The sequence below is a fragment of the Pinus tabuliformis genome, chromosome 6 (assembly GCF_031772625.1).
Source record: "Pinus tabuliformis cultivar Carrire ecotype Pingquan chromosome 6, CPIR1, whole genome shotgun sequence".
NCBI classification, from domain to species: Eukaryota; Viridiplantae; Streptophyta; class Pinopsida; order Pinales; family Pinaceae; genus Pinus; species Pinus tabuliformis.
The window spans coordinates 674,147,153-674,291,331 of NC_142292.1; positions in this window are offsets into that span (position 1 = coordinate 674,147,153).

The window sequence follows — 144,179 nt, forward strand, 5'->3', positions numbered from 1 at the left end:
CTTAGGGATCGCGTTTTCTTGAGATGTTCTTTTCATTTGGGAATCATGCTCATCTTCTTCAATGATTTGATTGTCATAGGATTTTTCAGAGGTTAAGAATTGTAAGATATCCTCATCGTGGTTGAAAACCCTCCAATTAGTGATATTATCAGGAACTGAAGGCCTAAAAATTAATTCTACAGAAAATCTATCAAGGCTAAAGTCTTCAGAAGGCAGAAGTTTGGAAGCTACGTTGGCAAGTAAGTCGGCTGCTGAATTCTGTGACCTAGGAATTGAGGAAATATTGAATGCTGAAAAATGTGAGGTGAGATCTTGCACTAGCGATTGATAATGCTTCAGGTGGCTTGAGAGGCAATGAATTGCATTCCTTACCTGCTTAACAATGATCTCACTGTCACCGAACACTTTAAGATATTGGACTTTAAGGCCGATTGCCTTATATAATCCTTGAACCAAGGCTTCGTATTCGGCTGTGTTATTGGTGCACTCAAATTCTAGTCTACAGGACAGCATTGTCTTTTCTCCTTGCGGACTAACCAAAATGCAACCTGCTCCTGAGCCCTCACTGGACTTAGAGCCATCAAAATATAGAGACCAAAACAAAGGAGTATTAACAGACAAATTTACAGCTTTTTCATTATCATTAAAACATCTAGACAAATCCGTTTGTGAAAAATTCTCAATCTGAGATGTACAATGATTAACTGAAAAAGGAGAAGGTTGGGCAACAAAGTTGCCAAAGAATGATTCTGACGAATAATTCCCCAAAATGTTGTTGTTGAACGCAACAGGCTGGTTTTCTTGCTCGAAGTCAGTTACTGTGTGGGTCATATGTTTCTCACGATCAATCCTGATTTGATTAGGCTTGCCTTTGTAGGGAAGCCACATATGTGACCAATCAGTGGAAATGTACCCATGTAGTTTTTCGGACCAATCTCTGCTCAGAATTAAGCCGTAGAATTCAGGTATGTCGGCGATCAAAATATCTATTCTTTGTACAACCCCAGGGTCAGCAGACAACCTGATGGTTACAGAATTAATTTCACCCACAACCTGCACTTTGGTTCTGTCTAGCTGTACAATGTGAATAGCAGATTTCTGGGGTTCGATGTTCAGTTGAGAACAAACTGAAGCTGGCATAATGTTAGATGATGCCCCTGAATCGATTAAACAATTGTGCAGATTTCGATTATAAATTTCATAGGTGAGCAAGAAAGGTGGAGTATGAGAATTGGACCTATCTCCAATCAGAACTGAATCGGTAGCTTCTACCATACCTGCAGGAGGCAGGCCTTGATCATTGGCAGCTCTTGTACTAGGAAGTGGAGTAGAGGGGACAGCATTCAACTCTTTTAGAAGTAATTTCTGTTGATGTTTCAATTTACTTAGCTCAAACATAGTTATGTTTGCTTTAGTCTTCTTCATATCATCAACAATATTATACTCCATGGAGTCAGATACCACTAGTGTTTTGGATGCTGAAGGGGAATTAGAAGTTAAGGGCTGATTTTGGGGAGGTGTCACAGGCGATTTCTTTGGAAGAACTTTCTCTTTTGTTGTGTTAGCACCTGCGCTCCTTTTCTTTGTAGTTGCCTGGGCAGGTTCGGAAGTGCTTTTACTTCTTGTAGTAACAGGAAAGGCTTCTTCTTCATTCTCGGTATCAGAGTTTGGGAGTATAAAATCCCACATGCCGTGGCATTCAACTACTTCTTCTTCCTCCTCAGTATGAGAGGTTGTTTCCTCTTCCTCTTCCTCTTGGTCAGAGTCTGCATTGGATATAACATTGGGCGGCTTTGATTCAGTTTTCTTGTAAGTTCTAAATGGTCTTTTATTTGAGGTTTCGGCCACCTGCTTCTTGATGTCAACCATTTCGTTAGACAATGTTTTAAGGACCTTTTGTAAACCTTCCATGTCATAGGGGTCCTTTGGGGTTTTCTTCTTGGAATCTTCTTTAAATGAGACTTTTTTAGCTTTTCGGTCTTCTAGAGCAGCTTTCTTTTCTAGAGCATTAATGCGCTTTTCAACAGCAAGTGCTTCTTTCATGTTTTCAGCTAAGGTAGGTTTCCCAGCCCTATCTACAAAAATGGCTATGTTGGCATGTAGGGCGGTAATATACCATTCGCTTCGGATTTGTTCACTTGGTTTAGAATCGGTAGGGATTTTATTCAGGAGTTTATTAAATCTGGCATTAAACTCCTTTATTGGTTCCCTGTGCTCTATCCTTAGATTGGAGAGATCGTTTATCAAAGTAGCCAAGGACCTATCATCTCCATATTTGGTAAGGAACTGCTCTTGGCATGTGTTCCAACTGGTAATTGAACCAGAAGGTAAGGAAAAATACCAGGATCCTGCTGATCCTTGTAAGGTATAAGGGAAGAGTCTTACAACAACATCTTGCTCTGTCACTCCTTTTAAGTTTACTGCTAACATAAAATTGTTAATATGTTCTTCAGCTTGGGTTCCGTTATCTGGATTAAATTTAGGCAGCCATTTTTCGGGAGCATCTGGTAGATCATGCAATGGTCCGGGCATATTGACTGCACCGGGCCTAGTCCATGGGTCTGCCATTGTGCTAGCGACAGTGGTTGTTACTACTGTTGGGATTCCAGATGTTTGGGACGGTATCAAAGATGAGGAGTGAATAGGTTGGGATATTGAAGGTGCTGATCCCTGATGAACAACAATATGTAATGGAGGAGTGGGTGGTTGACTTTGCAGATTAGGAGATGAGATGGAGGATATGGAAGAAAGGTCTTCACTATCAGATCCTTCAGTGATTTTCTTTGCTTTTTTCCTTTTTGGTAAAGGGTACTCAGTGGGTTCAATACCGAGTTTCTCGCTCTGAAGTCTGGTAAGTGGATGAGATAAATTGAACTGCGAAGTCACACTGCTTTGCGATACTTCAGATTTCTGTGGGGAAATCGAGAAGCTCTGAAGTTTGTGGATAAGAGACTGGACTTCAGGAGATTCAAGACTCAATTGTTCTGAAATATGATGGGTATGAGCAGTGGTGGTTGATTCTCCTTCTTCTTGATTGCGTGCTGGAGAACCAGCATGGGATTGAGAAGCAGGAGGGGTTTTGGAGGGAGAATTACTCTTAGAATGGCTTACAGATTTAGGTTTGCTTGCCATTCACAGTCGATGCCCTCCTTCCAGCGCCAAAAATGTTGATGCCCCGAAAATCGTTGCAACAACATTGGGGAAACCACCCGGTCCGGACCTTACTGCAGCTCCTTTTCCGTTTGGGATAGTGGCTCCGACTGGGGGTAATGGGACCAGTTTCCTAGAAATATAGATAAATGGGATGGATAAGTGACTTCTGTATTAAGCTAGCGGTAAGCGATGGACTTATACTATCAGCAAAAATATAACAACTAAAATCTATCCCGGGGTCTTATCAATCTTTCAAAGCGTAGCGTTTGATAATCTGTGCTTTAAGGTAGGCATATAGATGACTCTAACACCAAAGCATAGAGGTTTAAATCATTTAAGATTGTTCTGCATAATTAGTTATGCAGAACGATAACAGCGAATTACTACACTTATTCATTTATATCATTGACACACGCATGAGTAAAAGAGATAACAAATCACAAAACATTCAATAGTGAAATGAAATGAAGATTTGCCGTTATATCGCATTCATGTATTCAACAATAGCAAAGATAATAACATAACAATTCATATAAAAGGAAAGAATGCAGATGCAGATAAAAGTACCATGTAAGCTGCTTAACAATCCAATGTATCAATCGCTATGTCGCAGTCCTTCCTTCAAACCAGAAAGCATTCCAAACAAGAGACAATAGTGCGCAATTGCATAAAACAGCCTTCTAATCAAAATTAAGAACCATTGGTCGAGTTTCACAAAAGAATATAGACTGAAGCACAATAGTGCAAACTTCAGCCTTTAAGTCTATTACAAAATTTTACGACCCTTTCCAAAACAATGAAAGGGTCTATAAATACTATGCTAATCTAAATATCTAAAAAACTGAAAAGCTACTAAATTGGCATTAACAAATATCATCATCTTTTCTGGCGATCTGGCAGTCGGCGGCAATGCTTCATTCGGTGGTCTCTTTGCCTTTACTCCTTCGCTGACATATCGCCAGCATTGGTTCCACTTCTGGTGCAGTGTTGAGACGTGAAGTTAGCTGGGCATCATATGTGGCATCTTGAATGTCGGAAATCAGGTATCGGACGGCATCTGTTAAACAGTTGAGAGCCGACCTTTGAGAGTGTGGTTTAATCAGAAAGAGCCAGTATGCGTCGGAGGTTAAAGTATTTACTCCCGCGATTAATCTTCCTTGTTTCTCCAGATCAGGATAATTTCTCTGCTCAAGCATGTTTGCTGTTGTTATACTTCCAGGTGTGCACTGGGAGATCATATTTGCCAGATAGAGTGTGTCGTTGACTAGATTGATCATGTTGCTGGCAATCATTTTACATCTTGAGGCCGCCCTTTCCGCTTTCATTACCTGGGTGTTCCACTCCATGAAGAGTATGTCTTTGTACGTTTCATAAATTCGGGGAAAGTTTGCCGCTTTCCCTTCTTCAGAATCTTGCCACTCAAGATATTCGGATATGGTGTCTTCGGCCTGATCTAGCTCATTTCTGGCTTTCTCTATCTGCTGACATACTGCTGTGGATGTTTCGCATAATGAATCAGCGTCAGTAAGTTGTCGGCATAAAAGCCTGATCTGAGATATTAATGCGCCATTTATTCGAGTTGCCTCTGCTCTGAAGTCTTCAACACTCTGGGCATCCTTGATACTGTCGAGCTGTGCTGATAGCTGAGCTATTTGCTCATCTTTTGATTTCATTATCAGCTCGTTCGCTGCTCTCAACTGTGCCAATGTCTCTGACAATGTATTCTATCTCTGGACTGCGTCCTGGTCTGCCTTCTGCTTTTCGGCCTGCATTTGCTGGGTTAATACTTTGTTCTCTTGCCGTTGTGCCAGCAACTGCTCTTCTACCTGTGCTGCCTTGTTTTTCGCCTCTATTACTTCTGCCTGTAATGCATAAATTTCATGGTCTTTAGTCTTCAACATAAGACTTACCTCTGATGCTTTGTCGATAGTTGCTGCCGAATAAGCTCCCGCGAATTGCGATAGATTAGTTAGATCATCGGAAGGGTCCAATTCCCCTTTCCAGACCACATTGCCCGTGACTATTCGCTCAGGAGAAATAGAAGGTTGATCAAGCCTTCGTCTCTTCTTAGAGCACCTAACAACGGCTCTATGCTTTGGGCTGTAGAAAATATCCAGGGGAGGGATTTCTTCCACCTGGAGATCAATTTGATTGGACGGGTCTTGAGTGATTACCTCGACATCCTGTGAATTGGGTGGGCCGCTGGTTCTTTCTAGAACCTGAGAAGAAGTAGTATTGGGAGCATTGCTGATTTTAGAGGTGTCTGAGTCTTTGGAGGCTTCCTTACCACTGATAATGGAATCAAATTGGTTCCATTCTTTAATCAATTCAGGATCGGTGGAGGTTTGCTCATGTTGCTTTTCTTGTTCTGCCCTCTGCTGCTCCTCCTGCGCTTTCCGTTGTTGCTCCTCCAATTCCTTTTTCTGCCTATCTTCTAGTTCTTTCTTTGCTTTCTCTTCTTCTTTCTTCTTCCTCTGTTCCTCTATCTCTTTCTGCTTTCTATGCTCTTGTTCCTTCTGTGCCTTTTGCTGCCTTTCTAACTGCTCCTTTCTCTGCCTCTCTGCCTGCAGCTTGTTTTGCCTTTCCTCCTGTTGTTTGTCCTGTTCTTTAGTTGTAACAGGAGGTGGACGTATCTGCTGCCGACCAGGCTCGCTTGAGGAAGATGCTGGGGTTGTGGATAATAAATCTAGAGGCAGAGTTTGCAACCTCTGCTCTCTAAGTTTATTAAACTCAGTTAAAGCCACATCATTGTATCTCATTGCAGCAAGCTGTTTGGTTTGGCTTATTGAACCGACACCTACGAATAGGTCATCAAATTCATCTTCTTGATGGACAATCTTTGACAGTTTGGCCTGTTCCAGGGCAATGAAAGCAGTCTTGTTCGGATCGTAGAGTCTGTTTGGGATAGTGGCCAGGGATATCATTTGGAGTTTTGTTGCTTCTTTTTCTGCATGCTTGTAATTAAGTAGAGTATAAACTCCAATTCTTAAAGGAAAAGAGGGCCAACCTCTTTTCTTCTCCTCTTTGAGAGTTTGTGTGACACTCTCGGACATAATCTGGTAGCAGATTTCCCGGGCTAACAGTTTGTCTGGGATGTATAAAGGGAGAACGTGCGGCCTAGCTTTGCTTCCAAAAACTCTAATATAGGTGAAATGCTCTTCCCCGAACCAATTTGCTATGGTTGGTAAGTCAAAAGAAGCTTCATGATAAATTCTTGGGATGGGTCTGTCAAAAATAGAATAGTGAATGGGCACCATGAAACCATTGCAAATTTGATACAAATGGTCCTTGTAAGAGGACTTCCACAATTTCCGATGGTATAAATGGATGGGTGTTGGATCATGGGTAGTCCATCTCCAACCGAGGACAGGAAACTCAGAATTAAAACACAGGGTATCCATAATGTAAGCAGAGTAATAAAACGGTGGGATTTTCCTTTCACTGACTATGGTTTTGGCTCTAAATTCACGAACATCTATGACCAACTTATCAGTCAGAATAGTGGCCCAATCCATAATTGTACTATTGACAACCGCTTCTATTAGGGGAACCATGTCAATATGGATATTAGCGGAGTCATGTAATCCCCACAATCTACACATCATAATCCCCGCATAGCTATAGGGAGAAGCCAAAGAAGCATTGGAGTACTTACCCGAACTTTCATGCTTGTGTTTGGCCGGGTTCTGCCTCCAATCTCGGAGGGGTTCAGATGGTGATTCATTCTCGTTCGCGAACTTCTCCACGAAGGCTCTGTTATAGACTAGCTCTGGTTCAGGCAAATGATACATTCGCCTCAGGTCATCAGGCTTGAACGACCCGAAAATCCTTCCATCCCTTGTATGAAAAGTTCTATCAGTGAGAGGAATTTCCTCGATCGCCCAGCGTACCACATCAGTGAAAGGTAGAACCTGCTCTCTTGTTGCTATTCTGTGCAAAAAGGAGTCGGCCAAATCTTTGAGAGTTGCATCAGATTTCCTTTGTTCGTCAACGCTAGCCTCCGTCACTGTCTTCACCGGTTGCTCGGCTTCTAACAGATTATATGTACCCTGCCATGTAGTGCTAGGAAGACCGGTGCATGTAGTATCTGAGATTAGGCCTTTCTTCGAAACTGTGGCAGCTTGACCTGCAACGGGTGCTGCATTAGAACCCGCAACCTTCTTGAACTTCTTCCCCATCATTTTCAGGCTTCTCTCGACAGCTGAACTCTACACAAAGGCAAGAGAAATCGTAACGAGGAAATAACAATGACAATCCATAACGGGAAAGATATATCACTTGAAGCGTGGCAAGATTAATTCTAAAAGGGGCTGCGGATCTAATCATTTAAGAAGACACCGCAGATGCAATGATGGCGATTTTACGACCTGCTGCTCCATAAATGAACATTACATCGTCATTAGGCTGAATGACCCCTTAACGCGTGCAACAAATTTTTTAAAGGTCTAATCGTAAGTATTCGTTAAATCGAAGGGGCAAAGTTTTAAATACGCATGCATTACCTTATCCGTGCATTTAACGACATTTTGAAATCTGTGCTTTATCAACCGGATTAAAATATAACTTAAAAGCTTTGAAGGAATCACCTTTTAAGAACTCTAATCATCGTTAAACGTCATCGCATCGCATTGGGGGTGTGAGTGATACTATCATTTGGGAGCTGTCTTGGCGAATGCCGATTGCGACATCGCATCGAATTAGCGCATGAGCACATTACCAGATGTATGTCAAATGATATGCCGACTTCCGATTGCGATATCACATCGCATCGGGGAAAAGACCTGAGCGTCTTGTGAAAGTGTTTGGGATTCCGCCGAATACCGATAGCGATATCGCATCGGGTCGGGGCTTATAACTTAAAGCGTTTTTCCACAAGAGGCAGTGCCGATAACCGATCGCCGATATCACATCGCATCGGGGTGTAAGATATGTGTTCATTTTGTGTGTGCATTGAATACCGCCGATCGCCGATAGCGATATCGCATCGGCAAGAACCAAGGTGATATTTAAATGTGTTTCTCTTGTTGTTGCGACATGCGATCTTGCGATTGCTTTTTCGCACTGACCAAAAATTGCTTGATCTTTATTCAAAAAGGCTTTCATTCATAAATTCATTTGATTATCATACCGTTTTTGAACAAATTCATTAATGCTAATTAAATTTTTAAAAGGGACCCATTTCATATGCTAATCGTTTGGAATATAAGTGATATGAAATGGGGGGTTGTTGTAGGGCACAACAGGGGTTTACCCAACTATTGAAAAAAAGGGTACCCTTCCATTCGAATGATGCTATCCAAAAAGTGTTTGATGCCTTTTAAAATGTCTTATCTCATGCATCATTGTTGCATCCCCCCAATTATCACCATGATTACTTCTTGTATCTTGTCACATTTGATACTAATATCACTATGGTATTAGTACATGAGGACTACTCGAGAGACGGATATGTAATTAACTACTTGAGTTGAAATTTGATAGATACCAAGATCAATTATTTACATGTAAAAAAGTTGGATTTGGAAACAATGAAGGTTGCCCAAATATTTTTCCATTATATATTTCTTTGGAAGGCTATTGTTGTTTCTGATTGCAACCTCGTGAGTTATATATCATGATAACTTCTTGGGGGAAAGTACTCAAAGTGGATTGTAATCCTCTAATATGTTGATTTGGAATTTTGCAAATCTAAATCTAAGAAATCACTAGTCTTCATTGGATTGATATGCGACTTTCCCCAACCTGATGCAAAAACAACCAATAAAGATCTTGTTCTTGACGAGATTTTGTTTCTGATCAGTTCTTTTGATCTGTGTAATGGGGATATATTCATTTATCTCCAAACCCAAACTTTTCAGATCGAATTAACTCATTCTGGTTGACGTCATATTTGGTATCATGCTCAACACTATATTATAATTGGTGATACTCTTTATCGTCGTAGTGTCAAAATGATTTGTCGATGTTGTCTCACAGATGAGGAAGCCAAGAAATACCTTAATGACTGTGACGAAGGAGCATGTGGTGGAAGTATGTATGGTTATGCTGCCACACATACAATCTTATGTGTTAGCTACTTTTCGCCTATCATGTTCAAAGATTGTATGTTGGCCATGAAAAAATGTCATGCATGCTAGATCTATAATAAAAAATGTCATGCTCCACCAATTCCTTTATGCTCAATAGTCATTGTTGGATCATCTCTTGAATGGGGTATCAAATTTATGACATGTAACTCTCATTCTGTTTGGGGGCATGGTTATATTATCGTTGTAGTCAATTAATTCACTAAGTGGGCCAAGGCGATGCCTACATTTGACAATAGTGGCAAAATTGCTCCACTTTTCGTGTTCAACCATGTTATTATGAGATTTGGCATACTGCGGGCCATTATCGTGAACCATGGAAAACATTTTCGTAACTACAAGATGTATGAATTAACCACTAAGTTGGGCATACATCAGCCAATGGCCAAGTGGGAGCTACCAATAAACTTCTGAAAATGATGCTTCAATGTATCGTATGGATTCACAAATTTAATTGGTACACCATTTTTTTAGCTTTGTGGGCATACCATACCCTTTTTTGTACCACAATCAGATTCACACCATTCCGACTAATTTATGGTCTGGAAGTCATTCTTCCTATAGAATGTGAAATCCCATCATTGAAACTAGTTGTCGATCTTCTTCCTTCTACTTTTACCGAGGAGGAATGTTTTACCTACGTGACACGTCTAAATGAAACTCGTCATGATGTTGCGAAAACTAATGGGGCTCATAAAAACAACATTAAGATCGAATTTCATCATAATATCAAACCTTCTCTCTTCTCATAAGGAGATTTGGTCCTTCTATATGACCAAGAAACCAATAAGTTAGGATACACAATGCTTGAGCCCATGTGGTTAGTTCCATACATTGTCAAATTTGTACTTGCAAAAAGGGCCTATGAGCTTGTATATTTTGACAGAGTTCCTTTGGCGCAACCTCCTAATGGGTTTTACCTGAAAAATGACTATGCTTAGAGTTTCTTCTACACAGTTACTTTGCACATACTATATAGATTTGATGGTGAGTTTGTAATGTGGTTTTCTTGTGATTTTTTCTACCACTTCCGCTCATCTTGTATTACATTTAATTTTCAAATGTCAAGATTCCCTTAAATCTATGTTGGTTATGCTGATGGCACTAGCCATAGTACTTAGAACCTTTCTTCCGCAACATGGGAAATCTATGCTCCAATTGATGAGTTGGTAAGTCTACAATGAATATGTATCGGTCACACAACTATTGCTGAGAATAGATCGGTGATTGAACTATTATTTGATGCCATTTTGCATGGTATTTGTTGTTTGATTGTCAGGTTCGATTCTCAACTTGTGGGACTTCATTTCAATAATGTCTATTCAATTAGAAGTCCAACAATATTACCAATGCTTTTGAGATTTCACCTCTTGGAAAGATATTTTGATTACATTGAATATCCACATGTTTTGATATGTCTAAAGACATTAAGAGACACATTAGATAATTATGTTTTAGATATGGATTTGCAACATTTATAAAAATAATCATTATACACTTTACAAGAAAGAAAAATAATTAAAATATATCCATAGATATATATTTTAAATAGTGCTATTTCAATTTTAGAAAAAGGTTGTGTCCAAGAGAGATATGGCTCATAGCCTATAATATCCCAATACATGAAAAAAATAAAAATGTGTCTTGAAAATCCCTAGGTGAATAATCATGATGTTCATGGTAACAAACAACAGTACATGCAATTCGTTGCATCAGTCGACTAATCTGAGCTGGAAACCCTACATTATATATCTGTAGGTGAATTGGGATATCAACAATCCTTGCATTTAGAATGTTATGGGTCAAGCCATCCACAAGATGCTTGAATTCAGCAGGTGTCTCTACTAGATCTGGATCTACCGCTTTTGCTCCTCCCTATCCAAACTATGGTTGCGCCCGTTGATGGATTGGTGACATACCCACTAACCATACGGGTCCAATTTCTGCATGAAAAATCCAACAATTAGTCTCTAACACATAAAAAATAAAAGAAAATGTAAGACTTAAAAAAATACCCAAAATGATAGTGCTTTTTACCTACATCTTCCCACTGCTCACCCTTAGGTAGGAAAATCTTTGGATCGCTGCTCGAATTTTCTCTGTCATGTGGATAATACTCAACCATGAGTGATCCAAGTGGCTCGAGACACATGCAGAAGTCCCAGAGGACTCAGAAAGGGTCAAAATTCAAAGTGGTTAGATTTCTCTCAAACTAGCACCAGATACAAGTGCTTGTCACCTTGATTCCAATGATTCCAACAACACTCAAATCTAAGCTCGTATGGAGGATATAGAGAAAGTCAAAGTTTTGGTCAAAGTTGGGGAGTGGGCGAGGTTTAAGTGTCCTACAAATTCACCATCAACAAATGTGGAAACTTAGCTCCCGAGAATGGGCAAAATTGTTGCCTCTGTAAAATGCCCAATGACCCTTATTTTAGTTTAAATTAAAAAATACCAATATTTTTAGAAAAAACGAAAAAAATAAAATAAAAACAAAAATGTATTGAGGTGGTGGGCCATGACCACTACCACCCCACCCAAAACCATATGTTATCTTTTTTTTAATTAAAAATGGGCCGATGGGCCATGACCCCCGCTGGCCCCAACCACCACGAAACAACATATATATATATATATATATATATATATATATATATATATATACACAGATATATATATAGATATATATACAGATATATATATATATACACATATATATACACATATATATATACACATATATATATATATACATATATATATACATATATATATACATATATATATACATATACACATATATATATATATATATATATATATATATATATATATATGCATTGAATATTGTGCGGGACACCTACGGTGGACCAGACCCACACCCAACCACCATACACCATGACTCTTGTAGACCGTGGGAGGTTGGGTTTGAACCCGCCAGGTCGGAACGGTTGGCCTACCGCTTGGGTGCCCACACCAACATCACACCCCACATGTATTAACACCAACGCCTCCACTTAAAACACGCCACCACCGAAAACAGTTAAAAGAATGTTCCCAAACAAAATATAACTGCGCAGTGGTCGAGATTTGATGCCCTGACCTCCCGCCTTGGTGCCAATGCCCTAACCAACATGCCAATGGCACTTCCTTGTAAAGTTTACCCAACGAAAACTACTTAAGCTCAGTGTGTTTCCACAGTGAAGGGAGGAGCCAACATGTTATTCAACAAATAATAATATTTTAACTGCAGGGAAACGGAACCCTGATTCTAGGACTTAGAGAAATACATAACCATGACGTAGTTCCAAGAGGTAGAATGATGGCACGCATTTGAAGGCAGATTCTCAAAGAATCTTTTGATGCTGTGAGGAATCTTGAGATTCCATGGGGAGGTAAAAATTCATTTTTTCAGAATGTAATCAAGTTTACAGTGATTTTTCTCAGATTTTTGCAGGGAACATAATGGTAAGGTCAGATTCACCTTTTATGAAGCAGATTTGTAGATTCCCACCAAAGCAGAATCTTCAAGATTCTTGAGGGAATCTTCTAGATTCCTTGGAGGCTGAAATTTACCAGATCCAGAATGGAAACAACTTTATACTCATTCTTCTCAAAATTTTGCAAGGATCTCAATGGCGAGATCTATTTTCTAATTTGAGTTGCAGATCTCTAGTCAACCCATAGGAGGTAATCTTTGGAGAATCACGAGGGAATCTAAAATATTCTTACATGCCCAAATTTTTTCGGTGTCAGAATTTAGAAAATGGATAGTTGATTTTAGACCTCTCAATGACACAAATTCAATGTTTCAGTTAGTTTTTGCAACTGAGCCTTCTATTTTTTGGCCATTTTCCATATTAGATTGATGATGTCAGATTTCAAAGTGTGGATAGTCAATTCTATGCCATTCGATGCCATGATTTCGATGGTGCATTCAGGTCGAGCAGCTAATTATTCTATTCTTCAGTCAGCATCAGAGTTGAAGTATATGAAGTTTTTTTTTCATGTACTTCTTTGATCATTTGCTGTGAGATGTACTATGTTGTTTCGATTCGTGCTTGATGTATGATGCAAAAGCTTTGTGTCTATTTCATGTGAGATGTATTTATCATGGATTGTTATGTATGTTTTGATTTAGATCCCTTTGTTTCCATGAAAGCGGGATACTTATTGTCATCATGGGTGTTTTTGTCGAGATCCCTTTGATGCCATGATGACGGGATAGTCATTGCCACCATGTGTAGGTTTATGTCATGTTGATAGGAGGTCTATTGTGAGTGATATTTCCTGTAGTGAAACGTCTCGTGGAGAGATTTTGCCACTCATGTAGAGGGCACATGTCCTTGTATGACATAAAACATATTCCATGTACATATTCACTATTTCCAGAACTGAATGAAGCACCCAACACCATCTTCACACCACGCCAAGAGACATAGTCCACACTGGACGAACCCTGTTATCAATGTCTCTTGTTTATGATTTGTTGATTGTCATTATGTTTCCATTTGCTTAAGAATGCATATATGTTCATTTATGCTCTTATAAAATGCAATTCTAACTACATCATGGAAGCAAAAGATCTTGGTTAAATCTTGGAGTTGAGTCAACTCGGATCAAGTTTGGTATCAGAGCGGTCTTCGCGTGGATGTGAGTTACGAGCATGAACAATGGAACGTGCAACGATGGTGGATGACAAAGAAATGTACAAGACCATGCTCACAATGTCCAAAAACATGGACTAATGTATGAAGATCTACAAGAAGAGACAGAGTAAATGCAGTTATTGCATCTTTAGTTGTGAGCAACGGAAGAGGCCCTGGAAGAACTGAAGCACAACAACCAGAGTTTTCAAGAAGATAACGTTGAGTTAAGCATGCTTCTACAAGAAGAGAAAGAGGATAAATAGACATTGCTACACCAAATGCAAGCTAAGTGCGAGGCCTTGGAAAAGCTACAATGTGACCCCTATGAGGTAAAAAATAATTCTTAAACTTCATGTATGTTTCCTGATGATGATTTCGTTGTTTTTGAAAATAATACCACAGGGATTGCCTCCAAAATATTAAATAAAATGTGGTATGAAGGAAAAGAGTTGGGCATTAATGTCCAAGGCATTGTCAACCCGATCAAAGTCGAGGAATTACCCCATCACGCAGGACTTGGGTATGTTGAGAAGGAAGTTGGGGAATGCACCAAGACCACCAACAATAGATGATGAGAAGCCCTCATCAGTTATTTATAAATCAACAATGGAGGTAAAAGATGTTGATTTCCCTTTAGTTTCGTCTTCACATAGTATGATTTTTGTTAGGAATGTGGAGATATCAATTACAGGGACAAACATGAGGCTCGTTACGAGGATGAGGTACAAAGAGGAAGAAGGACTTGGTGTTAATAGCCAAGGCATAAATCAACCACTGGAGGTTGTTCAGAGACCTAGATTTGCAGGCTTGGGATACACAGAAGGAGAGTGCTCGAAGGTGTCAAATGCTTCCGAGACATCACTGAAATTGTCGAGGAATGAGAATGATGGGAACACATCACGATCATCCCATGACAGTGCCCATTATAGGGAAAGAGCTTAGGCAAGCCCTCATCGCCATAATTACACCAAAGCTGACAAGGAAACATATAGCAAGTCTCAATAATCCAATGTTCATTTCGATTACAATCATGTTGTTAATGATAGACATAAATCATGGCATCAATAAATATGTGCTTTTGGTGATTTACATAACCATATATTTGTTGAGTGTTGGAAAAGAATAACAACACGAAAAAGGATGAGGCATGAAAAACCCTCTAAACAGCAGACAAAGAAGAAGGTAAAGAATATTTGGAGGAAGAAGACTTATTGTAGTCATTGCAATAGAAGTGGTCATCCAAGGGCCACATGTTGGAGGCTCCAGCCAGAGTAGCATCACAAGGAAAAAGCATCCATGTGTGAACCAAGTGAAACAGTTGTTCGACCAGCGAATGCACCACAAGGAGGTGACCCATTCACTTTGATAAGTGAGAAATGGTTCTTCTAGGTGTGGTAGAATGTCATGGTCTTATTTTTCCCAATCATGTGTTGCATTTTAAACTATAAAAGTGATGATGTGTTTTCCATCACTAGTTGCAACAACAATGATGTCTGGCATTATTTTGTGTTGCATTTTAAATTGCGTAATTAATGATGTGTTGTTGGCATTATGATACAAGTGTTGTCCTTGATCGCAACTCACACAGATGACAGACCATAGTGCAGCAGGTCAGTAGCAAAGAGTTGATGATCAGACTACAAAGAATGAAGAAAGAAGAGTATATACGCAGGTTCACTATATACCAAGTCGCGTACATATGTAGGTTATACGCAGGTTCACTATGTACCAAGTTGTGTATATATGAAGGTTCGCTATATACCAAGTAGGGTATACACACAGGTTATACACGCAGGTTCACTATATACAAAGGCACGTATACACGCGGGATTGTTGATCAAATGTCGCGTATGCGTATGCACACACTTTCATGCAAGAAAAAGTGCGTACATGTGGGAAAGCTTATTTTTGGTTCCATGGTATTTAGACCTATGGTTTGGACCTTGGTATTGCATCCGAAGTGTTGAACCCAGGTATTGGGTCCCTAGTATTGGTTCTCAATGGTTTTGGACCATGGTATTGAGTAAGGCCTAAGACTATAAAAGGAGAAGAAGATCATTAGGCAAAGGCATTGAGAAAGTCTTGAATATCTAATGAAGTATGAGATCCAGTATGCAAGTTATGGGTTCATGATGCATTGCTTGATCTAAGCTAAGGAGGAATCTCAACAGTTGATGGAGAACAAGATCTAAGGATAGATCAGGATTTAATGGCTTGGAATGAATCATCTCTCTATACGTTTTGATCTTGTTTAGTCTAGATCTGTATACTGACGCATGTAATGTTCTGTAAATGTTATGATCTGGGTATAACTCAGGTTTGGAATAACTGCAAATCATGAATGAATATTTACAGATGTATACGCTGGTTGACTATGATAAAAGCGTGTACATACGTAGGTTAGATACATCTAAGTAGCATATACCATATGAGATATGATGTTTGAAGTTACAGGTGTTTCTGGTTGTCGATGAGTTCTGATGACTATTCACTGGTGTGATTGTTCTACATATTCAGATTGGTTGATTATGTTTAGCTTCAGTATTGATGGATGAGATATATAATGGATCAGGATCGAAATGACTTATCTTTTTGTGATCTGATGAACTAGATATGGTTGCTAACATACATATTATCTTTGTATATGTAATGATCTGGGTATGTCTGAAGTCAGGAAGTGGAGAAAAGTTATAAGTAAGTAATTAATGACATATACGCTGGTTCGCCTTCATGAAGTTGTGTATACATGCTGGTTCGGCACTTCCAAGTAGCGTATGAACTCTGATGCATGATTTTTTATGATACAGTTGGTTCTAGATATTGTTGCAGAGTTCTGTGTTATGCTCTGTGTTCTGGTGATTGCAGTTTGTTGACTGGGTTTCAGTGATTCAGTATTGGGTGATTCAAAGATTGATGATGCTAGTGTTAATTGATGATGGGTATAGTATGAAAATTGGATGAAATGTGGCCTTCAGATTATGATGATGTGTTCCATGAGTATCCAGTCTGAAAATTTATGAAACATGGTACCTGGAGGAAGAAAGAGAAGGTTGTAGCCTTCTGTAGGTTGCCACCTACGTACTAGTACATCAGCTAGTACAAAAGCTAAGGGGGTGGTAGCTCCCTTCTAGTAGTAGCTGGAAAACGAGTGAAGGTTGGAGCATTCAGTAGGTCGGCACCTACATACTAGTAAAAGGATTGGCTAGTACAAGAGCTAAGGGGGTTGTAGCTCCCTTCCAGGAGAAGCTGGAGAATGAGAGAAGGTTGTAGCCTTCTACCTTCTAGGAGAAGCTAGAGAATGAGAGAAGGTTGTTTCCTTCTACATGTAGAAGCCTGTGTACTGGTATAAGACTACACCAATACAAAAATATTGTAAAAAGAAGTTTCTTATTAAAAGAAGATAGAGACGACTTGCAGCAGGTGGTTTTCACCCACATTGGGTTTCCACCTTATATCATGGTGTTCATGTGTGCTTCTTGTGTGTGATGATCTGTTATGTTTTACTACTCCTGTTTATTGTTCATATGGCTAATAATGTTCTGATGCACTCATTAAGGATCAACTAACTGAATCATAAGTTTACTAAATATACGCTTGTTGCACTACACACAATTGCGTATATACGCAGTTTGCCTTAACTGAAGTAGTGTATATGAATCTTAATATGGAAATGAAAACGTTATATTGATTTAATAATACTGATTCACCCGCGCGCCACCCCCCCCCCCCCCCCCCCCCTCTCTCTCAGTATTATTTCCAACATGTGTTTCCATCACTTGTTAAAGAAAGAATAGTGTTTGGCCTTATTTTTGTAAATCATGTGTTGTAGTGATGATGTGTTTTCCATCACTTGTTGAAGCAACGATGATATTTTGGCCTTATTTTGATAGATGGGGTATTGTTTCCATTTTGATGTAAACTTGACCACTGAGTATCTGTTATAAACTCTTGGCAAGTATGGGATGCTTGGGTCATTAGTTTGTTTTGTAAATCAAGCATGTAATTTGTAAAAACAATGTACTACATGTTTGCATAGGTAGCAGGTGTTGGCTCATTGCTTATGGTTCCGAAGGACAAAGATGAAGGAGAAGGAAGGGTGACTTATAAGACACTTGTGGTGAAGACAATGTACAAAGAAGTTGCATATTATTTCTCATGCTTTTGGAGGACCAAAAGATCCTCAGTGGAGAGGATTGATCCAGGTTGCTCCAGATACATGCAGAAGCCCCAGAGGACTCAGAAAGGGTCAAAATTCAAAGTGGTCATATTGCTCTCAAACCAACACAAGATTGAAGTGCTTGTCTCCCTCATTCCAATGGTGTGAACAACAATCAAATCCAAGCTTGTTTGGAGGAGATAGAGCAAGTCATAGTTTTGGTCAAAGTTGGGCGGTGGGCCAGGTTTAAGTGTCCTACAAATTCACCATCAATCGGTGTGGAAACTTAGCTGCTGGGAGTAGGTAAAATTGTTGCCTCTTTGAAATGCCCAATCACCCTTTTTTTGTTTAAATTAAAAAATATCAATATTTAAAAAAAAAAAAAAAAAAAAAAAAAAAAAAAACATGTATTGAGGTGGCGGGCCATGACCCCTGCCACTCCCCCAAAACCATATGTTAAAAAATTGTTTAATTAAAAATTAGTTGATGGGCCACGACCCCCGCCGGTCCCAACCACCATGAAACGACACACTCACACTCTCACACACACATATATATGCATTGAATATTGGGTGGGCCACCTCCGTTGGACCCGGCCTACACCTAACCACCATACGCTATGACTCTTGTACACCGTTGGTGGTGGGGTTTGAACCCACTGAGATGGAATGGCTGCCTTGCCACTTGGGTGCCCACACCAACAATACACCTCACATTTATTAACACCAATGTCTCCACTTAAAATGTGCCACCACCGAAAACGGTTAAAAGAATACGCCCAAACAAAATATAACTCGCGCCCATTTTTGGAGGCGTCGGGACTTGATCCCCCAGCCTCCAAACTTGGTGCGAACACCCTAACCAATGGGCTAATGGAAATTCCTTGTAAAGTCCTCCCAACACAAACTACTTAAGCTCAGTACATTTCCACAACAGAGGGAGGAGTCGACACGTTATTCAACAAATAATAATATTTTAATTGCAGGGAAACAAACCATTGATTTTGGGACTTAGAGAAATGCGGAACCATGACATAGTTCCAGGAGATAGAATGATGGCACACATTTCGAGACAGATTCCTAGAGAATCTTTTGATGTTGTGAGGAATCTTTGAGATTCCATGGGGAGGTAAAAATTCATTTTGTCAGAATGTAATCAAGTTTACAGTCATTTTTCTCAAATTTTCACAGGGAACACAATGGTGAGGTCATATTCACCTTTTGAGCAGTGAATTTGAAGATTCCTAGCAGAGGAGAATCTTTGAGAATCTTGAGGGAATCTTCCAAATTCCTTGGATGCTGAAATTTCCCAGATCCATAATGCAACCAACTTTATACTCATTCTTCTCAGAATTTCGCAAGGATCTCAATGGCGAGATTAGTTTTTTGATTTGAGTTGCATATATATAGTCAACCCAAAGGAGGGAATCTTTGGAGAATCATGAGAGAATCTGAAAGATTCCTATAGGCCCAGATTTTGCTAGTGTGAGAATTCAGAAAAAGGATAGTCGATTTTACACCTCTCGATGACACAAATTCAATTGTGTAGTTAGTTTTTGCAGCTTAGCATTATATATTTTGGCCATTTTCCATATTAAAGTGAAGATGTCAGATTTTAGAGTGTGGATAGTCGATTCTATGCCATTCGACGCCACGATTTCGATGGTGCATTCAGATCCAACAACTAAGTATTTTATCCTTCAGTCAGCATCAGAATTGAGGCATATGAAGTTTTTTTCTCATGTACTTCTTTGATCATTTGCTGTGAGATGTAATATGTTGTTTTGATTCCTTCTTGATGTATGATGCATAATCTTTGTGTTTATTTCATGGGAGATGTATTCATCGTGGATTTTTATGTATGTTTTGATTGAGATCCCTTTATTTCCATGATGGCGGGATACTCATTTTCACCATGGGTGTTTTGGTTGAGATCCCATTGATGCCATGATGGTGGGATACTCATTGTCACCATGTGTAAGTTTATGTCATGCTAATAGGATGTCTATTGTGAGTGATAGTTCCTGTAGCGGAACGTCTTGTGGAGAGATTTTTCGACTTGTCTAGAGGGAACATGTCCTTGTATGACAAAAATCATAGTCCATGTACATCTTCACCATTTCCAGCACTGAATGAAGTAGCGAACACCATCTAGACACCGAGCCTAGAGACGTAGCCCACACTGGATGAACTCTGTTATCAATGTCACTTGTTTATGATTTTTTAATCATCGTTATGTTTCCATTTGTTTAAGAATGCATATATGTTCATTTATGCTCTTAAAAATGCAATTCTAACTACATCACGGAAGCAAAAGATCTTGGTTAAATCTGGGAGTTGAGTCAACTTGGATTAATGAGTAATTTCTCTCACATACATTTGAAAAATATAGGAGTAAACTAGATCATGGACCCTCCTCCATGGCGAGCCATCATATCCACCCATATTCCCATGGGAGGCTCTCTAAGTCTAGGAAATTCCCATGATATCATCTGAGGTCATAATAATGGAATCCTCTCTAAAGTGAATGAAACTATGATGGAACCATATCCAAAGTTGTTAAAGTTTCTATTTTTTTCCCTATTTAGTTTGTCTCTGAGGTTGGTTGACACTCCTTCATTCTAAAATAAAATTGGAGGTTCTAAACACTCCAATGCATATTGGTTTTGAGATTTGGCGGATAGATGGGGAGTAGTGCTACCAACCAAATGTGTTATAATGAAGAAAATGGTCCTGAGATGAAGGTCACAAATTTCCTTTATCTCAATTTTTCTATCACTACTAGGTTGGGATTTTTCACAGTAAGTAGCCACATAATACTTCATTGATTCTCTGCCTCTTAGATACCCATAAAATGAATTGTGAGCACCCCTCCATGAGAGTCCTATATAGGAATATATATCTTCAACTTTTATGGTGACTATATGTTCACCAATTCTAAAATGATGTCCCTGCACATCCCAGGTCCTCACTAGATATTGAAACATGTCTATTTGGGCCCTCATACTTAGGATTCAGAAATATTTCAAAAGACCACAGTTTGTTAATGCTTGAATTGTCCCCAGGTAATCTGTAGCAATTACATCTTGGATATCATGTTATCTTTCCCTCCAAGTTAGCACCATTTTGGTTTCACCGAACACCTGAAATTATCAAGGGAGAAATGCATTATATCACAAACATAAAATTTTTGGAGAACATATAGCTAAAATTTCAAGATTTTCAAATCTCTTTGTGTTCATCACAGTTATTTTTTAAGGCTAATGTGTCCCATCAAAGGTACATTTATGGGAAGGTGTGATGAGATGCGCTTTCTAGTACTAGTTAAAATTTCCCATCACACCTCCTGAAATAGAGAACTTGCAATGGGAAAAGTGTGAAAACTCCTTCAAATTTCTTCAAACTCCACAAAAAATGCATGAAATAAAAAATGGAAATCATGAAAATGTAGAGGAAGGAAAGAACTCTTACTTAGAACAAGCAGTGCTAAAAATATTCCACAATAATGGCCACCATAAACTCCTAAATAATCAAGGAAAAAACCATCTCAGATCTCTCAAAATGGTGAAAATGAAAAAAGGTAAAAATGAGAAATGGTAAAAACGAAATTACTTTATTGTTTTGATGTTAACATAGGCCATTTTTGAATATTTTTTTCCTATTTAATGTCATATATCATATAATTTTGATCATTTTACTATCTTTTGAGCATATTTTATTACATCTAAAGGACATGGTGTAGGTTCATAATCAAAATTCTTACTGTAGGTCATTTTGGAAAATAAACATGATTTTATCACTTTTTGGGCATTTCTAAGATTTACGAAAAAGCAACCCCCCCGGAGTCCTCTTTAAGCAGACTCCCAAAATATGAAAAGAGCATCGAGAACTTGTAGCTTTTGCACCCATTAAAGTAAATGAAAGGACATCTTCCTAGTATAAATTTACCCTTTTTACGGACTAGGTTGACTATTTATGAAAAATGAATACTTTAGTCAAACATGATTAAAATACTTTTAATGGGTATTGTTTTATGGCTTTTCGGACCCAAGTGACTAAATTTATGAAAAGGAACCTCTTGGAGTTTTTCTTTGCCCTCTTTTTCAGACTCTAAATATGAAAAATTAAGTCAAGTTACCCCTTCGCTAGACTTGTAAAATTGTAATCAATCTAGGACTTCTCAAGCATGACAAGACCAAACAACTCCTTCTCAGGGTTCATTAAAAATACTTGAAAGGGAAAATTGGGGAAATAGGGCATAAAACCTAATTTTTGGTAGTAAGTCACTCTTGAACATGACACTCTTTCACCTTTATGACTATTTTGGGTTTGGAAATCTACTTGCCTCCTTGTTTCTTACACCTTATCGAAATTCTTCATATTGGGGCTTTGAGTTAATGTTGTCAATTCCATATAATTGTCACTAATATTTTCAAGAGAATTCCACCCTCATTTGACATCTATTAGAATACCTATAACCTTATTTCATGTCAAACATCCCTAAACCAACTATGCATCATCACATTCTGTCTCACGTCTTAATATTTGTTTCATGTTGCTGATGGGGGATACATCAAGACCTTCCTAGGATGAGTCACTTCCTATAGACTTCAACACATTATTTAAGAAGTCGATCTAGAAACCCCCTTAGTTCCTTCGAACTTTCATGCCTTAATGGAAAGTATCCTCATTTTCAGCTTTAGGTTTTCATCATTGACGTTTAACCAAGGTATTTTGTGTGGAGTTTGAATTCAACTCATTTATTCACACCTCATAAATTGTGCTTAGTATCTTGAGGGCCACTATCATTATCGATGGCCCCTCTCATATATACTAACAAATTTCATCATTAGTTGGTAATAAGATGGTGTCTACCATGTTCGACTTCAACACATTCATTCACATGGTTAAATTTGTTCTGTCGAGTGGAAAGATGGATGGCCTTAGATCAAGTTTCATCCATCTAGAATGTGATTTAAATATTCATACATAGATCTATGAAGTATGATGCCTATGGTCAGACAAAAAGTACTCAAAGCATAATCAGTGGATTTGTTATAAGATACTGTAAATTAGCTACTAATAGTCATATATATGCAAAATTTAGTCGTCATTTCTAATCACAAATTTATCATTTGCAGTAGTCATTTATCTTTTTTTGGTAGTTTCATATTCATTATATAAAGTACTAATTTAGTAGTTTATATTCATTTCATATACTTTCATTAACAATCATTATAAGAAACTAATTTATTCATATATTTGTTTGATTTGTGTTCATCATTAATCAATATAAACTATTAATTTAGTAGTTTTAGATTGATTTTATGTATTCATTATTAATCAGCATAAATTAATTAGTATGATTTTGCAACTAAATTAAAAAAAAATGCCATACAGTGTACATGTTCATCTAATATCAAAAGACAAAGTTACATATGTTAAATTACAATACTAAGTAATATCAAGTGCAACTATATATAAGTTCAACCACATAAAATATATTATATAAAATGTAAAATATTACTATAAGAGTTTCCAACTTAATATTAGTTGGAATACAATTTACACATGAATTATTGTTTCATCACTTCAAAACATTATCTTTGTGTTGCCAAGGCATTGCAGCTAAATTCAGCAACTTTGAAGACTTGACCATCAGTCTCTATATGTGTGTCTTATGAAAGATATTGGATCTATGGGTACCACTAGACCATTTTTCTTCTATCTCTTTTTTTGAATTTGTTGCTCTAGTGTTATTGTTCTCCTGTTTCTTCAATTCCTTCTTCTTACCATTAATACTGAGTTCCTTTTCTGAAAACGAAAGAAGATACAATGTAGAGTATAAGACATCAAATACAATGAACACTGGAATATATTAAATTAAAGTAGACTATAAAGGATTTATATGATATATACCTCAGCATCAGCAATGTCAATGTCATTTCCCACCATAAAAGCGAGAAACTCGAACAAGTTTTCTTTAGTTGGACGATAGTGGCCACTATCTGGCCATATGACCTATATAAACAAAATAAGTAAAATGTTACCATAGAAAAGAACATCTTAGTAAAGTTATTATTCATCCTTCATGGGAATCTTAAGCATAATCATGTCAACCAAGTTACATGCTAAAACTATGAAGTTGCAGATTACTTATACAGTGTGGGAGTGCAAAAATAACTCCTAGAAAATGCCAAAGCTAAGTCTAGAATAAAATGAAATGAAGTAAAAATGTTACAATAATAGGATATCCCAATATACATGTATAATGTAGAAGTCTAAGTGAATAATTCTCGGGATGGAAGTTGATGATGTCAACAATGCCCATGTTTGATGATCATTTCTTTAGATAAGAACTAATATTTGGGTCCATTATCATATATAAATAATCTAGCTAGTTTATATCAAATTATTTATTTTTTTCTTATATTTATGGATCACTACATTATAAGTGGATAAATTGCAAAGACAAATCCTTTCTCATTGTGTTCCTAACTTGTGGTACAATATATTATTTTTGATTTGGAGCAAATTTTCAAAATTGAAAATATGTAGCAATCACCACTATTAATCCCCTAAATAGGCATAAAAAATATGTAGCAATCATTGCTAGTAATCCCCCAAATAGGATTATTTTGGAACGTAACATTCAGATTCCAGTTTCTATATGATTCTTCAATGGAAAATCCACATTGAATTCCAACACCAAACATCCAATTTGAGGGAACAGTTATGGCCATCCTATTATATTTTGGAGGCTAGATAATTTACTCCCAGGAGACATGACCTCTATATCGATTAAAAAATTCAATCACTCAATCACTCAACTCAAAACATCAGTGATCGTTATAATGAAAAGATAAACTAAAAGTAGTTTTGATTTTTTTTGCAGATTTACATGCAATGCACCAATAGTTTTCCCATATTTACCATACTTGTAATTCCAAGATATAACATGTCAATTGATCTTTTGCAGAAAATACTTGATTCAATATAAACAATAATTTAACGTATTATAACAATACCACCAATGTTTGATCCTCAATTAGTTCAAACTAGTTAGAAAAAACTTCAAGAAAGAGAAACAAGTAGAAATAACAAATCCATCAATTAATAATAAATCTTAAAAGAATGAGAATTTTGTTGAAGCTTGATAAACAACTATAAATATTAACAATGTACTACAACTAGTGGTCTTGTTCAAAGAGAAATAATACATGCATAACTCTTCTTCCAAATTCTTTTCTCTATCCATGAAGCTTTTTGCTATTCTCAAAACATAATTCACATTCAATCTTTTAGGTTTTTGAAGCTACCCAAATACCCTGCCATGTAGATCATTGAATTTCATAAAATTATTCTCGTACTGAATAAATATAGTTTGACCACATGATATACAATTCAAGAAACAAATGAGGAAATCATGCACACCATTTCTTATAAGACTTCATGTTAAAAGGAAAACTTGCACATTTCAAATAGAAAAAGCAACTTAATAGAGATGGTTGATATTACAAAACAATAGACTGGATATAAGAATATAGGTAGAACTAGCAAAATCCTAATTGTAATACAATTGGTTAATTATTATAAGTGAATCCAACTAGATACACACAATTTTTCATTTTTATCCTTCTTTCCCATATCTTTACTAGAGGTGGAATCTAACTTGCATGCATCTTGCAAGGCTGTTTTAGAAAGAGCATATGTTGCATTATCATATTCCACACTTTCTTTTATATGAAAAATCATAGTAGGTATTGGAGGAATTAGTTGCTACATCAGCTAAGTTGTCAACATTAACCTTCTCTTTACTCAAGGTATTGATCCTTCCCCTTATTCTTAGTTATCAATCTCATCTTTCTCCTGTAGCCAACATAGGAATAATTTGGGTTCAAGAAGAATAAATATATTCATATGATGTCTTCAATTTGAAAGGATGAATTTTTATTATTTGACTAATGCTAAAAAAATGATAGGAAGACCTTAAATATATCCATATATTTTTTGTGGAGTGGTTTGCTAGAGATGCCCATGCTAGCAAAACACCACTAAAAATAAATGGTTAACAATAATTAAAACATTTTCCCTAGCATGAACATTGGTTTAGTCTTAATAAAGAAACACAAACCATTTAAAACTACAAGGAATAAACAAAAGGAACACCATTGATATAAATTCAAGGAATATTAGCAAAAAAGGAGAAGTGAATTTTATAGGTATTAGATCAAAATATTGTAGTGGAAATATTCCCTCAGGCTTGAGTAATATCTACATTCTAGGGAATGTGTTGTCACACTTGTTTCGTACATTTACTAGGCAGAACTACAATTAGAGCTCCAATATTTTCTTTAGATAAATAGTATTGGCATTGATATGCAGTGTGGCCCTTGATCACTATAAATGACATAACTTTTGGGGTTCACACACTTACTATAGATTCAACGTCTATCATGCCCGACTGAATAGTGTGGCTAGTAATTATTATGCTAATCTTGAGCCAAGGAACAAGTGCTCACGATTTATCCTCATAGGAATTTGTTGAGAGTTTAAAGTTCTAGACCTTCCAGATTCACCCAAACTCTTATACATGGTATCAAATTTCAAGGGTAAGAGTCTCTCACTAGTATGAGGCCAAAACTACATTAATCTAGAATTCAAAATTTTTTGATTGAAATGATTTCTGTCACTCACTCATGAAGAAAGATGTGAATTACAATCAACACTAAGTTCCTCTTCTAAAAATGAAAGAAGATACAATGAAAAGTATAATACATGAAGGACAATGAACACTGGAATATAAACTAAAGAAAAATATAAAGTATTTATATGACATATACCTTAACATCACCAATTCCAATACCATTTTTCCCTAGAAAAGCAAGAAAGTTGAACAAGTTTTTGTTAGGTCCCTATACTTTAGTGTAACCCCTTATTGTTATTAGTGTGACCCCCTTATTATATTTTTGTGCCCATTCAGTCCCCATATTGTTATTATTGTGTCATATAGAAGCCCACTATTGTTATTATTGTGCCCTTACATTATTATTGTTATGTCGGCTTTGATTATATTATGACGCCTTAGGCTCCTATATATAGAGAGGAGGTATTGTCATTTGTATCATCCAAGAATTGTTTATTTGTTAATGTAAAGGAGGTTTCCCCCTCGTAGAGGATAATTTTAAGTTGTTGATATATCTTTTCTATCTTTCTATGAGATGGTTTCATAACATTTGGTATCAGAGCTTTGGATTCTAGGGTTTCGCTTCTCCAAATAGGTCATGATGGCATTTTTTCTATAACTTTTCCGCTACAAAGTTTTAGAAGCTAAAAAAACCCATTTGAGCCGAAATCATTATGAACCGTGGGTACAAATTTCAGACCTTGTCTCGCTATATTTTCGGAGATATGATTTGAGGAAGTTAGGGTTTTTGCAAGCTCCAGAAGTCCATCTCAAACAAGTCATTGTGGTATTTTCACTATAATTGTTTTTCTATGAAGTTTCAGACTATGATTTTAAAACTCATTTGAACCCAAATATTGGTGAAGCTCGGGCCTGAATTTTAGATATTGTTTCACTATATTTTCAAAGATATAGTCCAAGACATTTAGAATTTTTGTAGGCTCCTGAATTACATCCCAAACAGGTGATCTTGGGAGAATCGTCATAACTTTCTCTCTAAGCATCAGATTGAAATTTTGTCAGAAGTTATAGAATGAAGACAGACTGTGCTTTTCTGTGTATTGTTTTAACGTTCGAAGATCAAAACAGTGACATATGACACTACGTACAATTTCGCTCTACTGAAAAAGTATATAATCAGGTCATCTTGGGAGATTGGGCATAACACTTTCTTGGAAAATCCAATTTCGATCAGACTAGTGGCATTGGAAAGAGGATGTATATGACTACTGCAAGTCAGAGTTTCAGACCCTAGAGATCCGAAATTTCAGAGATACTATAGATTCAAGATCGAGATGCTAAAGAAAGAAAAAGAATGACTTGAATAAATAAAATAGAAACACCTAGTAAAAAAAAGTGGATGGATGATTTGAAGAATGCGATTGAAGCTAAAATAAATAGTTTTATATGTGACATGAAAGCTAATATCAATGGTAGGGAAGAATATTTGAAGAAAGGAATGGAATATTTGAAAAAAGACATGGAAGGTTTGAAGGAAGGTGGGATAAAGCTTCTATAAGAAAGACCTCCTAATGACGAAAAGGTAGTAGAAGAAACTCATGATGAGAAAAAAATAAATGTTACTCATGATTTCATAGAACCTAACATTGGATTGAAGACCTACCATATTCCAAAGATAGATATGAGGAAGTTTGATGGCAAGGGTCCCATAACATGGATACTACAGATGGAGAAATATTTTGATCTACATGATGTGAAACTATTACAAAAGGTACGTATTGCATCTTTATATTTAGAACTGAATCAATTTTTATGATATAAAGGTATTTTTTCTCGTAAACCACTTGTCACCTAGTCAATTTTCATGGAGGAAATGATCGCACATTATGAGTATACAAAGGGAAACACCTTCTTTAGCCAATTGATAAATCTCAAACAAAAGGGTTCAATGGTAGATCACATTGAGGATTTCCAATAATTGAATATAAGGGTAAATGATATTCCAGATAAGCAGAGGATTGATGTCTTCATAGGGACTTTAAGTATAACATTCAACATGAGGTTCATCTTTGGGGACATGATTCATTGGAGAAGTCATTTAGGTTGGCAAGAAAAATTGAAAGAAAAATTATGGCAACAAGAAATCCTACCACTCACAATTATAAAGATGGAAGTGTTGTTGCTCCAAGCCTTCCACAACCTACAGGGTTAACACCACAACAATTGGAATAAACAGAAGAAAGTGACCTTTGTCATAATTGTAATAGAAAATACACTAGAGTTCATAAGTGTGCTGAGAAGAAATAATTTTACATTGATTGTGAAGAGGAGGAAGAAACAAATCAAGAAATGTCAAAAGAAGAGGATATACACTAGGAACCAACCCCAGAGAAAGAAGAAATGAATCCGACTATATCTTGTAATGTATTGGTAGGAATTACCACTCCTCAAACTCTCAAGATAGAAGGGCATATCCAGAAGAAAAAGGTAATAGTGTTGATTGATTCGGGTAGTACCCATAATTTTATTCATTGTAAGATAGCCAAGGAATTGAATTGCTTCCTATATCCAACACCAGAGTGTCAAGTAATGGTTGAAAATGAACCATAAATTTCTTTGGAAAGTGCCATAATATCAAGCTATCTATGGGAGAATATGTCTTGAATAGTTCAATGCTTTCCATTCCAATGGGTGGTGCATATGTTGTACTAGGAGTCCAATGGCTACAATCTTTGGGTACAATAGCTTTTAATTTTAAAGAACTTTTCTTGAATTTTTTTTTGGGAAGGAAAGGAAGTTGAATTAAGGGGCATCGAAGGGAAACTGGGAAAGTTAATCAAATCTAATAACATGACAAAGCTTCTAAAGAAATAAAAATAGGGCGTAATTCCATAATTATGTTCACTAGAGGTTCCCACATCGAAATCATCTTTTTGTCCAGATCTCCAAAACATTTGGGACAATCATTCCAAGGTATTTGAGACTCCCAAAGGCCTCCCACCTATTCATGATCATTATCATGATATTCATTTGATTACAAGAAGTGTTCCTCCAAACATCAGGCCTTACAGATAGCCCTATGCCCAAAAGAGTGAAATTGAATGTATGGTTGCAGAAATGCTAGAGGTTGGTATAATTCAACCTAGTCAATGTTATTTCTCTGCTCCAGTAGTATTGGTGAAAATCAAGGATGGTTCATGGCACATGTGTTCGGATTGTAGGGAGCTCAACAAGCTCACTATTAAAGATAAATTTCCCATTCCTGTCATTGATGAATTATTGGATTAATTGCATGGATTAATTTACTTCACCAAGTTGGATCTTCATTTAGGATATCATCAAATTAGAATGAACATTGAATACATTCCAGAAAAAACATTATTGAAGGAAGATGCATTTTCATGGACTGCAGAAGCAATGACGACCTTTGAACATCTTAAAGAGGCAATGTTCCAAGCAACATTCTTAGCTATGCTAGACTTCACAAAAAACTTTATTCTAGAACGTGATGCCTCGGGAAATGGAATTGGTGATGTTTGAATGCAAGAATAAAGACCCATTGCTTTCCAAAGTCGTCCAATCAAAGGAAAGTATTTACACAAAGATATTTATGAGAAGGAAACGTTGGGAAGACTACATGCAGTTAAGAAATGGAGACCTTACCTAATGAGAAGATCCCAGTTCAAATAATATTTCTAGAACTTGACAAGGAAGGAAAAATCATATTGGAAGCTGAAGCAGCCACAGAAACAAGAACTTGACAGCTACTAAATCGATCAATTTCAGAGTATCTCATCAAGTGGAAGTACTTACCTGCTGAACATTACACATGGGAGCACGAGAATTTTATACAGAAGCGTCTGGAACTACTCAAGCATTGAGGACAACACTTTTTGAAGGAGAGGAGCATGTTATGTCCCTATACTACTAGTGTAACCTCTTATTGTTATTAGTTCAACTCCCTTATTATATTGTTGTGCCCATTTAGTCCCCATATTATTATTATTATGCCACATAGAAGCCCACTATTGTTATTATTGTTCCCTTACATTATTACTGTTATGTCGGCTCTGATTATATTATGACGCCTTAGAATCCTATATATATAAAGGAGGTCTTGTCATTTGTATCATCCAAGAATTGTTCATTTGTGTAATGTAAAGGAGGTTGCCCCTCGAAGAGGCTGATTTTTAAGTCGTTGGTCTATCTTTTATATCTTTTTGTGAGCTGGTTTCATAACAGTTTTCATCATTGGGGTGATTGTGGCTACTATGTGGCTAGATGACCTGTATAAAAAAATCAAATAAAACATCACCATAGAAAACAACATCTTAGGAACTTAGTATTCAGCCCAAATTATAATGAATCAATTTACAAACTTTCCTCTTAACTGTAAAATGAAGCAGCAAATTTCCTTTGTTATTTATCAAAAAAACATTGTTGGAACATGAAAAAATTGATCTATTAATTTAAAATGTTCAAGGGATCTAGGATAAATTATATCATTAAAACATTAACATAAAAACAAGAAAAAAAGAAAAAAGAAAAAAAAGAATGACAAGATGTGGTGGAGTTTCAGTATCTTTACCAAATTGTTGTATTGATCTGAACTTAAATAGGAATGCAATAAATTATAGATATAACCATAAATAAAGGGATGCAACATATAAAAACACTTTATTTCATTAATATCAAATATTGAAATATGCTTATAAACAAAAAGGAAATAAAACTAGCTCGGGCAATGGTAATTTATCTCTATGGAGAGATTTCGCAGCTACATGGCTCTAAACTAGGTTACAATGAGGCTCGAAGACCTATTTATTATTGAGAAACAATGTAAAACCCTAAACATCCAAAAACCTAACCCTAGGAGATGAAGCACCAAACTATGGGACCCATTTGTGTAAATTGGTACATCAACTTCCCGACGTTGTAACTTTGGCATATGATCTCTGTTGACGCGCACAATACCTTGTTAGAAAGATCTATCTAAGGACTACAACATTTGAATGCAAACATGAGTCAATGACTCATGTTTTCCTGGTTCTCCAAAAAAGCGTCGTTTAGGACCTCAAAATGGCTCTGGAAGTTCAGGACCCGAAAAAATGCCAAAAATAGTAAATTGTGCTACAATTAAGGAAATTGAAAAAAAGAAAGAGACAGTGGTGGTGGCTGAAGTGTAATAGGTGGGTGGCCACCAATATCCACCTGGATCAGTCCTACCCCCTTAGGAAGTAATGGTCCCCATTGCGTTGAGTACCTCCGTGAGATGTGGAAACTTCTATTGATCTTCGTCCCTGGTGAGCCACTTGTCTTGGTGCAGGAGTTGGCCATATTTGACAACCCAATATAGATGGATCTTCTACTGGCAAGTGTTCTTTATTTGTGTGTCCATGATCCGATTAGTTGTGGCATATTCCATGTAGTATGGGTTTAGCTCTATTGGTGTGAGTTGATTTGCAATGTCGGATGTGTCCAACAATGGTGGAAAGTATGGCCAAAGACGGTCTAATTGAAAACTGGGTGTAGATCAAGGAAAGGTGGAATGCTAAGCTTGAATGCATTGTCCTCTAAAATCTTGGTGATGGTGTATGGCCCATCTCAGAGTGGGTGAAGCTTGCGGTGGGGTGTAGCGAGGTGCTCATTCTGCAAACGTAGCCAAACTTTGTCACTCACATAGAACTTATGTGGCACCCAATGTTGATCATGGCATTGTTTGTACTTAATATTGGCTTTGTCCAATATATCATGGACCTATTGGAATATGTATTGAATACATTCAATGAAGCTATTAGCCTTGTCGGTTTTGGACTGGACGTGAGTTGAATCTGCCTGAGTGGCTACAAATGGTATGGCCACATCAATGGGACATAATGGCTGAAATCCGAGCCTTAACTGGAAGGGGTTCTAGCCTGTTGAGCTATGGAGAGCTCTGTTGTAACTCTATTGGACATAGGAGAGGCTTCCATCCCTTGTGTGTGTATGCTTTGAGTTGTACATACATAGAATGTGTACAATCATCATGTTGACAACCTCTGTTTGGCCATAAGTTTAGGGGTGGAAAGTCATGGACTTAGTAAGTTTGGTATCTAGCATTGACCAAATACTTGACCAAAATTCAATTAGGAATCTTCTGTCCCGATTTGAGACAATGGACTGTGGGATCCCAAAGTGTACCCACACTCGCTCAAAGAAGAGCTTAACAGTGGCCTCTACTATGATACTCGTCTTGTAGGCCGCCATAATGGCCAACTTAGAGAATCTGTCAACAACCATGAAAACGCAATCGTTATTGTTGTTAGTAGAAGGAAGGCCTTACATGTAATCCATGGAGATGGATTCCAAAGGTTGACTAGGAGTAGGTAGAGGAGTATATAGGCCTTTCTTCTTGATGTTTAGTTTGGCAATGGCACAAGCAGTGGAGGATCAAATGTACTTGCCAACATCCTGATGAAGGTTTGACCCATTAGAAATGGGCCTCCTTAGAAAAATATACAAGAAAAATAAACTTTATAAGAACCAGTAGGATTCAAGATGATGATGTCAACCATGGGAGATGATTCACCATTTTTGGAGTAAAAAAGTAAAAAGATTAAGAAATAATAAAATAATAAAACTACTTTTTCAACTAATATTTTCAACTTATTTCCCTAAGGTTTTACTCAATTTCAAGCGAGATTACTCGTTGGATACAAAATTCAATTCCTCATCCAAGGAGTACCCATGTTGCATACTTTCGATGGACCCTACTACATGAAAAATGAGAAATACATGAAAAAGCATGATTGCAATCATATTTTTCGTGTATTTTTCATTTTCGTGTACTAGGGTCCATCAAAAGTATGCAACATGGGTAATCCTTAGATGAGGAATCAAATTTTTCATACAACGAGTGTTTTTGCTCACAATTTGAGTAAACCCATGGGGAGATAAGTTGAAAATACAAGTTGAATTATTTTTTCCTTTTTCCCTTTTAAATTTGATGATGTAATCTAATATTATTTAATTATTTCTACTATTATTTTATAATTTCCTTAGGAGGCCCAGTTTATACCTAAAAATTCCCTTAATGAATAAAAATACTTCTGCAATGCTGCCACTGTTTTCTCTACTTTGAAATGTCCAATGATCGACTGTATTACACCTCCCAAATCATCTTGGTAGGCTCACTTGAAGGAACACAGATGTGTCCCAGGTGGCATAACAGTGCATCCTTGAGGTGAAAATTTTGAACTTTCTTACCTTCTAGGAGTATCAAGTATGTGTTGTCAAATTCTGCATCGCTCTTGTAAAGGTGTGGCCACCCTGAAGACCTGTGTCCACAGGAGTCGAGCACAGTGATCAGTGCCGTGACTAGTGGTCGGTTGAGGCAATATGCAACATTATTGGTGCTTCCCTTCTTGTACTTAATGCTCAAATGGAATTTTTGCATGTATGTGGACCATTTTTTATTGTGATCATTCTGCAACTTCCCTTGTGTCTGTATGAACTATAGGGGTCAGCGGTCTATGTGGATGACTGTTTCCTTCCCCAAAATGTAATGCTTCCATTGATGGTTGGCCTGCACAATGGAATACATTTCTTTTTCATATGTGGGATAATTTTGAATTTTTTCTAAAAGTGTCTCACTGTGGTAAGCCACTGGATGCCCATGTTGAGTAAGAACTGCAACAATAGGATAGTCGAAGGCATTTGTCTCAATCTAAAATGGTTGTTGTAGGTCTGGCAATGTGAGCACTAATGTAGAGAAGAGGTGATGCTTCAACTCGAAAAATGCCTTCTGTTGGGTCTCGAACCAAAAGAACTTTTCTTTTGCTCCGCCTTTAGTGACTTGACTTAAAGGCTAAGCCATATGAGAGAACCCCAACACAAACCTGTAGTAGCAATTGGCAAGACCCAGAAAGTTACAGAGCTCTGTTATAGTGGTTGGGGCTGGCCAATCCTAAATGAATTATATCTTGGTTGGGTCCTCATGCACACTCTCATCATCAATGATGTACCCTAAATTTTGGACCTGGTTGATGCCCAAAGTTCATTTCTCCGAATTTTCACACAGCTTATGTTGTCGCGGGGTTTGGAGGACTTGTCGAATATGGTGGAGGTGCTCTTCCCAACTCTAGTTGAAGATAAATATTTCATCTAGATACACCACCACAAATGCATTGGTGAATGGATGAAATATGTCATCCATCAATGTCATGAAGGTTGCAGGGGCATTCATCAACCCGCAAGGCATGACCAACAATTCAAAAAGGCCCTCCTTGAATATGAAGGTAGTGTTCCACACATCAGGGTGTTCAATAGGAACCCGATGATAATTAGAATTCAAATCAATATTTCTGAAATACTTGGATCCCTTGAGGTGGTCAAGAAGTTCATGAATATGTGGCATTGGGTACCTGTTCCATGCAGTGATCTTGTTTAGCCACGATAGTTAATACAAAGTATTCACGTCCCATCCTTTTTCTGTACCAATACAATCGGTCTCCCACAGTGTGATTATCTTGGCCTAATGTGCCATTTCTACAACAACTCCTGGATCTGCCCCTTGATCTCATTGTTATCTACAATGGAGCATTGATAGATCTTTATATTGGCTAGCGATGCGCCTGGGGTCAAATCAATGGAGTGCTTGACCTAACATTGCAAAGGAACCCCTGTAGGTGAGGAGAAAATGTCCCTATACTCCTCCATGACCTTTTCCATCTGCTGCTACTATGTGGAGGAGCCTTGTCTGGAAGCTGTGGCAACAATCTTCTTCTTGAACTGAGGGTGAAACATAAGGAAAATAATTTTCTTGGTCTATGCAATGAGATTACTGTATTTCTTTGCAGTGATCAAGGAGATGGCGGTAGGCGGGGCTACCTCCAGTATCCTGTACAACTTATTTCTTAAAGTAATAATCACATAGAAGATTGAGACTCATATATGGCATTTCACTTCCACAAGTATGGTTTTCCTAATAATACATCACAAAATTTAAGGGGGGAAACATCACATAGTACCTCATCCTTGAAGTGCTTGATGCTGTAGGGAAGGTAACACTACTGGCTGACAAGACTATCTCATCCTTAGTGAAGCCATCAGATGGTGTATGGTTGCATATTTTTTATATTTGGTAGACCCAATTGCTTCACAACCTCTACTTAAATGATCTTCTTTTGGTTACCGTTGTCGACAATGAACTACAACGGAGAACCCTTCACCCACATCTATGATTGGAAGATGCGTTCCCCCTCCTCTAGATCTTAAGGCTTATTCTTCTAGATCTTGGTGGTGGCCACTATGGCACTGGGCTCCACATCAATGATATTCTTCCCCTTGTCATTCCCCTTGTTAGGTTCTGACTTAGAGTTGAAACACGCGTCTGATTCGTAAGCCTTCAACTTGGGCACCAGTGACTACTTGGCCTGAAACTCACTCGTGTTATGAGTGGAGCTCTTATGGAACTCACACCATTTTTCGAGGTCCTTCTTTATCTTCATGGTGTTGTTCTTTTCTTGTGGCTTCGGTGCACTGTCCTGAGTTGCCTTGCCTTGGCTTTCTCCTTTTCTCTGTGGTTTTGGGTCACCTTTTCCTTGCTTCGAATTCGCAAATCCAAAGTCTTGCTTCCTCTGTTTAAACTTTTTCTCAATCTTGACAACATATCGGTACGTCGTTCCAAGCGAGAAGATGTCTAGGAACTCCATCTCATCTTGGATGTACCTATGTAGGCAACTGCAATACTTGAGTACCAAATTTCGCTCAAACTTTTTGATACCAAACTTCGCGTGAAGGGTATGAAAAAAACTAGTAAATTTTGGCACATCTTGGTCCCTTCCTTGCTATAGTGTGGTACACTTTACATATTTATCCTCATAGCTCCCGATAGGGTAGTAAATCTACTTGATGGCATCCCAAAACGAATTACAAGTGTGTGCAAATGAAAATAGTGAGGGTGCACTTTCATCATTCTTCTCACAGTAGTTTTCCCACCAGTCCTTTACATGGGGGGAGGCTTTGAGAAGTGAAAAAGTAATATTTTCCCAGCTAGAAAAATCATGAATAAAAAATTATCCTTCTAGCAGATTTAACCATTTATCTATGACATCCACATCTATCTTACCTTCAAATATGGGGATGTCAAAGTTAACTTGTACCTTAAAGGGTGTGGTGCTTCCAGAGTAGCTGTTGGAAGGAGATGCATTGCCTTTGGGTAGCCCATGAAGGATCGGGGAAAATTTATCCATAATCACATTCCTCTGTTGCTCGAGGGCATCTTCGCGAAAGATTTTGAAGGATCTCCTACCCCTTCATCTTTCTTTTCTCTGCAATAGGAGGCCATTGGGATTTGCGAGGCTGGCCTTGCAAAGGTTCGACCAATTCGAGCCCTAACTCCTTATATCTTGACCTCGTTGGGGACATGAAAAGAAAAATAGATAAAGAGCAGACCACTCTGATACCTATGATCTGAACTTAAATAGGAACACAACAAATTACAGATATAACCATAGATAAAGAGATGCAATAGAAACAACACTTCATTTCATTAATATCAAATACTGAAATATTCTTACAAATAGAATGGAAATAAAACTAGCTCGGGTGATGGGAGCTTACCTTTGAGGAGAGATGTTGTGTCTACATGCCTCTGAACTATGTTACAATGAAGCTTGAAGGCCTATTTATTATTCATAAAAATTGAAAACCTTAAACATCTAAAAACTTAACCCTAGGAGACGAAGCGCCAAACTATGGCCCCATTTGGTAAATTCGTACATCAACTTCTAGGTTTGGTAACTTTGGCATCGACTCTTCATTTGATGTGCAAAATACCTCGCTAGAGATATCTACCTGATGACTACAACTTTCGAATTCACCAATTTTTAGGGCCTCAAAACAGCGCTAGAAGTTTAGGACCTAGAAAACTGCCAAAAATAGTAAACTATGATAGATTTAAGGAAACTAAAAGATGGAAAGAGATAGTGGCGGGGGCCCAAGTGGAATGGGCAGGTTTCCACAAATGTCCACCTGGATCATGTACTACAATCACTACAACAAAACAAGCAATTTGCACCAGATTTAGCACCAGATTCTAGTGCATTTTTTTCTCAATTGGGATGAGCAACCTGGCGCTAAATCTGGCTCTATTGTACAATTTTTAAAGCGTCCTTTTTTGCACCAAATTTTGCATCTTTTTTACGCCAAATTTTCCATCATTTTCTGCATCATATTTTGCACCAAGATTTTCATTTGGTTTTACAACATGTTTTGCTTCTAGTTTTGTGCCTTTTTTTGCATCTATTTTTGCATCATTTTTTGCTTCCTCTTTTGTGGAATTCTTTGCTTCTATTTTTGTGTCATAATTTGCATCGATTTTTACACCATCTTTGACATCTTATTTAGCGCCTTTTTTTACATCCAATTTGTGCCAATTTTTGCATCTGGTCTTATGCCATCTTTTGCTTCTAATTTTGCACTTATTTTTACATCTATTTTTGTGCCAATTTTTGTGCCTTTTTTTACACCATCTTTTCCATCCAATTTTGCACCATATGTTGAATCTGATTTAGTGCCAAATTTCGCATGCATTTTTGCACCATTTTTTGCATCCACTTTTGCATTTTATTTATCTCCCTTTTTTGCATCCTATTTTGCACCATATTTTGCATTTAATTTTGCATCATTTGTTGCATCAAATTTAGCATCATTTTTAACACCATTTCTTGCATCCAATTTTTCATCCTTTTGAGCATCTAAATTTGCATCCTATGTTGAACCATATATTGCATCCACCTTTGCATCCCATTTTGTGTCTATTGTTACGTTCACTTTTGAGCCATTTTTTCGTCTACTTTTGTATTTGTTTTTGCACCAAGTTTTGAATGATTTGTTGCATCATTTTACATCCAATGTTGCATCTCAATTTGCATCCAAAATTGAGCCATTTTTATGCCCATTTTTGCACCATTTTTTCTTCTTTTGTGTCCAATTTTGCACCATTTTTTATGTCCAAATTTGCATCCTTTTTGGTATCTAATTTTTCATCCTTTTTGGCTTCCAAATTTGCATCCTTTTTTCTGCCACATTTTGTGTCCACATTTGCATCTCATTTTGCACCTAGATTTTAGTTGGAATTTTCATCTAGTTATGCATCATCTTTGACATCCTTGGTTTCACCATTTTTTAATCCCATTTTGCATCTTGTTTTGTGTCTTTTCTTACATCCTTTTTGCATCCTAATTTTACACCATTCTTTGCATCCTCATTTTGGTGTCCATTTTTGCATCCTTGTTTGCACCCAATTCGGTATCCTTTCATATGCCCTATTTTGTTCCCTTCTTTGTGTCTAGTGTTACACCCTTTTTTAATTTTACTTTAAAAACCTTTTTGTGTCATTGTTTGCATATTGTTTTGATGGCTAGTTTAACATCCAATTCTACTCCCAATTTTTCATCCATGGTTAAATCCACTTTTGGCTTCTTGTTTAGAGTTTTAATTTTATTTCCATTTATGACCACCTCTATGGGTTCATTTTACTAAGTTCATTTACATAGTGAAATATATTAAATTTTCTAAATATCATTTTGCTGTAGGATTTAATGCATGGTTAGATGAAAACAAAACCCTCTTAGTTTATCTCAGAAACCTAGGACAAACCAATTAAGAGAAAGGTTGTTCTAAGGCTTAGGATTCTTAGTAGTTCAAGATGTAGAGTATAGATTAAGAAAAAGAGAATGAATTCTTGTGATTCCTCGCATGCAGGTCTTCTTGGAGTTTTTCGTATAGCCAAGAAGCGCTCCTAGCTAGCTCCAAAGCTTGGTCCTACACATAAGAGAGAGAATAAAGCAACCTTCACAACATAATATCTTAATAATCAAAACTATAAAAAACATATAAATATTATTAAATAAATAAATATAAACCAAAAACCCATGCATACATTAGTTAAATAGAAGAAGTAAAGAATGAATAGAAACATATGGAAGGAAGAACAACTGATCTATATGAATAAAGGAGTTGGAGGAAAGTTACAACAATCAGATATAGTTGCAACATGACCTCCCCCAACTCATAGCTCCAAAACTCTCCCTCTCAAGACAGATCTCAAGAGCGTGACAATACAAAATTCCCATCATTTTTTCAATGGCCAAGCCTCTAATATATAGGAAAGTGGAGGCTATGAAGATTTCCAAAATTCCTCATTAGTTCAATTTGGGAAAAATCTTTTGGGTGAATAATGTTTCCTCATATAAAAAAGGAATTTTCCACTTTTTAGATGCTTTTGTGCTTAGGAAAAAGCTTCCCCGTGCTTTATGGCTCTTTCCCACTTTTGTATGCTTTTATTTTTTAGGAAAAAGCTAAAGATGAGGATAAAGAGATTACATTCCACCATATGTTTCTGAAAGTGACCAAGAATGTCAAATTCAAATTCTAGTTTGCTTATGTTTTAGTTTTTTTTTAAATATATATTTAGTTTTAGTATTTTTTTTTTCTAGAAAAATATATTTAGTTTTTGGTATATTTTTCTATAAGAAAAATTATATTTTGTTTTTATAAAATTAGATTTTAAACATTCCATTCATGCTAAATTTGTGATTTTATGATAGGAGTTTAAATTATATATAGTAAAGTAACTTAATGTCATGTGTCGTGTTGCTGAGATGGGTGTTATACATCTCTTTCTTGCTAAGTTATAGAATGTGCTTGGGTTTTCTTAATGCAATAAAACTAATTATGTTCTTCATGATATCTTGAAATGTTCATCTTGAACCAGGCTAATAAAACAATAAAGTTAAAATAGGTTTTCCTTTGTCCTTTATAGATCTTTGTCCCCATTAATCTTGGTCTTAATAGATTAATTGTCTTGTGGTGGCCTTGAGTGGTCACTTCCATTAGTTGCATGCTTTGTAGTTTTCAGTTAGTGACATTTTTTAGGCTTGATAATATGTTATTTAATTTATCAAAATGTGTTATTGTCCATATTATTGTTAAATATTAATATTAAATATGCTGATTTTTAAGCATGTTTTAGCAAAACTTTCCCAAAATGTTTATAGATTGTATTTTATAATGCAATTATTCTTTGCTTGATGAAATTGTTTTGGATATTTTTTTTAATGATTCATTGATTGATGAAATTTTTATGGATATTTTTTTTAGTATATTAAATTGTATGTGATAAAGTCAAAAATCACCTCTTTTTTAGATTTTCATTGATCAATTTCCCTTAAGGCCATCAAGTTCACCATTTGGTCCCAGGTTAAGGAAATATAGGAGTCATGAAGTGGAATTGTCCAAGCACTTAAATCTTGAGACATGTTTCTTTTTAGTCACTTTATACTTTCTTTCTATGTAAATTTTTGATGAAAATAGTCTTGGAACATGAGGGGCGTCAATAGCAAGCGAAAACAAACTCCTAAAAGAAAAATGGTATGCAAAGCACCCATAAATAATGTTGATATAAGAAGCAAAAATATTAAGTGAGGTTCAACCTCATATAATTAGAAAATGGGGGAGGAATTTCCAAGTAGTAGTGATTGATGCTTAGAGATACTTGGGTGGAATGGTTATTATTTGAAATGATTAAGACATCAAGGTTACCAATATGTTTACCTCTTTTCGCATTATGACAATACAATTTTAGTTAATTGACATTGAGGACTACTACCATGTATCCAATGTCTATGACTCCAATATCGCAAATGGAAAACCTCTATTTCTCAATTCTATTTCTAGCACAAGTAATTTATACTCCCCATCTCCATGGATTGTTGGGAGTGACTTCAATATTATAAGTGTCTCGAGGAAAAGAAAGAATGAATCGAAATGTTTAACAAGATATTTTGTAAGCTATACCATTAAAGCCACAAAGTAGTCTCCATTAAAGTTGTCAAGAAATGAGTCTCCAACCCACACATGTGGATCAATGAGATGTAATACATGTGTGTGTGGTTACGAACTCAATACACCTCTATAATAACTCCACAAACTCATGTATTTCACTCTGTCACATAAATTGACAGTAGTGTGACATAAGTAAACCAAGAGTAGACATGAAAGCCTTAGGAAACAAACATTCCTTAGATCCTCAATTAGGTGCTTAAATGATGAAGTGAAAATACAAGGAGAAAAGAAGAATTCATGATTTAACCATCACATACATGTGATCAAGTGTGACTAGGAGTGTATATATTCATATATTTTCCAAAGAGGGAGTGGATACATGAGTTACCATTTATTGGCCCTTATTTTTCTTTCTTTTTCATTTTCTTATATATAGGACTTAGGGAATAAGGTTTTCATAAGTTTGGCACAATTCATAGGTATAAGATTTACATGAATTTTCACTTCAACCTTAGAGTTTAGACTTAGATAAATCAATATAGTATATGTTTAATGATTTTGGCTTTCACTTTTTTATTGTATTTCATCACAAATACAAAAGGGGAAATATTTTGCCACAAATCTATGAATGCTTAATCATAAAGTCGTCATGTGATGAAAACAAATTAATGATGTTATTCTCTACGAAAATGATGGGTATTCTTGAGAAAATCTTATGCTTGTGGATGTTTCCTCCCTGGTTGAAAGGGAGTGAGGGTAGACACCATGTTATCCCTGTGTCATGTACTATGGCTAGGATTAACAATCGTAAGCCTAGTAAAGGCACTAGTAGGGATAATGGTGGATTGGATAAACATCTGGGACCAATATTCTTTGAGAATTTGGACATTGACTAGGACTAATTGCCATAAGTCAAGTACATTAATCCAAGATAAGAATAGTCATGAGGATTGACATTTTTTGGTGTCAAATATTATGATAGTGGATTAGGAAATGATCATGTGAGGACATACCTGGTAAACATCTTGGTGGGGTAAGTGCCTTGAAAGGCAGTGGTGTCCAAATTTATGCCTCCCAACATTGTGCTCTGATCTAATGGAGAGATAAACTTGTTAGTCAAGGCCTTACTATTTTGAAAATTTTGGCTATGATGATGTAAATCATCATTGATGCTTATCAATCTAGATCCCTTCTTATATGAATATTTCAACTTGAGAGTACTTTTTTGTCTCATTATGAGTACCTCGCTAGTTTAGAGGGAGGGTCATCATCTTCATTATCGCCATCATCACCACCATCAATGTGATCATTATTTTCATCATTTCATTATCATCATAATCACCATTCATGTCTTCTTCATGATCATCATCATCATCATGATTTTGTATATTGTCGTCAATTGTTCATAATTATAGGTATCATAAGAAATATCACCAACCTTAGGACACATGATATATGAAAGAAAAATAACCACTTTATTTTTTAGAAATGATTGATGATCATCAACATCACTACCATTATCATCGTCATTATAATTGTCATCATCCCCATCATCATAACTAATATAAGTTTTATCATAATTTTTGTCATCTTCATCATGAAAATCATAATCATCATTCATGCCATTATTGTTCTTGATTATGACCAAGATGAAAATAATGATAATGATGATCAGATGATGATGACTTGGAAGATGACGCCAAAGATAATTATTATGATTTTTACCATGATAACATTTAAAAATTGGGAGGAATGGCCAAGGTCATTAGCATCATCATCATTGTCATTGTAACTCCCATCGTCTTTATCATCATTGTCATTATCATAACAATCGCAATTCATGTCATCGTCATCATCTTCATTATCATCATTTTTATAATTATTGACATTGTCATCAGTTGTTCATAATTTTCAATGTCATAAGAAATATAATCAATGCAAAAGATATGATGTGTGTTGGAAAATGGATGCAAAAGTAAACAAAAAAATGGGGGTAAAAATAGACGTAAATTTGGATGAAGAGTGGACACAACATAAGTAGATGCAGAACAAGATAGAAAAATTGAACAAAAGTGGATGAAAAAGTAGATGCAATAGTTCATACAAACTTGAACACAAAATAGGACTCAAACATAGATGAAAAAGTGGAAGAAAACATGGGCACAATAGTAGGCATAAAACTTAGCATGAATTGTGGTGAAACAAATGTGGATACTCCAATGAATGTAAAAAAAAGGGACACAAACTTGAATGCAAAAAGGAGGAAAACTTGGATGAAAAAAGGGATGTAAACATGGGCCAAACATGGGTGCAATAGTGAACACAAAATTAGTTGCAAAACTAGACAAATCAAAAGTGGATGTAAAAGTAAATTCGAAATGGGATGCAAAAAACATAATCAATATTTGATGCAAACTTGGACACAAAAGAGGATGCAAATATGGATGCAATAGTGGAAGAAAATGTGGGTTGCAATGACAGGCATAAGATATGGCACAAATAATAGCACAAAAAAGGTGGATGTAATAATAGACACAAAAAAATATGCAAACTTAGATGCAAGACAAGATGCTATAAGGGATGTAAAAGTGGATGCAAACACGGGTGCAACATGAGAAACAAAATTGGATGCAAAATATGGATGAAATGGAAGTACATGCAAAAGAAGATACAAAATGAGATGCAAAACCCAACACAAAAGTGGATGCAAAAATAGATGAAATATTTTATGCAAAAGAGGATGTGAAGATGGATGCAAAATTGGAAGCAAACGTGGGTACAACAGTATGTGCAAAACATGGAACAAATTTTGTCACAACAAAAGTAGATGTAATGATAGATGCAAAAAAAGAAGCAAATGAAGATGAAAAATAGGATGCAAAAAGGGATGTAAAAGTGGGTGTAAACATGGGTGCAACAATTGATGTAAAATAGATTTTGCAACTTATTTGAAAGAGCAATTTTGTCCCAACAATTAGACTTGTAGCATAAAGAACATGGTTAATACATATGATTCGACCAAAAACTAGTTACTACCAAAATTCAACCAAAAAAAATATTACTGCATAAAAATAGAATTAAAAACAAAAAAAATAAAAACAAAAATTTCCCAAATTAAAAATAAATAAATGATAAACTTTTTTTTACCAAAATTTAGTGATTTTTTTAGTGCTAATACTAACATCACCATTACAACAAGATATTTTTTTAGTGCTAATACTGCCATTACAACAAGATATAAGAGGGATATAATGCAAAAAGTTTAATAATAATATGTATGTAGAAGATGATCTTCAGACTGGTGAATTCATGATAATCAATGGGACTACAGTCAAAATAATTGGATGTTATTTACTTTTTTACATAGATTGTCAAAATAATTGCATAAATCGATTTTTTTTAACCAAAATTTAACAAAAACTTTGCTAGTGCTAACATTAGAACCACCATTACAACAAGATATCTTTCTAGTGTTGACAACACCATTATAGTAAGATACCTCAAGAGAGACAAAATTTTTAAAAAGTATGATAGTAATATGTATCCAGAAGATGGTAGTGAAACTAGTAATTGTTCATTCTCATTATCATACTCATTGTCATCATCATCACCATCATCCTTGTCATCGTTATTGCCATCATTACATTATCATCATAATCACCATTCATGCCATCATCATTAGCTCCATCATCATCATCATTATGGACATTGTTTGCAATTGTTTATAATTATAGACGTTGTAAGAAATATCATCAACCCAAAAAATGTGATCAGTGCTAGAAAAGGGTTGTTTAGGACACATTGATATACGTAAGAGAAATAACAACTCTATTTTTGAGAGATGATCGATGATCATCATCATCACCACCATTATCATCGTCATTGTCATTTTTATCATCCCCATCATCATCATTAATGTAATTTCTATCAACATTGTTGTAATCATCATCATCATTCATGCCATTATTGTTTTTGATGATGACCTAGATGAAATGATGATGATGACACCAAAGATAATGCTTATGATTATGACAATGACAACATCTAAAATTGGGAAGATTTGCCAAGGTCATTAGCGTCGTCATCATCATAATCATTGCCATCATCATCATTAATGTCATTGTAACCACTATCGTCTTTATCATCATAATCACAATTCATGTCATCGCCATCATCTTCATTTTCATCATTGTCAATATTATTGACATTGTCATCAATTGTTCATAATTGTCAATGCCATAAGGAATATCATCAATGCAGAAAATATGATGAGTGTTGGAAAAGGGATGCAAAAGCGAACATAGAAATGGGGTCAAAAATAGAAGTAAAATTGGATGAAAAGTGGATACAACATAAGTAGATGCACAACAACATGAAAAACCTAACACAAAAGTGGATGCAAAAGTAGATGCAGTTGTCAATGCAAACTTGGATGCAAACATGAAGGCAAAAGTGGAAGAAAACATGGGTCCAATGGTAGGTGTAAAACGTGGCACAAACTGTGGTGAAACAAATGTGGATGCAACAACGGACACAAAAGTAGATGCAAAAATGGATGAAACAAAAGTGGATACAATAGGGGATGCAAAAACATACACAATATCTGATGCAAACTTGAACACAAAAGAGGATGCAAATGTGGATGCAAACGTGGAAGCAAATGTGGTTGCAATGGTAGGCACAAGATATGGTGCAACAAAAGTGGATGTAACAATAGACAAAAAATATGCAAAATAAGATGCAAAAATGGATGTAAAAGTGGAAGCAAACATTGATGCAACAGGCAAAACAAAATTGGATGAAAAAAATCGATACAATGGAAGTAGATGCAAAAGTAGATACAAAACGAGATGCAAAACCCAATGCATAAACCTGACACAAAAGTGGATGCAAAAATAGATGCAATATTTGATGCAAAAGAGGATGTGAACATGGATGCAAAATTGGAAGCAAACGTGGATACAATAGTGAGTGCAAAACATGGTGCAAATTATGGCATAACAAAAGTGGATGTAATGATAGATGAAAAAAAAGAATCAAAGTATGATGCAAATGAAGATGTAAAAAGGGATGCAAAAAGTGAAATTTAAAATGGGTGTAACAGTGGATGCAAAATTGTATGCAAAAGTGGATGCAATAGAAGTAGATGCAAAACGGGACACAAAACCCGATGCAAATCCTGGTCCAAAATTGGATACAAAAAGGGATGCAAAAATAGATGTAGTAGTTGATGAAAACCTAGATGCAAATGAGGATGCAAATGTGGATGCAAAATTATAATCAAAAGTGGGTGCAAAAGGAGGTGCCAAACTAGGCGCCAATTGTGGCACAAAAATATTAGATGTAATAGTGGGTACAATAATAGATGCAGAAGAGGATGTAAATATGGATGCCAAACAAGATGGAAAAGTGGATGCAACAAAAGTAGATGCAAAATTATATGCAAAACTAGACACAAAACTCGATGTAAAATGTGGCGCAAAAGTGATGCACAAATGGATGAAAAAATGGATGCAAAAAATGATTTAAAAAAGGATGCAAAAAAGGATGCAAAAGTCGATGCAAAAGTTGATGCAAGTGTAGGTGCAAAAAGTGGATGCAAATGAGGGTGCAAAAGTATGTCAAACAAAAATAGATGCCAAAATTGATGCAAAACCTAGAACAAAACCTGGTGCAAAGGATGACACAAAACTTGGCATAAAATTTGGTGCAAAACCTATTGCAATACCTGGTGCTAAACTTGGTGTAAGATTTGGTGCAAAACTTGATGCAAATTTGTGTCAAGTTTTGTACCATATTTGATAAAAATAACACCAAAAATGGGCTCTAGATGCAAAAAAAGAAGTAAAAAGGGACGCTAATCGCTGGTTTTGTTGTAGTGAATCATATCAACTAAAACAATATGTAGCAATCGTACATAGTGGTGCAAGAGTTGTGTCCCGTCTTTTCCAATGGAATTTTGTTTGCCCCATGCAAAAGGAACAAATAAATATTCGCTTAGTCCATTATAACGTAAAGCTTCATTATTCACCCATCTTTCTTTCTAATATTTTTTCAAAAACACCTTTAATGTCATTTGCAAATAAAGAACTAAATACAATTACAATTATATTAAAGTTTGACTTGTTTAAGATGTAAAAGTACTTTAACAGAGAGTAACCGAGGATAGGATAGATAGATAATACGTGTACAGGATGAGCTCAAGGTTGAGCAGAGCATATTGTATTCATCATGATTCTTTAACTAATACAATAAATAGATAGGAGGAGATTTTAGCTGTGGCTTTCCCCATAAAATCGTTATGTTATGTGTGATTGAATTCTTTCTCTTATATGCTTCGTGATTTCATCGATCATTTATTATTTCTTCTGATGAGTAGAGTAGATTCAAGTCCATTATTTTAGCATATTACAATTTGCAATTTGAATCTACAAGGAATTTCTATATTGTATCGGAGCCAGATTTGTAGAAATATCTAGATGGTATCAGAGCTAGATTTGTAGAAATTTCTACATGGTATCAAAGCTAGATTTTTAGGAATTTCTACATGGTATCAGATCTAGATTTGTAGGAATTTCTACATGGTATCAGAACTGAAATCAAAATAAAAGAGAATAATTTGAAGTTTTCTTTACATATTGATGGAGTTCAAGTTTAGAGAAGATCCAGAAGACCTTATGTGCAAACTTGTTAATGGAGCTAGAAGGTTGCTAGTGGGTAGAGCAATGAGCCAATGTTTAGCGACACAAAAAGGAGTTTTTATCATTGATATTGGCATATTGATGGGTAGAGATATTTCCCACAAGGAGATCAAGACTCAGAGGGAGTTTCAATTTAGAGGGAGAAACCCTATCGAATCTAGTACTTCAGGATTTGTGGAGATTAGACTCACTATTATAGTGGATGTAGGAGAAGGGTGGAAACATTAGCAAAACAGTAGCAAAAACAACATGACTTGATCAAATTTGGCTTATACATGTAAAGCCTTGAGGAGCAAGGAAAATGTTAGAGACTTGGTTGTTTAAAGGGAGCATCATTTACCTCTCAACATGCAGCCTTAGAAGCAGCCTCAACAAGTTGTGGAACAACCATAATTAGAGAAGAAAAGAGGAGGCTGAGTGGAGACATCCACTCAAGCAGAGAGCTCTAGTAGGGGGAAATTTTGAGAAAGGTGGGTAGAGGGCACACATGCAGCCATACCTCTAGGTGAGAGGTGGGGCGATGGGAAGAAATAGTCTAAGAGTTTAAAAAATTGGGCAGGGTCCATTGAGGTGTGTTTGTCTCATGGATCGTTACCTTGCTATCAGGGCCCATAGTATGGAGTAGCAGGAGGATCAATGTCAATCAAATATTCAGGAGTGAAAATAAGTTTTGATAGTAGAGAAGGCGACTTAATAGCAGAGTGAGCAGTAGAACAATTGTTTCCCAGTAGATAGTTGCAAACATAGTTGATTGAGTTTATTTTGTTTGGATGCTTTTCAGTTGCAAATGTTGTAGTAGAAACAACAACAGTGACAATAGTTGTATGTAGAACATTTCAAAGGTACTGGATTGTTATATATGTGAATCCCTTTCCTTTTGAGAGGGAGTGTTAAAATTAGCAACAAGAAATGTTAAAAATAGCTTGAAGAAAAAATCATAATTTAATTTTTCCTTGAATTAAATTGGGAATAAAATTGTAATTCCACATCTCATGATAACTTGTAATAGTTAACTAAGTTAATTTGACTTAGTTAGCTCAGTTAATTTCGAGTTGAGGGTCTAACTAGAGTGATGTAGAGTGTCTCCTGAAATTAGGAGCATTAGTTGAGTTTATTTTGAGTTGTAATTATTTAATTCAATCTAACTTAGTTAAAGTCAGTTAAACTAGTTCCAAATGGTGGAGGAATTAGTGGTAGGTATAGTAGTGGGGTGTAACTACTATAACCTGTAGTAGTGGGGTGTAACCTACAATAGTGGGGTGTAACTTGTAGTAGCAGGGTGTTGCCTACAGTAGTGGGGTGTTTCCTGTCGAACAATGGGGTGATGCCTAAAGTGCAATGTTCTGTTGCCTACAATGATCAACTAGTAAACTTAAGATTCACTCATAATTAACTCATGCATGTCAAATGAGAGAAAGACCTAGATGAGATCAGAGTTTAGGCACATTGTACTATCAGTTGTAAAATCATCTAAATTAAATATATGGTGCATGTTGTCAAAGGAATGCCTATGAGGATTGGGCAATTCATAATTGAGTAATTTCCACATTAAATAGGGGCTAATTCCATGAGGAGCAGTGCAAGGAATTGGGAGATTGGAGGCTTGGAAATCTGGCTAAGAATTGTTCAAAGGCTACTAGTCAGGCATAGGATAGACAATACTTGTGTCGACTGAGCTCAAGGTTGAGTGGAGCATATTGTATCCATCCTGATTCTTTGACTAATGTATATATATATATATATATATATATATATATATATATATACATAGAAGGGGTTTTTAGCTGTGGATTTCCTTACAAAATCATTGTGTTATATATGATTGAATTATTTCTCTTATATGCTTCGTGATTTCATCGATCGTTTATTGTTTCAGTTGACGAGTAGAGTATATTCAACTCCATTGTTTTAGCATATTACAATTTGCAGTTTGAATCTACATGGAATTTCTACATGGTATCAAAGCTAGATTTGTAGAAGTCTCTATATGGTAACAAATCTAGATTTGTCGAAATTTCTACATGGTATCAGAGCTAGATTTGTAGGAATTTGTACATGGTATTACATCTAGATTTGTAGGAATTTGTACATCGTATTGGAGATGAAATCACAATAGAAGAAAATAATTCGAAGTTGTCCATGCAGATTGATGGAGCTCTAGTTCAAAGAAGATCTAGAAGACCTTATGTGCATACTCCTTAATGGAGCTAGAAGGTCGCTAGTGGGTAGATCAATGTGCCAATGTTTAGTGACACAAAAAGGAGTTTTGATCATTGATATTGGAATATTGAGGGGCAGATAGATTTCCCACAAGGAGATTGAGACTTAGAGGGAGTTTAGTTTCAAAGGGAATTTCCCTATAGAAGCTAGTACTTCAGGATCTGGGGAGATTAGACTCATTATTGCATTGGTTGTAGAAATAATGTTGAAATAGAAGCAGAGCAGTAGAAACAAAAGTATGAGTAGATTAAATTTAGATCATGCACGCAAAACCTTGAGGATCAAGGCAAAGGTTAGAGAATTGGTGGTTGAGAGGGAGCATAATTTACCTCTCAACATGCAAACTCAGCAAGTTGTTGAGCAGCCATAATTAGAGAACAAAAGAGGAGATCGAGTGGAGACATCGACTCAAGCAAAGACCTCCAGTAGGGGGAAATTTCATTCCAAGTGGGTGGACGATGCGCATGAAACCATACCTCCAGGTGAGATGTGGGGTGATATGAAGAAATAGTCCAAGGGTTTCAAAAATTGGGTAGGGTCCATTGAGGTGTGATTGTCTCATGGATCATTACCTTGCTACGGGAGCCCATAATATTCAGTGGCAGGAGGATCAATTTCAATCAAATTTGAGGAGTGAAAAGAAGTGTTGATAATAGAGTAGGAGGCTCAATAGAAGACTCAGCAGCAGCATAGTTTTTTCCCAATAGACAGTTGCAGACACAATTGATTGAGATTATTTTGTTTGGATGCTTTTAAGTTGCAAATGTTGTAGTAGCAACAACAACAATGACAAGAGTTGCATGCAAAACATTCCAAAGTTACTGGATTCGGATAGATGTGAATACCATTCTTATTGAGAGGGAGGGTTAAAAATAGAAATAAGAAATGTTAAAAATAACATCAAGAAAAAATCCTAATTTAATTTGTCCTTGAATTAAAGTAGGAATAAAATTGTAATTCCACATCTCATGACAACTTGTAATAGTTAACTTAGTTAATTTGACTTAGTTAGCTCATTTAATTTGAGTTGATGATCTAACTAGAGTCCTGTAGAGTGTCTCCTAAAATTAGGAGAAGTAGTTGAGTTTATTTTGAGCTGTAATTAGTTAATTCATTCTAACTGAGTTAAATTTTGTTAAACTAGTTCCAACTGATGGAGGAATTAGTGGGAGGTCCATTGGTGGGGTGTAACGTAATGTAATGGGGTGTAAGCTGCAGTAGTGGGGTGTTTCCTATAGTTGTAGGGTGTAGCCCGTAGTAGTGGGGTGTTTCCTACAGTAGTGGGGTGTAGCCTACAGTAGTGGGGTGTTACCTGTTGAACAATGGGGTGCTGCCTGAAGTGAAATGTGGTGTTGCGTGTAGTGATCAACTAGTAAATTGAAGATTCACTCATAATTAATTCATGCATGTCAGATTAGAGAAATACCCCATTGAGATTGGAGTTTAGTGACAATGTAATCTCAGTGGTAAAATCATCTAAATTAAATAGATGGTGCATGCTATTAGAGGAAGGCCCATTAAGATTACACAATTCATAATTGAGCAATTTCCACATTAAATAGGGGCTAATTACTTTAGGAACAATGCAAGGAATTAGGAGCTTAGAGGCTTGGAAATTTGGCTAAGTATCGTCCAAAGGCAGTTAGTCATCTGAGGTTGAGAGGAGCAGATTGTATTCATCCAGATTCTTTAACTAGTGCAATATACAACTAGTAGGGATTTTTAGCTTTTGCTTTCTCTAGAAAATCATTGTGTTATATGTGATTGAATTATTTCTCTTATATGCTTCATGATTTCATCTATCATTTATTATTTCCACTGAGGAGTAGAGTACATTAAAGTCCACTGTTTTAGCATATCACAATTTGTAGTTTGAATCATCAAGGAATTTCTACACGATATCATAACTAGATTTGTAGAAATATCTACATCGTATCAAAGCTAGATTTGTAGAAATTTATACATGGTATTAGAGCTAGATTTATAGAAATATCTACATGGTATCACATCTATATTTGTAGGAATTACTACATGGTATCAGAGCTAAATCATAATATAAGAGAAGAATTCGAGGTTATCCTTGCAGATTGATGGATCACTATTTTAGGGCAGATCCAAAAGACCCTATGTGCAGACTTCATAATGGAGTTAGAAGGTTGCTAGTGAGAAGATCAATGAGCTAATTTTCAGTGACAAAAAAAGGAGTTTTGATAATTGATATTGGAAGATTGAGGGGCATAAATATTTCCCACAAGGAGATCGAGACTCATAGGGAGTTTAGTTTCGAAGGGAGCATCCCTACAGAAGCTATTACTTTAGGATCTGGGGAGGTCAAACTCATTATTGCAGTTGTTGTAGTAGCAGTGCGGAAACGATAGAAGAGTAGTGACAACAAAAATATGAGTAGATCAAATTTAGCTCATACATACAAAGCCTTAAGGAGCAAGGTAATGGTTAGAGACCTGGTGGTTGAGAGGGAGCATAACTTACCTCTCAACATGCAGCCTCAGAAGTAGCCTCACCAAGTTGTGGAGCAACCACAATTAGCAAAGCAAAGAGGTGGAGAGTGGATACATCCATTCAAGCAGATACCTACAATAGGGGAAATTTTGAGCTAAGTGGGGAGAGGGCACACATGCAAGCATACCTCTAGGTGAGATATGGGGGTGATGTGAAGTAATAGTACAAGAGTTTCAGAAAGTGGGCAAGGTCAATTGAGGTGTGTTTGTCTCATGGGTCATTACCTTTCTACAGGGGCCCACAATATTTAGTAGTTGGAGGATCAGTGTCAGTCATATACTGAGGAGTGAACAATAGTGTTGACAATAGAGCAAGAGGCTCAGTAGTAGAGTTAATAACAACACAATTTTTCCCAGTAGATAGTTATAGACATAGTTGATTCAGTTTATTTTGTTTGGATGCTTTTCATTTGCATATGTTAAAGTAGCAACAACAACAATGACAAGAGTTGCATGTAGAACATTCCAAAGGTACTAGATTGGGATATATGTGAATCGCTTTCTTGTTGAGAAGGAGTGTTGAAAATAGCAACAAGAAGTGTTAAAAATAGAATCAAGAAAAAATCCTAATTTAATTTGTCCTTAAATTAAAATGGGAATAAAATTGTAATTCCACATCTCATGACAACTTGTAATAGTTAAAAGCTAATTTGACATAGTTAAGCCTGCTAATTCGAGTTGAGCATCTAACTAGAGTCATGTAGAGTGTCTCCTAAAATTGGGAGTAGTAGTTGAGTTTATTTTGAGCTGTAATTATTTAATTCAGTGTAACTTAGTTAAACTCAGTTAAACTAGTTCCAACTGATGGAGGAATTAGTGGGATGTCTAGTATTGGGGTGTAACCTGCAGTAGTGTGGTGTAACCTGCAGTACTGGTGTGTAACCTACAGTACTAGGGTGCTTACTATAGTAGTGGGGTGTAGCCTGCAGTAGTGGGTAGTTTCTTGTTAAATAGTGGGGTGTTTCCTAAAGTGCAGTGTAGTGTTAACTATAGTGATCAACCAATAAAATAAAGATTCAATCATAATTAACTCATGCATGTCAGATCAGAGAAAGACCTAGTTGATATTGGATTTTAGGGACAATATACTATCAATTGTAAAATCATCGAAATTAAACAGATGGTGCATGCAGTGAGAGGAAGGCTTATGAGGATAGCACAATTCATAATTGAGGAATTTCCACATTAAATATGGGCTAATTCCTTGAGGAAAAGTGTAAGGAATTAGGAGCTTGGAGGCTTGGAAATTGGGCTAAGTATTGGCCAAAATTAGTTAGTCAAGCATAGGATAGATAATACTTGTACATGATGAGCTCAAGGTTGAGAAGCGCATATTTTATTCATCTAGATTCTTTGACTAATGCAATGTACAAATAACATTATTTTTAGTTGTGTTTTCCCCATAAAATCATTGTGTTATGTGTGATTGAATTATTTCTCTTATATGCTTTGTGATTTCATCGATCATTTATTGTTTCCACTGATGAGTAGAGTAGATTCAAGTAAATTTCTTTAGCATATTACAATTTTCAGTTTGAATCTACAAGGAATTTCTACATGGTATCAGAACTAGATTTGTAGAAATCTCTACATATTAAGACCTTCGGCTAATGCCTCAATAATAGTTATATAAACTCCTTTAATCATACAATGAGCTCCTCTAAAACCTCTGTAAGTATCATCCTGATTCTAGCAAGGGAGTTAAACCCAAATAAGTTTTCTTGCACAACCATACTAAAAATGACCAAAATTCCAATCCATAACTCATCTCTCAACTGGATTGAGGTTCTTTTGTTCCATGTTGGAATTGTCAAATAAATTTAGTTTATTAAGTTGATATTGGATGTTAATTCCATTTTCCATACCTATAACTATTGCAACATGACTTTCAAAAACTACCTTTATGTTAGAATCAACTATTGCACTCAATGCCTCGAAGTCTCCCACTGAGGAATCCATAATTGTGCTTTGATAGTCAGAATTGTTAAGAATACCTTTATTGCTTGACAATGCTAAACTAGTTGAGCATGATTGAGCAATGAGTCACTTTTTTTAGAGCATATTATAACCCATCATCTAGAAAAATGTTCATTGATACATCTCCATTATGAGGAGTAAGAATCACCATATCATCAAGTGGGATGTTATACTTTACTTCAAGTGCTGCATCTAAGGTGGAAGAAAATTTAACCAATCATTTAATCATATAGAGGGCAGTAACTAATTAGCATTGTCAACTCTAGGCCAAGTTGTGTACAAAGAAATGCATATGGATCTAGTTTTCTTTTTGTTGCCAATTTTTCCTTAACACCAGTACTAATGCTAACACCTAGATCCAATGGCACTGAAAATACTGAAAAAACTATAAAAACTCTTCCAGCTACCCTATCTCATGCTTCCAAAATAGCTACACAACAATTTAGCCATTGCAAATGCCTAGAAACTACTATCTCAGAAGCCCCTGCACTAATAACAAATATCCTTTTCCAAATTTTTGAAACAGAATTTCCATAATTGGCTTCTGATGCTGCATTTCACTTGGATTATTTTTTGTCAATTTGTTAGTCCACTTGCAAATCATGCTTACAAAGATTATGCAAAAATTTTTCACTATCAATATCACTAAACTCATCTTCACCATAAGAATTTTTTATCTAGTCCAAAGCATAATCAACTTTGAGTAATGGATCCACTTCAATTTTTACTCCATGATCCTGTCCTAAAAAGCATCATATTTAGTCCCACTAGAGCTAGAAATGTCTCTTGTTCCTAGCTCATCATCTTCGCCAGAAACAACAGATTCAATTTCCACCTAATTTTTCACAACGGAGCTTTGTACAACCTCCACAGTTAAATTGCATGTTGTATTGGGTACAAGAACAGGCACTCTATCTATTTCCATATGAGAAATACCACATTCTTCGTAATCTTTTGTATCTAATTTTGTTGACCCAAAGCAGTTCTCTACAAGTTTGTTTCTCTTCACATCTTCCACATTAAGCAACATTTTTTTGTTTTCACCTTCTACCTAAATTTGATTCTTCCTTGGTGAAAGGTTTTCCTCAAAATCATTAATCTAACCATGAATGAAAGAAACCCCCTCTTCTCCATTAATCACTTTTTCACCACAATTTTATGTTGCATACTCTCTTTTGAAATCTTTATCTTTGGCTCAAAATCATATTTTGTTTTTGGTTATTTCACTGCAACATCAACATTTATATACCCCTGTAGAAATAATCATGCACATTGTGAGCCAAAAATTCTCTTCTAATTATATTTTCTCTTAAGGTTATAACAAACACATGGAAATGAATTAATGACTACCAAAGATGCAACTCCTTTCAAAAAAGACAAATACAGTAAGTTTTTGAAGAAGTTTATCTTAAATCAAAGAATAAAATAATTTTTTAAATAACTAATAAGACGACACTAAAAAATTGTAACAACGAGAAATATTGTATATTCATAGGCTAACCTCTCACAAGTCAGTTGTCTATTGGATGTCTATATTAGGTGGTTATTTGGTAACACTCACTTAGGTTATTACACATCTACGAGAGACTATGGCTAAGGAAATTTCATACTCCATCATCCCATTCATTATGTGATCAAAAGGGGGTTCTACTGTCTATTCAAGGATTATAAAACTTAGTTTTGACCTTCTTCCAATATTTAAATTAGATACGCCTATCTTTGTTCATGCGGGAGACCCTTAGGACAATCACAATTTTTTTCTCAATCCATCCATATACTAGAGGCACCACGTGGCAAGCCAAGTGAAACACCTTCTTTGATTCTTGATCCATGAGACCTCAATGGATCATATCCTCTTCATCAATGAATTTCCCCATCCTCTTTAGGGACCCCGTAGAAATTAAATCTCAGAGCCTGATGTAGTTCATGTCATACCAACAAGTATTAAAGTTCCTCTATACACCATTAGTGAGATGCCTCTTCTAGGAAACAACACATTTCACAAGTTCATCTAGTCAACCATTTATCCAGAATTTCTTTTGTATAAGCTTGGATGTTAGTAGAGATGTATATACAATTATTGTTGACTTGGAGGAGGAATTTCCTTCTTAGTCTTCATTCAAAATCCCAGATAATAGCTCCAAGAATTTATGATATTCTCTTCCTTGTACCCTAATAAATGAAATTTCTCCTAACGTTATAAATCTTAATAGTATGTACACATTAGTATTTGTTTCAGCACGCCCTATTTGGGTGGTTTTGTCTATAACTATACTATTCCAGATGATGTTTCCTCTATGATTTCTTTGAATCATTTTATTATTAACAAATAAGACAAATGAAACTTTAATTTTAAATTTGTCATCTCTTTCCATTATCTCATGATTTCTTTCTACAAAATCTAAATGTAGGCAAGAAATAAGTTAATATTAAAAATGTATAATAGAGATTTAAGAAATAAAAAAAATTGGGGAATCAAAATATTGTAACCTCTTTCTAGGGACTATTCATTTAAACTAGATTCCTCTCAGAAGGTTTCTAGGTAGGCCATGGGAATGTTCACATCTCAAGGTTAAGTCAGTTTCCATTTACTATTGCATGAATCTGAATTAATCTATTAATTGTGTCTATAATTACATCCAACTCAACTTGCACCCCATTGGTTTTTAATTGAGATCCGTTAGGACTTTTCATAATAGAGAATTATATTATCTTCTGAATGTTCCATTATCCCTGAAGTGAAATTGATTTTCCAAGTGGAACCATAGTGGAAGAGAAGCAGGTAATATGTGATATTAAGAATATGATTTCCATTGTTTATATTGTTCGAGGAACCTCGCCTTTAGCCATACTTGACTATGGCTGGAAGGTTGGAACCTACAACTATTTGTTGGAAAGGCCCTCCCACTTTATTAAGGCTTCCTCACCACTCAACCAAATTGTGTAAATGAAATTGATTTTGTAGGGTTTGTAGTAGCCTAATGGTCTGCCATCACACTGGGAACCTGATTTTTATGCTGACTACATGTATACTTTATGTATTCTGTCTGGATTAAACTCCCAAACTTCCCACACACTTGTGGAATTTCGCTCAATTATTGATCAAAAATTTAGGTAAGATTATTTTCTCGTAAGTTGTCAAGTCATACTGAACTAGGCTATGGGTGAAGGCTTGCATTAAAATTGATGTGTCAAGAGAGTTTAAAGATGAAATTTTTAACTATGGCTCTCAGTTTATCATTCAGAAAGTTATCTATTAGAATATGCCAAATGTTTATTTTAAGCCCCATGATAGGAAGAATTTCATCAAGATTTTTCTATTACCTAAAAGAAAACCCTAGTAAAGTAGAGCCTACCACCACCCCTACCACTCTTAGACATCATTCACAATGGAGGTTAGATAGATGTTTAATAGAAAAAGAATAATAATGATGATAATACTAGGTGCCAACAGAATGAATGAAGGGTTACCCATATGATATTCCAACAAAATCACAAATCCCCAAGAATCCCAAAGATCAACAAACTTAGATTTTCAATCAAGGGATGCTTGTACCATCACCCCAAAGGGATAACGTTGAGAGTTCCATAGAGAAATGATTACGAATAATTCTCTTTACTTGATAACTTATCGTGATTCCTTTTTACTTCTCAGATTTCTTCCTTATTATTATATGTGTGAAGCATAAAAAAACTACCAAAACAAGAAGAATAATGACACAATATATAGGCTTCAAGTTAGGGCCAAACCCTCTCTTATTGAGAGGAAAAACCTTAAATCTCTTCTCTCCTTAAAGATTCTTCAATTGATGAATTCCATGACCTTAATACTCAGACCAGTACCCTCCAAGATCAAGACCAACCTCTTCGGATGATGTGCCAACTTCTGTCAAATACCCCATGTCACTATTCCCTATTACCAAAAATAAAAATAAAAATCATACATATAACTAGAACTTAACTCCTCACTTGCTTGGCTAGATGGCCACTAAGGATGCGAGGGTCATTGTTTCATCCCTATCAAGGTAACTTGGTGATGGTAATAATGGTATAAAGTTCTGGTTAGTAACATTAAAGTTTGGCAATTTATTGTATGCATACATGGTGACTTCCCATATGAATTTTACTTTCTATATTAATTTGGCACCTTATTCAAAATGCTACATTTACATGCATAGATTCTAGGTGTATATTCCTCTTCACACTTGCACGTTTCAACTTTTATATTATATTACTCTTAGTATAATTACCATATGGTGATATGGGTGAAATGCCCAAGTGGGTTCAACGGCCTATGCGTTTGAATGACCTTTCATGTCATATTGATAAAGAGGGGAGGGACTATGTGAGGGTGAGGCGGTGGCCTTATACCATACTACCACCACATCAATACCCATGTGCTTCTTATGTACTTTGGTCATATCACAATCAATCGATAATGGATTAGGGTCCTGGAAAAATCAACATGAATATCGCACTCGGGTAACCCTACTCCCTTTTCCCTCATCCAGAGACTTCCATTTTGTTAGTCTCACGTTTGGAGATGATGATGTGTTAGGGAGGGTTTTGACCCTTGCCATAAAGGAATCATATTTTGCAGGTGTCTGGTGGTAAAAATCTCTTGGGCTTCATGGCATGCTACCTCTTAACCAGCTATCAGGTATTTTCCCCCGAATCTACTATGTTGCTTTAAATTTCCTTCCTATACTCTGTTGTTTCAGTTAAATTTTGGCTCACCCCCCACAGGATGACTAAATTATGAAATGTTTGTTTCTTCAGACCTCACAACCAGTTTGTCAACCAAGCATTTCGTTCTTGTGGCGGCGTTTCAACTAGTTTTTCACCCCAACATTTTTCTCCTATGGTGGGTATTAAAGGAAACCCTGTTAAACTTTCATGGCACTCTCTATCTATAAGGGCTTCTGGGTCAATTTCCTCTCCAAGTAAGTGTGGGTTTTCCTTTGCTGGGTCTCTGTGTTTTTCTTGTTTTTTTTTGTTTTTTTTTCTCCTTTATGAATATCGTTAGCTTCCCTTGTAGGTGTGCCCTTGGTTTTTGGTGACCTGAAAGGGAATTTAATTACTGCTTACACTCTAGGACTCTCCCTTGAAGTGACGGGCCACCATTCAAAAACTCAGGGTTGCTAGATCGTTCCTCTAGCTCAGTAAACTAATTTATATTGAGGGTTTCATTTTCTGTTACTGATCAGAGTTGGGTAGACAAGTCATTAACCCTACAATTGGTTCGTGTAGTGCCGACTCCTTAATCACTGGCTGGGTGCTATCCACATTGACCCACTCGCTTAAAGACGCTCTTCTATAGAGAGCTCACACAGGTAATATCTAACTTGTTCTAAGTCAATTTCCTTTCTCTTCCTTAATTTTCTTAATAATTGCAAGGTATTTTACTTGATAATGGTATTGTTGGTACATGCAGGCAAAGCTTCCTCTAGTTTCATTTTTGGATGGCATTCCCTTTCCGATTTGGCTCCTATGCTCATGACTCGACCTTTGTCTCATAGCAGGTTGGTCCCTTGTTTCAAAATTGTGGGTTTCATGGACGAGTTTGGACTCTAATTATTCTGAATGTAATCTCAGAGTCTAGTCCACACTATGGGTACTAGATTCCTAATTAGTGGTGTTTCTGTGTTTATCAATTAATATCTAGAACGATCATAACTGTAATCTATTTTCTCTTTGTTTAACATGGACAATGATGAGGTATTAACCTCAGTTTTACTAGTGAAATCAATTCACTAAGATTCTGGTTGTATACTCATTACAATGTTTGCATTTCTGAAATTTGTAAATTTATGTCCCTTAATTACAGAAATGTGTTGTTTGACAATTTCTGATGGAATAAAATTCCTTTGGTTTCTAAACTCTAAATATATATATTGCAATTCTTTCAATTGCATGAATATTTATGGCCTAAGGGTGTGTAATCCCTACTACGTTTGTTTTACTTAAGCTCTTTCAACTGTTTAATTTTCCATTTAAATTAACCATAGGAATATTAAATGTTCCCAACTCTACTTAATGTGGAACTTGTTGAAATGTGCCAACAAGAATATTCCAATTTAATTTGTCCTTGAATTAAATTGTGAATTAAAATCAAATTTAGTATTAACAGTGACTTGGAAATAATTAATTAATTCATTTTGAATTAATTAGTTGGAGAAATTCAAGTTAGAAGTCTTTCTGAATTCATGCAAGAGTTATCCCTTAAAGTAAGGAGATAAGATTGAGTTATATTTGAGTTGTAATTAGTTAACTCAGTTTACTTAGTTAAGTCCAGTTAAATTAGTGAGTTAACAGTCAGTTGATGTATGTATGCACTCAACTAGTGTACTCCAGTTAACTGAATATTCCCTCATCAAAAACTCATGCATGTCTATTTTGAGAAAGACCCTGTTGAGATTAAAGACAAGGACAATGTACTATCAGTTGCATGTGTTTTATTATAAAGAAAAATCATGCATGAAGTCAAGGCATCATTCCTTGAGGATTGCACAGTTATGACAGTGTGTGAGATTAGAGTGTTCCACTTGGTTGAAGGAGAACCATCCTAGACGAACAACGCAAGGAAATAGGAGGTTGGAGGGCAGAGAGGAAGGCTGGAGAGTAACGAAGATTTCCTGTGAGCATTTGTGAGGATTGTACTGAGAGCTGGCTAGCTGTGAGAGCTAAGGATTTGTATAATTCCTATGTATTTCCACCTTGTATGATAATATAGATAGTGGGGTTTTTAGATTAGGCTTTCCCAAAAGTATTTTCATGTGTACTGTGTATTGATTATTCTTCTTCTGGTTATATTATTCAGTTCGATCTTTAAGCTTCCGCAAATAGATAACAGAAGTAGGTTATAGTATTCTGCTTTGATTTATATTGCATTATCGGGTTAACCTACCATCAGATTTTCTACATGGTATTAGACCTAGACTTGTAGCTGGATTTGTAGAAATTTTCTACAAAGATTATCGGAGCTGTTAACAGTATACTGAGAAGAGAATTATAAGTTTGAAGTTCGGGGTTGCAGGTGAAAATTGAATTCATATCATACTTCAAGGTTGGCCAATGGTGTTCTATGGCTTGAGACTTGAGTATGCCTTGGAAGGTAGCTCGAATTACATATAATGGAAAGATAGAATGGAGGCTATATTAGAAGACAATTGCTTGAAGGAATTCATTGATCAAGAAATCCCAAAGCCAGCTTCAACTAATGCACAACAATTGGCTGAGTGGAAGAAGTTTGTGGCGAAGGCAAGACGGATCATCCTTGAGGGAGTTTGAGACCATATTGTCTTGAGTCTCCATGGGAAGGATACACCATTTTCAATGTGGAAGACATTGAAGGACCTCTACCAGAACAATAGCGACCAGAGGAAATTAGAACTCAAGGATAAACTTCGAAGAATCAATATGGAGAAGGGCGATACTATTTCCACATATCTGAACAAGCTCAGCACCTGTAGAGATGAGCTTGGTAGTGTGGGAATAACTACTACCGATGATGATATGGTGAGCCTCGCTCTCCTTGGCCTTCCAAAGAGTTGGAATAGCTACTAGGATTCTGTGAATGGAAGGGAGAAACTACTGGATTGGGAACGACTGTGGTTGGATCTCATGCAAGAGGAGATCAGGAGGAGAACATGAGATGGTTCTTCATCGAAGGATGATGATGAAGGAAATCTGGCCTTAGCAAGTAAGGAAAGGAAAGGGAAGGGGAAGGCTTCCCATTCCAAATCGAATTACTCTCATGGAGGGAAGAAGCGTGACATGTCTAAAGTAACATGCTTTAATTTTCATGAGATGGGACATTATGCGACTAATTTCCTATCAAAAAAGTCTAAGAAGGGATCCCCGAAAGGATCAGAAATGGACTTTACCCTCATCACATGCATGGTGTCATTGATGATGGGTTGTGTCTGGTCTCTTGATAGTGGAGCCTCATTCCACATGACCGGTGATAAAAATTATTTAGTGCCTTAGAGGAGAAAGACCTAAATATGCGCATAGAGATGGGTGATGACGGAATGTATAGTGTTTCAGGAGTGGGCACGGTTTCTTTTCAAAGGGAGCATGGAGCTCCTCTCACCTTGAAAAATATGATGTATGTGCTTGGACTAAAGAAGAACTTGGTATTAGTCACGATGTTGGAGGACAAAGGCTACGATGTTGTCTTCAGTAAAGGAAAGGTGTTCCTAAGACACATAGCCACAGGTCAGACCAAGAGGATAGGGATTTGGGTGAAGAATCTCTATAAACTAAAGGTAGGTGATTGTACAGCATTGAGTACGAAAGAATAATTGCTGCAAAGCCAAGACATTGGAAAGTTGTGGCACAGGCAGTTGGGCTATTTGCATCATGGGGCTTTGAAGATAATGTAGCAATTATCTACAGGACTTCCAAAAGGTAAACTTGAGAAAGTTGACACATGCAAAGGTTGTACCTTGGGAAAGTACACCAAGTCTTCCTTTCATGATCGAGACAGTCAAGCAGAGGCTATCTTAGAGCGAGGTCATACTGATGTGTGTGGACCATTCTCGATGGCATCCACAGCGAAGCAAAGGTATTTTTTGATTTTCATTGATGACTATTCTCGTAAATGTTGGATTTATTTCATGCAGAATAATGACCAAACTTTCACAAAGTTTTATGAGTTCAAAGCTTTGGTCGAGAAAGAATCAGGGAAGAAGATCAAGGCCTTGAAAAGCGACAATGGTGGAGAAAATGTCTCTCAAGAGTTTAAGGACTTCTATGTAGTGGAAGGAATTAAACGAGAGTTGATGGCACCTCATAACCCACAGCAGAATGGGGTGGCCGAGAGGAAAAACAGAACTATTGTAGGGGTGGCATGGGTGATGTTGCATGACCAAGGCCTACCACTTCACTTGTGGGCTAAGGCATGTAACAAAACATTCTATTTGCAAAATAGAAGCCCACATCGCATACTTGGGATGAAGACACCAGAGGAAGCTTTCTCAGATAAGAGACTAGATGTGGGTCACTTCAGGATCTTTAGCTCATTGGTATATTTCCATGTGACAAAGGATGCACAGAATAAGCTTGAGCCGACATTAGAGTTGGGGGTATTTGTGGGGTACACTGATACACCTCACAACTATCAAGTGTACTTTCCTACCAGTCGGAGGACAGTGGTTTGCAGAGATCTCAAGTTTGATGAGTAGAAGGCCATGCGAGTTTCCCTTAGGAGGGAGCTCCAACTACAGGTTGTGGAGGAATTGTTGGTTCCTAAGGAGGAGGAGCCTCAAACTAATGTGGAGTAGCTGCATGCATAGGTTACAGGAGTGGATACATCCACTCGAGCAGAGTCTTCTAGAGATGGACAAAAGCACAGAAGAGAAGCTAACATATTGTTGGAGGATGTGAGAGAGAATGTGGGAGTACCATATTCTCAAAGCAGACAGAGGAGGTCACTTGAGAGGTACATTGGATACATGGCCCTTGCTGGGGAATGTGTTGAGACTGAGCCATCTTCCTTTGAGGAAGAAGTGTAGCAGCTGATTTGGGTTGATGCTATGGTGGAGGAGTATGATTCCATAGTTTGTAACAGTGTTTGGGACATGGTTCCGAGACCGGAGAACAAGTCAGTTGTGAGTTCCCATTGGCTTTACAAGGTAAAGCAATCTGCTAATGATAGGAGGATCATGTTGCTGCAGTATATTTCAACAGAGGAGGAAGATGCTGACATTTTGACAAAGGCATTGTCAAAGTGTAAATTCTAGTTCCATAGAGACAGGATCGGGTTGGCAGATAATCCCTTTCTTGTTGAGAGGGAGTGTTGAAATGTGGAAAGAAGAATATTCCAATTTAATTTTTCCTTGAATTAAATTGTGAATTAAAATTGAATTTAGTCTTAACAGCTACCTGGAAATAATTAATTAATTCATTTTGAATTAATTAGTTGGAGAAATTCAAGTTAGAAGTCTTTCTGAAGTCACGCAAGAGTTATCCATTAAATTAAGGAGATAAGATTGAGTTATATTTGAGTTGTAATTAGTTAACTCAGTTTACTGAGTTAAGTCTAGTTAAATTAGTTCCAAACTGTTTCAGGAACTAATGGTGAGTTAACAGCCAGTTGATGCATGCATGCACTCAACTAGTTTACTCCAGTTAACTGAAGATTTCCTCATCAGAAACTCATGCATGTATATTCTAAGAAATACCCAGTTGAGATTAAAGACAAGGACAGTGTACTATCAATTGCATGTGTTTTCTTATAAAGAAAACTCATGCATGCAGTCAAGGCATCATTCCTTGAGGATTGCACAGTTCTGACAGTGTGTGAGATCAGAGTGTTCCACTTGGTTAAAGGAGAATCATCCCAGAGGAACAACGCAAGGAAATAGGAGCTTGGAGGGCAGAGAGGAAGGCTGAAGGGCAGCGAAGATTGCCTGTGAGCATCTGCGAGGATTGTACTCAGAGCTGGCTAGTTGTGAGAGCTAAGGATTTGTATAATTCCTATGTATTTCCACCTTCTATGATAATACAAATAGTGGGGTTTTTAGCTGAGGCTTTCCCCAAAGTATTTTCATGTGTATTGTGCATTGATTCTTCTTCTTCTAGTTATATTGTTTAGCTCGATCTTTAAGCTTCTGCAAATTGATAGTAAAAGTAGGTGATTTTATTCTGCTTTGATTTATATTGCATTATCGGGTTAACCTACCATCAGATTTTCTATAGAACTTGTGTTCTCAACATGGGGAAATGTGTATTGTCCATAATTTGATTTCTTGTAGAAAATTTATAGTAGATAAATAGAGTTAGTTCGATGTGTATTTTTTTCTTAGATATATATACATAAATAATACAGTGGTTACATAAGACTGGTATGTCTTACCGGTATAATTTCTTTCGAATGCAAACATGATCTCCTTCTGATTCCTTCCTACTGTCTATAGTATAGTTTGAACCTAGGTTTATAAAGAAAGGATATTTTACTTAATCTCATGAATACTTTTCTAGTTTTTTATCTGTATCTACTATTTATGTAGTAATCATGATCTATAAACATTTCCTGTATGTCACTGAAATACATGTGGACATCTTTGATTAACTTATTTAGGATTTGTTATGTTTAGCTTCCAACAATTTGAATTGCTAGTAAGGTTGAATAGGTAACTAGTAACGGAGCGCAGTTCAAATGAACAAACTCCCATCATACTACACTTCTCCATATAAATCGAGAGGGAAATTTATAAGCACCCCACTTAGCATTCTAGTTTATCATCTCATCCCTATCATATATGTATTAATAATGACTAATCTACCGGTAGTAACTTCACCTATTGCCATCCATAAATTTGATTTTGTTCCTTTGTATATGCATAATATGACTGTAACATTACAGTAATCTTTACTGTAGGCTGACTAACATGGGTTCAGTTTTCCTATAAAAATCCCACCGAGGGGTTTGAGTCTACACTAATACTTAATCTAATACTTTTCATAGAGAGGAATCATTTGTATTATTTCATGGTCACGTTTCGAAATTGAGCATCAACAGAGAATTAAAGTCATAGATAAAAGATATTATAACCATTTAGAAGCTTCAAATTACGCTACTACTTTTCTTTTTGGTTATCTATCCTATTACAGGTTCACGCAATTCAATTTATTCTATACACTAATGCATGCATTTGGTATTCATAATTCAAGCTATAAGAAAAAACATATCAAATAACCCATCTGAATTCAGCGACTTAAAAAGAAATGGAGATCAGTATAAAAACAATATCAACAACGAACTTTTAACCGATGTTTTAGATTGAAAATGCAATGTGGTAAATTATTTTCCTCCCAACCATGGACCAAGTCCTTTGGTTCCCCCTGAGCTGAGAATCTTGTTATCATTTCTTTAACAACCTCTTGTTGAATCCAATTCATATATCATATACATGATGGTTAGCATATTTTTCTTTGGTAGCATTCTGCCTTTGAGGGATCTATTGTTCCCCTTAGCCAAGGGTATTTCCTTCTGTCCCATAAAAAGGCAAGAAAAAATATGTTTTCTTCTCCAATAGATTAAAAATTTGTTTTTCTCTCCCTCAGTATTATCTTGAACTGAGTGGATAATCACACACACACACACACATATATATATATATATATAGATATTGACAAGCTTCCCTTTCCCACATTTCCTAGCTTTTAAGCCTTAACTATTTATTATTAAAAAAAAATTATCTACATTCAGTTTTATTTTCCTAGTGCCCCCTCACCAGTGACAACAATACTTTCTAAAAAATAATCCATAAAAATATTTACATGCAGTGGAGGGGTGCTACATTTCCCCCTCTGAAAATAACACTGTCCTGATTGTGTAGTTTTATTATTACTTGTTTCGCTATTCTTACTGAAATAACCCTAGGTACGCTTCCTTCATAGAATCCTCCTACTCCCATGTAGCCCCCTTACAAGTAAAGTACTTCCATTGTACTTTAACTTGAGCGACGACTCGGTTCTGGAGCATGGTCTTTCTCTTATCTAAAATATGAAGTGGCTATGGTAGGAAGTCTCCTTCAGGCTCCACCAGTGTCACATTCCAGTCAACCACATGAGAATTATCGTGGACATATTTTTTTAATAATGATACATGAAATATATTATGCACTTTAATATGAGTGGGCAGATCTAGCTAGTAGGCTATATGTCCAACTCTATCCAATATTTCGAAAGGTCCGTAGTAATGCGGGGCTAGTTTGGCACAAGTTCCAGTTCAGAGTGTGCGCTTCCTGGTTTTACCCACAAAAATACATGATCCCCAATTTTTAATTCCTTATGCACCCTTTTCTTGTCTACATAGCTCTTTTGTCAGTCTTGAGTTGCTTTGATATTTTGGCGTATTTTTCATACCATATGTTCCATTTCGTGTAATGTGTTTGGTCCTAGGAGTAGCTTATCCTCTAGTTGATTCTGGCTAAGAGGTTTATGGCATTTTTTGCCTTACAAGGCTTCAAAATGAATCATTTTGATGGTAGCTTGGTAGCTTTTATTATAGGCAAACTCTACCAAATGCATAAAATATTTCCATTTCGTAGGCTGGTGCATGACATACATTCTCAGGATATCTTCCAGGATTTGATTTATTCTTTCTATTTGTCCATCAGTCTGTGGGTAATATGCAGTTATGAATTTTAGTTCTGTACCCAGCCCCCGAAAGAGTGCCTTTCATAACTTGCAAGTAAAATTTGCATCTCTGCCAGATTCACTATCTTTTGGCACCCTGTGTAACCGAAAAAAGTCCCACATAAAAATACTAGCCGGGTTGTACATTAATAAAGTGGGCTTCTTTCATCAACACATCTACCACTACCATAATAGAGTCATGTTGTTGTGTTGTTTGTGGTAATCTGGTAATAAAATATATTGAAATGGTTTCCCACTTCCACTCTGGTACAGGTAACGGGTTCGATAATATTGTTGGACGTTGATGCTCTTATTTAATCTGCTGGCATAACATACATTTGTTTAAATACTCTGCCACATCCCTTTTCATGTCGAGCCAAAATAGATATTTACTTAGTAAGGTAAGAATTTTCTGGTATTGGGGATGGCCTGCATACCGTCTCTTATGGTACTCATCTCATATTTCCTACTTTAATGCATTTTCATTAGGTACATATACCTTTTTGCGATATGTAAGTAGTTGTTCAGCAGTCTCTGTATATCCGAAAACTTATTTTTGTTGTATTTTCTATTAAAGTTCCTAGTACTGAGGATCTTGGGGTATTTCCTATTTAACTTGTTCCACAATTTCTATATTTACATTGCTAACAATCAAGCCCAACACCAGATGTTCATGCCTACTCAAAGCACCTGCCAACTTATTTTCCTTCCCTTGGATATGATTGATTTCAAATTCAAAGTCACTAAGGAATGTTATCCACCTTCCTTGTCTTACATTCAGATTCGACTGACTTAAGAAGTATTTTAGACTAACATGATCAGTGACCAAGGTAAAATTTCTTTGCAAAAGGTAATTTCTCCATGTTTTGAGTGCATGTATTACTGCTACTAGTTCTAAATCATACATGACATAATTATGTTCATGTATCTTCAACTTCCTAGACACATAAGCTATTACTGCATTGTCTTGCATTAGCAGCCCCCTTAGACCCTTGAAACATGCATCTATACATACTGTGAATTTTTTGTCAGGATCTACAATTTTAAGTATAGGAGTTGTAGTTAGCAATTTCTTCAGCCTATCAAAGCTCTCTTGGCACTTCGTTCTCCATTCAAATTTAACACCTTTTTTTTGCAAATAAGTGATGGCATATGCCATCTTAGAAAATGCTTCTATAAATCTAGGATAGTAACCTGCAATCCCAATAAAGGAACATACTATTGATACATCTTTAGGTACCAGCCAATTCATGATAGATTTGATTTTCTCCAGATCCACAGCCAATCCTTATTTGGAAATAATATGCCCCACATACTGTATTCTATCTTTGTGGAATTCACACTTACTGAGTTTGGCATACAATCGATGCTCCCTTAAGGTCTGTAGTACTATTCTTAAGTGCTCCTTATGTTCTTCCTCACTCTTGGAATAAATTAGTATGTCATCTATAAATACTAGTACAAATTTATCCAAATAGGGATGAAGTATGTTATTCATCAGGCACATGAATGTTGTTGGCGCATTTGTGAGGCCAAAAGGCAATACCAGAAATGCATAATGATTGTATCTAGTTCTAAATGTTGTCTTCTGTATGTCTTCATCCTTGATACGTAACTGGTGATAACTAGTTCTTAAGTCGATCTTTGAGAAGATGATTGTCTCTCTCACCTGATCAAACAAATCATTCATTCGTGGTAGTGGAGATTTTTTTTTCACTGTTAACTTGTTCAACTAATGGTAACCAATACACATTCTCACGGTGTTGTCCTTTTTCTTAACAAAAAGTATTGGTGCCCCCCCCATGGTGAGACACTAGGTCGTATATACCCCTTATCTAATAATTCCTGTAACTTCATTTTTAATTCCAGTAATTCTGAGGTACTCATTTTGTATGGTGCTTTAGACACTAGAGTTGCACCAGGTACCAATTCAATGGTAAAATCTATATCTCTACATGGGAGTAATCTCGTAATTTCTCCTAGAAAAATGTCTTGAAACTCCCTAAACACAGGTAGATTGGTCAATGTTTTTTTTTTTAGTCAGTTGTTCGTTAGCTTTCACTTGTACCAAATACAGTTGGCATCCTTTCCTAGCACTCCTTTTTAATTGTAATGCTGTGATCTGTCGAACTAACACAGTTTTTGGTTTCCCTCTAACTAACCAAATATGTCTCTCTTGATCTACACATTGAACTTTTTTTCTAGGTAGTTTATGACAACACCCTTCTTTTCTAAACAATCCATGCCTATTAGTATATCATATGATCCCAAAGGGAGAATATTTGGATTTGTTACTTTGAAATAACCATTTAAATTAATACTACATTGTATTGTTTGAATGATGACCCTTCTCTTAGTAGCGGTCGCTAGTTGAACTAGCCAGGCATTCCTCAATTTTTCAGTTTTTAGCTCACTTTGTTCTACAATTTGCGGGCTAATATAACTCAAACTTTCCCTGGGATCTATTAAAATAAAGACAATATGGTTCAGGATAGTACCTTTGATCTCAATATTTTGGTTCCAGGAATATTCCTAGCCATGTTGTTAACAGTCGATGCCTCCTAAATTGTCTCAATATTTTGGAAAGAACCGGTGTTATGTGGACAGTCTTTGAGTAAGTGCAACACCCCACAACCCCTGCATTTTAATGGTTCCCAATCTTTGGTGCCACCATTATTCTTACTATTGAACTCCATGTGTTTCTATCCTATATAAAACTATGCTCGGAGGGATACATTCCCTCAGCTAATCTTCTTCCTTTGATGATTCTTACTGATTTTTTTCAGGTTAGGAGGCTTTTTCCTTTTGAAAATCCCTACTATCTTATTTTTATCCTTGTTCTACCAAGCCTTTCCATCCTCATTCCTGTTCTTAAACTTCCGGTAGCACAACCTAGCTTTCCTTGTTGTTTCTTCCATGGCTTTTGGCTGATCAAACTCAATTTGTTCCTTATATGAAATCGGTAAACAGTTCAAAATCTGTTTTATTTTGGCCTTTCCTCCTTAATATATGGTACATAGCATAGAAAATTAGTGAATTTTACCACGAATTCATCCATGGATAATTGTGCCAGCATCAGCTCATGGAATTTCTTGGCATGATCGTCATAATAATATTCACTTAGATAGCATTCCTTAAAGTGGTTTTGAAATTATTCCGAGGACATGGTCTTTTCTTCCAAATGATGTAAACTTTTGACCTCTTCCCACCACAAGGTAGATTTACATTGCAGCCGATAAATCACCAAATGAGCCTTCAAATTACTTTCATATTTGTACACCTGATAATATTTGATCATATTTAATAATTGAGCCTCTGGATCTTCTTCCTTTTCCCCATCAAATATAGGGGGCTTGATCTTCCTGGATTTTCCATGAAACTTGACCTTCTTGTTTCCCTTCTGTGCCTGTGGGAATGTTCAACTTGATACCCCTCCACTTTCTGATTTTTTCTATTCATTTTCCCCTTTATTCCTCTCCTTTCCTTCTAGTTCAACACTTTTGTGACTGGATTTTTCCATCCATTCTTTGATCATCTTCCCCTATTCCACACTAGCCCTCAATAATTGTTCCTTACTGCTCCATAATTGTAATATTTCTTGTTGTAGAATCTTCACCAGATCCACTAGATGGGAAGGAAGTGAAGTACTACCTTCCTCCAATTCAATATACAACTCCTTGCCCCCCATATTCGTTGGAGGAGTACTTTCTATCATCTTGCAGCGTTCTATCCACTGGTACCTTATAAACCACACAAGGTTCATTAATAGCTTATATGTTATATTTTCATTACTGTATATATATATATATATATATATATATATATATCTAACATGGTTCCCTCAAGGCCCAGTGTAGTAGTTGGGCTCTGATACCATTTGTCAAATACCCCACTTCACTATTCCCTATTACCATTTTTTTATACGTATAAATACAACTTAACTCCTCACCTACTTTGCTGGATGGCGACTAAGGATTCTAGGGTCACTGCTTCATCCTATTAAGGTTCCTTGATGATGGTAACAAAGGTATAAAGTTCTGGTTAGAAACATTAAAGTTTGGTAATCTATTGGATGTGTTATCTTTGCTATATGATGGTGATTTTCTAAAGGTCAGAAGTGAGCTCGGTCCTTGGTCATGCTCAAAAGAAGCTCATAATGGTCACTTTCTCCTTTCCCTTTGCCCCACTCATCCTCCCTTCATCAGTCCTAAAAAATAGTTAATTCCTTTATTAGGATCCGGTTTCATCGCTATCGCAAGTCGCATCCATGTGTGTGTAAAGGCTGCACCCCTTAGCTTCCGCCAACGTGATATTGCGATGCGATCTAATCGCAATCGCACATTTCCATATATAAAGGCCCAAAATTACCAAAAAAACCTGATCCGACGACTCCGATCATGCCCGATGAAGCACCTTGCCCGATCACTTCTCCACTGTCTGATTAGCTCTGCCAAGATCGGATGGCCTGTGCACATTTCGCGCCCATGAATTGATGGGACGTTACCACGCGATGGAGCGCGGTTTTTCTCTCTCCTCCTCTGCTACGTGTCATGTGATGAATGGAATTGCACGCCCTCACCTTTTTACTGCCCGACACCCAAGGGTAGTGTGATCGATACCACTTACCACTTAATCCTCCATCCCTGCCCGATAACCGTCACGCGCCTTTGCCACCTGATCACTATTGGATCTGTCCATCTAAGATCCAACAACCCACATTCATCCCGCTCCTGCTTCTTCCGATATCCTCCGCTAGGTCATCTCCGCCATCTATCCTCCCGATCCGATGCGCAGTCTACGCCCCTTGACCCTTTTGTGTGCCCAAAGGACGAAGGTGACTGGAGTTCCAGTACCATATGTTGTTTCTCCTCAACAACCACATTTAACAGATAGTATGGCTAAAGAGAAAAATGACATAGCATGAGAATGTAACTGCATTTAGCAGTTAAGGAACTTCATTGATACAAACACTCCAGCTGCTTGAGAGGACAACAGAGCACCTGTAAAGATCAGATTCATCTACTGAAGCAAGAAAATGCACGCAGAGACTCCATCAGGCAGTTAAATGTAGTTGGTGGTCAATTAAGACCCCTCCATACCTAAATTGGCCAAGTGCCTTTGTAATGAAACTCTATATATACCCAAAAAACAAATGTAATCAGGGTTGATGGTTGATGTTTTGATGTAAGGTTCAACTTCTGGAGACTGTAACTATTTTGACACTTGCAGCATCTTGTATTCATTTTCAGCTAATACAAGCTTCTTTTGTTGTTAATTGCTCACTTTCCATTTCTCCTCTGTTCTAAGCTATGCTTGATATGCTATATGCTTGAACTCTTGTTTTTTAGCATTAGAGTAGCTGTCATCCTATCCCTGTGTTAAAGACGTATCATTGCATAAGTTATTTAGGTTTCTATTCATCTAGTGCCAGAGAGTTGTCATCCTATCTGTGTATTAGGAGATTAGATTTGCAGACTTCTTTACTAGTTACAGCCTGCCATGACATGGTCTTGTGCATCTGCTGGTGTGGTTAGTATTCTCCATAATCACCCAATCCTTAAACTGTGAGTAGTTGGTGGTCTAAAGCCTTGTAGTCTGGGGGTGTTCACGCATGTCTGGAGTGAAATAGAATAGAAGTGGTTATTTTGCTTGGACAAGCGTCATTCCTTCCATTCATCCATTTGCAACAACAAGTTGAATTTATATGTTACCAGGCATCTCCGAGCTACAACCTAGGAGAGTTTCTTGCAATCCTAACATAATTGGTGTCGTTGTCAGGGAGAGGATATTGAAGCTCAGCTTCCCTGGGAGAATGACACACTTCTAGCTTTGATGATAAACAAAGCCTGGACAAATTTATGGTTTTAATCATCTATCTGGCGACTCTACTGGAGAACCAACCTTTGGCAACTCCACATTATTGTTCTGGCTCAGTTTGTGAGGCATACCTGGAGAAATCCTCAGAAATCACCAGCTGACCTAGTGCTTGACCCTGAGAAGATTGTTAAGCAAAGAAAAACATCACAGAAAGGAGCATCAGGATCAGGTAAGCCTAAACAATTTTATGCATCTCTGCAAGAGAGGCTTGTAACTGAACATACGCATTTTGAGGATATAGAGCCTAGCATTGTTAGTGAAGAAATACCCTCAGAGATTCATAAAGCTCCTTGTTCATTAAGTTCCCCTTTGGATCTCAGCCCAAAGAAAACCTCCCACACAGTCCATCATATTCCTTTGTCCCTATCATTCATTTCACAGCTCCCTACCTTTCAAACTGCCAGCATCCATTCACCTACCCTAGCCATGGCAGGCCCACAAGCTCCCACTAAGATGGAAAGAATCATAGCTGCTAGGTATGGACCTCTTGTCCTACCTGTTCCTTTGAATTCCATGCCCGCAGGAGAATATCAAAAATACATGCCTAAATTCACTGGTACAGAGGGAGTAACAACTGAAGAACACCTTGAATCTTTTTATAGTTATGTTGATAACCTTGATATCAGTGAGGATGATGTGTGGATGAGAGTGTTTGTCCAGAGCCTTGATGGAGAGGCTAGAAAGTGGTTCAGAGAGTTGACCCCTAGGTCAATAGCAGACATTGAAGCATTAGATGATGTGTTTTTGAAGCTTTGGGGAGACAAAAAAGACGTGCTCTACTACCATACCGATTTTGGGAACTTGCAGAGGGAAAATGGTGAACTGCTATTTGATTTCAATAAGAGATTCAACCGCATGTACAGCAGAATACCAGTTGAAGTGAAACCCACCCCTACTTCTGCTAAGCTTACTTATGCCAATGCCTTCGATTCTAGTTTCTGTTTACTACTAAAGGAAAGAAGATGTGCTTCTCTGGCTGATATGCAAGATGCAACCCTCGAAGTAGAATCAAAAATCATTACTGCAGAAAGGCTAGAAGGTAATGCTGATAGAAGAAGACAGAGGGCTGAGCTCTCATCATCCTCAGGTCCTAAGATCGATAAAATGGCTAGGATGATAGAGTCATTAGCCTCTGAAGTTTCCAAATTAAGGATGGAGCAGCATTCAGGGAAAGGACAAGCTCCTCATATTTTTGCTTTTCCAAATCCATTTAGAGGAGAAAAGGAGTAGTTGCAGATTTTGCAAAGAAACAAAGATGCAAACAAAGACCAAAGGGTGAAGACCCTTTTTCAAGATTTAGTCATGGAAGAAGAGCAATTTGAAGAGGATGATGAGGTCCATGGTATGGAAGACAAGGGCAGTGCCCCTTTCTTAACCAAAGCTGCCTATGAGAAGTCATTATCCAAAGGCCCTGCTCATAATTTTGTTGTCCCTGTAGAACAACAAGCTTATAAGCAGAAGCAACCAGCAGCAGATCCCATCATCCTCAAAGTTCCAGCCATAGAGGTAAGAGGCCTTGAAGGTTCCCCTTCTTCTTTAAGTTTTCAATCAGAAATTCAAAAGCCAAGAATACACATGCCTCTGATTGAACTAGTGAAGAATGAGCCTCTCAAGAAATCTATCCTTAAAGATCTACAAGTTGACCAACCTGCTGTTATCACCAGCCTAGTAATCAAAAAGGGTGAAGTCAGTTCCCCATCATCTTATGTTTCTCCGTCTGTTCAAGAGACAATCCCTCATAATTGTCCCCTAGGCACTAAGGCCAGCCATAACTCAATGCCCAAGGCTGATGTTGATAATCTCAGTCTTGATATTCTGAAGCCTGCCCAGGTGGACTCCACACAGCTTGGAAGGGCAGTTTTCCAGATCACAGAGGAAGAAGGTGCACAGTTTTGGGACACCTCCTTGGATGGGGCTAGTTCTAAGCAAGCTACGGAAGCAGGTGAAGTTTTTGTGTCCCACACACAAGAATACATCGATTCACCATTTATATTAATTGTTCAAGCCACAAATGACATAGCCAAGTACACAGCAACCCTTGTTATTCAACAGGTGTACAAAAGCTTCCACGAAGAACATCCAAGGATGAGAGCATACAGAGAGGGGGTGAAATACAAACCATCTCTACCTGATGAGGTCAAATGCTCTAAAATTTTTGAGGTAGATGATCAAATCAACCCGATTTTGCAAATCTTTGATGAATTGGCTGACATGCATATTGACCAAGAGAAGGAGACCTTTCATAGAAAGGAAAAGAGGGTCAATCTTTAGTATGATGACTATTTTCTCCAATGGGATGCACTAAAGGAAAGGCAGGGAGGTCCTGGTAAAATAAATGCTCTATGGATAGGACCATTTGTCATCGCCTAGGTCCAAGGAAACAATACTCCCATGCTGCAGAGTTTGGAAGGAGAAATAATTTTGATGGCCCAGTAAATGGGCAGTTTTTGAAGATTTCTGTTGTTTAAGGCCTTTAGGCCCCAACATTGTAAATGTGTTCTTTTTACAAGTTTTAGGTGCAGGCACAATTAGACTCCATGCCCAATGGAACACTAGGAAATTTTGCTAATCTGGTTTTCACAGGAAAGGCATTGATCTACAGTTCTTGAGACCTCACAGGGAGGATCTCATCCCTAGAAGGAGCTAGTGTTAGCTCTGCTATATGATGGTGATTTTCTAAAGGTCGGAAGTGAGCTCGATCCTTGGTCATGCTCAAAAGAAGCTCATAACGGTCACTTTCTCCTTTTCCTTTGCCCCGCTCATCCTCCCTTCATCAGTCCTAAAAAATAGTTAATTCCTTTATCAGGGTCCGGTTTAATTGCTATCACAAATCACATCCATGTGTGTGTAAAGGCTGCGCCCCTCGGCTTCCTCCGACACAACATTGCGATGTGATCTGATTGCAAACGTGCATCACCATATGCAAAGGCCCAAAATTACCAAAAAAACTCGATCCGATGACTCCCGTCGTGCCCAATGAAGCGCCTTTCGAGATCACTTCTCCACCATCCGATCAACTCCGCCAAGATCGGACGGCCTTCGCACATTTCGCACCCACAAAGTGATGAGACATTAGCACGTGATGGAGAGCATTTTTTCTCTCTCCTCTGCCACTACGTGTCACGCGCTAAATGGAATCACATGCCCTCACCTTTTTACCACCTAATGCCCAAGGTCGGTGCGATCAATCGCCTACTGCTTAATCCTCCATCCCCCCCTGATAATCGTCTCTCACCTTTGCCACACTATCACTGTTGGATCTATCCATCTAAGATCCAATGGACCACGTTCATCCTGCTCCCGCTTCTTCCGATATCCTCCTTTAGGTCATCTCTGCCATCTATCCTCTCGATTCGACGACCAATCTTGCTCCTTCATCGGACTCATCCACTTGCTATGTAGTCTATGCCCCTTTACCATTCCATGTGCCCAAAGGATGAAGGGGACCAAACTTCCAGTACCATTTGTTGTTGCTCCTGAACAACCACATTTAACAGACAGTATGGCTCAAGAGAAAAAGGACAGAGCATGAGCATGTAACTTCATTTAGCAGTTAAAGAACTTCATTGATACGAAAACTTCAGCTGCCTGAGAGGACAACAGAGCACCTGAAAAGATTAGATTCATCTACTGAAGCAAGAAAATGCATGCAGAGACTCCATCAGGTAGTTAAATGTAGTTGGTGGTCAATTAAGACCCCTCCATACCTAAATTGGCCAAGTGCCTTTGTAATGAAACTCTATATATACCCAAAAAACAGATGTAATCAAGGTTGATGGTTGATGTTTTGATGTAAGGTTCAACTTCTGGAGACTGTAACTATTTTGACACTTGCAGCATCTCGTCTTCATTTTTAGCTAATACAAGCTTCTTTTGCTGTTAATTTCTCACTTTCCATTTCTCCTCTGTTCTAAGCTGTGCTTGATATGTTGTATGCTTGAACTCTTGATTTTTAGCATTAGAGTAGTTGTCATCCTATCTCTGTGTTAAAGACTTGCATGTATCATCGCATAAGTTATTCAGGTTTCTATTCATCTAGTGCCAGAGAGCTATCATCCTGTCTGTGTATTAGGAGATTAGATTTGCAGACTTCTTTACTGGTTGCAGCCGGCCATCACATGGTCTTGTGCATCTGTTGGTGTGGTCAGTATTCTCCATAATCACCCAATCCTTAAACTGTGAGTAGTTGGTAGTCTAAAGCCTTGTAGTCTGGGGGTGTTCATGCATGTCTGGAGTGAAACAAAATAGAAGTGGTTATCTGGCTTGGACAAGCATCATTCCTTCCATTCATCCATTTGCAACAACAAGTTGAATTTATATGTTACCAGGCATCTCCGAGCTACAACCTAAGAGATTTTCTTGGAATCCTAACAGTATGCATACATGGTGACTTCCCATATGAATTTTAGTTTCTATATTAATTTGGCACCTTACTCGAAATGCTACATTTACATGCGTAGACCCTAGATGTATATCCATATTCACAGTTGTGCATTTTAACTTTTATATTACATTACTCTTATTATAATTACCATATGGTGATATGGGTGGAATACCCAGGTTTGTTTCATGACCTATGCATTTGAATGACGATTCATGTCGTATTTGCAAAGAGGGGAGGGGACATGTGAGGGTGAGGAGGTTTCCCTATACCATACTTCCACCACATCAATACCCATGTGCTTCTTACGTACTTTGGTCATATCACAATCAGCCAACGGTGGATCAGGGTCCTGGAAAAATAACCTATGACCATCACGCCCAGGTAACCTGACTCTCTTTTCCCTCGTACAAAGACTTTCATTCTGTTATTCTCGCATTTGGGGATGATGTTATGCTAGGGAGAGTTTCGACCCTTGCCATAGAGGCAATCATATTTTGCAGGTGTCTGGTGGGAGAAATCTCCTGGGCTTCGTGGCATGCTACCTGTTATCCAACTATCAAGTATTTTCGCCCAAATCTACTCTATTTTAATTTATTTCCTATACTCTATTGTTTCAGTTAAATTCTGGTTCACCTCCCATGGGATGACTAACTTAAGAAATGTGTGTTCCTTTAGACCACACAACCAAGTTTCCGACCAGGTATTTCGATCCTATGGAAACGTTTCAACTAGTTTGTCACCCCATCATTTTTCTCTTGTGGTGGATGTTAAATGAAACCCCCTTAAACTTTCATGGTGCTCTGTATTTTTAAGGAATTTTGGTTCAATTTCCTCTCAATGTAAGTGTGGGTTTTCCTTTGTTGGGTCTCTGCTTTTTTCTTGTTTTGTTCGTTGTTTTTTTTTTGGTTCCTCCTTTATGAGCATAGTTAGCTTCCCTTGCAGGTGTGCCCCTGTTTTTGGTGACCCAGAAGGGAATTTGGTTGATGCCTACACTCCAAGACTCTCTCTTCGATCAAAGGGCCACCATTCCAAATCTTAGGGTTGTTCGCTTGTTCCTCTAGCTCAGTAAAGTAATTTATATTCAAGGTTTCATTTTCTCATTACTCATTACAGTTGGGTAGACAAGCTGTTAACCATGTAATTCATTCATGAAGCCTAGACTCCTTAATTGATGGTTGGCTGCTATCCACACTGACCCGCTGGCTTAAATATGTTCTTCTATGGAGGGTTTGAACATGTAATCTCTAACATGCTCTAAGTTAGTTTCCTTTCTCTTTCTTAATTTGCTCAATTATTGTAAGGTATTTTAGTTGATAGTTGTCTTGTTGGTACATACAGGCGAAACTTCCTCTACTTTCATTGCTGCCTGGCATTCCCTTTTCAATTTGGATCCTATGCTCAAGACTCAAACTTCGTCTCATAGTAGGTTGGTACCTTGTTTCACAGTTGTGGGTTTGATAGTCGGGTTTGGACTCTAATTATTTTGAGTGTATTTTGAGACTTTGGTCAATGTTATGGGTACTAGATTCCCAATTAGTGGCATTTTTGTATTTTTTGGTTAATGGCTAGAGCGGTCATAACTCTAATTTAAATTTTTTTTGTTTAAGATGGACAATGATGAGGTCTTAACCTCAGTTTTACCAGTGAAATCAATTCACTAAGATTATGGCTGTATACTCATTACAGTGTTTGCATTCTGGTAGTTTGTATAGTTATCTCTCTTAATTACAGAAATGCATTCTTTGACAGTTGTTGATGGTATTAAATTCCTATGGTTTCTAAACTCTAAATATATATATTGTAATTCTTTCAATTGCGTGAATATTTATGGCTTAAGGATGTGTAATTCGTTTTATGTGTATTGTACTTAAACTCTGTCAACTATTGAATTTTCCATTTAAATTAACCACACAAATATTAAATGTTCCCATATCTTTCTAGTCTGGAACTTGTGTCCTCAACTTTTGGAAATGTGTATTGTCCATAATTTTCTTTCTTGTAGATGATTTATAGTAGATAAAAATAATTAATTTGATGTGTATTTTGTTCTTAGATATATATACATAACTAATACAGTGGTCACATATGACTGGTATTTCTTACCGGTTGAATTTCTTTTGACTGGAAATGTGATCTCCTTCTGATTCCTTCCCATTGTCTATAGTATAGTTTGAACCTCGGTTTATAAAGCAAGGATAATTTACTTAATCTCATGAATAGTTTTCTAGTTTTTGATTTCTATCTACTATTCATGTAGTAATATTGATCTATAACCATTTCTTGTATGTAACTGAAATACTTGTGCACGTCTATGTTTAACTTATTTATGATTTTTTATTTTTAGCTTCCAACAGTCTGAATTGTTGGTAAGGTTCAATAGGTAACTACTAATGGAGCACAATTCAACTGAACGACCTCCCATCATGCTACACATCTCCATATAAATTGAGAGGGAATCTTATAAGCACCCCACTTAGCATGCTAGTTTATCATCTCATCCTTATCATATATGTATTAATAATGACTAATCTACCAACAATAACTTCACCTATTGGCGTCCACAAATTCGATTCCACCTATTCGTTTCACACTCTTATTATTCATGCAATCAGTAATGATATGACTCCATATTCCTTTGTATATGCATAATACAATTGTAACATTATAGTAATCTATACTGTAGACTATCTAACTTGGGTTCAATTTTCCCATAAAAATCCCACTGAGGTTTTTGAGTCTACACTAATACTTAATCTAATACTTTTCATAGAGAGGTATCATATGTATTCTTTCATGTTCGCATTTGGAAATTGAGCATCAATAGAGAATTAAAGTCACTGATAAAATATATTATAACCATTTAAAACATAACCATTTAGAAGCTTCAAATTATGCTACTACATTTCTTTTTAGCTATTTATCCTATTATAGGTTCATGTAATTCAATTTTTTTTATACACTAATGCATGCATTTGGTACTCATAATTCAAACTATAAGAAACAACACCCATCCTAATTCAACAACTGAAAAATACATGGAGAGAAGTATAAAAACTATAGCAGTAGAAAATTTCTAACCAATGTTTTAGATGAAAATGAAACTTTGGAAATGCTGTTCCTCCCACCCATGAACCAAGACCTTTGGTTCCCCCTGAGATGATAAGCTTGTTCTCCTTTCTTCAACAACCTCTTGTTGAATCCAATTCATGTCTCATATACATGATGGTTAGAAGATGTTTCTTTGGTAGCATCATGCCTTTGAGGGATATCCTTATCCCCTTAGCCTATGTTGTTTCCTCTTTCCCATAAAAAGGCAAGGAAAATTTTGTATTTTTTCTCCAACAGATTAAAAATATATTTTTCTCTCCCATAGATTTATTCCCTTAGTATTATCTTCAACTGAGTGGATAATAATTTGAATATCTACTCTTTTCATATTGGAAAGCTTCCCTTCCCACATTTCCCAGCTTTTAAGTCTTAACTATTTATTATTAAACAAAACTTATCTACATTCAATTTTATTTTCTTGGTTCCCCCCTGGCAAGTTTCAACAATAGTTTCTAAAACATAATCCGTAAAAATATTTACATGGAACAAAGGGGTGTTACAACTTCGATCTAGTCAAACCTAGTCAAATCTCTACCAGTAACATCATTTCGACCTCTTGTTGTAATATTTTTGACCTCCTACTACAGATCTGAAATTTTGTCCCCCCCTGCAATTGTTGCTGCCAGACACGGGAACTTTGATTTTATTCTAGAGCCCTCCTCTAACCTTCACTTTCCTTTCCCTAACTCCTGGAGCTTAAGAGTGACCCTTCGTGACCTTCACTTGACCTCTTTGCCTTCCTTTATCCAAGATCGAAATTGTAGATGGATGCCCGAGGTTTGCTGCAGAAACCCTAGTCCTCTTTAGCACACAAGAGAGATAATTAGTCCAAAAGAAAATATCCTTCGTCTGTATTCTTCTTCACTGCCTTCTCCTTCCTCTTCCCTCGCTAGAATTAAGTATGAGTGAGTGAGTCATAAGGAGGATGAGTTCTCTTTTATATATAGGTTGTTCAAGGTGGACATGGATTTTCCTTTTAGGACTACTTTCCAGCTTCCAGGCTAACTTGGTCTTGGAGGGTATTACAACACTTTTAAAGACAAAAATAATTTTCTTTACAAGTTACAATGTGCCTAGTAGAGTCTTCAAATTATGACAATGACTCTTTTGACTTAGTGACCTAGGAAAAACCTTATAAGTACACAATGGGCGCTTTACCTATAAAATAAAAAACCTTGAGCATGAAACCCATGCTCCAAAATAATAATAATAATTTTTCTTTTCATTTTATAATTTAAAAGAATCAAAAATACATTTCATACTTATGAAGATCAAACCTAGTTACACATTTTCAATACTCCCTCTTAACTAGGGAGGCATTCATAAGAGGTACATGGACATTCTTAATTTGAAGAGAACTCATAAGAAGAGTCGGATTGGTAACCCATTTGTCTAGCATCATATCAAGCAATATTATCACATAGCAATGACTTGACTAAAAACTCTATCTCTCCACAAGATCATAGCACAATGATGGCAAGATTAATGATTTATAGACACCATCATCATTGTATCTCAAGGGAAATACTCTACTTGAGTGTTCACTGAGTATGACCTTCTTTGGACTATTCTTATCTTAGATAGCTAGTCCTCAAAGAATATTGGTCCATGACTTTTCTTATCTTGGATTCCTTATCTCATCCTCAAAGAGTATCGAATGCCCTATGTTTACCAAATCCTCCAAGGTGTCTTCCAAATTGAACACAAGAATGATGTGCCTATCTCTCGCTCTCAATTAGGGAGGATATATCAACCAAGCCAAGCTTCTTTCACAAGTACACAAGCTTATTTCTAGGAAGATATTTCATCAATATAATAGCTACTTTCTCATCAATGGAGATATACTATAGCTGCAGCACACCATTTTGTACTAGCTCTCGAATATATTGATACTTGTTTTTTATATGGTTTGTCTTTCCATGAAATACTAGGTCCTCAGAAAATCATATACAACTGGTGTTGTCACAATGTATCACTATAAGGTCCATTGGTCCTTCAAATAGGTCGAATAATAGCTTCCTTAACAAAACCACTTCTTTTATTACTTCATAGGATGCAACATACTCGGCCTCAGAACTACACAAAGCAACTGTGTTTCTTTCTACTCATCCATGAGATCATGGAGGATCCCAAACTAAAACATCCTCCTATAGTGCTTCTTCCATCATGTCCATTTCCTCCGCAGTCAGAATATGTATATCTGATCAAGTGTACATCATTCCTCCTATCATATTTTAGGAAGTAGTGGATATTTCCTCATAGATATCACAGTATATGTTTTTCTACTATCCAATGATCATGCCTTCACTCTACTTGGAATTGACTGAGAATTTTTACTGCAAAACATATGTCTGGTCGAGTATTCACCAAGTACATCAGTGAGTGAATTAGTTTTCTATATTGGGAAGGTTCCACCAGGCTTGATTCACAACTCCTTAGTCTATTCAAGTTAGTGATCATTGGAGTGGTCATAGGTTTTCAATCCATCATACCAAACCTATTCAAGACTTTGATCACATACTTCTGTTGACCCAGATAAATTTCATCAGGTCCTTGATAGACTTCTAGTCCCACATAGTAATGCATCAGCCCTAGATCCTTCATGCAAAATTTTGTTGCTAGCTACTTCTTGCATTCTTAAATTCAACCTTAGACACATGTTAAGAGAAGGTCATCTACATACATAATAGTGATCACAGCTTCTCCATCCACAACTATAACAACCCTGGTGAAAATCCATGTAAATAAAGTTAATAAAGGCAAAATAATAACCATGGTTATGGGACACCTATTCGAAGCTAGATGTTGGGAAAAATATCCTAGTATGTGTGTTAATTTCGTTTATTATGGCAAAGGAAATTGGAAAAGGAAATGGAAAAGGATTTGGAAAGGAAAAATGGCATTAATTAGCATTTTATTTATGAAAATAATGGAAAGTCAGAGAAAAGGAAGGTGAAAGGTCACAGGTTGCATGTGAGGAGGAAAATGAAGGAAAATAATGGAAAATGAAGAAAATAGAGACCTCATTAATAAAAAGGCTTTTGAGGATCAATTCATGGATTTTGATGAGTTCAGTTTTGGATTTTTCTCTCTATTCTCTCTCTCACACACTCTTGGACACTTATAGTGTTCTTGGAGCACTTCAGCATTCAATCAAGAAAAACAACGAAGGCAAGACAAAGCAAAGATCAAGCAAGGAAGAGCAATATCTAGTAAGTACAATGAGATTATTTGTAAGTATAAAATTGCTTATGTGATTTCCTTGCTATATTTAGCATGCATGGTTATGCGTGTGTGTTTGCGGTTCTCTTTTTTTCATGGGCATGAGTTTTGTCAGGTGTGACAGTGTGTTTCAGCCTGGCCTTTCCATTTCTAGATATCCATGGTGTTGTGGTTCTTTTGTATGTGTTTGAGATGGATCTCTGGATCGACTCGAAGCTGAGTGGGGTGGTCCCAGGATGATTCATAAGGTATAGGAATCCCATGATTGGATACACATTAAAGCATGAATGTGAACATATTTATTGAGCCTAGGAATCCCTTGACCGATGAATGGAAGGATACATAATAGATATTAGTGGTAAATACCCTTGATTGGGACTAGAAATCCTAAGATGTGATACATGATAAAGCCTTGAAGGTGGAGACCTCACAGGCCTAGGAATCCCTTCACTGGTAATGGCGGGATACATGTTAAAGTAGAGAGGTTGGAATGGAAAAATTTCTCATGGTGTAGGTGGATAGATCTGGTGGCATCCATGCTTTTTTGGGTCCTAGTGATCTAGTGAGGATTGCGGTAAAGCCTGGTATTGCATGTTTATTGTTTATGGCCTAGTAATTCGGTGGGGATTGCAATAAAGACTTGTTCTACTGTTGAGGGTGAGGTGGTATAGCCTGGGGAAGCCCTGGTTGATTTTTGTTATAATTCCAACATTCATGCTTGGAATATGGCACGAGGGTGATTGGATGAAAGAAATATTTGTGTTAGCCAATCTATGATCGAGCAGAACATGGTAGTCCCGTACCGGGTTGGATTTTACATTCATTAATAAGATTTCCTTTCCTAATTATTTTATGAGAAAATGCATTGGTGCATAGGAGGCTTTTATGGTTGATGTATCCTTATGATTTTTGTTGGTTATATGTTTCTTATGACCATGTTTTATGACTATGATGATGTATGGATCCCATTATGTTTTGACTTTTAAATGAATTTACAACGAATATATGACCTAATAGATGATAATGTAGCTAATGTGATAAGGCCTTAATGCTTCTTTGTGATTCTCAGATAAGTATGAGATTCATGTGCTCAGATCAATTGTTATGACCTGTAGAATGCATAATTGTGACATGTTTAACAAAATATTGGTCATGGCTAGTAAGGGTCAAGCCAAGTATTTGTTCAAGTATTTGAATTTGTATTATTTTTTTATGTTACTTATCATTCCTTAAAGTTTCATGGAGTTCTGGGCAGTGGCTTGAGTCATTGGCCTTCAAAATGTGGCACAGAATCTAGGGTCACAAGCTCATAAATAGTTGAAAGGGACCCCCCATTTCTTACATTCCCATGCTATGAGAGCGAATGGAGGACCCTATTCGTATGCATGCTCATGTCAACGGATTGATTGGGGCTTTAAGGATGCAAAAAGTCAGTTTGTCTCAAGGGTTGGTCACCTAGATGGGTTGGATGGCTCCTGGGGGTTCTGTTGGATGTGTAGAAGGTCAGATTGGTTTCTTTTTGTCAATTCCACTTCCTTGAGGTGACCTAGGAGGTTGAATCATATCATGGTATCCTCTCATCACATGTTTACTACAACGGAATGGTTAACTTGGGTAAATGTGGGAGGAGGGTGTTACAACAACCTTAATAGAAAGGCTTGGATGAACATAAAATTTTGTGAACCTTGTTCTTTGTAGGTATGAATCTATTCTAGCATACCATACCCTTGATGCTTGCTTGAGGTCATATAATTATTTCTTCAATCTTCAAACATATGCCTTTCTATCCCTGACTTCAAATCCGAAGGGTTGCTCTATATAGACTTCCTAATCAAATGTGCCATTCAGAAAGGAAGCCTTGACATCCATTTCATGGATGTTCCATCACATCAATGATGCAAGAGAGACCAATGATCAAATCATTGTATACCTTGTTGTTAGAGAAAATGTCTCTTCATGGTTGAAGCCTTCTTGTTGAGAGAAACCCCTAACCACAAATATTTCATTATACTTATCGATACCTCCATCTTCCGCATGTTTAATCTTCTAGATCCATTTGGAAGTTACCACATATTTGTCTTTGGGCCTTGCTACTATCTCCAAAGCTCCATTCTCATTATAGATTGATAATCTTCATTCATGGCATCCTTCCATTCCTGATGATAGAAAACCTCTTCAAAAGTTGATGATTTTTCTTCTATTAGTTTTTTCATGTATGCATCATACCCAGAATATCTCATAGGTTTCTTGCTTTCTCTAAGTGAACCTTTCACTACCGCATGACCATCTCCATCAAGTAGTGTAAATTTCAACCAATTTGGTTTGTTTCTTGATTTAGGGAGGGCCACAAGTTGAATGGGTTCATTGGGACCCTCATCTTCATGATGAGATTCTTCTTCTTCCCTGTTAAATTCTTCTTCAAATACTTAAAGTTCTTCGTTTTCAGAGTCCATGGGAAGTTCCTTAGATTTATTGAATGTGATACTCTCATAAAATATGAAATCTCAACTTACTTTTGTATGGTGTCCTTCCTTTATGTAGATTCTATAGACCTTAGAGGAATTTTTGTAACCAAGAAATGTTCCTCTCATTCTTTATGGATCCAACTTCTTTCTTATGTACTTTAGTATATGAATGTATACGGGACACCCAAAGATAATGAGATAGTCTATAGTTTGTTTCTTCCAAGTGAATACTTCCTAGAGAGTCTTGTTGTCTAGTGACCCGGGGAGACGTCAATTTTGAATATATACAATTTTCTTTGTAGTTTCTCCCCACATGAACTTTGGTAGATCTTAATCATGTAACATTTATTTTAAACCTTATTCAATCACTCAATTCGTTCACTCTTCAACTCCATTTTTCTCGAGATTATATGGGACTATCAACTCCCTCTTCATCCTAGACTCCTTACAAAATGTTGTAATATCCTTAGATGTATACTCTCCTCCATTTTCAGATCTTATTATCTTGATTATTCTCTTTGTAAGGTTCTCTAATTCAACTTTGAATCCTTGGAATTTTGTAAAGACTTCATCCTTTGTTTTCACTAAGTAAACCCAGGTCTTCCTTCAATGGTCATCTATAAATATGACATAATACAGATGACTTTCAAGTGATATAGGAGTCGTAGGGCCACATACATCGGATTTAATGAGATCCAATATTTCTTTTGACCGCAAAGCACTGCTTTCAAATAGTCCCTTGGTATTCTTCCCCAATGCGCAACCCTTACATGCTCCTGCATGATCTTCTTTCAGCTTAATTATTCCATCTACTCTGGAATTTAGAGATGGGAGGATATTGAAATGAATATGACCAAATATTCTATTCCATATTTCACATGGGCTAACTTCAATGTGAATGAAGGCTTTAGCTAGAGGAGATATCCATCTATAAAGTCTTCCTTCTTGAATACCAATTACTCTAGAATTTTATATACTTGAGTCTTTACTCCATAAAAAAAACTTTCCATCAATGAAAGCTATTCTATCACCCTTATTCTCTAGACTTGAAATGGAAATTATGTTCTTATGTAAACATGGAACAAATGAAATTTTGTTGAGGTGAATGATGCTTCCATTCTCCAACTCTATAGAGGTTGATACAATACCTCTTCCGGTATAGATTTTCTTGTCTCCAATCTCCACTAAATAAGAATATTTTCCATTTTATAAAGTCTTCAATTTTTTTGATGACCTTTCATGTGCCTAGATGCACCACTATCAATTAACCAAATGCTCTCATCTTGGAATGTACCAATGAGTACCAAAAATAGACATTCATCCTTTTCCTCGATTTCTTCTTTATTTGTAGAGAATACGAGACTCCATGCTTCCTTGATGCCTTTCTTGAGACAGATTTCTACCTTTGAACATTTCTTGATGAGCTTCTTTAATGAAGAGGAGATATTCATGATGCCCTTAGCCAACCTTAGCTATGATCCCATGTTGAGAATTCTATAGGGAAATATTATGATTAATTCACTTTACTTGATAACTTCTTGTGTTTCCTTTTAAATTGTTAGCTTTGTTCCTTATTATTATATGTTTGAAGCATCAAACAAATACCAAAACAAGAAGAATAATGACACAATATATAGGCTACAAACCAGGGCCAAAACCTCTCCTCTTGAGAGGAAAACCTTTAAATATATTCTCTTCCTTATAGATTCTTCAATTGAAGAATTCCATTACTGTTTCCTTAGTGGGTTGAGACCCAGTTTAGAGTTAGTTTTTACAAAACAAATCCCTACACTACTGGTCCTTTTGGGATCAATCCGTGGAGCGTGAATTGAAGTCTCACTCGAAGAAGTATGGGGGGATGCTATAACCAAGCTTTCAAACCCAGAGATTAATGTAATGTCGCTTTATGCCCTAAAACTACCGACGCATAGATCGATAAGCCTTTAGGGCTTATCAATATAACTCACTTTAATCAACCTCTAGACCTTCATGAATTTCCATGAATGTCTTTCGTGGACCCTAAACAGGTGACTCAACTACTTACGCACCTCTGTGATTACTCCTAATCCCGCGCTTACCCAGATTGGCCTAAGTGTTGAGAACTTTAACATGTAATAAGATATGTTTCACGTAAATATTTAATATTAAGTGTGTTCATATAACAAATCCAATTATGTAAAGTCATGCATCAATAAAATATTACTTCATAAACCCATCATTCATTACAACATAAAAGTGCATTCATTCATAACAGAAGTAAATGGATAAAACATAGGAATTTCTGGAATAATCTCTTTATTAATAGTTCAGCTCTACTTACAAACTCAAGGCTGCTCTATACACTCAGCTACAAGGGTCCACGCACTCAGTTGCAGACTCTACTCTAGGCCTCTGCGCACATAGCTGCAGAGCCTCTCTTTTACTCTAATACTTTTTTGCTCTTTCCTCTACTGACCCATTACATTCATCTTCCTCATCAATACTTATTGCCTTAGACATCCTAAGACACACCTTTTCATACAATCCCATGGTCCACAGACCATGGGTAGTTCTTCAAAAGCCGACTTGACTTACATAAAAGAAGGGAAAAACCCTTTATGACACTTTAATATCTACGTGCTCCGCAATCACAACTTGCAAAGACTTTACATTCTATACAAAAAAACTTGGGCATTTTGCCCCAAAACTGACCCTAGGGGACCCTGTCCCAATAGGTCCCCAACACAAAGATCATGACTTGCCCTCGATTCACTCTGCTGGTGTGGAGATATTATTGCAGAGACCTCCCAACTCTACGTGTGCCAGTGCAACCTAGCTGCGGTTTGTGTGTCTGTCTGTTTGATTTGCTCCACCAGCTGCTCTGTTGCTGGTCCCACACTGTCTGCCTTGATTTTCTGCTATGTGCTCTATAGGCTCACCAACTTCTCCTGAATGTTAGCAGAGATCATGCAGGCCTCATCCAGCTAAGGCCCTAATCTGGCCTTGAGGAACACCTCTTTCCTCTATGTTGCTTCTACCTATTCAAGCAGTGGTTTCGCCTCCTACAGCTTAGCCAATCGTTGTGCTATAGCGATGGTGTATGTCATCTCTCTCGCTTCATCATATTGCTGCTGCAATTAACAAGATTTTGTATTTAACCTATGTAAGTTAGGATCTTCCTACAGAGCCATGACTACCTCCATGGATTGCTCAAATAGCGTAGTGAAATCAACCACTGCGGCATCCACTGTTGCAGCTCCATCCTTTACAACGACTTTGCGTATTCTCTAACCTCCAGCAGAGTTGAAGGCTATGACTTCAACTCTAAATCTATGATTTTCAGATTTAGTTCAAACTAAAGCTTGGCCACTTCTGTCTTGGCATTACGCACACCTGCAACCAACTTCCTGATCTTCACCTCCAACGGTGCTTCCTCTGGGATATGTAGTTCTCAGACTGTTCTGCATACCTTAGTCACCACGGCTGCAAGTTGGTCATTCTGCACCTGAACTTTCTTTTGTTCCTCTATTGTTGTTGATTTCTCCATGAACATCTGTTTTTTGTTGACATTGTACTCGCTTATCAAGCTCAGCGCACGCTAGTCCCGAGCCTTAACCTCTGCGATCACACCTACTTGTAATTTGTGAAGAAACTCATTGGGGAGTGTGGCCAAGTTAAGGCCAATATTCTTCAAAGAGCTAACAATAGCCTTGTCAGTGGCTGCCTCCATGCTCAAAGCTCCATCAGGCATCACGACTACCAGGAGGTCCAATGACCAAACCATCTCTATGGCTTGCGTGGTTCCCAGCGCCAAACTTGTTGATGCAGTGCTACTCTATCCTACACCTGCTAGGATTCTAGTCGTCTGGATCTACAACTCACACAGACTTGTCTGGATGGTGCTTGGTGCCTGCTTTTGCTGCTGCTCAAATTGTTCTAGTAGTTCTGCAATAGTATCCGCCACCTTATCTCAAATTTCATCCAAGTCTCCACCTATCAAGCTAATCAGATCTAGTGACAACTTGGTGGCTTTTGTCTTCTTTTGCGGTCCTTTCTTTTCTTGCTCCCTGTACTGCTTCACTCGAAAGGGAGTGCTCTCCTACTATACACCGTCGCCCTATGCTGACCACTCTTCCTCCTCCATTTGGAGTGAAGGAGACTTTCAACTTCTTTTGGAGCTAGGATCTTCCTACTCTGCCTATTTCTTGACAGCACGCTCCGCTTCTACCCGGGCCTTCTCCTCGGCCTCTTTCTTTCACTTTTTAGCCAACTCCTGAACCTTCTGTTTAGCTGAATCCCTCTTCTGCTTCTCCGCGGACTTGCTAGTCCCTACCGCCAGGTCAAAAGGAGAATGCCACTTTGTGTGCCGGTGCTTGATGACCTATTCAATAGTGTCATCAGTAGAAACTTAGGCTAGGTTGAACCACTTTTACACTGAATCCTCTCGCACCCTGATGTATACATGGTGAAAGTCAGCTTTGAACTCCGCATACCCGGAGAGTTGTTCAAACACAGTTGGTGACAACCGTGGCTTCTGGTTGATGGCTATGCGAATGGTCGCCTCCATCAGCATCCAAAATAATTTTCTCTTGGTGACCCACGCAACATATTTTGTGGCTCAAAGATATGCAAATTTTGTGGCTTCCGGTAAATCTTTATCTACTGGAGGAAACTAGACATCCACTGGAAAATCTTGTGCGAACAACATAATTTAGGGCAACAACCATGAATATTGGAATGTTTTACTGTTGTTTTGTGCCTCTCTGCAGTTCACGAGGAACTCACTACACAGGTAGCATACCCAGTTGAACTGTACACCCTCCGCGCACTATGCTTCCAACGAAACCACTAGTGTCGGTACCTCGTCCACGCGACAATTTCTCATAACCTTGCCAACAAGAATCTATGCAAGAACCTTGACCGCGAGGTTAGTAATTGAAGTAATCGAGTACCCATGCAACTTCTTCACAAGTTTAAACTTGTCCTTCATATGAGGTTGCGCTCACTCGTCTTTTCACCAAACGCCATGGTTGGATTTAACCCAGATTGTGGCAATAGTGTGATCGAATCGATCAACATATCAGTGATGGGGATTAGCACGTGCAACCATAAGAACTCGTGATGCACCGGGCACAGCAACTGCTTAATGACGATCAGGTTTATATTTGGGCGATGATAGTGGGGCACCCACAACATGTTCAACAACCCTGACTTGTTTACTTCGCAAATCCATTCCACAAGCTCCAATGCAATGACACCAGATTCTTTGTAGAAAACCCTCTACATGAAGGTGTCAGTAGCAAGGTGGGGGAACTACTCCTGGTTCGCCAAATCCAAAACTTCAAGCTTTAAGCACGGGATCTGTGCCAAGCACAGACCTTTAAAGGTGATGTTCTCCAGTAACAGGGATGTGTTGAGGAGGAATTGTCCTGCATCTAGGTCCTTCAAGACCTTCACTTTTCCCTTCCATAGAGGGATATACTCCAACAACCTAGATATAGCGTCCACCCCCTAAATGTCTATATCTTCTATGTCCTCGTTAGCCTCCAAATTTGCCGCTATCCCCTTCTCCTATTTGCACGGTGAACCTCATCTCACGCCCAGTTCTTGCCTTATGCTTTCCAATTTTTCTGACTACGCGAGGTCCTTCAAGAGAATTTTCTTTATTGGAACATTTATTTATCAACTCCTATAATGATTTCACGACCTTGCTACTGCATAACAGCTTCATATAGGTCTCCAAGAACGTAGTAAGCATGGAGGGGTCCATTTCTTCAGAAAAATTATCCTGACTTCCTAAGTTAGAGGCCTCAGTGAAGCTTTTCTTCACTTCCATGAATGTTTCTTTCACGCGCTCCAAATCAAACCCAACCTCTTTTTCTAGAGCCTTGTGGACCCATTCACTTTCTTTAGGTTGTTTTCCTTTATCCTTGTTAGTCGTCATTCCACTTCACAACATGATATTCACATTAGGATATTCTTCACGAGGTTCAACCCTCATCATCTAGAGGTTTTGGCTAGGCTACTGAAGCTGTGCCCTCTTCTCCTACATCTTAGCTATCAATACAGGGCAATCTTCTATTGTGTGATCAAACTAAGTACAGCATTGGAACGATAGGCGTTCCAGGCTCGTACACTCCCATGCATAGTGTCCTGGCAATCCACAATTGTAACAAATGACTTGTCCCTGACCTCTACGAGGTCCTCCTCCTCCTTAACCTTGTCCGCGCCCCTGATATCCTCAGCCCACTCCCCCAGATCCATGATCTAGAGGCTGAGTATCTGTCTGCATATGTTCTCTCCATCATTAGCTCATATCTATGGTAGTTACGCTCATCGTGGCCCACCGATTTGCAGAAGTTGTAGAAGAGTTGTTGCGGTGTCTGCACAAATTTCTGCATCAAGTGACAGTTGTCCATTACGTGTTCTCCAGCTACTTGACAGATAGCACACCATAACGCGGGCACTGCACTTGCCTGTGCTTGATTTTCCAGCCTTAGAGGCATTAGCCCACCTCCTACAACATAGTTTGCGAAGACAGGGAAGTGATCTTTATCATGCCCATGACTTTTATGTTTCAGACACCAAACTTCTTCACGCACCTCTGGCTGAGCTACTCTATCCTTCTTCAGGCTTTGAAACTCTAGGTAAATATTCTGCAACTCCACATGAATCTTCTGAACTCCCAAAGTAGTATCTTGAATTGGTGTCTCATGCAACCTCATCGTAATTTCCAGTGCTTTTGCCTGGGTCCCAATATTTTGTTGCAATAAAGAAACCCTTAGATGGGGTAAGAGTAAAGCTAAAACCTTTCGCGGTGCTGCCCATCCATAATATTCATGTTAGTTTCATAGATCTATCATTTCAATCTCTGATCCATGTCCAATGGTGTTTCACTAGGACTCATCATGATTTCCTTGAATCCAATGACTGATTTCGATTCATACTTGGGCCTACTAAATTCCTTATTTAACGCGGTCTAAGTGTCCGCTAACAAATCCATTGGGTTATTAGTACAGTTCTTAGTGTACCATGTTAGCGCGTGATGCAATAAAGCAGTAACCAACTATGCTTTCTTCATATGATCATCTGTAATATTCTGGGTTTTCCCCACGACCTTCACAACAAACCAAAATTATTATGGGTCCTCATTTCCCAATCCCTTGAAAATGGGAAACTTCATTGTATTTGACATATTGAATGGTGGCAGAGGTGTGGGCAAAGGCATATACTGTGGAGGTCAAGGTGGAGGTGGTGTGGATGGATGAGGTATTTGTGGAAACCCTTTCCTTATTAACTGGATAGTACTCTGTGGTGAAACCTGTGCCGCTCCTATGTTGTCACTCAGAGGGGGTTCAATCAACGCGCTATATTAAGGGCCTGTCCTCCCTCTATCTTTGAATAACTTTCCACTTCATGTAGCTACGAACATCAAGGTAATGGCATAACCCACTTTTCACACAAAAGCATCTTAATCCAAGTATTCAAATATATTAAATACTTACCTCGTGGTCCCTTAAAGAAGCATCACTCTACTTCGTTGTAGCTAACTAAGGTATCAAGCACAAATTCTGTCACAAATCATCTTATGACGCAATGAAGCTAGTGATTGAAAGCATGCACGATATTATCTTCAGAGGCTTCCAATCTCTGTGCTAGCTCTGAGGTCCACACTATTGGACTGTTAAGCCTCCACCTTCCTTGGACATTTTCCAATTTAGCAATCCACTCATATTGTTCGATCAGGAAGGAGCAGAAGAAAATTTTGTGTATCTCTCTGTGTGTGTGTATATATATGTATATATATATATGTATATATATATATATATATATATATATATATATATATATATATATATATATATCCAACCACTGTTCTTTTGCCAGGCACAAATTTCTATTTTCTTGCGTCGTGAATTCATGGATCTTTCTATACAACCACTCCTTAATTTCCTTCTTAGTTGGATTCCAGTGATACGACATCACACATCTCCTCATGCAGATCGCAATTTGAGCAACGAAACCATTTGTTGGCTTAGTGGGTCCTGACTCAGGTTCAGAGTTAGTTTTTCCAAACAAATCCCTACACTACTGGCCCTTTCGACATCAATCCGCAGAGTGTGGACTGAAGTCCCACCGGAAGCAGTATAGGGGGATGTTGGAACCAAGTTTCCGCACCCATAGATTAGTGTAATTTCACTTTATGCCCTAAATCTACCTTCCTGCAGATTGATAAGCCCATATAACTCCCTTTAATCAACCTCTAGACCTTCGCGAAGTTCCACAATTGTCTTTCGCAGACCCCAAATAGGTGAATCAACCACTTACGCACCTCTGTGATTACTCCTAATCCCACATTTACCCAGATTGGCCTAAGCATTGAGAACATTAACATGCAATAAGATATGCTTCGCGTCAATAGTTAATATTAAGTGTGTTCATATAACAACGTCAATTATGTAAAGTCGTGCATCAATACAATATTACTTCATAAACATATCATTCATTACAACATAAAAGCGCATTCATTCATAACATAAGTAAATGGACAAAACACAAGAATTTCTAGAATAATCTCTTTACTAATACTTCAGTTATACTTACAGACTCAAGACTCCCTTGCACACTCAATTGCGGACTCTACTCTAGGCCTCTGCATACACAGATGCAAAGCCTCTCTTCTACTCTAATACTTTTTCACTCTTTCCTCTACTGACCCATTACATTCATCTTCCTCATCGATACTTCTTGCCTTAAACATCCTAAGACACACCTTTTTATACAATACCATGGTCCGCGAACCATGGGTAGATCTTCAAAAGCTGACTTAATGCACATAAAAGAAGGGTAAAACCCTTTATGACACTTTACTATCTACGCACTCTGCAACCACAACATGTGGAGAATTTACATTCTATACAAAAAAAGGTTTGGCCTTTTGCCCCAAAACTTGGGCTTTTTGCCCGGAAACTTGGGCTTTTTGCCACAAAACTGACCTTAGGGGACCCTATCTCAACAATGACCTTAATACTGAGACCAATACCCTCCAAGACTAGTCCCAACATCTTTGGATGATGTGCCAAATTTGATCTAGTCAAATCTCTTCCACTAACACCTTTTTGACCTCTTGTTGTAATATTTTCAGCCTCCTACTGCATATCTGAAATTTCAATGCCCCTAAAACTATTGTTGCCACACGTGAGAACTTCAATCTTATTCTAGAGCCCTCCTCTAACCTTCACTTGTCTTTCCCTAAATCCTGGAGCTTGAGAGTCACCCTTGGTGGCCTTCGCTTGACCTCTTTTCCTTCCTTTATCCAAGATCAAACTTGTATATGGATGCCCTAGGTTTGGTGCAGAAACCCTAGTCCTCTTTAGCACATGAGAGAGAGAATTAGCCCAAAAACAAATCTCCTTCGTCTTTCTTCTTCTTCACTACCTTCTCCTTCCTCTTCCTTCACTAGAATGATGGATGAGTGAGTGAGTCACAAGGAGGACGAGTTCTCTTCTATATATAGGCTCTTCAAGGTGGACGTGGCTCTTCCTTTTCACCCGACTTGCCAGTTGCCAGGCCGACTTGGTCTTGGAGGGTATTCTGACACTTTTAAAGACAAAAATGATTTTCTTTACAAGTTACAATGTGGCCAGTAGGGTCTTCAACTTATGACAGTGACTCTTTTGACTTCTTGACATAGGACAAACCCTAGAAGAACACAATGGGTGCTTAACCTATCAAATAAAATACCTTTAGCATGAAACCCATGCTCCAAAATAATAATAATAATTTTTCTTTTCATTTTATAAATTACTAGAATCAAAAATACATTTCATACTTATGAAAACCAAACCTAGTTACACATTTTTCAATAGATAATCCCCTTGGAGTATAGAAAAAGTGTTTTTTAGATGTTCGAATCATCAAAAGAAACAAATTCAATCCTCCCAGTAAAAGTTAGTAGGCCCAAGAGATCAAAAGATGGTATCACGGGAAAAAATAAATTCCATATCAAGCAAGCCTACAGAGTGGAGGGGCATGGGGTAGAGGCCAATAGTTAGAATCAGGGAAATTCTAAGGAAATAAATAAGATAAACACCTACCCTCAGTTTGATTTTCTTTGAAATCAAACCCATTTAATATTGAAATGCAACACAACCTCCATGATCCAGACATGTGCTCAGAAATGCTAAGGGTACAAAGGCCAAAGGTCTACAAATCAGGGCCAAACTCCATAGGACTCAGTGACAAAGATAAATGCACCAAATTCATTTTTAAGGCTTTTAAAAAATAGCGTGAGTTCGAAGACATAAAAATGATTTGGACTATGAAAGATAAGCTCATTGAGAATTAAGAGATTTTTCAAAAGCTTGTATACCACCATAAATAATATATCCAGCGCTTCAATGAGAATTTTGAAGAAGAGGCCTTGAAACAATGTTTACAAGTTGTCCCTTCCAAATTTTCTCATGAGGATAGAGAGGTTTTCCAGTTGAACATTTCACCAGAGAAATATAACATGACCCTAGATAGCATTTTTGATGGTAAAAATCCAATAATAGATGGGTTTCCCTATGAATACTACAAAACCACTTGGGAGTTCACTCGACTTTTCTTTCAAAATGTTTACATTAATTTTTAAGATGAAATTTAATTGACATCATGATCAATCATTAATCTTGAAAATATTAAGCTCATACCCAAATGGAGTGACCTCCAATTGTATTTAAAAATCCTAAATAAAGCCTTTTCTAGGAAAATTAAATGTATCCTCAAAATCCACCTCTGACTGCTTATGGTCTTTTGAGATCCATGAGGCAAGGTTTCACTTTGGCACCAGTCAAATATGTGTCGGCTACTGATGGTTGGTTTCACACCTTCAGCACAACCAATATGTGGCCCATCAAGATAATTTCACTACTCCAACATAAAAAACAACTCATGTACTTTATTCTTTTTTCCAATGCACCAGTCTAATATGTGTCGGCTATTGATGGTTGGTTTCGCACCTTGAGCACAACCAATATGTGGCCCATCAAGATAATTTCACTACTCCAACCTAAAAAAAACTCATGTACTTTATTATTTTTTCCAATGCCCTTCCAAAAGACATAGCGGGTTTACAAATGTTTTCAGAACCTTCTAAGTTCTTACTGACACCTATAGAAGGAAAAATGGACCTTAGTTACTAAAATGGAAAAAAATTCCATAATGAACACTGAAAGTGATGTGCAACGTCATTTTGATGGGAACCTTCTTGCTATGCTACACCAATAGATGCTTGTGAACACTATTGAAATGAAGTAATATGACACTACACCAATAAAATTTGACAACGTTTCAAAGATCTCATTAAACAAATTTATGAAAATTGATTATAGAGGTTATGATTCCTGACAAATTTGTCAAGTTGATAAGCATCCAAGAAGCATGGGAACTAGCAAAGCTAAGGAAGGATTTTTGTGATTTGGCATGTTTAACAAGTGTGCCATTATCATGAGCTGACACATTTTATGGACTTAGTTCTTAAGGCCTATATTAGATCTAGCCATTTTGAATGGCGTCTCAACACTATACCATTGCTCCATCATTGTGATGAAATGATGCCATCCCTGCAAAACACATTGAAATATGTGAATGATATTCCACATCTACTCAAGATTTTGGTGTCCAGGTTATATATCTACATTAGATGATTGGACAACAATGTCAAAGGGTATGAGTTCCATTTTACATACAAAGAAAAATTTTGAAATTTGGATTTCAGAATGATAACATGAGCATCTAGGAATGTTCAATTTGAATATTGTAATAGAAACAAATATGGAATGATGATTGCATCCAGAATTTTTCTAGAGTTGGATTAATTAAAGGAAATATACCAACTCTTTCTTGAGGATATTTAAGCACATGAGCTAAAATGCCTCCCATCCCATTCTAATAATCCCAAAAACAAGTCGATTTTGTATATACCTCAAACTGGTTATCAATTATGCCTTTTTGGACTAAAACATGACGATAGTGGATCAAAAAATCTTAAAGACACAGAGTTTGATTTTTCATATGAAAAAAATCATCAGGAAGTGTACTTTTATCGTACTTCAAAGAAAAAAGAGTTGGATCTTCTTATAAGATACATCTATCATAAAATGTTAGATATGGAAAGAGCCACAATAAGAGATTTGTAATTGCAGCTTTAGCCTTTCTCAATGCATTTGTATATGACATCAAAGTTCATTGGGGACCTAGATTTCATGCTCTAAATGGCATTAGTTGCACACCAGTACATGTCTGTTAGTTCAGTACTCACTGCAGAGGATGCACTCGACATAAAAGAAAGGAAAGAAATCATTTTCTGTGGGGAATAATGCCTTCTCCCTCTCAGAAACCCTTGCAAGCATTGACAATTTTCCCATAAAGAATGTTGATGGCACTATTGTCCATATAATCAAAAGGTTAATACATAAAAAATTGGAGACTATGGAGTCTAATCTATCCTGGACTAGTTATGTCTAGATTTCTTACAACAAAAGACCATCAGACAATGAAGAAGGGGATCCTATTAAGTCCAACCTTGGAGTATTAGAAAATAGAAAAGTGGAAACAAAAGAAGTGGAAGATATGAATGCAGACAAATTACAATTTGCTATTTTTAATGAAAAGGGTAGCACAATAGTACAACTCGCTCCAGTCCAGGTTATCACATAAATGTATCATATGCATGGCAACAAGTATTAGCAGTTAAGACAATGGCACTTCCAAACATACTCTACGCAAAGGTAGTGAGCATAATCGTTTGAAACTTCAGAATATTGCTAACGGAAGTAGGAACACTGCTTGGTCATGAAGCAGGGAGAGAACTTCTGTCAGACAAAGGAATTGAGAGGTCAACTTGGGCATAGACTGACTTAGTTCCATATCTCGGATCTTGGTATTAAATTCAGTCTAGGTTAGTTGGTGAAGCAGTGATTGGCGATGTCATTGCTTGAGGATAATCAATCTTGGGTAGGGAGGGTTGTGATGTCCCCAATCACCTGATCATGGTGATATATTTCCACTTACTTAACTTGTCTCCTTTAGGCTAGAAAAAGGGAAATTATTAATGGGACAAAAGGAGTTTTTGCCGAAATCACTTTGATATTACTATTATAATAAAAGGAGAAAATTATTATTAATAATAAAGGGGAAAAATACTAACAATAATAAAAGGAGGAAAATTTTATTTGGAGGGGATAAGTGAATAAATCAATAAAATAATAAAAAGGAAATTTCTAGAAGGTCTGACAAATTATTTTAAAAGGAAGAATGGAGGCCATTTCCAATCATTCTATTTCTAGTAATTTTTCATTGTGTTTTGGTTCGATCTCAACCGAGTTCCTAAAAGAAGGTTTTAGGTCAGATCCTCATCTAGTTTTGATGAGAAATCTTTGCAACTGTAGCTAGTACCATACCAATTTTAATGGATTCCATATGCCACCCCAGTTGGCCCATTCCAGAAGATAATTTATTTTCTTATTGAGTTTGGAATTGCAGATGATCATCAGGTACCAAAGAAAATATTTTTGGGGGGTTTGTATAATTTGTAGGTGTCAATATCTCTCTTCCGCAAAAGGCCATGTTACTCTAGTAGTTTTATAGATTCTTGGAGGCCAAGTTATTTTATTACTTATGTTGGTGTTTCCATTGTGATGAAGGTCGAGAACCTCACATATTATTGGCATGATATCCCTTGTTGGTAGGCCAAAATATCTTATAATTTTAGATGTTACTATTATCAGATTGGAACAAAAGATTATATTTCATTTTCTGGGTGCTATTGTTATTATTTGGCATACCAGAATATTTGTATTTCTGAGCACTATTGTTACCGGGTTAGCAGACTAGAGCACACTTGGTAAGGGAGCCAAGGACCTTGTACCAAAGAGGCCAAACACCATCATTTTCTAGTGTGGATTTTGGGTTTGAGTAGGCAGCCTTACACAATCCGAGAGCACTTGAGATGACGATCATAGTCCTGGCCAAGTTCATGATTAATATGCTGATAATATATTCCCAAGGGAGGGCCTAGATTTCATGGGTGATTGTTCTCATATTTCACACTATATATCAGTGTTTTTTGAGGAGGACGTATTAGAGATCAATAATAATATTATAAAGTTGATATTATATGTATCTTTCCTGCAGAATTTGAGGCCAAATTCTCTATACTAAGTAGCATCATTAAAGGGTTCGAAATTTATGAAGGAGGCTAACATTTTGTACCTTCTTTTTGATTTTACTAGTTTATACCAGTGGGCTAAGATTGGTCAAAAGTTGTCACGAAGTGAATCTCCAGTTTCCTTGATCGTCATATATTGTAAAAGTTATATGAATTAAGAAATAAAATTAATGATTTCCTCTTATTTCTATAGTATTTCCCTTACTGTGCATGCCAAGTGTTTGATGAAATTATTTCAGTCTAACTGTTTGTAAAAATTGTCAAAGGATGTTTGCTTATCAAGGAAAAATTTGTATAATTTAGAATTGGTACATCCGAGATCAACTGACAACATATCATATATTCAAATATAATTTCACCACAAAATCAAGGACCCAGAACATACCACACTTAACCTACTTTCTTAGTTATAACAAACTTCAAACTATGAATTAACAACTATAACTAGAGAATTCGAACAACAAATTTATTCAAGCTTCTAAGGTTACATCAAGAGTTGAGAGGATTTAACTTTTTACCTTAGTCCTAATATCCTCTTACTGGAGCAATAATGCCCTTCTACAAATAATATTCTGGCAACAATATACAATGGAAATCTTGCAAAATCCTAGTCTTCCATGCAAAAGAAAGAATAAATGGAGAAACCTTACATTGAACTTGACCATTAACTTATTTCTTTGAAGAGATATTCAACTAAGCTTGGAGGGAAAATCCCATTCATCCTACCATGCCTGGAAAATGAGAATTTATCCTCCTTTTGTATCTTCTTTCATCAACCACTTTCTAAGAATATCATGAGTTCTCCACAATGGTATGGATCCCCTTTTTCCTCCAAAACTTAATTCTAAAATATACATAAGGTCTCGAAGCCTCCATGAAGGAGAGTGCTCATAAATATTCTTATTTAAGATTTGGGAACATGGTAGATATTTCCTTGCTACTGTGTATCACCTTCCTCTCTTGGGTGCTCTTCAAGAATGTCTATCTAGAATTTCCATCTTAACAAAATAGCAATAGAACTCAAGAACATGTGGAGTTCTCCTCAAATTATGCTATAATACTTCTTCAAATAATGCATAGGTACCATGTGTTTTCTCTCTAGTTAGGACATTCTCTAAAATAAGGTATTTTTTCATTTCACTATGCCTTACTTTTCTTTGAAAATCCCTAGAGACTTTCTGTATTGGAGCGTTCCTCTTCTTTGGTGCATGTGACACTCCAAAAATATTCTAAGATGATGGGTGCTCCTCCTAGGATATATCTTTGACCTTCAAAGAAGAGTATTAAATTTCACTTGTCACCATATCATGAATGATGCTCTCTATAAACCTCCCCATTACCTTGTAAATCCCACTAGAAGATAAGTCATGCCTCAAAATATGTAGTTTTTCATAGTGAAGTGTGAAGTGCATAAGAAGATGCTCCTCTATGGAAGAATATGTATCAGAATATGTAGAAATGGAAACATCTATCACCAAGTGCATCATATCATAGTCTACTAGTCTCCACTAAAGTCGTCATGCCTCCTTAGGTGGAAATAGTGATGATACAAATGCAACTCATTCCATTATGATAGTAGTAGAATGTCTTTGTCACATGGTATGATCCATAAAGAAAAATTGTTCGATGTTTTAACTGGACTCTAAGGAAATAAAGACTAGATATTAAAAGATTCAAGATGTCATATTTATTATAAATAACACTTATTCAAGATCTTTGTTAATCACTCAACTATTTTCCCATGAATACCCAATAATTTGGATCCATAAACCCCATTAATTTTGCCTCTAATGTTAGTTCTTAATACCCATCTTCTTGAGTTTTTCTTTCCAAACATATTAGTACAACTCATGCATAATGTATATCATCAATGACCTTCTCCAAATCACATTGAATGAACATTACCACACTTTTATTTTCTTGGATTATCAGTCCTCCCAAGTATTTCAAAGTTTCTTTCACTAGACAAAAAAGTTTTATCCAATACCACTTGTAGTTTCTGCTAGAAGGTACCTATTTACGAAGACAAAATCTATAGAAAAGTGGACAATGAATGAAAAGAAAGCTTTTCAAGTCCAAAAAAGCGATTATTATCGAATCCTGATAGTTAGGGGATATAAAAGAATCAAAATAGAAAATAAATAAATTTTGGTGATTCAAAAAAGACATGGAAAGTATTGTCAAATAATAGAGACAAAAAAAAACATGAAAAACTAAATAAAATACGTTTGAATGTAGATTTTCATAGCTATTCATATTGTAGATAGACTTATGGAATTGAACTGTTTAAGTAAACCTAAATTTCTGATGTTTCAGGCAAACACTCTTCCCATCCAAGGGGAAAAATACATTTTTTGAATAATGAAGCTTTTTAAATAAAATATTAGTTTACTCTGAATGAGTGTTCAAAATCTGCAAGTATGACTCATTTGGGCTGCTTCAGATATTGTCTAGGTTGAAAAACAGTTACATGGATATCCACAAGATACATAGGATTTACCCAGAGTAATGTGTTTTCCCCTTAAAATTTCTATTGTAGACTACTTCCTTACTTGTTTCCAACCTATTTTCAAATTTTCAACCACAGATATAAGCAATTTTTCAGTCTCTACTTTTGCAAACTACAAATTTCTATGATAAGGGCATGCAACATTTTCTACTGAATACTTCAAGGTAGAAGTCATCAAAAAATAAGTTCTATCAAGCAAGAGGGAATATCATAGGTTATTTCCCCTCTCTTGTCTGTGCAATCCCTAACCCAAACCATATTAGCGTTTTCCCTACATAGAGAGTTGTGCATACAAATGGCGAGACAAACAAGGAGCATAAATGATATTGGGCTAAGAAATGAGCTCTTATGCATATGGAACACAACGTGGGATTTCTTTTTTGTTACTTTTTAAGCAATTGGGGAAACTATAGATATTTCCTTTTCATAATTTGGTGGTTGTTGTTAGTGGCTTGATATCACAAGAAATGACTTGCATTCTCACTTTTCATTACTGGAACTTATGGGATTATTTCCTTATGTTCATTGTGTTGAGGATTTCCTGTGGAATGCTACAGGGAAAGTATTTGCTTGCATATGTTATGTAAGATCCCCACCTTCTCGTTACCGTACACAAGAAACAAACACTAAAAAATGTAATAAATTATATGAAAGATGTGAGTTGTAAACAAACAAATTGTGGCTACAAGTATGTGCTGAAGAGGTGCAAGTATTGATTGCTGAGATGAATGAGATTTTCGCTAATGATATTGGAGATGAAGGTGGTATTTGGAAAAATAAAAGTTGTAATCTCAATCTGGAGTGCTTTTGTATTTGAAATGTGCTTCAAAATTCAATTGATACAAAACTTAGAGTGCATAGAGCATGTTACAGAAAAATGTGGACATCAAAAAGGTTGTATCCATAGAAAGTGACAAAGGGTAGAAAACATAAAGTCCAAGAATGAAAATGTGAGATCCAACAAGCTACCATTAGGGGAGTTTGAGGTCTAAAATGAGCCTCCGAAGAAAAATGTACAACCAAAATAAACTTGATAAGAACCAATAGGGTTCAAGATGATGATGTCAACCATGGGGGACGATTCACCATTTTTGGAGTAAAAAAACAAAAAGATTAAAAAATAATAAAATAATAATACTACTTTTTCAATTTTTATGTTCAACTTATCTACCTAAGGTTTTACTCAAATTGCAAACAGGAGTACTCATTGGATGCAAAAGTTAATTCCTCATCCAAGGGTTACCCATGTTGCATACTTTCGATGGACCCTGCTACACGAAAAATGAGAAATACATGAAAAAATGTGATTGCAATCACGCTTTTCATGTATTTCTCCCTTTTCGTGTAGTAGGTTCCATGGAAAGTATGAAACATGGGTAGTATTTGGATGAGGAATCAAATTTTTCACCCAACGAGTGTTTTCGTTCGAAATTAGACTAAAACCATAGGGAGACAAGTTGAAAATATGAGTTGAAAAAATAGTTTTTTTCATTTTTCCCTCTAAAATTTGATGATGTAATCTAATCTTATTTTATTATTTCCACAATTATTTTATAATTTCCATAGGAGGCCCATTTCAGACCTAAACAATCCCCTAATTAAAGCACTAAGAAGATTTGGATAGGATTACACAAATGCCAACAAAAAAATATCCTCTCCAATATCAAAGATGCTCATGCAAGAGAAGCGAGAGCCTTGTATAAACTCAAAAGGAAATCATCCCTTCATAACTACTCAGACATCATGCAAAGGAGAATCAAATACCTGGTTAGGAATATCAAATATCCATCACTCACAAGTGAACAACACATCCTTGGTCAGGAATAATTCCATCAATCATGAATTGCCACACAAGTGTGCAGGGAAAAATATGTTGAAAGCACAAACAAATATAAGATTTCTAGCTAACCCTAAACAACCACATCCATGACAAACCACAACAAGGCAATCATGATATGGGAGCTAGAAAAATGGTTAATGATTAATGCATCATAAACAACAATAGATAAAGGTAAAACTTAACTGCCAAAGTGACTGGGATGAAAATGAATACCAAGGGTGTCATGGCCTAAATAATATGAGATCCGGACCCATTAAGGGACCTATATCAAGAAATAAAATGGGAGATCAAATCAGCATATTGCATTTGCAGGTGAATGTGAGAGACAATACTGAACATACTGTGACCCTAAGTGGCACTATCACAAAGTATAGAGCCCCAAAGAGTTAGAATTTTATTGCGTTATAGCTAGAAGTAGTGAACGCGACACATAAATTTCAGAGCACACGAAGTTGCTTCTGTTGTGAGAATAGGAGGATTAGATGCATTATTTCCATAATCAAATGATATGACAGACATCAAAAAAAATTATTTTACAAAATCAAAATAAGTCAGGGTTTCAAATCTATTGGGGTCATTTTCGGTGTGAAAAAATCATGTAGTTATGGAAAAGACACACATATTAACCTGATTGTCATTGTTATAGCAGATCTTTATTTGACCTCCCCCGCCCCTCAAAAATTTGAAAAAATGAAAATTTAGAGTAAGATATGGAAGGGTACACAACATTCTGTCTATGATTTCCTCTCGCCTGCTAGTAGTAGACATTTTAGACCTATGCATGGATTTGTATGCTTTTTCCCCATTCTACTATGCAATGACCTTCAGGTTGAAAAAGATGAAGGTGGGTGTAAGGTGATTCGCTCATGATGGCCTTGACATACCAAATTAAGAACAATGGAAACCTTCAATTCATAGATTTTCGATCTAGATACCCTCCATTTCTAAGGAATTTTGTTTCAAATGGAACCATAAACAAATATGAATGTCTCTTAGATCCTAGGGAAAGCTTCAAATTCAAAGTCTGTGAGTCCCTGAAATCTGAAATTGCAGTCAATTATAGAGAAGTTGATGACCCTTCCTCTTCTGTGGCCACTCCAATAATTTATATGGCTTTTATGCGAGTTTGAGTTGGCTATTAGGTATATAATAACATTAATGCAAAATTTACACATTTGGTAGCCTAAGCACGTGTTTCGTTTCAAGGAAGACAATTAATTGTGGTGGGAAGCCTTATTTATTTTTCTTTTTTTATATGACTTTTAAATTGGTAATTATCTTCCATATCATGTTAAATATTTTTTATATTTTGTAAATTCAAAAATATCCATATAATTTATATAATTTTTAAATTTGGTAAATGGAATATAAATCATTTTAAATGTTTTGAAAAAATCATACATATTTAGTCTTAAAGAAAATATAACTAATATAAGAATGGATAAAATTTTGGGCCTAGAGTATGCTCTAAAATGACTTTTTCTTGGCTTAGAGCTCATTTTCTTCAGACATTAGGAAACAAGATAACGACCCAATACCTAGAGGCATCTGGAAGGAGTGAAAGCATGCCCCCTTATGGACAACTAGTGGCTAATTACATGCAGCGTGGGTTTCCTTAAATAAGAATGATGAGTCAACCTTCATTAGCGGATATCAACTAGTGATTGTCGTCCCCTTTATTGGTTTGACAATTGACTTGTGATAGGTTTTTCGACTCTTTTAAAAAAATGGATAAAATTTAATTATTGAAAATATAACCAAAAATACTACACATAGTTAAAACTTTATAAAATTTAAGTGTTAGAAAAAACCAAAAATAACAGTGAAATTAATATTTGCATAGAGTTGTCTATGAGGCTTAGAATAGAGGATGACAGGGTGTTTTGTTAAGGCACTCTATTGTGTAAAGGTTGTCGATTCAAAACTCCATGGGAAAAATCCATCCATGCTAACAGCTTGTGTATGCGAACAAGGCCATATGCGATCCATATTTTGTTGGCTTAGATGCCATTGGGTTGCTACTATTCAAGACACAAGTTAGTTGTGCAGTCATTTCAAGACTTGCATAAACTTGCAACAAAATAAATACTTATACAAAGTTAGTGTATGTGACATAGTGAAGAAAAATATAGACGGTTATAATGATTTTCATCAGTGCCTGCTAATTCAGTCTTGATTATATCTCACACCTTACCGCACCTAATTTTATGCCTCAATTCCTCCTCAGTTTTGAAATCTCCCAAGTTTAAATCAACATACTTTGAGTTCAAAGTAATAAAATCATCGTCTCTATGAATCTATTATAATAATAAACCATGGTATGTAACAACACTACAAAAACCCCACAACAACAATGTGTCATCTCTCTAAGATATGAGGAACATGTTCCTATTACCCCTTTAAACACTTCTATATCAATTTCAAACTCTCTTTCTTGTCCCTCCTTCCAAAGGGAGTATAAAACTATTATATATTGTAAACTTATACTATATATTGTATAAAACTATTATAATTTTAGCATTATAGATGGATTCATAGACCCCTTTAAGGGGGTCGTTGAATCCACCTACCTAAATTTTAACATTGCAGACAAATTTAGAGACAAGGGGGTCTCTAAATTTTAACACTGCATATGGATTTAGAGATTAGGGGGTGTCTCAATCCATCTGCATTGTTAAAATTTAGCAGAATGTAACACTTTAGTATCCAAATTGTAATTTTCCATTTTCGGAGTGGCACAGTTAAAAATGACTAACATAAATGACAAATTCATATACTTGTTGTGCTTGTTAGTTGGTCATATTTTTATTCTTAGAATATAGTAGCCATTTACGTTAATCATTTTTAATTTTGTCACTTATTATCTAGTCATATATTTTGGTCTTGCACTAAATTAGTCATTTAAATTAGTCTCTTTTAGTTGGGTCACTTATTATCTAGTCGTATATTTTATCGCTAGACTAAATTAGTCATTTAAGTTAGCCGTTTTTAGTTGGGTTAATTAAAATTGCTCAAATTTAGTAGTAATTCACTTGAAATAATTGTGGTGACTAATTTTTTTAGTCACGTAGTCACTAATCTCCCATTCTGTACTAGTGTAAGTAATGAATGGTAAATCATTTAGATCATTAAAGGAAGAAGAATCACATTAAAAATTTCTCAGAATATGAGAAAAAATACAAATTTGGAAGTCTATGTTCTCCGTTAAGAAAAATGACAGACACCTTAGCACTCTATCTAACGTGATTATCCAATGCATAGTACAAGGGTGGCTTCGCACTTTGAACAAATAAAGACAACTCCGCAATTTGCACTCCACACAATGAAATTCAATCAATTATTAAACTCGAGATACAACCTTGCATTTGGTTTCGTAATTTATTCCAAATCCAAGGAAATGTAGAAGTGGGAAGTGTGAAGGATGTTTAGAGGGCCCAAAGTATCTTGGCCTTCTAAATGTATCATAAGAATAAGTATCTTAAGAAGAAAATTGTTTTTAATATATATATATATATATATATATATATATATATATATATATATATGAAACAATTAGATCGAAATTAAATTAATCCAAGAAGAAAGAATCCAATTATGTGGATGAAACCAAACAGAGTCCAAGCTTTGATTACTCTAGTTACATATTCATTTATTTGTAGTGTTTTGGTTACATCTAGTGGCACTTGTGTTGTTTTGGTTACACCTTAATTTTTCTGGTTAACTTTGACACAATGACTCTAACTACTAGTTTCAATCCCTGATGTGAAAAGGTATTGTTATAGTGGAGTTTGACTCCAATTTTAATATGATGTTTTGAGTTTGAGTCCTGGCAAACTAGGTCTTGGAACTTATATTGGAGGCTTGACATGGCTAAGACAAATTTGGTAGTGAAGAATTTAGCGACATTGGTCAGGCCAAGTTGATTGGTCACCAAATTGGCATGTTGGATTGGCCCAAATACATGAAAGGGTTGGAATCTATGATGATTATGCACACACCAATGATCCACATAATTGACACGAGGAGTTCGGGTACAACGTGGTAGGAGTCATTACATATGTGAGTCAACGTTAGGATCAATGAACCATACTTTAGAGTAGAACATATGCCTCCACGTCAACATGCAATTGAACAATGTTAACTCGGCTCTGAAATTGATGTGAAGCTAGATCAATATTCTTATGTGAAATATCAATAAGTCACGAGGAGAACATCTCAAGTCATATGGAATTGGAAATTGGTAGAATTTCGGTGTTGTATTAGCTGAGGTCACAAGTTTGAGTCTCGGTAGTTAAAATATTCAATATTTATTAGTTTATTTTAATAGGGTTCATTCTATTGCACGTTAACTCACCAACAATCTACATTTTGGAGCACTGTCATTGGAGCTTCAGTGTTTTGTAGAATAGTGCTTAGAAATGGGAAAGTTGTAAGATATTTAATTTAAGTTGTTCCTCAGGAGTGTCAAGTTTCAAGCCTATATTGGAGTTAAGTGTATACATTACAAAATTTCCAAATAACAAATCATAAGGAACAATTGATTATATAAAAAATTGAACATATATATGGTTAAAACCAACTATCAAATGTTAAATTTACTTTTAAGAAAACCATTAGAACATTATTTAATAGCATATTGAAGTTTTATCTAATAATTTAAAGGGAAGCAATGAATACACAAGGAGGACAATCCTAAAAATAGAAAATCAAGAGAGAAAAACTAACGAAATTTTATTTGAAAATGTAAGGGAAAAGACAAAATATCAATAAATATTCATTAGCCACATTAAAAAATAAATAATAGAAGAAAAATATTAGTGGGAGAATTCATTCAACTTTCAAAGTGTTAGCTGCAAGAAAAAATATGCATCTTCACACGGACTACTAAATGAAAAGTTGGGGAGGGAAATTGATCATAATCAAAAGTGTTGGAAGCATTGCCACTAGTTGAAACCAAGTTTTGATGGAGGGTGCTGCTACCCTATCGATCCATGCCATATTCTCCCTGTATTTGTTTCTTATTTGTTTCTTATGTTTTCCTTGCATTCTTTACGAAATATTATTTCTAACTCTGATAGGTTTGAAAAAAGGCTCTAAACTTAGATAAATGAGAAATTTTAATGAATACGAGGATAGGAGTGGTAGATTCCCTATCCAGTTCAATAGAACAACTAATTTTCCTTGTCAGAAAGAATGGGGAGAGAACGTATATGTATGACCAAACAAAATGGGGCCAAGCAAAACCAGAGGTTACAAAATGTTATTGCCACCAAACTATCAACAATAGGCTACTTATTAATCATTTTATGAGACTCTTGGATGATGTGAAGAACAATCTTTCTATGAAACTTAGGTAATGGGATTTAACCCCTCTAAATGCACTACATCCTTAGACCATTCTATTGGTGAAGTTACCTTGGCTCACGTGATAGTACAATTAGTCCAATGAACATAATTATAATTTACTTTATTATATACATTCTAGTGCTTTTGAGTTAGTGCTAAAGTAAAATGACTTAAGAAATTAATTCACATTTACTTTTTTGTTACATATGTCTCTCTGAAAACATTACTTTTACAAAAATTCTCACATATTCAATAATTAATAATTACATATCCTTTCTGCAACTCTAAATATTGTTGTAACTTGTATGTGGACATTTCTAATGGTATTTGTTGCCTGAAAATCTAGTGGGTCTTGTAGACGGATGTTTGACTTATATGTCATTACAAATGTTCCTTTTCCTTGCACGATGTAGGTTTGTTGTACCTTAAATGAATTACAAATGGATTGAAGCACTTATTGATCCAAAAAAAATCTAGGTTGTGAGTCTTTATATATATATGGACTTTGTGTACCTACTTCAAGTCCTAACAAAAAAATAAAACACAAATCATGTACAGAACAAAAGAATCCATTTATAGATATGATAAACATTTACTATTTATGTAGTTCCATAAGAAATATCTTGTTAAATTTGTATTAGAATATATATATTTAGAAAAAGCATAGAAAATATGTGGAAGATAGAAAGTACATAGAAGAGTGCTCTAAGAAAATGCACAAAGTTAGGGATAAATATAGGCATGATTTTCATTTTTTAAATCATCAAAACAATTGACAAGTTATTTGGAACGTTGACAAGACCACAAATCCAATCTGCAAGGGCAATGCACATGCCACTACTAGAAGTGACCTTCATGGAAACACACAAGGAACTACTGGCAGGGAGATTTGAGGTGATGCACATACCACCTTTTAATGCAATAGAACGGATCTCAACAAGGAAATCCAACTTCAACAAAATGCATCCAAGGATTCAAGTGTAAGGGAATGTATGTCAGCATACAAAGATAAAGAAAAGAGCTGTAAAGTTACAAAACAAAGGAAGAGAAAATATATTCGAGAATGGAAAAATATAGGACAAAGGGAAAATAAAAAACAACTTCGATACCACATGATATGGCCTAAGAAATATGGATGAGTGTGAGATTGACGAACAATATAATTACTAGTAGAATTATGAAACTTAGGATTTAATTCAATTTTGATGAGCCAGTTCTTGAATAAAATACTTGCATCTATATTCTAAAAATATTACTATTGGGGTTAATACACATGTTTTTATGGATTACACCATCCAAACAATTAACTGGTTATTTGGAAAGCTAAAATCACCCCAAATTCAAATTGGGAGGGTGATATAGAGACTACCTCTAGCACAAAGCTTCAAGGAAATACACTATTTGCTACTTACAAGGAGCATCAAGGTGATACACGGGATACTTTAAGGCAAGATGAGGGAGCTCAAAGAGGAGAACCAACTTCAACAACAAAATGCATACAAGGATGCAAGTCCGAGGGAATGTGTATGGGAAATTAAACGTCATAAAAGGTGCAATACAGCCATAGAATAAAGCATGAGTAAATATCTTCTGAAATAGACAAATTCAGGTCAGAGGAAGGATGTCAACTAGATCTAATATCACATGATAGAGCCTCACAAATTTCTATGACTAACAAATTGACAAATAAGGTGATTACTTATAGAAATTTGAAACTAAGAACTTCATTTAATTTTGATGATCTAAACAATGAACAAAAGGAGTATAGGCTAAACTGATTAATATTGATGTCAGTTCTCCAACTAGATTTGTGCATTTTTATACCTTATGTTGTATTCAACTATCTTCTAAGAAGCTTCTATATTCCACATCACTCTTATACTTCTTCTAGATCTATTTATTTTGATATGAATTTAAGAGTCTATTTCTATGATATTAAATAATTAGTCATTAAAATCAAGCCAATATTTTCTCTCAATAGGAACAAGTAATTGAAAAAAGTTATGCTTTTAAACCCTAGTTTTTGCATGTGGCCCCATACCTTTTAAAATTGATAAATATACTTGGTGTAAACATACGAAAACCTTTGCACGAATGTACTAGGAATGGAAAAGAGTATATATCAAAAATGCTGCATACAAAAAAACTAGTACCAAAATGATAATGTTGATGTCGGTAATTTCTAAACATGGAAAATAGATAAACTGAAAAGACAAGCAACTAACTCAATCAACATTTCCAAAGTTCTAAAGCATATGTCCCCCAAATGTAGATCAAATGACCTCAATTCACTAGCCACTCATAGATAGAGAAATAGATACTTTGAGGCCAAATGTTTGAAGAAAATACTAGATGATAACGTGTAAAAGTATGGAGAATATTGTGAACCCATATGTTAAAAAGAATGCAATATGGAAACTTGCAGTGGAATTAGTGTTGGTAATCTTCTAGTATGGATGTCACGACGTTATGCTCTTAACCTGCAAAATGATACCCAAATACAGAATATGTGAAGAGAAGATACCCAGAACACAGAACAACAATGATTTTATTATTCAGAGAGTAATGTTCACTTGCCTCTTCGAGGGGGCAACTTCCGATAGAGTAGAGCTCGATTACAAAATATGACACGATGCTCCTCGCAGGGAGTCTCTATCCTTTATATATGACTCATACATGCAATACCACAGATCAATATTGTGGGTTTTATTAATACCATCTATCTAATACTATGGCCCATTTGCAACTAACCGTGGTCCCATCATTAATTGCGGGCTAACCACTTACAATTATTAATATGGGCTTTATTGACTCTTGACTATGACGTGATCCCATTACATAAATAAGGGGGTTAGGGTGGGACCCTAACATGCCCTCCCCCTTAAGACTAGCCTTGTCCTCAAGGCTAAAGCTGCGGAAACTGCTGAAGAATAGTGGCTGGATCCCAAGTTGCATCTTCTGGAGCGGTGTCTTTCCATTTGACGAGGACTTCCTTAATCATGCGGCCACGCAGTTGCTTGTCTCGTGTGTCTAGGACCTGTTCGGGTTGAAGCCAGATGGACCCTTCTTCGTCCAATTCAGGTAGACTGGTCTGAATTCTGCAATTGTTCCCAGTCACTTTCTTGAGGCATGAGACATGGAAAATTGGATGGATTTTTTCAGTAGGTGGCAAGGCCAACTTGTAAGCCACTTCTCCAATGTGCTGAAGTACTTGATATGGTCCGTAGAATTTGGGAGATAGTTTCTGACACCCCTTGTCTTTGAGTGATGTTTTCTTATATGGTTGTAGCCGTAAAAAGACCTGATCCCCTTCTTGAAATTGGCGCTCTGAGCGATGCTGGTCTACCTGTTGCTTCATGCGGTTCTGAGCTTAATGAAGATTCTCTCTAAGATGGGCGAGCATGGTTGCGCGGCGTTGTAGGAGTTGATCCACTACTTGTACTTTTGAGCACCCCTTGAGATACGAGGTAGGTGAAGGCGGGAGTTGACCATATACTGCTTCATAGGGAGTCATTTTGGTGGTGGCATGATAGTTGGTGTTATACCACCATTCAGCCAAAGGTAACCACCGTACCCAAAGCTGTTGCTTTTCTGAAGTGAAACACCTAAGGTAGGTTTCTAGACATTTGTTGACGGCTTCGGTTTGACCATCTGTTTGTGGATGATAGGAAGTACTGAGTTTTAGTTGAGTGCCTTGTATCCTAAAGAGTTCCTGCCAAAAATTACTAGTGAAGATTGGGTCGCGGTCGGAAACCATAGAAGTGGGCATGCCATGCAATTTGAAGATCTGATCCATGAAAGGTTGAGCGACCAAGGTTGGTGTAAACAGGTGGGGTAGGGCGCAGAAATGAGCATACTTCGACAGTCGGTCCACAACCACCATGATGACTGACTTGTTCCCTGACTTTGGAAGACCTGTAGTGAAATCCGTAGAAACCTCCGTCCAAATTGATGCCAAAATGGGCAATGGTTGTAATGTGCTTGGTGTGTTGAAGGTTTCCCCTTTGTGGCATTGACATACATCACATTTTGCTACGAAAGTAAGGATGTCTTTTTCATGCCTATCCAAAAAAATGATCTTCTGGTGCGAGCATACGTCTTCTGAAAGCCCGAATGTCCTGCAATGGGAGATGAGTGCAATTCTGCCAAAATGCGACTTTTGAGGGTGGATGTTGGTCATATTACGACTCTGTCCCTGTAGCGAAGAATATCATCCTGCCACGAGTAGCCCTTGGTGGAATTTGGATCTACCTGCAATTGAGAAATGAGTTGGGAGAGCCCGGGGTGTGAAAACCATTCCCTGCGAGCCTCTTCAATCCATTCTGGAATGGGGAGGGAAATTGCTAGCAGAGTACTTTCCTCCTCAAATTGACGAGATAATGCATCTGCTACACTATTGTCTTTCCCTTTCTTGTAAATGATCTCATAATCATATCCCAGTATTTTGGCGAGCCATTTATTTTGTTGCGGGGAGGATAGGCATTGCTCCAAAAAATATTTAAGACTATGATGATCTGTTCGGATTTGGAAACGTCGCCCCAATAAGTAAGGTCACCAGGTCTCAACTGCATGTAAGATGGCCATCATTTCCTTCTCGTAGGTAGATTGGCCCAGATTCCTCCCACTTAGTTGTTGGCTTGTGAAGGCCAAAGGTCGCCCTTCCTGCATTAAGACCGCCCAATACCTATACCCGAAGCATCACATTCAATGACAAAAGATTTGGTGAAGTACGGTAGTGCTAAGACTGGAGTGGAACACATGGCATTTTTTAGAGCTGTAAAGGCCTGTTGTGCTTCCTCATTCCAGAAGAATGAATTTTTCTTTAGGAGTTGGGTGAGGGGCTTCGCTATGCGACCATAGTTGCGGACAAATTTACGATAATAGCCTGTGAGACCCAAAAATCCTCTCAAGCTCTTCAAGGTCTTAGGTTGAGGCCATTCCTGCATTGCCTGGATCTTTTTGGGGTCCACCTTGACACCTTCACGCCCCCCAATGTGGCCCAAATACTCAACTTCTGCCATGCCAAAAGAACACTTGGACATCTTGACAAATAATTTATGCTTGCGGAGCAGTTGCAAGAGTAGATCTACATGATGAAGATGTGCGACCCAAGTGCAACTATAGGTGAGGATGTCATCGAAGAAGACAAGGACAAATTTCCTGGGATATGGTTTGAGAATGTGGTTCATAAGGCTCTGAAAAGTAGAGGGGGCATTACAAAGACCAAATGGCATGACCAGGAACTCATAATGGCCTTCATGAGTTCTGAAAGCAGTCTTGGGAATGTAGACTTCCTTTACGCGAATTTGGTGGTAGCCTGAGCGAAGATCCAGCTTAGTGAAGAATTGAGCCCCATTGAGTTCATCCAGCAAATCGTCAACCACCGGGATGGGAAATTTATCTTTGACTGTCAACTTATTGAGGGCCCTGAAGTCGGGACACATCCGCCACTCCCCATCTTTCTTGAGCACCATGACCACTGGGGATGAATAAGGACTAATGCTGGGACAAATGACACCTGCTTCCAAAAGTTCCTTGATTATTTTTCTATTTCATTCTTTTGGGTGAACGGATATCTGTATGGGCGCACATTTGGGGGTTGGGCCCCTGGAACCAAGGTGATGCTATGATCACGTTCCCCTCTCAAGGGTGGAAGCTCATGAGGCTTGTCAAAGACAGGCAAATGGTTATTTAAAATCTGTTGCATCTCAGGATGAATTGGCAGAGGCTTGGTTTCGACTGCCTGGATGGCATTAAATTGAGCTACAACTCCATGATTTCCCTTTTTTAACAATCTTTCCATCCTATGCGAGCTGATGATAGAGGGGGCTCCCGCCTGGAGTCCACGGAGGGTATGTGTGTAGTTTTTCTGCTTAAAACTCATATGTAACTCCTGCAATCCATTGTGATTGGCCCAAGAGTGCGGAAGCATTCAGCGCCGAGGACAATGTCGCAACCCCCCATGTGTATGGCAAACATGTGGGTTTTCAACTGATAATCCCCCATTTGAAGTTTGACATTTTCATAGCGGCCTTCACATTTCGTTGTGCCTCCATCCGCAATTTGGACTTGGAAGTTAGAAACTGCCAGTACAAAACAATGCACTGCTTCTGCGACTTTTTGATGGATGAAATTATGTGTACTTCCACTATCAATCAAGACTACTACTGGGCGATGTTTAATAAAACCTCTAATTTTGAGAGTTTGAGGGGAAGAAATCCCTGCCAAAGCATGCAACGAAATAACTGGTTCGTCAGAGACATTGTCCTTTTGGTTTTCTTCTTCTAGCGGCTCATGTTCCTCAAGTGGTGGATCTTCCTCTGTTGAGCTGTAGTCAGTGGCATCAATTTGAAAAAATTTGGGCTCCTTGCATTTATGACCTGGGGAGAATTTTTCATCATAATAGTAACATAGGCCTTGCTTTCTTCTTTCGGCCATTTCCGCAGGTGACACCTTTTGGACCTTAAGTGTTTGAGTCGTGTTGTGAGCCTGTGGGGGGCGACCTTTAGTGAAGAAATTTGGGCGACTGTATTGGGCTGCTAATGCACGTTCCACGTTACGAGCTACCTTGCAAGCCTCCGTCCATGTGGGAGGGTGGTGCAGTAGGACTTAGGCTTTGATAGCTTCTTTAAGACCACTGATAAAACATTCTATGTAGAACACATCTGAGAGACCCCAAGTGCGGAAGGCTAAGGCTTCAAAAGCTGTAATATATTCATCCACTATACTAGTCTGTCGGAGTTTAGTAAGATGACCCAAAAAAGAAGATTCCTGGTTAAAGCGGTCTTGAGGAGATTTTGTGAATTTGGTCCAAGTCCTAAAAGGTCCATTGCAACGTTGATGCCATTCCCACCATTGCCACCTTTCATTGTCCAAGTACATGCTCCCCACCATAAGCTGAGTCTCATCATCTAAGATGTGATTCAGATTGAAATACTGCTCCATTTGGGCTATCCATGCCGACGGGTGAGAACCGTCAAATTTATGCATATCCAACTTGGGAGGTCGCTGACGGGGTTGTTGGTGGGTGTGCCAGACGTGAGGAGAGTGGCTAGACTCACCCTCATTGTGTCCATTGCCATTATACACCTCCTCGTGGGCTTGGTCCTTGCCCTTCTAGATCATGCCCTCGACCAGGCTACTTAGTCGGTTAAGCTGAATGTGGATGGTTTGCATGGATTCTTCAAGTTTGTCCATCCTTTCATTGGCCATCGCTTGAGCCCTAGTTTCTACCATACACCAACCTGATTTTTTTGAAAGTTGGGACCGCCTAAAAAAATTTTTCACTAAGAATTGAATGGTACCACTGTGCTCAGCTCGTCGTCCTGATTCTGATGGGCTAGATCACCAATAAGCGCCCCGGAAGATCTCAGACTTTTTTTTTTTTTGAAAACTCCTAATGGAGTTTTACTCCTTCCTTATCAATACTGCAGTTGCCAATTCCTCAAAATGTCAATGCGGCCAAAAGTCCTGCGAAAATTATACCCCGGTATAGGAACCCTTCACAATGATTCCAATCTGGTGGATCTGAGATATCTGAATGGCGGATCAGATAGCTCTGGGCGGCAGAACAGTCTGCTGCTACTGATCTGATGGATCTAATAGATCGTAATGGCTGATCTGCGAACTCGAGACTGCGGGACTGATGTATGTTGCTGCTGCACCCCTTTGCACAAGCGGATCTGGAAGAGATGATGTGTGATCCCCTGATAGAAAAGGGAACTATGGTCTTAAGGAGTGTCAGGTGCTACAGATCGCAATATACATAAGGGTCTGGCACTAGTACTCGGCCCAATGTTTCAGGGCTCTAACTAAGGAGGATCGACCGTACCCTTAGCCGTACAACCCGACTACCCTATCGTACGGGCGAGTAATCTCTCCGAGTGTTGTTCTCGGTGTACTGTAGCCGCAAGACGGCCAACGGTTTATCTATGGCGAGGTTTCAAGGGAGCCTAGGGGGTTTTCGATATACCCAGAGGGTACGTGAAAGACAGTCTGTGCGCGGTTCTGTCTAATGCGCTACTACTCGAAGGGGTACCCACAGGGGTTACAAGGGAGTCCAACAGACGTGACCACCTCTTGTATTTCCTGCGTGCATGCCTCCCCAAATCCGTAGGTTTATGCGCTCAACGACAGATCCCGTGGTTTAAAGACGCCGGAACACGTCTCTAGCCAAAAAAAAAAAATTGCTAAGACATGGAGATCCCACCAGCCCTGGAAAGTGCTCTGATACCACTTGTTATGCTCTTAACCTGCAAAATGATACCCAAATACAGAATATGCGAAGAGAAGATACCCAGAACATAGAACAACAATGATTTTATTATTCAGAGAGTAATGTTCACTTGCCTCTTCGAGGGGGCAACCTCCAATAGAGAAAAGCTCGATTACAAAATATGACACGATGCTCCTCGTCGGGAGTATCTATCCTTTATATATGACTCATACATGCAATACTACGGATCAATACCGTGGGTTTTATTAATACCATCTATCTAATACTACGGCCCATTTGCAACTAACTATGGTCCCGTCATTAATTGCGGGTTAACCACTTACAATTATTAATATGGGCTTTATTGACTCTTGACTATGACGTGATCCCATTACATAAATAAGGGGGTTAGGGTGGGACCCTAACACACGAAGACATTTAGCTCTGACTGTACTCAATTTTTTTTATAAATTTCCTTCATAATATTCCCACGAACTTAATGAAAAATTGTGAAATCAGATCTAGTTTTAGAAATCAATTTCAAGAGACAAGAACCAATAGTCCTAAGAATTGAAAAGATAGTCTAATTCCTTCCTTGTCTTCAGGTACTAACACTATCTTCACATTGAAATAATTTAAAAATTTTCCAATTCCTAAGCGAAATATGAGATCAATGTTAGAAAATCTATAAAATCATCTACATGTAATGAGTATGATGTTTTCACCAAGAGAGTCGAGGTGCATTCTAAAACATTCATGGGAATGAGATGATCCATAATCTCCTTCATGGCGCATAAATAAGGAAACTAACACAAGCTCATCTAAATCAAGTTGTGATGTGCACCTAGACATAGCGAAACTCATGGATGAATATATATCTTGAGTTCACACAAATGGTCGATGCATGTGTTATTGCAAATCTAAATATTCAACCTTAAGTTAAATGGATTTGGATAATGTATATCTTAATTTATAGGAATTTACTTCAAAGAAAACCCAAGTCCATAAGAGGGGATGATGACATAAAATTGAAAAACCAAATCATGGTTACAATACTTACAATATAAAATGATTTGTTGTTTAATTTTTTAACATATAAAGGAACTTACAAGCATATCTTGCATCAAAAGTGTGGGAAGAAGATTGAAAGAAGGAAATCTGGCATCATTTAAGGCACTTCTTTTCTCAGGGACGATGCCCTAGAGATTGTTGCATATTTGAAGCTCTCCTCCCTTCCATTGTTCAGAAAACTTCATAGATAACCCTTTTTTTTCAACTACTTACATTCTCGAGAGGGCAAGAAGGATAGGACTAGACCTCCATGTACTACCAACTTCAATTCTCCCCCATTTTATGTTGAACACTATCATGGAAGCACCATTTTATGTTGAACACTATCATGGAAGATTGAGAGACCACAAAATTGGTACCAACCTAAATTTTCAAAACGGGCCTATGAGCAAACCCCGAAAGAACCCACAAGACAATTAGAAGCTATGTAGGTCTAAAGGTCCCCATAATACAAGGTTCCCAATAACAAACAAACAAAACATACCGTTCGAGGGGCCAATAATAATGTAGAAAAGCCCCCAAAAATCTAGATTGAGATAGGAAATCGGATTATCATAAATTTATCTCCTAATCCACGATTCAACTCTAGCAAATTACAAGTTTCTTCAATGGAAAGAAATCGACTATTTCTTAAAACAGGAGAAAGAACTTGTTGACTCGTCAAGTCAATAAGATGAACAAAACACATCCAAAAACAAGTACAACCACAACTCCATCGAAACCTTCGGACATGGCACGCGGGATTCTCGGGGTGCTGCTTTGGAGCTTTGTAGTAGCATATGTAGGAGGATCAGCCTCGTGACATTTCTCAAACATTTCCCTGAAAAGCGTCATGACCTCCTCATACTTATTAGGAGGATCAAACCAGTGGAATTTTTCCAACACTTACCTGAAAATCCTCATGACCTCCTCATACTTATTGAGCTAAAATGGGCCTTCATTAATTGATTAAAAGTCACTGTACTCAGTGTCATCTCAAACTCGTAGATAGTTTCAGCATATCGAACAAGGTTTTCATGTCCAACCTCTAACAATGAGTGATCAAAACTATGGTATATGTAAGGAGATTCAATATAACACAAAGTTATTTAATAAATATACAAAGAGAAACAACATTATCGTGCTAACTTGCTAAGTGTAGGTTGCCAAAGAACGGACTTGCAGGTGAAGACGGTGAAGCGAGTACATAACATGCTTAACGTCGAGCATGCCCTCGTCAAGAATTTTAGCCCTAGATACTGTATGGATGTGGTCGTGGAGGCTCAGGAAGTCACCCACGAGGACATTTATAAGCTTCTGGAGCTTTAAGTTCTTGTTGCTCAAAGGCCTCTCTTTGGGCATAGTCGCAGTTACGTTGCACAACATTCAGCGGTGGCTCGAAGCAAAGCTTCCTCCTGAGGTGGTGCCTCTAGTCTGCTGCATCCCATGTCGCCTGTCATTATGCAGCCATCCACATGCCCCAGCCACATGCCCCGCATAAATGTCACGAATAATGTCGAAGATGGCCCGCCCTAAGCTCATCAGCCTCCTGTGTGCCCCCACGTTTTCTTTACTTTCTCTTCTGAAATGCGAGCTTGAAGAGAAACCCTAAAACACTTTCCTCCAAAACCCTAGACCACTGGGACCCGAATAGTTAGCCATTATGTCAAAAGGCTTTGAAAAGCGCTATATAAAAACGGAATGATAAATTTAAGAAAAAAGGGCTTAAGAAAAACTGATAATTCGAAGAGAAAAGGGGTTAAGACCGAGAGAAAAATAAAATGATAATTTTGGGAAAAAAGGGGACAAAATGATAAATTTAAGAAAAAAAGGTTTAAGAAAAAAAATGATAATTTGAAGAGAAAATGGGTTAAGATAAGAGAGAAAAAAAGAATGATAATTTTGAGGGAAAAAAAGGGTTATGACAAAATAATTTTAAGACAAAACTTTCATTTCTTTTTAAATAAATCTCTTAAATACCTTTTTAGTGTGGCAGTGCCTGCTTCAATATCTCGGGGTGCAACCTATTATTGTGAGATCAAGAGAAAATGCCTCAATAAAAAATACAATGACCACACTTTACTCAAAGTAGAGAGAGGCATAATAGTGAAACAAGAATGTAATTTGGAGATTGTAGGTGATTTTAAAAAATGGATAATGGATGTCATAAACATTAGAGGAAAACTCAATTAGTATATGTACATAATCGATATTTATTTTACTGGCACATGAAAATGTTACTTGGAAGAGTATTTTTCGTAAAAAGTGAGGCTTTGGAGGAAATATTGATGATGCTAGATGAGATACATTTTATAGTCCAAGGACTACATCTATGTTTGAAAAGGATTGAAAGCCAACTAAGCCTCCCTCCAGATCAGGATGTTCTCGAATAATTAGATTCTCCTTAGGTGGGTTGATTCTCTTGTTTTACTCTAATACTTGTTACATTTATATTAATTTTTTAGTATTTAGAGCATGTTAGTGTCTCCAGTCCTTACGCAACTTGTTTTTCATGTTATAGTTCTGATTTTTCAAAACAATATCAATTTTTGAATGCTCAAACTCTAATCTTTATAATGTAAGATGTATCATAAGATAAGTGTTTTAATTCCTGTCCTAATTTACCACACATAATATAATGTTTTATTAAAGCAAAAAAAAAAAAACCAAAGACAAAAAAATATGATCACATCTACAATGGTCATGATATATAATTTTTCGAACTAAATACAACATTCAAAGTATTTTATGGACTTTCTAAATGACTAAACTTTTAATAAGAAAAAAAAATGTAATATTTTAAAAAAATTTAATTGATTTTACTTGAAATGAGATAAATTTGTATAAATTATAATTATAATTAAAATGGAAACATATTATTTTACCAATTTTAATTATATCTGTAACTTTCCCAAGATCAATACCACCGAGAATTTTATTGTGCCTACACTTTGCACTTTAAATTTTATTATTTGTATACAATTTTGGTTTTGTTAGCTACGAACAACTTTCAAATCCTTTATATAACTAAACAACTTTCAAATCCTTTATATAACTATCCATAATTGTGATGCTGAAAGTTGACTCTATTTTTGTTCAATCTAGATACTTAAATTTATCTAATTTATCAAAATCATATATATATATATATATATATATAGGTTTAACATATTTAAATGAAACTATAATTAGCACAACCATATTTACCAAAGTAAATATGGTTGATATTTGATAGACATATAACGAGCATATATATCAACCACATTACTAATTATTATGGATATTTAGGATCATTAATAACTATATAAATATCAACAATCAGATTATTTATATATATTACTATATAAATATTATATTAATATTATAATAATTATATAAACTCCTAATATATATTAATTAATAATAAGAACAATAAAGACCACTTATTTATTATTAATGATAATTAATAACTATACACAGAATAGAAACTATATTCCTATATTCTTATATATTTATGATTATTATATTAATTTATGATAATAATATAAATTATTATTATTATTATTATTATGTTTTAATATTTTTAATATTTATCTTAGGGTTTGTATACATAGACTTAATTATTATCAAACAAATTTAGGATTATTAATAACTATATAAATATTAACAACGAGATTATTTATATATATTACTATATAAATATTATATTAATATTATAATAATTATATAAAGTCCTCATATATATTAATTAATAATAAGAATAGCTCATAATAATATTAGATTATCATTATATTATTACAATAATCTAATAATATAAAATTATAAAAATAATAATAACAAAATAATAATAATAATAATAAGATTATAATTTATTATAATATTATAATAATATTATATCATTATAATAATATACAAATACAATTATTATTATAATAATAATATAATCAATATTATTATAATGTACTATTATAATACGAACAATAAAGACCAATTATTTATTATTTATGATAATTAATAGCTATACAAATAATAGCAACTATATTCTTATATAATTATATATTTATGATTATTATATTAATATTATTATAATAATATAAACTACTATTATTATTATTATTATTATTATTATTATTAGACTTCAGTATTTTTAATATTTATCTTAGCATTTGTTGATGATGATGATGGTGGTGGTTAACGTCCACTGAGACCAAACATTGGTCTATCGAACCTAAAGAAACAAATTATTTATTTTGATTTAAGATTTTATTCCTATGCTCAAAAAGCTTGGAGAAAAGCCTCCTGAGCTCACTATAATTTTGACATTGTAAAAGGCTAGGAATGTCAGTATTGTAACAAACATTGTGAAACTGAAATCTAATGTGGTTGTACGTGGGGTACTCTAAGAGGAAGTGGTTTTCATCCTCGATGTTCCTATTCTCACATATATGGCAGATCCTTTCCATCCATGGCGTTTTAGGAACTACCCAATGACCTGTTTCACTATGGAGCTCATGAGAATTCGTTCTAATCTTTGCTATATTAATTTTCTTCTTTGAGCTAGTTAAAATAGAGAGATACTTTTGATCTTCTAGGGTGGGGTTGATGACCTTCTTATAATAAATTAATTTTCTTTTAGCCGCTAAATCTTTCTCACACCACATTTTTTCTTTGAACTTAGAAGTAACAATATCTTTAATGTTATTTATGTTTTGCAATGCATCATTCTCGTTGATCTCCCAATAGTTTAACTAGGCCCTTGTGTCTTTATGCCACCCCCGATTGAGCCTTAGGTGGTTTTAGCTGGAATTTAAAGCTAGCTCAGGAAGTCTATGATCGTTTATGTTATTGAGTTTGTGCTTGTACAGCAAAAACCTAATCATAGCTAGGCTCTCAATAGGGGAAAGACCTGCTTCTATAAGGAGAATAGGATAGGGTGTATTACTTTTAATTTTCAGGTTATAAGTTATAAAATGCTTCTGGATTTGCTCAATCTTTCTCCATGATTCTCTGGAGATGCTGCAACCCTAAACCTCACAGCCATATAAGATAACAGGAGTGACTAAAGTTTCCAAGAGGAACTTCTTTTTGTCCCACATTACGAGGTTTGCTGTTTTACAATTATTTTCAAGACCAAAATAAGCTTTCCACCCCCCATTAATCCTTTTCTCAATGCTATGGTTCTAGTTGAGCTTGTGATGAATATCAATTCCTAGGTACTTGTAAGAATACACTTCCTCCATGTTATTATTGTCATACATAAAATTAGCGTAAGTGTCCTTCTTGGATTTGATAATCATAGCTTTTGTTTTGTCAGTGTTAACAGTCATACCCATGGTAGAGCAGAAATCCTTAAGAAGCCTGAGTTGCTTATCAAGATCAGATGCGCACCTTGCCAAAAGAACAATATCGCCAGCATAGAGAAGAAGGATGATGACTATCTCAGTTAAGATCGTGCCATCACATCCTGCTTCCTCTAAATAGCCTTCAAGCTTATCGATGTAAATTCCAAATAGGGTATGGGAGAGGAGGCAACCTTGTTTAACTCTGATGTTACACTTAATATCTTTCGACCACCCCTCATTGCTCTTTAGCTTGGTAATTACATTCTCATATAACCTTATAGCGGAATCTCTCAACTCGAGAGGAACCTTTACCTCTTCTAATCTATTCCAAAGGTTGTATCTAGGAATCGTATCGAAAGCCTTTCTAAAGTCCACAAAACAACAAAATAAATTGGATTTATCATTACGACATTCCTCCACAATGATCCTAAGCGTAACGAGGTGGTCTGTTGTTGAGTGATGCCTTCTGAAACTTGCTTAGCCTTTAGCTCGCTTACCTTCACTTTCAAGCCATATGCTTAACTTCTTTTCCAAAATACTACAATATAACTTGGCTAAGAGAGGGCTGATCATAATTGTCCGATAATTAGAGGGGTTATTTGTATCCCCACTTTTAAAAATAGGGATAATGAGACTCTCAGTCCAAGGTTTAGGGAACCCTTGCTTGACTGTTTGATTGAAAAGCTTGTGAATGTGGGGGATGAGGATAGGACCTCCAATTTTTAAGATTTCCGCCTAGTAACCTTCAATGTCCTTAGCTTTCCCATTAGCAAGGCGATTAACCCCAAACTTAATGTCTTCTAAAGAGAAAACTTCTTTGATTGTGAGTAGGGTTTCCAAATTATCCATGACATTTGGAGATTCATAAAGCATTTTAAGATAGGAATTCCAATCGTGAAGAGAAATTTTATTATTATCTTTAGTCTTCCTAGTCAGAATTTGCCTCCAAAATTTCTTAGGAGCTACCTTAGAGAGGTGTAAGAGATTCTCCTGTCTTTGATGAATGTACTGCCTCTTTTTCCTTTTAGTTAGGACTTTGTATATTTTTATCTTGTCCATTTTAAGAGATTCATCAACAACTTCCTTAATTGCTCTCCTCGCACTTTTACAATCTTTTTCATACCATGGATTGGTTTTGCTATTTCTTTTATTATTTGAAACTTCAATTGAGAACTTGTTAATAGAATATAAGAGGGTTGTAGTAAAATTATGATAGAGGTATTCTATGTTGTCTATACTAGATAAAGGAAGCAAATTAGTTTTCAATTCATTTAGAAAGAGATCATTTTTATTTCTATCAAATATTAAGTTCTTTTGGCTGTAAGTATTATTTTCTGTGGGAACTCTATGCATGACAAAATTGAGAGTTATAAGTAAAGGCCTATGATCAGAGTCAGGTTCGTGGTCATTTAAGATGTCAAATTTTATTATTTCGTTGTATAATGGGAGATCGGAAATAACGTAGTCTACCACACTACTACCAAGTCCATGGATGTAGGTAATCTTGCTAGAATTGGGACACTTCTTTAGACCGTTGCAAATTATGAGATCCTGAGCACTATAGAGCTTGACGAGCTCCGACCCAAACAAATTTTCCCCGAGGTCTTTAGAGCTCCTTTTGTACCTACTAGCCAGAGTAGGGTCTTCGTCTAACCAAAGAGGATTAGGGTTGGAATGATTCCTTAGAATAATAGCTTGGTTGTTTGAAGTTTGAGCATTAAAGTCACATATTAAAAGGATATTACCCTCATTCCTTAGGCTAGAAATATCATTCTCTAAACCATTGTAAGGGTTATTTTTATCTTGATTCTTCTTCTTATAGAAGTTAGAATTGATGGGGGGAAAATAACATATTGTTATGTAGGACTTTTTATTATTAATATCTCTGATCTCTATCCAACTATATTGGTTGTGAGGGTCGTTTTTATAAATCCTAGCATGGGGGGAGATGTTCTTCTTAATGTAACAAGCTATTCCCCCAATGCCTCTACGGGAGGATCGCTTGTTCTAGGTAGACCATAGCATAAAGCCATCTATGTTAGGGACCTTAGATTCTTCGTGCTCCCAAGTTTCAACAAGCAAAATAATATCAACATCATTTGAAATCCAACTTAGCTTGGGGACTTTGTTCCATGGGAAGCCCCGATAGTTGCAAGAAAGGATCCAGAGCATGTTTAATTGCTATTGATTACTATCTTTCTAGTTTCTATCTCGAATAAAGGCTTTTCTATTTCTGATTATTGCCCATTTTCCTTCCTTTCTAGCTTCTTTTACCTTTTGAACCTCCTTTCTTAATTCTGTTTGATCTTCTGGAATGAGATCTTCATTTATGAATATTCCCGTTCCTTTTAGACTTGAGGTTTTACTAAGTATGTCGTACTTATGATCAGTGGAGCTCACCTTTATGCAGATTAGTCTTCCTTTATTCTTGGTTAATTTCCCCAACCTTGTTGCTTCTGTGAGACACACTGTTTCAATTTGTAATCTATTATGTAATTCTTTCTGGGCTAAGGCTAAAGTATCCTCATATACTTCCTCTTTTAAACCGAAGATTATAAGGTTCAAGGCCCTTTTGTTACGTTCGTGGTCTAATTCTATTATTTTTTCATTTCATCTTTAATTGGTTTGATATCTAACTTATGGACCACATTATTTAGGGTGAGGCAGCTATTAACTTTTTCTTCTAGTTCTTTAATCATGTCTTTCATTTTAAGGCTCTCTAAAGTATCAACATCTCCTTGCTAGGATGGTTGGTTAGTATCTTGGTTTTGTTTTTCTATAACCTGCAATCTAGTCTCCATTGCCTCCATTTTATTCTCCAGTAGTTCTATTTTATTTTCTATTTGTTTTTGGATCGTGTCTTCAAGAGATGCAAATTTATTTTCCAGCATAGCTTCTAACTCTTTTTGTAGCTTGGCTTCTCTTTCTTCTCTATGTTTCTCTAAAGACTCTATATACTCATAAAGGCCTTATAGAGTAACTCTGCTAGGTCTTCCCTTGGTAATCTTTGGTAACTGTGGTGAAATATTCATACTTGAAATTATATGAGCAAATATGTATTAGAAAAAGAAAAATATAAGGAATGTGTGCACCTGATATCAACAAACCCGACTGCAGATCACACGTGCCCACCGCAACCCACAGACCAAAGAATATAAGCGAAGAAGATATAGAGTACGTTTTTAACTCTTTCACCGAGCCTCAGAACTCTTTCACCGAAGAATATATGTGAAGAATATATAAAGTACGTGTTTAACTCTATCACCGAAGTATATATAGAGTATGTGTTTAACTCTTTCACCGAGCCTTAAAACTCTTTCACCGAAGAAAATATGCGAAGAATATATAGAGTATGTTTTTAACTTTTTCACCGAGCCTCAGAACTCTTTCACCAAATAATATATGTGAAGAATATATAAAGTACGTGTTTAACTCTTTCACCGAGTCTCAGAACTCTTTCACCGAAGAATATATGTGAAGAATATATAGAGTATACATAGTGTTAATTATTATTTGTATTTAGGATTATTAATAACTATATAAATATTAACAATGAGATTATTTTTATATATTATTATATAAATATAATATTAATATTATAATAATAATATAAACTCCTAATATATATTAATTAATAATAAGAATAGCTCATAATAATATTAGATTATCATTATATTATAAAATAATATAATAATATAAAATTATAAAACAAATACTAATAATTATATTGTATAATAATAATATAATAATATTATTATTATTATTATTATTATTATTATTGATTATAATATTATAATAATATTATATTATTATAATAATATACAAATATAACTACCATATTATCATAATAATATAATCAATATTATTATAATATAATTAGGAGTTTATATTATTATTATTATTATTATTAAAATAATTTATAGAAATAATCTGGTTGCTAATATTTATATAGTTATTAATAATATTTCATTATAATATAGTAATAATATTATATTATTATTATATTATTATAATACTTTTCATATATAATAATAATAATATGATGGGATAATAATATAATAATAATATCATATTATCATTATATTATAATAATAATAATAATAATAGCTCATAATAATAATCATGATCCAATAATCATTAGAATTGCAATAAGTGAATTATTATGTGTAATTTTTTAAAAACCAACATTTATGACAATTAATAACTATATAAATAATAACAACGATATTCTTATATATTTATATATTTATGATTATGATATTAATATTATTACAATAATATAAACTCATAATAATATAAATAATATTAAATATTAATATTTCATAATTAGTAATATTAATTAATTATTATTATTATTATTATTATTATTATTATTAGTCTTTATTAATTCAACCATGTTTATTTTAGTATTTTTAATATTTATCTTAGGGTTTGTATATATTGTGTTTATAATATTAGCCTCTTTTGTTTATTATTACCCAAGGGATTATGAACTAAAGGGAATAATATTAAACATAAGGGACTAATATTATAAACCCAAGGAACTAATATTAGACAACCATGGTCAACCATGGTTGAATGTCACATTGTGACAAGGATTGTCTCACCATGAAAATAAACCATGTTTATTTTAGTCTTTCTAATATTTATATTAGGGTTTACCAATGTTGGGTTTATAATATTAGTCCCTTGGATTTGATATTAAACCCTATGATTAATATTATAAGCCCTAGTATCACAAATTATAAAGCCAATATTAAAATTTAGTATTATAAACTAAATATTAAAAAGTCCTAATATTATAAACCTTGTATTAAACCCAAGTTTTGTAATGTAACAATGTGAATATTAAACCCTAGGATGAATATTAAACTCTATGATTAACAAACCCAAGGGATAAATATTGTAAACACTAGGATTAATATCAAACCCTATGAATATAAAACCTATGATTAATACTATAAACCTGAGGAATTTATATCATAAACCTAATGGATTATAAACCCAAAGAATCTATATTAAACACTCGTTAATATTATAAACCCTATCAATAATATTATATGCAAAGAATATGAACCCTTAGATTAATAAACCTAAGGGATTGATAATATAAACCTAAGGAACTAATAACAACAAGGAATTAATACTAAAAACCTAAAATATCAAAAGGATTAATAGTATAACCCAAGGTATATAAAACCTAAGATAAACAAAAGGGACTAATATTATAAACCCGAGGAACTAATAAACCCAATGGTTTAATATTATAAACCCAAGGAATTATTGAACCCAACGGATAAATATTAAAAACCTAAGGGATCAAGAAGTGCAAGGGATTGATATTACAAATACAAGAGATTAATAAAGATGACCATGATTGATATTATAAACCTAAGTTAATCATAAACCGAAAGAATTAATACTAAAACCCCAAGGGCTTATGAACCCAAGGAAATAATATTAAACCCAAGGGACTAATATTATAAACCCAACATTGGTAAACCTTAATATAAATATTAGAAAGACTAAAATAAACATGGTTTATTTTCATAGTGAGACAATCCTTGTCACAATGTGACATTCAACCATGGTTGACCATGGCTATCTATGATTGACAATGGTTGACCATGATCGATATTATAAACATAAGGGAATACTAACCCCAAGCGATAGATATTATAAACATAAAGAAATAATAAAACTAAGGGATCAATACTAAAATCCCAAGGGTTTATGAACCTAAGGAAATAATATTAAACCCATGGGACTAATATTATAAACACAACATTGTTAAACCCAAATATAAACACTACAAACACTAAAATAAACATGGTTTATTTTGATGGTGAGACAATCGTTGTCACAATGCGACATTCAAACATGGTTGACCATGGTTTGCTATGATTGACAATGGTTTACCATGATTGATATTCTAAATGCAAAGCAATAATAAAACAAAGAGATTAATACTAAAACCCCAAGGGATTATGAACCAAAGGTAATAATATTAAACCCATCGTACTAATATTATAAACCCAAGGAACTAATAAACCCAATGGTTTAATATTATAAACCCAAGGAATTAGTGAACCCAATGGATAAATATTAAAAACCTAAGGGATCAAGAAGCGCAAGGGATTGATATTACAAATACAAGAGATTAATAAAGATGACCATGATTGATATTATAAACCCAAGTTAATAATAAACCCAAAGGATTAATACTAAAACCCCAAGGGATTATGAACCCAAGGAAATAATATTAAACCCAAGGGACTAATATTATAAACCCAACATTGGTAAACCCTAATATAAATATTAGAAATACTAAAATAAACATGGTTTAGTTTCATGGTGAGACAATCCTTGTCACAATGTGACAAGGATTAATAAAGATGACCATGATTGATATTATAAACCCAAGTTAATAATAAACCCAAGGGATTAATACTAAAACATCAAGGGATTATGAACCCAAGGAAATAATATTAAACCCAAGGGACTAATATTATAAACCCAACATTGGTAAACCCTAATATAAATATTAGAAGGACTAAAATAAACATGGTTTATTTTCATGGTGAGACAATCCTTCACGATGTGACATTCAACCATGGTTGACCATGCTTGTCTATGATTGACAATGGTTGACCATGATCGATATTATAAACCTAAGAGATTGATATTATAAACCTAAAGGAATAATAAAACTAAGGGATCAATGTTAAAAACCCAAGGGTTTATAAACCCAAGGAAATAATATTAAACCCATGGGACTAATATTATAAACCCAACATTGTTAGACCAAAATATAAATAGTACAAACATTAAGATAAACATGGTTTATTTTGATGGTGAGACAATCGTTGTCACAATGCAACATTCAAACATGGTTGACCATGATTTGCAATGATTGACAATGGTTGACCTTGATGATATTCTAAACACAAAGCAATAATAAAGCGAAGAGATTAATACTAAAACCCCAAGGGATTATGAACCGAAGGGAATAATATTAAACCCATGGGACTAATATCATAAACCCAAGGAATTAAAAAACCCAATGGTTTAATATTATAAACCCAAGGAATTAATGAACCCAACGAATAAATATTAAAAACCTAAGGGATCAAGAAGCGCAAGGGATTGATATTACAAGTGAGCATGATTGATATTATAAACCCAAGTTAATAATAAACCCAAAGGATTAATACTAAAACCCCAAGGGATTATGAACCCAAGGAAATAATATTAAACCCAAGGGACTAATATTATAAACCCAACATTGGTAAACCCTAATATAAATATTAGTAAGACTAAAATAAATATGGTTTATTTTCATGGTGACACAATCCTTGTCACAATGTGACAAGGATTAATAAAGATGTAAACCCAAATGAATAATAAACCCAAGGGATTAATAGTAAAACCCGAGGTATTATGGACAAGGGAATAATATTAAACCCAAGGGAATGATATTATAAACCCAACATTTGTAAACCCAAATATAAATATTACAAAGACTAAAATAAACATGATTTATTTTCATGGTGAGACAATCCTTGTCACAATGTGACATTCAACCACGGTTGACCATGGTTGACCATGATTGATATTATAAACCTAAGGGAATAATAAACCCAAGGGATTGATATTAAAACCCAAATGAATAATAAACCCAAGGGAGTAATACTAAAACCCCAAGGAACTATGAACCCAAGGGAATAATAATAAACCCAAGGGACTAATATTATAGACCCAACATTCGTAAATCCAAATGTAAATATAACAAACACCAAAATAAACATGATTTATTTTCATGGTGAGACAATGTTTGTCAAAATGGGACATTCAACCATTGGACTAATATGGTAAGCCCAAATATAAATGTTATAAACAGTAAAATAAACAATCTTTGTCAAAATGCGACATTCAACCATTGGACTAATATTATAAACCCAACATTGGTAAACTGAAATATAAATACTACAAACACTAAATTAAACATGATTTATTTTGATGGTGAGACAAGCCTTGTGACAATGCGACATTCAACCATGGTTGACCATGATTGATAATATAAACCTAAGGGAATAATAAACCTAAGGGATTGATATTATAAACCCAAATGAATAATAAACCCAAGGGATTAATACTAAAATTGCAAGGGATTGTGAACCCAAGGGAATAATATTAAACCCAAGGGACTAATATTATAAACCCAAAATTCGTAAACCCAAATATAAATATTACAAAGACTAAAATAAACATGATTTATTTTCACGGTGAGACAATCCTTGTCACAATGTGACATTCAACCACGGTTGACCATGGTTGACCATGATTGATATTATAAACCTAAGGGAATAATAAACCCAAGGGATTGATATTAAAACCCAAATGAATAATAAACCCAAGGGAGTAATACTAAAACCCCAAGGAACTATGAACCCAAGGGAATAATAATAAACCAAAGGGACTAATATTATAGACCCAACATTCATAAATCCAAATGTAAATATAACAAAGACCAAAATAAACATGATTTATTTTCATGGTGAGACAATGTTTATCAAAATGGGACATTCAACCATTGGACTAATATGGTAAACCAAAATATAAATGTTATAAATAGCAAAATATACAATCTTTGTCAAAATGCGACATTCAACCATTGGACTAATATTATAAACCCAACATTGGTAAACTGAAATATAAATACTACAAACACTAAATTAAACATGATTTATTTTGATGGTGAGACAATCCTTGTGACAATGCGACATTCAACTATGGTTGACCATGATTGATAATATAAACCTAAGGGAATAATAAACCCAAGGGATTGATATTATAAACCCAAATGAATAATAAACCCAAGGGATGAATACTAAAATTCCAAAGGATTGTGAACCCAAGGGAATAATATTAAACCCAAGGCACTAATATTATAAAACCAAAATTCGTAAAACCAAATATAAATATTACAAAGACTAAAATAAACATGATTTATTTTCATGGTGAGACAATCCTTGTCACAATGTGACATTCAACCATGGTTGACCATGGTTGGCTATGATTCAGGGATTAATATTGAACCCTAAGATTAATATTATAAACCATATGCTTAATATTAAACTGTAGGAATATAAACCCTATGAATAATATTAGAAACCCTAGGAATAATATTATAAACCCAATGGATTATTAAGCCCATTGGATTAATATTAAAAACCCAAGGGATTAAAAACCAAAGGGAATAACATTAGACCCTCGGATAAATATTAAACACTAAGAATATAAACCCTAATTTAATATTATGAACCTTAGGATTAATATTATAAACCCAATAGATTATTACTATAAATCCAAGAAATTAATATACATAAAGGATTAATATTATAAACTAAATGGATTATAAAGTGAGGGGAATAATTTTAAAGCCAAGGGATTAATATTATAAATCTAAGGGATTAATAAACTCAAAATATCAATATTAAAAATCCAAGTGATCGATAAACCTAAGGGATTGATATTAAACCCTATGATTAATATTATAAGCCCTAGTATCACAAATTATAAAGCCAATATTAAAATTTAGTATTATAAACCAAATATTAAAAAGTCCTAATATTATAAACCTTGTATTAAACCCAAGTTTTGTAATGTAACAATGAGAATATTAAACCCTAGGACGAATATTAAACTCTATGATTAATAACCCGAAGGGATAAATATTGTAAACACTAGGATTAATATCAAACCCTACGAATATAAAACCTATGTTTAATACTATAAACCCGAGGAATTTATATCATAAACCTAATGGATTATAAACCCAAAGAATTTATATTAAACACTTGTTAATATTATAAACCCTATCAATAATATTATATGTTAGGAATATGAACCCTTAGATTAATGAACCCAAGGGATTGATAATATGAACCTAAGGAACTAATAACAACAAGGGATTAATACTAAAAACCTAAAAAACCAAAAAGATTAATAGTATAACCCAAGGTATATAAAACCTAAGATAAATATTATAAACCCTAAAACAAACATGGTTGACCATGGTTGACCATGGTTTAATATTAAAAACCCAAGGGATTAAAAACCGAGGGGAATAACATTAAACCCTGGAATGAATACTAAATCATAGGAATATAAACCCTAAAATTAATAAACCCAAGGGATTAATATTGTAAACAATGGGCTTAAAATTAAACCTAGGAACATAAACCCTATGATTAATATCATAAACCCAAGGAATTTATATTATAAACCTAGTGGATTATAAACTCAAGGGATCTATATTAATCCCTAGGATTAATATTATAAACCCTATCAATAATATTATACCTTAGGAATATGAACCCTTAGATTAATAAACCCAAGGGATTGATATTCTAAACCAAAGGTACTAATAAAAACGATGGATTAATACTAAAAGCATAAAAAAACTGAAGGATTAATATTGTAAACCCAAGGTATATAATCCCTAAGATAAATATCATAAACCCTAAAACAAGCATGGTTGATCATGTTGACCATGATTGATGTTCATATTGAGACAATATTTTTCAGAATGTCGCATTGGACCATGGTTGACCATGATTTTCATATAAAGAGAATCCTTGTCACAACGTGACATTGGAGCATGGTTGATCATGGTTGATTTTCCTATTGACAATCTGTGTCAAAGTGCAACGTTGGACCATGGTTAAACATAGTTGGTTGTGGATGACCATGGTTGTCATAATGTGACGTTCTACTATGAGACAATCTTTGTCATATGCATGCCTATTGATGATATTTGACCATGACTTACCATGGTTAATTTTGATATTGAGGAAATCTTTATCACAATGTGACATTAGAGCATGGTTGATAATGGTTGACGATGGTTGATTTCGATATTGAGACAATTTTTGTCACAATGTGATGTTTAACCATGGTTGACCATGCCTGATTTTCATATTTACCATGTTTTACCATGATTGATTTTCATTTTGAGACAATCTTTGTCACAATGTGACATTTGACCATGGTTGAACATGATTGGCTATGATTGAATATGGTTGGCAATGATTGATTTTCATATTGAGACAATCGTTGTTATAATGTGACATTGGACCATGGTTCACCGTGAATGACAATGCTTGGCGGTGGTTGATTTTCATATCGAGACAACCTTTGTCACAATGTGCCATTGGGCCATGGTTGACCATGATTGACCATGATTATAAACCCAATGGATTTATATTAAATCCTAGGATTAATATTATAAACCATATGAATAATATTATACCCTAGGAATATGGACCCTTAGATTAATAAACCCAAGGGATTAATATTATAAACCTTAGTAACTAATAAACAAAAGAAATTAATACTAAAAAATATAAAATAATTTTATTATTTTATATAAAATTATTTTATATAAAATAATTTAAGATGATGTTTTAATTATTTTATATTTTTTATATTTCATTTTAATAAATAGTAATAAAAAAATCATTGTAATTTTAAATTAAAATCATATATATAATTTAATAAAAAAGAAATAAAAGATAAATAATATACTAATCAAAGATATATTTATTATTAAGAATATTTTATGTAAATATAATTATTTAAAAAATTATTATTAAATGTAACCCAAAAAAATACAATTTTATAATACTCTTTTACCATTTTGAATATTACATAACAAACATAACATTAACTTGCACCGTTCTATTTAAAACACCATTTTCTTTCTTTCCTTTTTATAAAATGTGAGGAAAAAATATACAGTTTAGTTTTAAAATATAAGTGTTATACAATGTCTAAAAACACTAAACATAAAATAACTAAATTTTTCCTTATGAAAAAAACAAAAAATAACTAAATTATGAATTCATGATAAATTGGTTTTGTTAAATTATATAATATTTACTTTAATTTATAAGTATCTTTTTAAAATGTAAATTTTGATGGAACACTTCTAAAATAGATATGAATTCTGAAAAGATGGAAAATAATCAATTTTCATTACTTATGATGTGGTTGACAGATGACATGGTTCAATATCTTTTTAAAATATGAATTTTGATTAACATTTCTAAAATAGATTTGAATTCGGAAAAGAGGGAAAATAATCAATTTTCATTACTTATGACATCATGACATGGTTTCAATATCTTTTAAAAATGCAAATTTTGATTAACACTTTTAAAATAAATTTGAATTCTGAGAAAAGGGAAAATAATTAATTTTCATTACTTATGACATTTGGTTGACAAATGACGTGGTTTCAACACCATATTCATTTCTTCAGATTATTGAGATCATAGTTTCACCAATGTAAACACTACTTCAAATTACTGAGATTACTTCATTCAAATCCACTACAAATTCGGTTGGATAAAAAAAAAAAACTTAATCTTTGGAATTTTTTTATGGATTCATATTCAATAAATTGGAATAATCAGTTGCATAGTTGCGGGGAGCCCCCCCCCCCGCCCCGCTCCCGCTCCCAATCCACGCTCCGGGCGGGAGCGCCTCGGGAGCGGGTCGAGAGCGCGCACCCTAAAAAAAATTTCGCTCCTTGCCTTTTTGGGACCGTTTTGCCTTTTTTGCATTTTTTTTTTTTGTAGTAATGTTCGAAATGCAATTTTTTTGAAAGAAACAAATAGTTTTTGAGCGGGGCAACTTAATGATCAAGTCTAGGCCTTAGTATTGATATGCTATTCAGGGTAAGGTTAAATTCTTAAAGTAAAAGTGACATTTTCTTTCATTTTCATTTTCATCCTTTTACTTAAATTTTTAACATTACCATGAAATGACTCAGGATGTTTGAGAGTGGTTTCGTCCTCATTGGATTTCATATGGAGAAAGTAGAATTTTAGATTTCATTCAAAATCCAGCAAACATATCAGTTTTTCAGGATTTCAGGATTGGGGGATTGCAATGTTTCCATTGAATTTTGTCATGTATTAGGTTATGGAATTCGTATTTAATCAAGAGTGTCAATCCCTCTATGTACCTTGATGTTAGTGACATTGGTTGTCGAACTCCTCTATCATGGCCCTTCTAAAAATGTACGCATCACTCGAACAAAATCTTGACTTGACATGCTATGCTTTTTCTATCTTATGTTAATGCTTAGAGGGTGATATTAATGACAAATATCCCTATACAGATACAAAGGTAATGACAAAGATACCTCTGGATATTAATGCTTGGAGGGTGATATTAATGACAAAGATCCTGATTTTGCAACAAGACTAAAAAATTAGACATTTCTTGTGGTGGCAAGAGGCCCAAGCATAAGAAATAGATAATAGATTTACTTCTCTTTTCTAGTTTCTAGTAGCTTTTATAACTATTGACTCTTTCATATTTATTATGATATTTTTTTAAACAATATATGACAATTTAAGTTTGAAGTTGGCAATTATAACTCATTAGTAATGAAATATGAATATGATGCTTCATGAAAGTTGAAAGTTGTTTCATTTCATTTCATTTTATAACATTTCATTTCATGTTAGATATTATTTGTTGTAATGGTTACACTTAGCTTACAAGTACAACTTTGGTGATCAATGATGATAAATGTTATATATTGAATTTTGAAAGCTTGAAACTTTAAGATTGATGAATCATGAGACTCAATATATTGTATGTTACTATGCTACTAACTTGCAGACGTGGTTGATGAAGATTATAACTTCTAGATGATTGTTGTTATATGGTTCAATCTATGCTTTTTTATGTTTTTTATATCTAATTCATCATTCTACATGTTTTTGTTGACATATATGTATCAAAAATTAAAAAATATAAAATATATATATATTTTTAAAAAATCGCTTCGGGATTCGCTCCCAAACCGGGAGCTTCTGAAAATGGTCGCTCCCGCTCCCCGCTCCTACTCCCGCTCCCAAGTAACATTGATCAGTTGTCAAAATTTATTAGAGAAAAAAAAACCCGTTTAAATATTTCACTTATCCAAATAATAAAATATAAATCTCAATTAAATTAATTTAAAAGAAAATTTTATCTTTATATAATGAGATACATATCTGAATTAATTCAGATGAAAATAATTATCCAGATGAAAATAATTATCTTCTATACTGAGATACATTATTGATAAGAAAAAATTTATCTTCTATACTGAGATACATTATTGATAAGAAAAAATTATCCCCTGTACTCAGATATATAAATTATCTTCTGTACTGAGATATATATACTTGGATACATTATTGAGAACAAAAAATTATCCCCTGTACTGAGATATATAAACTATCTTCTGTACTGAGATATATATACTTGTACCCGAGTTTGATTTATATCTTGTACTGAGATATATAAATTATCTTTTGTACTGATATATATAACTGTAGCTGAGTTTGATTAAATTTTTTATTTTGAAATATTAGAAAAAATAATAATAAATATAAACCGAATCAATAATTAATTTGACTATATTTATTAAATTTTCTAAATATTTTAAAATTTAGAATCAATATAAACATAATCAAAATAGCCAAATCGAATCAATATAAACATAATCAAAATATCCAAATCGATGAATCTCCGACCAGAAAACATTATGTTACATTGTACAATGCCTTCGGATTATCAAAACCAGGTGGGATATTGAACCGCTGATGAAAACATGAGTAATTTTAGAGTGAGATTTCCCGTATTAAAAGTCAAGCCACTACAAATATAATATTTGAATTCTGTTGAAAATAGAGACACAAAAGTGAAAGTAATTCTAAAAGAACAAAGCTCTTAGCTGATTGTTCCGCTTAGCAACAGTCAATTAGCAGATGAGAATTATGTTGAAAATACAGACATAAAAGTGAAAGTAGTTCTAAAGGAACAAACCGCTTACCTGTTGTTAATCAGTTGATGAGCAGCAATCAGTAGATGAACAGTAATACATGCTTTTGAGATTTTAAAATGAAAGTAATTCTAAAGGAACAAACCGCTCAGCTGTTGTTAATTAGTAGTTGTTAATCAGTAGATGAGCAGTAATCCATGCTTTTGAAATTTTAAAATGAAGTTACCGAGAGAAAAATAAAAGTCAGAGAAACAAATCAAATAATCTGCTTATCACAGTTTGTTTTGAATGGAGCAAAAAGATGTATCAAATGAATTCTAAAGATACCTAATTGTTTCAATGTATGTTATTTGTTTCATGTGAGATGGGCCAAGGCATTCTGATTACAAGTTATTTAAATCAACTTCAACTTTAGTAAGCAGAGAGTGGCTTGGTCTCCAACGGGATAGATGTGGGAATAACTACATTGAACTTTCACATCAAAATAAAATGCTAATGAGGACTTCCAAAGTGGGCGTATAATGTTGTTGCCATGGTTTTGGAAAATAATATGACCAATCAATCCAGCCTTCTAAGCAATTGTGGTTGAAATTGTTGAAATAATCTAAATACTCACTCTTGAAGAGCTGGTTAAATTTGGTTAAATTTAGGGAGCCAACGATCCTTCGCAAAACTCTTTGCTCCGACAGTGTTGAATTCACAGACTTTTTGAAAGTCTTTCCGCCGGGTTTTTCCGGTCGAAATCCGGCAGGAATTTATTGGAATCGCAAGTTTGATAGCTAGTTTCTGCACAATGAAAACGTCCCAGGGGTTTTCGAGGGTGCTGAATCCAAATATGCAGTTAAAAAATCATTTTAACTGTAAGAAATCAAGATTTAACCTCAATTTCTTCGACCGGATTCCGTCACTGAAATCTCCAAAAAATCACATTATAAACAACTCCGTTGAATTCTTATATACCATAATGATGGGGATTTCTGCAAAACACTCTTTACTGCCATAGTACAGTCTTGGCTCATTGTTCGAGGTTCCACCTTTATCGGTATCGGGGATTGTCACCCCCTCAGCTTTCTTTGTAGCACTCCACGTCCGCTACCCGATATGCAATATTGTCTGACGAACTTCAAATATTTTATGCTCCTGCGCATGCTCATTGCGGGTCCTCGCCCGTCGATCCTTCTTAAAAGCTCTTAGCTCCGACAGTGTTGGGTTCTTTTGATCCATTTATTATGAGAATTTCCACAAAACATTCTTTTTTGCCGTGGCACAATCTTGGCTCACTGTTCGAGGTTCCTCCTTTATCGCTGTCGGGGAGGGACATCCTTGATTCTAACCCTCCACTTCCGCGACCGATATGTGATTTGAACGGGCGAACTTCAAAAAATTTTAGGCTCCTGCGCATAACCATTTTGGGTCCGCGACCATCGGCCCTTCTCAAAGCTCTTGGCTCTGCCAGACCCCGATCCAGATCGGTCAAATTTAAAAATGAACTTCCATCGTACTCTTTCAGTAAAGGAATTAACCAGACCCCGATCCAGATCGGTCAAATTTAAAAATGAACTTCCATCGTACTCTTTCAGTAAAGGAATTAACCGTAATTAATGATTGTTGGATTTTATGCCTCAAAAATTTTGAAGTACAAAAATTTGTTGCATGCATCATTTATTTAATAATTAATATTAAACTACACAAATCTAACTGAGACTTCATACTACACAAATCTAGCTGAGACTTCACACTACACTGATCTAGTTGATAATTCAGCTTAGCCGAAGCAAGATCAATACGCCCAGCTCACAATTTACTAACTTTTCTGGTCATAGAGGGTTCAAACTTTCCATGGCAAATAGCTATATGACATTACCATGGTGAACCCTAATCCCTATGGCCAATATATACGTTAACCTTGACGAGATCAATACATTAAAATGATAATTTCAGAACTGCACTGGTCATAGTGCGTTCAAATTTTACACAACATATAGCTCTACAACATTACTCTATGAAACTCTAATCGATGTGGAAAACATATACGTAACATCAATATGCCAGAGCCTCGCTGTTGGAATTTAATTCCGACTGCAACAATGAACAGCTGTACATGAATCTGATTTGCAGTAAATGTTAAAGTTGTTCGGTGCAGCCAAGTCGCCTTTGATATTTCTGCACATTAATATGCATTAAAGTTTCAGTTGATTTCCCCTGCAGACAGCCGACTTGTTTTTTGATAAAGGCATCACCGCCTTGCTGCAATAAATTCTGAGATAAACATTAGAAGATATTTTGTAATATTTTATTGTTTTAATCAGATATCTTTCAGCATATAAATACCGCACAGCAGTTCTGTTTTAAAGTTAGCGTTAGAAGCAGCAGCAGCAGCTGAAGAATCACACAGAGCAGAAGAAAGCACGCAGCAGCGTGAAGAGGAAGAAGAATAATTTCAGAACAGTGAAATGCACAGCAGTGCAGAAATTTGAATGTAATTTGTTTTTTATGTTCATCTGTGTGGAACAGAATCGTTCCTTAGTGAATTTCTGAAGTAGATGTTCAGCAATAGAAGTTTTGAAATTCCCTCTGTATGAGGAAGACAAATCTGTAACAGTTAGTTTATTTTGATAAATACAAGTTAAATTTTTCCTGTTGCTGTTACACCGTCACCGTTGCTGAAACACCTCGTAACTCAAAAATTACTTGACGTCAAAAGTTTACGTTGCTGAAACACGACGATCAGCGTTGCTGAAACACCTGTTTCAGCAACTGAAAAAAAACTGTGTTGCTGAAACACCGTTTCCAGCAAGCGATTTTTCTGTTTTTCTGTGTAAAAACAGAGTGCGATTTTTGTCTGTCTGTTATGGAATTTATCAGAAAATTCCAACATGGTATCAGAGCTAGTCTAGGCACTCAGTGAGTCAAAAACAGAGATTGTTTTTCACTGTAGGAGCTGTAAGAAGTTTGTTAAGCAGATTTTTCTAGCAGAGAAAGTTTTTGCTTGTTTTTCAAAATACAGTCAGTACCTTTTCTTTACCAGTACAGGTTAAGATGGCAGATGCTGGAACAGGTTTAACAAATCCCCAACTACCTCAGTTTAATGGGAAAAATCACAGTTATTGGTCCATAACAATGAAAACATTGTTTGCTTCTCAAGGAATATGGGAGCTGGTTGAAACAGGTTATGCTGAACCTGCAGATGCAACAGCACTGGTTGCTTTGACAGCAGCAGAAAGAGACCAGTTGAAGAGTGACAAGAAGAAGGATGCCAAAGCCCTCTTTTTCCTCTTCCAATCAGTACATGAAAGTGTTTTTCCGCGGATTGCAGCAGCAACAAAATCTAAGGAGGCATGGGATATTCTCCAAACTGCCTACCAAGGCATGGAGAAGGTGAAGACTGCAAAGTTGCAGATGTTGAGGAGAGACTTTGAAAATCTCAGCATGAAGGAATCTGATACAATAGATTCATTCTTCACCCAGGTTATTGGCTTGATAACCCAGATAAGATCTCATGGTGAGATTCTTGAAGATAGAAGGGTTGTAGAGAAAATCTTGAGATGTTTACCCTCAAGGTTTGAATCTATTGTGGTGGCAATAGAAGAAACAAAAGATCTCTCACAGTTCACGGTAGATGAGCTGAGTGCTTCTCTGTTGTCTCATGAACACAGACTGAGTAGAGGAACAGATTTCTCTTTTGAGCAAGCATTCAAGACTCAGATGTCTTTTGGCC